Here is a 112,863-nt window from a genome sequence, read left to right on the forward strand (position 1 = left end):
TGTCTTTGCATGTGAGATGGGTCTCTTGAATACAGCATACTGATGGGTCTTGACTCTATCCAATTTGCCAGCCTGGGTCTTTTAACTGGGGGCATTTAGCCCATTTACATTTAAGGTTAATATTGTTATATGTGAATTTGATCCTGTCATTATGATGCTAGCTGGTTATTTTGCCTGTTGGTTGATGCAGTTTCTTCATAGTGTCAATGGTCTTTACAATTTGGTATGTTTTTGTAATGGCTGGTACCGGTTTTTCCTTTCCATATTTAGTGCTTCCTTCAGGAGCCTCTTATAAGGCAGGCCTAGTAGTGACACAATTTCTCAGCATTTGCTTGTCTATAAAGGATGTTATTTCTCCTTTGCTTATGAAGCTTAGTTTGGCTGGATATGAAATTCTGTGTTGAAAATTCTTTTCTCTAAGAATGTTGAATATTGGCCCCCACTCTCTTCTGGCTTGTAGGGCTTCTGCAGGGAGATCTGCTGTTAAGTCTGATGGGCTTCCCTTTGTGGGTAACCTGATCTTTCTCTTTGACTGTCCTTAACATTTTTTCCTTCATTTCAACCTTGGTGAATCTGATGATTATGTGTCTTTGGTTGCTCTTCTTGAGGAGTATCTTTGTGGTGTTCTCTGTATTTCCTAAATTTGAACGTTTGCCTGTCTTGCTAGGATGGGGAAGTTCTCTTGGATAGTATCCTGAAGAGTATTTTCCAACTTGGTTCAATTATCCCCATCACTTTCAGGTAAACCAGTCGAATGTACATTTGGTCTTTTTACATAGTCCCATATTTTTTGGAGGCATTGTTCATTTTCTTTTTTCTCTAATCTTGTCTTCACACTTTGTTTCATTAAGTTGATCTTCAATTTCTGATATTTTTTCTTCTGCTTGATCAGTTCGGCTGTTGACACTTGTGTATTCCTCATGAAGTTCTTGTGCTGTGTTTTGCAGCTCCATCAGTTCATTTATGTTCTTCTCTAAATTGGTTATTCTAGTTAGCAATTCCTCTAACCCTTTTTCAAGGTTCTTAGCTTCCTTGCATTGGGTTAGAACATGCTCCTTTAGCTAGGAAGAGATTGTTACCCACCTTTTGAAGCCTACTTCTGTCAATTTGTCAAACTCATTGTCCGTGCAGTTTTGTTCCCTTGCTGGCGAGGAGTGTGATCCTTCGGAGGATCTGCTTTTTGGAATTTTCAGACTTTTTGCGCTGGCTTTTCCTCATCTTCATGGATATATCTACCTTTCCTCTTTGATGTTGGTGACCTCCAAATGAGTTTTTTGTGTGGACATCCTTTTTGTCGATGTTGATGGTATTCCTTTCTGTTTGTTAGTTTTCCTCCTAACAGTCAGGCCCCTCTGCTGTAGCTCTGCTAAAGGTCCACTCCAGACTCTGTTTGCCCAGGTGTCACCAGCAGAGGCTACAGAACAGCAAAGATTGCTGCCTTTTCCTTCCTCTGGAAGCTTAGTCCCAGAAGGGCCCCTGCTAGATGCCAGCTGGAGCTCCCCTATATGAGGTGTCTGTCTTCCCCTGCTTGGAGGTGTCTCCCAGTCAGGAGGCATGGGGGTCAGGAACCCACTTGAGGAGGCAGTCTGTCCCTTAGCATGGCTCAAGCACTGTGCTGGGAGATCTGCTGGTCTCTTTGGAGCCAGCAGGCAGGAACATTTAAATCTGCTGAAGCTGGGCCCACAGCTGCCCCTTTCCCCAGATGCTCTGTCCTAGGGAGACGAGAGTTTTATCTACAAGCCCCTGACTGGGGCTGCTGCCTTTCTTTCAGAGGTGTCTTACCCAGAGAGAAGGAATCTAGAGAGGCAGTCTGGCTACAGGGGCCTTGCTGAGCTGTGGTGGGCTCTGCCGAGTTCAAGCTTCACAGCGGCTTTGTTTACACTGGTAAGGGAAGAATACCTACTCAAGCCTCAGTAATGGCAGATGCCCTTCTCCCCCACCAAGATTGAGTGCCCCAGGTTGACATCACACTGCTGTGTTGGCAGCGAGAATTTCAAGCAAGTGGAACTTAGCTTGCTGGCCTCTGTGGGAGTGGGATCTGCTGAGCTAGACCACTTGGTTCCCTGGCTTCAGCCCTCTTTCCAGGGGAGTGCATGGTTCTGTCTCACTGGTGTTCCAGATACCACTAAAAGAAACTCCTGCAACTGGCTCACTGTCTGCCCAAATGGCCACCCAGTTTTGTGCTTGAAACCCAGGGCCCTGGTGGTGTAGGCACCTGAGGGAATCCCCTGGTCTGCGGACTGTGAGGATGTGGGGAACAGCGTAGTATCTGGGCCAGAATGTACCATTCCTCACGGCACAGTCCCTCACGGTTTCCCTTGGCTACCAGAGGGAGTTCCCCAACCCCTTGTACTTCCTGAGTGAGGTGACACCCCACCCTGCTCCTGTTCGCCCTCCTGGGCTGCACCCACTGTCTAACCAGTCCCAATGAGATGAGCTGGCTACCTCAGTTGGAAATGCAGAAATCACCCACCTTCTGCATTGATCTCACTGGGAGCTGCAGACTGGAGCTGTTCCTATTTGGCCATCTTGCCAGCCTTCACCTCAATTTAATTTCTTTTTTTCTCTCTCTGTTGAGATATTTCCAGCTATCAGTAGAAAGTTCAATCAAACTGGCTTAAGCCACAGGAAAAAAGGATCTCCTCTTTTAGGAGTTTAGAAGTGGGAAGTTACAGGACTGCTGAAGTTCAGAACGCCTTCTTGGACCAAACCTTTTCCCATTTTCTTCTCTGCATTTCTTAGCAAATTGGCTTGGTTTTCCATTCTCTGTCGTTCTGATACTGTCATCTGTTGTTCCTGCTGACTCTCAGTCAAGGGACTATGTCCTTGTGTAAGTCATGTTGTTAATGACCTTTGGAAATAATATTTTTATTCTTCTTTAATTAATTTGGTGAAAGCTATTAATCCAGTTCCTAATAAATAACCAACATTACATTTCTGGAATAAATCCCATTTGGTCAAGATATGTTATTTTTTAAATCTGTTAGGTTTTGTTTGCTATTATTTTGGAGTTTTGCATAAATATAAATAATATTGGTCTGCATTTTTCTTTTGTGTAGCTCTAGTCTTTGTAGGTTTTGTGGTGTTTTACTAGCTTCAAAGAAAAAACTTGAAAGGTTTTTAAAAAAAATTTGAGCTGTTATAGAACAGCTTCAAAAGAATTGGAATTCTATACTCCTCAAAGAGTTAGTGGACTTTCCCTAGGAAACCCTCTTGACCTGGTGCTCTTTTGAGGGTATGCCACTGACAACTTCCTCATTTCCTCTACGAATATCGATATGCTTAGGCTTTCTATCTTTTCTGGAGTCAGCTTTGATCAATTATATCTCTAGAAAATTATATATTTTATCTAAGTTTTTAAATGTATTTGCATGGAGCTGAGCACAATATACAGAACTTATTTAAAAAGAAATACATTACTGCAGATGCCAGTTTGTCTTCAACTCAAAATATACAACTACTGTGAAGATTGCATATATGACAAGTTGTGATATCTTCTGACTTTTACCTGGCAGCAATGTGATCACAAACATACCACCAGATTAAAGTGGTAGTACTCAGGTAAGAGGAGGTCATTCAAATTAAATTGAGTAGTCTTTAAAAAATTATCAAAATTTAATGTAAAAAGTACAATTTTTTGTAAAAAACATGTAATGCCTGGAGAACCTGTCTGGGTTCCCCATTTGAAAAACACTGTCCTAGTGACTAGCATTTGAACTTCTTAGCCTTTTTCATGGCCCTTCAATATCCACCTTCTCAAACAGTGCTTCTGTGTATATCCTGTGCTCCAGTTTAACCAAACCTTTCCATTTCCTGGTTTCCCACCTTCTGCTGTTATTCATGCTTTTTCTTCTGCCTGGAATGCCACTTTCCTAATGATTGTTGCCTGTTAATTCCACCCATCCTTCAGTTCTCACCAAAATACCACTTTCTCCTTGAGGTGTTGGAATTGCTTTCTCATCTTTCCCATAGCACAAGCCATGGTGACCTCAAAACACCTGATTCCCTTTTCCCTTTCCACACCAATGATCAGTTCAGTTCATTGGAACTGGAATTCACTCTAAGCTTTTGCTCTTAAACTCTGGGGTGACTAAATAGCTTTTCTCCTTTCACTGCAGTACCTTTTAAAAGCCAAAGACTTCAAAATTCAGAAGAGATTAGAAAATGAAAACAGCCCAAATCCAGCTCTTTGTTGATTAGATTGGCCCAAAGGAGAAGTAAATAAGATAAGAAGCAAAATGCAAATGGATTCTAGTAGTAATGTCCACTATATAAGCACTAGACTACACCAATGCAGTGGTTTTGGCAACAGGTCCTGGGCCCCTTTCATACTTATGCATGTTCAGTTTTATGTTGAATTTCAGGTGCTAACAATCACTTCGTGGGCTCCTCTTAAATCTGCTGTGAGAGAATTAAATCCTAATCCCCTTAAGGCAGTGGTTCTCAAAGTGTGGTCCCTGAGACCAACAACATCAACCTTACTGAGAACTTCCTAGAAATGCAAATTACTGCTCCCACCCGTCTTACTGAATCAAATTTTCTGGGATTAGCAAAGGCAATCTGTTTTAACAAGACCTACAGGTAATTCTGACACCCATTAAAGTTTGAGATTGGCTGGGCATGGTGGCTCACACCTGTAATCCCAGCACTTTGGGAAGCTGAAGTGAGAGGATTGCTTAGTTCAGGAGTTTGAGACGAACCTAGGTAACATTGTGAGACGTTGTCTCTACTAAAATTAAAAAGAATTAAGCATGGTGGTGCATGCCTCTAATCTCAGCTATTCACAGTAGGTGCTGAGGTGAGAGGATTGCTTGAGGCTGGGAGATCAAGGCTGCAGTAAGCCCTGACATGTCACTGCAGTCCTGCCTGGGCAACAGAGTGAGACCCTGTCTCAAAAAAAAGTTTGAGATTCTCTGCCCTAAAATATCCATTATCTATTACATGTAAGGAATTAACTTCTCTCCTATGCATCTAGGATGACCTTCATTACACAGTATCCTTAAAGCTGAGAAAGCAGTTGCCTAAATCACTGCCTGAGTTCTGTGGTTCAGATAAAGAACCCACTGAGAAAGGCTGTGTGCATGAACTAGCTCTGACTAACTGAACATGAATCACAGGTTGTAATAAAAAAAAGTATTTTTTTGATAATCTTCCATATAGACAGAATTTCATCACTAATCAAAGAAAGGTGTTAACTACAGATAAACACCAATTAAACTCTGAGTTTTCTGGCAACAGAAAAGGAAAACGTTGAGTTCTAGAATAGCCTTTGTTGTTTGATGCCACAAAGCATATTATCTTTTAGAACTAGAGAACCTTCCAGATATTAAATGCTCAGAATCTTTTATGATATGGATTGTGCTACAGGTGACACTGAGTAACGTGGGGACCAATGTCCTTCACAGTTTTTGTAGAAAATTTTTAGGTGGTCTTCAATAATGACCCTTAGAAGCAAGGACGACCCTTCAAGTGTAATTCCGTGGAGATGATTTCCCTCCCACTCAAATACCCGTCACTTCCCTGTCTGTCCCTTCCGTGAGCTTCTCATTATCTTCCATGACTCACTCCGCCACGTGGCATCATCCTCCATGGAGCCTCCCTGGCTTCCACTGGCTGCTGTCTGCACCAGGTTCCACAGAAATGGGGACAGTGCTCTTCTCTGTGCCCCATTCTGCCACCGATGTCCTGAAGAACAGCACTTCTTGTCTTCCCAATCTTCAAAATGCAGATTTTATCCACGGCCTTCTCTATCTTCAGAGCACCAATTCAACCTTCTTCCTCTCCTTCCATGTACACAGCCTCCTCAAGGCAAATCTCCTTCCTCCAAAGACAAACAGTTACCTGAGAGAACCCTAGGTGGGAGAATCACCTGTCCTTGGAGTCACCAAACACAGCTAGTGCCATGGTCTGCCTGTTGGTGTCCTCCCAAAATGCATGTGGAACCTGATGCCCAATGTGATAGCATTTGGGAAGTGGGGCACCTTTTGGGGAGTTATTGTCATGAGGATGCTACCTTCATGAATGTAATTAGTGCCCATGTAAAAGAGGCTCAGGTGAGCTCCTTCACCCCTTCTGCCATGTGAGGGCACAACAGTGAGCCATCTTGAAGCAGAAAGCAGCCCTCGCCAGACACCGAATCTGCTGACACCTTAATCTTGGGACTTCCCAGCCTCCAGAAATGTAAGTAATAGATTTCTGTTGTTTATAAATCACCCAGTCTATGATATTTTTGTATAGCACCTCAAATGGACTAAGACAGCTAAACTCTTGAGTTTCATCTCAGGTTTACAGGAACAAGCATCCTGACAATATTATAAACCTAATGTAATTCCAAGTTTTCAAAAGTAGAATTTTATTTTATTTTTTTTGTCTAGAGAACTGGTTGGTAAATATTTGCCAGCACACTGCTTCAAGTGTTTTCTGAATTGGGGGCATGGGAGGAGGGAGTCTGGCAGCACCCTGGGGAGGAGGCCGTCCCCGTCTCCCATGAACTACTGGCACTGGGGGCAGTGTGAGCTTGCCCCTAGAGTGTTTGCCAACAGCTGGCTTGGATCACTGCTGCTCCTGTGGGATGTGGAATACTCTGGGGGCTGTCAGAAATAACCCAGGAAACAGTAAGGTAGAGCTGAGGTCCTGCCGTCATGTGGGGGGCAGGGCGCTGTGAGCTGGTGAGATTTGTGTATCTACAGATGAAGAAGTTGGAAAATTCCAGTTACATAATGTTTTTCCCATCTAGGAATATTATAGTATGTCATTCCATTGAGCCAAGTCTTTGCTTAAATCCTTCAGTAATTATATTCATATAACTCCTGTTTTTTTGTTAAGTAAATTCCTATTTCATTTAAAAAAATTAATATTTATATTTTCATTATATTTAATTTTTCTAGTTATATTTTTGGTACTAAAATATTTTTTTCTATTACTTTTTAGCTGTTTATTGCTGGCCTATAGGGAAACTTAGGCTTATATAAGTTAATTTTTCTATTGGTCACTGTACTGAATTATTAGTTTTTTTTTTTAGTTGATTCTCTTGTGTTTTCAGTAATACAATGGTATCATCTGCAATAAATGATTCTTTTACCTACCTCTTCCCAATTTTTATTTACTTACTTATTTTCTTACTGAATTGGCCAGAATTTCTAGTGCTAGGCTGTTGCTTTAGGCCAGGTATTAGTAAGAATGTCCTGTGTTTTGTTATTTTGTATGATGCTGGCTGTTGACTTGAAATATTCTTTATCATATTAAGTTTCTTACTGTTTTAGTTTACAAAATAAATTCTCCTCAGGAATGGATATAAAGTATTAGATACTTTGGCAATTTATAAGATGATGTGATAAATTAACATAAGTGTTAATACTATACCATTCTTTTATTCATATTCTATTCTTTAATATAATACCAGATGGGCTTACTTATATTATCTTCAGCGATTCCATACCTGTGCTCATCAGTGATTTCGATTTGTAGATTTTTTTTTTTTTTCAGGAGGAGAAAGGATGCTATCTTTGACAAGTTTTGATATTGGCATGTGCTTGCTTTACAAAATGAATTGGGAAGTTTTTCATTTTTTTCCCCATGGTCAGTATCAGTTGAAAGAACATAAAATCTGTTTATGTGAAGTTTCAGAGAATTTAACCATGAAACCATTTAGCTTCAAGAATTTTTCCAGAGTGATTTTTGTTTGTAAATATTTCTTTTTCACCACAGATACTGGTTTACTTAGATTTTTTTTCTTTTGTCAAAATTGTCAAAATTCATGATTTCTAAGAGAATTTATATTCTATCCCTGTTTCTATTCCTGTCTCTCTATAATCTATTCTCTAGCCAGACCCCCTTCACAACCTTTAAAACATCAGATGGTCACTCCCCTGCACAAAAACCTCTGACAGTTTTCACTGAGAGGTTCTCACTGCTTTATAACTCCCGGTCTATGAAGGCCTAATGAGATCTAATCCTAACTCACCTCCCACTTCCTACTGCCTTGCTGAGAGTGACATGGGGGCCCCCAGAGGAGGAGCGAGCACCAGGCACGCCGAGCACTGGATTTCCTGCTGATTCTGGAAACAGCTCCATACCAGCTTTAAAGGAGGCTTAATTGTTCTGGGATTTTTGCTGACATAATACAGCTTGGCTCACAGGTGATTCTTATGCTTAGGCCTAAAAGTAGAACAGGAATTAATAAATGCCACAAAATGTCTTTGGTTGTGTTCAGCCAGTTCTTTTCCCAGCAGAAAAGTGCTGTGCTTAATTAAATTCAATCAATATTTTTCAAGGGCTTCTTATGGACAAGAAATTTTGCTGGACTCTGGGATGTAAGTGAGGGAGACACACACAGTGTACCTCTATTGCAAGGCAAAGTAAAAGAGAACGTATTGACAGAGCATGCTGGGTTCTGCAACAGCAATGAAAATCTCATAGGCTTATAATGACACAGGTTTATTGCTCAGTTATGCTATATGTCCAGGTGGATTGGCTATGGCTCTGCTCTTTTGTCACTTCACTCTGAGACCAAAGCAAGTTGAACAGCATCCATCTGGGAAATGTCTGGTGGTCATGGCAGAGGGAAAGGGCCCGCTGGCCAGCATGCACTCACCAAGACTTCGTTAAGAAGTGACATGTGCCACTGAAGATCACATTTTATTGGCCAGAGAAAATGGCATGGTCAGCTTGGCCATCAAAGGGGCAGGGAAGAATTAGGTTGAACCATATGAGACGCATTTTATGATGTCAAAAGTGATTGAATATCTCAGCTGTATTTGGTGTAACCTAATTTAATTCTTCTATAGGGAGGGCAATGATTATTTGAATAGTGCAGTCTACTCCGAGGTGCACCAACAAAACTGCAATAAGGAAATCTTATTATTTAGGATTTTTCTTTAAATTCAGATGAAAATTTTATTAACTAATTCTGCATTTCACTTGTGATAGCCACATACAACCAACCCTTCTATCTGTAGAAACAGGTAATAAAGCACAGGTGTTACATTAACTTTTTTTTGCTGAATTTAGGGGCTATTGGTTTTAGATTCCAGCTTTAAAGAGCCTGTCTCAATTAAAATGTGCTGTGTTCTTGATATGTGCCAGGCTCTGTGCAAGGTTCTGGGACAGATAGTTAAATGCACTGACAGACAAGTCTGTCCTCACGGGGCCCAGAGTCTTGTTCCTGCCCCGCTATCATGTATAGATAATCAGTAGATTGGTGCTGTTGGGGATGGGAGAGGTTGAGGGGGCTTGGGGTACATTTCTAATGGAGCTCACATGACTGTTGGCCAAATTCGTTCCTGTGAAGCTGAACTCACAGCTGCTTGCTTCTTCAATTCTAGCTGGAAAATCTCTCCAAGCTCAGGGCAGGCCTGAGCTCTCTTTTAAAGGGGTCACCTGAGTAGCTCAGGCCAACCTCCGCCACTCTGACTTTTGATGAACTTGAAGGTAAACTGATTAGAGACCTTAATCACCAAATCCCTCCGTCTTGAAATACGATGTAACCTGATCACAGAGGAGACACCCATCATATTCACAGGTCTTCCCCTACTCAAGTGGGTAGTGTGGGGCACAGATACCAAGGGTGGGAATCTGGGACACCACCTTAGAATTCTGCCAACCTCAGGGTTTCATTTCATTTTCAAAACTGTCACGGAGCTTGTGGGTGTGTCTCCTTGTTGTTTTAATCCGTGTTTTCCTGAGGTCACTGGCCATCTGTAGATCTTCTGTGAAGTCTTCTGATCAGAATTTGTTCTTAGTGGATTGCTTGCGTTTTTGTTTTTGAGTCATCTAACCTGAATATAAATTCTCGGTTAGATATAAGTATCAGAAATATGTTCTCCCAGTCGATGGTTCCCCTTTTTATTTTTGAGAAACATAAATCCTTCAATTGTCATATTTATCAGTCATTTTTTCTTGGTGGTTAGTGGTTTTTATGTCCTGTTTATGAATCTCTTGCTTAGCCCAAGGTCATATAAATATTCTCCTGCCTGGACCCTTTCTCCCGGACCCTGTGTTGCTTTTGTTTTTGAATGTAGATCTAAGATCCACTTTGAAGGAACTTTTATGTCTTCTGTGTGCACGGGACCAGGGCTCATTTTTTCTCTATATGATGAGTCAATGATACAGTATCATTTACTGAAAAGACCATCCTGTCCCTATTGATTTGTGACTTTGACTTTGCTGAATCAGGTGACTGGAGGCAGGTTGGGATCTGGTTTTACTTCCCTTCTATTGCATGGAGCTATAGAAGCTATAACTCCAGACTTCCTCACTGTTGTCCAATTACACTGTGATATCTAAACATCTTCAAAGAAATCCTGGGCATTGCCACCTCTATAGAGAGGCCTCACCCCACTCTCCCAGCCCCTAAACAACTACGAATTTATCTTCTGTCTCTGTAGATTTTCCTGTTATATCCATTTCTTATGAAATCATATAGTATGTTGCCTTTTGTACCTGGCTTCTTTCATTTAGCAGCATGCTTTCAGGGTTCCCCATGTGTGCTATGCAGGAAACAGCAGCACTGGTCATGTGGCCTGGGGCGGGCGAAACTGGGGGGAAAAAAAGGGAGGGAATAAGTGATGTCCGGACACGAAAAAGACTTGAAGACTTTTTAAAAAGATGTATAGATGTAACAGGGAATTAGAACGCGTGGGAAAGCATCTGCTCTCTAAAATGTCAAAAAACCCACATAGATTGGGAACAAGCTTCTTGTCTAACTCGGTGTGAAGCATGTGGTCCAGCTATGCGGCTGACCCACAGAAGGCCGTCAGGGATGGCGCTTATAAAGAAAGGGGAGAGGCCCAGATGCTGAGCTCAGAGGCAGGAGAGGTTGAGTTTGAAGTTTGAGAAACAAGGAGTGACCCCAGGAAGGAGCCAGGCCATGTTAGGTGGGGCCTGAGAGAGGAGCCCCAGCTTCAAGGAGAACGTGACCAGGCAGTAGCTTGAACGGCTATGGATGGAAAAGGATTTGGCTTTATGTTTCCTTCCTTTGATTTTTAACTGCCCATCCCCTCCCCCACCCTCCCATCCCCCCGTATAGAAAATAAAAAGGAGACATTATCCCCCATCACCCCTCCACCCAGAATTAACTATGTTGACCAGTTCCTTCCAGGCCGGAGTCTCAGAATTGCTTTCTTAATTAGGGGCAGCGGTCTGCATAGCTTTATATCCTGCAATTTCTTGCTTAGTGTAAAAGCATTACCCTGGGGATCTGATTTCCTTTTGCATCTCAAACCGGGGAAGTTTGGCCATTAGCAAGGATTTCCTGAATTTCCTTGGAATCATCATAGCAGCTGGGCTTGGTCTTCCTGGAGCTTTGGGCTCCTTCTCCCTGCCCTCCTTTCAAGCTGCAGGTCTTCGTGAGAAGAAGGCGGATGCCATAGCAGAGACTCAGCTTTCGGGCCTCATTCCTCAAGGTGGTAATTGTTCCCTTTAAAGGAAGAGAGAATTAACTGGGTGCCAGCATTGGACTAGGCCTGGGCATCCAGAAACTGCCCCAAAGCAGTGGAAGCCAGTGGGAGAGACACAAGTGTCTACAAGGCAAGGTGACAGAGCTCTCGGAAGGATGGAGAAGGGGCTGTGGCAGCTGGCCCAGTGGAAAAGTACCTTGACCATGATTCATCAGGGCAATGCTCCGTTGGTGCCAGGCCATCACCTCATCTGGGAGTGCAGACAGCTGACAGCTGAAAGTCACATCAAGAATGGAATCAATTTTAAGGGAAGAAAGTAAATGAAAGTTAAGATAAAAATGCATTACTTCAGTACTATACCTTCTGCTGCAAGCATCTGTTTAATGCAAGTAACATGAGACTGGCACCTGCTACGTGGCGGGCGCTGTCTGGGCACAGTGGGCAAGGCAGGCTCCTGTGCCAGGCAACTCTCAACCTGACTGAGGAAGAAAACGTGGTGGCCCATCTAGACACAGGCTGGCTGATTAAATACGGGTTATGAGTTAGACAAATAAAATACCTGGTGCTGCTGAATTTTAGATGTCTAAGGACATGACTCTGGGTCTAGGCTAACTGGGTGGCTTAAATGTGGATCTGCATCGTGTCGGTACACAGAAATGGCCTGTGTGTGGTTCTCAGCTCTGCTGCTCACTGGGGCCCTGGGGGCTCTTCAAATCAGAGACATTAGGGATGCTCAGTCACTACCCGCCTCCCCCTGAGTTTTTAAAAATAGCTTTATTGAGAGAGGATTCAAATAAAAAGTAATCCACCCACTTAAGGTGTGCATTTCAGTGGTTTTTAGTATATTCATGGATACGGACAACCACCGACACAGTCAATTTTTTTTTTTAAGATGTAGTTGCCCAGGTGGGAGGGCAGTGGTGCAGCTTCTGCTCACCGCAACCTCTGCCTCCCAGTTCAAGCAATTCTCCTGCCTCAGCCTCCTGAGTAGCTTGGATTACGGGTGTGCACCACCATGCCCAGCTAATTTTTGTATTTTTAAGAGGGATGGGCTTTCACCACGTTGGCCAGGCTGGTCTTGAACTCCTGACCTCAAGTGATCTGCCCACCTCAGCCTCTCAAAGTGCTGGAATTACAGACGTGAGCCACCATATCCAGCCAACACAGTCAATTTTAAAACATTTTCCTTATCTCAAAAAGAAACCCCATACTCTTGAGCTATTCTTTTTATTTTCTATTTAATTTTTTTCTTTTTTTTTTTTTGAGATGGGGTTTGGCTTTGTGGCCCAGGCAGTAGTGCAGTGGCGCAATCTCGGCTCACTGCAACCTCCACCTCCTGGGTTAAAGCAATCCTCCTGCCTCAGCTTTTTGTGTAGCTGGGATTACTGGGTGCGTCACCACGCCCTGCTAATTTTTGTATTTTTAGTAGAAACAGAGTTTCACCATGTTAGCCAATGGTCTGTAACTCCTGACCTCAAGTGATCTGCTCGCCTTAGCCTTCCAAAGTGCTAGGATTACAGACATGAGCCATCACACCTGGCCAACTATTTAAAAATTTTTTAAGAGACTGAATCTTGCTCTGTCACCCAAGCTGGTGCAGTGGCATGATCATGGCTTACTTCAGCCTTAAACTCTTGGGCTCAAACAATCCTCCCACCTCAGCCCCCCAGTAGTTGGGAATATGGGTGTACACAGTCACACTCAACTAAAAAAAAAATTTTTTTTTTTTTGAAGGGATGGGTTTTAGCTCTGTTGCCTATGCTGGTCTCAAAGTGCTGGCCTCAAGAAATCCTCCTGCTTCATCCTTCCAAAGTGCTGGGACTACAGGCATGAGCCACTGTGCCCAGCGTTTCCCCACTGTTCCAGCCCTAAACAACCATGAATCTATTTTCTGTCTCTGTAGATTTTCGTTATACACATTTCTCATAAATGAGATCATCTGGCTTCTTTCATTTAGCACCATGCTTTCAAGGTTCACCGTGTTGTAGTGAGTATTCCCTTCTTTTTTTGTGGCTGAATAGTATTCCATTGTATGGATATGCCACATTTGGTTTAACTGTTATCAGTTGATGGGCATTTGGGTTGTGTCTGCCTTTTGGCTGTTACGTATAGTGCTGCTGTGAACATGCGTGTTAAGTTTCTGTGTGGGCACGTTTTCCTTTCCATTTCCACTAGCAGTGCATGAGGGTTCTGATTTCTCCACATCCTTGCCAATACTTGTTACCATCTGATTTTTTGATTCTGGCTACCCTAGTGCATGTGAAGTAGTATCTCAGTGTGGTTTTGATATCACGTGCTTAGTGGTGCTCCTAGAGTAATTTTGTTTCTCTTTTAAAGAAGTTTTTGGCTGGAAGAAGTGGTTCATACCTGCAATCCCAACCCTTTGGGAGGCTGAGGCAGGAGGATCACCTGAGCCCAGGACTTTAAGACCTGCCTGGGCAACATCGGGAGACCCCATCTTTAAAAAAAAAAAAATGGAAATCAGCTGGGCATGGTGCTGCACACCTGTAGTCCTAGCGACTTGGGAGGCTGAGGTGGGAGGACCACCTGAGCCCAGGAGTATGAGGCTGCAATGAGCCATAATCATGCCACTGGACTCCAGCCTGGGTGACAAAGTGAGATCCTGTCTCAAAAAAAAAAAAAAAAAAAAAAGGGCACGGGCATGATGGCTCATGCCTGTAATCCTAGCACTTTTGGAGGCCAAGGCCGGCAGATTGCTTGAGCCCAGGAGTTTGATGCCAGCCTGGAAACCTGGCAAAACCTGGCCTCTACAAAATATATAAAAAATAGCTGGGCTCGGTGGTCCACATCTATGCTGTAGTCCCAGCTGCTCAGGTGCTGAGGTGGGAGGATCACTTGAGGCCAGAGTGAGCTGTGGCTGAACCACTGCACTCCAGCCTGGGCAACAGAATGAGACCCCATCCCAAAAAAAAAAAAACCTTTTTAATTTGAAATAATTTTAGGTTTAGAGAAAAGTTGAAAAATAGAAAAAAAAAAAAAAAAAAAAAACCCACAAAACCCAGAACTCTCATTTACCCTTAACCTGGATTTCCCACATGCTAAGGCTTACCACCCTTGCTACACCATTCTAGTTCCTGGAAACATTTAAAGCATGTGAAATATTTAAAACATTTAGGTTGCAGGCTTTAAGCTGCACGTCCTTTACTTCTAAATGTTTCAGTGTGTTTCTCTTGAAAAACAAAAACAAAAGAAGTTCTCATACCAGGGTAACATGATCAAAATTGGAAAATCAACATTGATTCAGTAATACCATCTACAATCAAGTTTTTCTCCAAATCCTTGGGTCTCAGCATTTGTTAAAAAGCTTCACAGACGATTTCAGTGGATACTAGGGACCTCTGTTGCCTCCTCCGGCAGAGCAGGACTGAGGGGTGCACCCTACCTGAGACCACCCAACAATTTAGGGTGGCGTTATCAGGGCACCCTGACTCCTGGGGCACTTTTGTGTGACAGAAAAAGACAGTGCTCCTGTGTGTGATGGCAGCTGGCTGTGCAAGGGGACAGCACCTTTGTCACAGCCTCATGTCCCTGTACCCTACATGCTACACCTACACCCAAGACCAATAGTAACTGAGAGTTGGGGGAGAAGGAGCCGGTTACAGACAGAGGAGCAAACTGTCTTTATCACACTCCATGATCCAAGCTGCTAACATCCACACTGAGCCCTACTTACCAGCCTTCTTCTCTCTTGCTGGAACCTCCTCTGTACTCAGACCAGCAGCCTCAGCACCATCCGACACTGGTAAGAAATGCAGATTCTCAGGCCTTACCCCAGGCCTATTGAATCAGGAATTCTGAAGTGCAGCCCTGCAGCCCGCATTTTAACCAGCCCTGCAGGTGCTTCTGATGCATGCTCAGGTTTGAGCACCACTGGCCACAGGGAGGTTGAGGCAGGGCCCAGGGTCAATTCTGCCCTCCTCTGGTTGAATAGCTGCCATTTGGGCAAATGGTTTGACACTGAATCAAGGACATTATGAGCCAGAATTTTAAATATGCCTGTAAAAAAAATTGAGAGAGGGAGGGGGTTCAACCTTTGAGTTACTTCATTTGTCTATACATAGCTGGAGAGTTGGAAATATCAGTAAGTACTTCCAGTGCACCTGCTACATGCCAGACAAAGGAAACAAGAAGACGAAGCAGGTCTGAGAAAGAGACGGGGTGAGTGGAAACCCAAAGCCCATAGAAGGCCATCCGAGTGGTCCCTCGACCACGTGAGCTGGCTTTAGGGTTTATTGAAGGAGGCAGAAATCTCAGCTGTCAGCTGCTTCTCGTCCAAGTTGTTAGAGGAGTCATTTAGAAAGCTGTACCATTCTTTCAATATTCTCACTGCTTTCCAGTGCTAATGGATTAAAAAATGCCTTGGCTGTATGTGTAAGAAAACAACAAGTTTGTAGAGAAAGAATCTGGGCCTTCTAGGTCATGTTGGTTTAAAACTCAGACATCAAGCATCTTAGAGACCATGTAGCCAAATGAGCTTAGTAAATGCTTTTTAATGCTTATGGAACTGTGGCGTTTTGTGCTTGCTGTAGTGCCTGTATAATTAGACAAATGAAATAAAGTTTGAACTCCCTCCCTCTCTTAATTTTTTTTTTTACAAGCAGATTTAAAATTCTGGCTCATAATGTCCTTGATTCAATGTCAAACCATTTTGCCTAAATGGCAGCATGTTCTAAATGTGAGCGCGCTCAGCTTTTCAAGCTGCTTCCGAATAACAGAAAATTGACAAGCTGTCATTCAAGACCTTTTGGTAGCTGCCTGGGGCTCTGTTTAAATTGTATCTGTCTGATACTTTACCATGAAGAGTGAAAAATTTGATCACATGCCATGCTTTTAATTTTCTAAAGCAAATATGTTGGAAGGAGCCAAGTAATGCAGAGATCAACTGCTGGTTTCATGCAACCAATTTAGGGGAAGGGTTAGCCTAAACCAATAAAAGATCTGAACTCTAGATCTTAGCAAATATATAGACTTTAAAAGTTTAAAGGAAAACTGAGCAGCAGCAGGCCTGGGATTGGCTTTTCAGTATCCTTATTTAACTAATAGACGTGAAAGTTTTATGATTTGATAGAAGTGCTCGTACTGGAGTCTCTGAGCCTACTCTGGCTCAGGAGGCTGCCCTATTTCAAAAACAAGAAAAAAGAAAAGAAAAAATGCTAGTACTTTAATTCTAGAGTGCTTCAGAAATTCTCGAAAATAGCTGGTGTGCAGTGGCTCACGCCTGTATCCCAGCACTTTGGGAGGCCAAGGTGGGCGGATCATTTGAGGTCAGGAGTTCGAGACCAGCCTGGCCAACATGGTGAAACCCCATCTCTACTAAAAATACAAAAATTAGCCAGGCATGGTGGTGTGTGCCTGTAATCCCAGCTACTTGGGAGGCTGAGGCAGGAGAATTGCTAGAACCTGGGTGGTAGAGGTTGTAATGAGCCGAGATCGTACCACTGTACTCCAGCCTGGGCAACAGAGTAAGACTCTGTCTCAAAAAAAAAAAAAAAAAAAAAAAAAAGTTCCCCAAAATATTTTGAACTTCCTCACCTTTGTCCTATTTTGAAGGAGGGGTCTACATTGAAGAGATCATACAGAAATAAAATAATTGTTACAAAGCGAATGCAATGTCTTTACTTCTTACACTATTGCGTTACATTAACAGTTTCTTTAATTTAATTCAAAGTGCTCCTCAACCTAAAATATAGTCATGTGTCTATATTTAAAAATGTTTATTATAGGCCGAGCATGGTGGCTCATGCCTGTTATCCCCCAGCACTTTGGGAGGCCAAGGCAGGTGGATCATGAGGTCAGGAGTTTGAGACCAGCCTGGCCAACATGGTGAAACCCCATCTGTCCTAAAAATACAAAAATTAGCCAGGCGTGATGGCAGACATCTGCAATCCCAGCTACTCAGGAGGCCGAGGCAGGAGGTCACCTGAAACCGGAAGGCGGAGATTGCAGTAAGCCGAGATCGTGCTACTGCGCTCTAGCCTGGGTGAAAGAGTGAAACTCTGTCTCACAAAAAAACCAAAAAGTATACTAATGAATCTATTTTTTTTTTCAATCTATCATCCAGACTGCAGCAAGGTGATTCTGCCAAAATTATATCTCATTAAAAGCCAACTGGACCTTCTCATCAGCATCAATGTGCAGCCCAAAGTCCTCAGGAGGACAAAGGGAGTCCCTCTCAACCGGGACCAGTCCCCTTCCCTCCAGCTGCCTTGGCTGCCCACACGACCCTCTTCCCGCCTGTGGCCACAGTGCGCAACTTGGAATTTCCCTACCTGCGCAGACTCATCGCGTCACCACCAACTGCGTGCTGCTTCTGCTCTGTTCAGCTGGTGAAATCCTCTCAACCCTTGAGATGCAGCCCAATCTCCTCCTAACATCTGGATTCCTCTCCGTCACTGCATTCCTGCCTGTCATCCTGCCTTTGTTTTCCTATCCTCCGCTCTCTCCCCAGTGATGGACACTTAATTAAAATTACATAAATATTCAGATCCTCCTTGTACTTGTTGCATTTCAAATGCTTGGCAGTCACATGTCGTTAGTGGCTACCCTCTTGGACAGCACAGATAGAGAATATTTCCATCATCACAGAAAATTCTAGACTTGGAGCTTCTTGAGGACAGGGGATCAATCACTGACACTGCTTTACAGTAACTAGCAGTGGCTACCCTGTAGCAGGGGCTCAGGAAATTTCTCCTGAACTGAACCTCACTGAACTGATGTGGGATTGTCATCAGGGGGTACCTGCTGTTAAAGGAGGTTGTGACCTCTGATGCTGGGGTGGCCAGAGAGGATGGGAACGGGCCTGGCACTTGGAGGAAAGGAGGCAAAGCCATCTGCAAAGTCATCTTTTACCTACTGTCACGGTCCCAGCCAGGGCTCTGTTGTTACAGGAGAATGGGTGAGTAGAAATGGATTCTACCACCCTAGATATAGAGGATAACCTGTCTTGAGGGGCATGGGGGATGCTGGAAGTCAGGGCAAGAAGCTTGGACTTCATCCTGCTGGCATTGAGAGCCCCTGAAATTACAGAGTAATGGAGTGATAGGATAAGCTTATAGGAAGGGCCAAAATTATTAATACAGCTCCTTAGAGCTTAGATCCTGTGATTTAGGAAAGGCAGTATGAGCCCCTGAGCATTCTGGGGGGTCCTTTGTATATCTGGAAGAAGAGGCCCGGAGTGGAAAATCGTCCTCCTCCTGGGCAGCACAAACATGGCTGCCCCATTCCTATTCAGAAGCCTCATTTCCTGATTAAGGCTCTGGCAGCTGTGGTGTTTCACTGTTCATTATTCATGAATAGACTTGGCCCTGTTCAAAACTAAAGATCCAATGCTGCAAATGAGGGCTGCAGAGAGGATGTTGGGGAACTCGCCTATCTGGCTTCAAAACTGCCGCCTTTTCTCTGGAAAAATCCTCTCTAGAACACTGTGCCAAGGCCTGGTGAGTGAGAAATGAGTTTTCATGATGTATCAAAAGAAAAATGCTCCTTTTAAGAAACCGTCTTTCGCCGGGCACGGTGGCTCAAGCCTGTAATCCCACCACTTTGGGAGGCCGAGGCGGGTGGATCATGAAGTCAAGAGATCGAGACCATCCTGGTCAACATGGTGAAACCCCGTCTCTACTAAAAATACAAAAAATTAGCTGGGCATGGTGGCACGTGCCTGTAATCCCAGCTACTCAGGAGGCTGAGGCAGGAGAATTGCCTGAACCCAGGAGGCGGAGGTTGCGGTGAGCCGAGATCGCGTCATTGCACTCCAGCCTGGGTAACAAGAGCGAAACTTCATCTCAAAAAAAAAAAAAAAAAAGAAACCGTCTTTGTAAATGGCAGTAGATGGGGAAGAATCTAAAAGAGAGAACACCACTCGCAGGTTGAAAGCATTATGTCCAGATGTGGCGACGTCAGGACTAAGGGAAGGTCAGTGATGGGTCTTACCGTTTCCTTCTTCGTCTGCCCACCGATGGACGCACGCAGGCGCACACACCAACAGCCTCCCAGGTGGACAGTCCAGGGAGCCCACAGCGCTTCTGGCACGGGACTTTGATTTCTCTCAGTTTCAGAGGATTTACGGAGGCCCCTCTGCAGAGCTGCCTGTCTTTGTCATAATCCGTGCCTGGGTCAGAGCAGCTGGGGTGAGCTGCACTCACAGCTGGGAGATGATCCTGTGATCTCATGGGTGGCCCTTCCAGGTTGCTCTTTCTAAAACCTGGGTATTGCAAATTCTGCTTCTTAGGGACACTTCGGCCCCTGAGTTGTGCCCTTGTTGTCTCTCTTCCTGATGAAGCCAGCAGTGTGGCTCTCGGGGTAGCGCTGCCTTCCTTCTCTAGAATAGCCATGTGGCCCCATGGCTTGTACTTACTGGTTGCCGTGGTTAAGTGGTTCTTCTAGGCTGTGAACCATCACAGGAGTGGGGTCCAGTTCAGCAGACAGTTCCTCGGGGGAATTTAGTAGCTGAGGGTCCCACTGAGTCTCCATCACCCTGTCACCCATTCTCCACTCCTCTCCCACCACACATACACTCTACTCCCCCAGTGCTGAATAAATTGCCACGGCACTGTGATGGCACTGGGACGTTTGGGAGTGAAGAAGTCGGGGCTTCTGCCCTGGGGAAGAGGCGATGAGGGCACGAACAGCAGGGCAGAAGGTGGGAGGCAGAGGAAAGGGCACTGAGTGGGGGCACGATGGAAGAGGAGCCTGCTAGATGGACGACCGGACCTAGCACTGACCAAATAGAACTTTGTGGGTGGCACGTCAGTCACTCCAGGGAGATGTCCAGTCACTGCCATTTTCCTAATGAAACTCCTCCGGTTATTAAACAAAGGTCCGGAGTCACAGACTTAAGGGCCAGAAGTGGGATGTGAACCCAAGTCCCGCAGATGACAGGGTTCCCACCTGCTTCTGTAGGTCACACTAGCCCATGTTGGAGGGAAGGAGGGGTGTTTCAGGAAGAGGGAAGATGCAGGCAAAGGCATAGGGACCTTAACTACAAAGTTATGTTCCAGAAAATGCAAGTTATTCAGCACTGGGGGAGGAGAGTGTATGTGCGGTGGGAGAGGGGTGGCGAATGGGTGAGAGGGTGGTGCAGACTCAGTGGGACCCCCAGCCACCTAACTCCCCGACAGACAAAGAGCTTAGAAACGCCCCCTACCTCTCGCAAAGCAATGGGGAAGCTTCAGCCACACTGATTTCGGTCCCCTCATTCTCTGTGCAGTCTGGCCGCTCCCGGGGAGGAGGCAGGCACCGCTGGTTTAGGGTGTGTTCTGGCACCATCACTCAATTTGTGGCGCGACATTCAGGGGAGTCACCCTTTCTGGCCTTCAGTTTTCTCCTCTGTAAAATAAGGGAAAATAAGTTTTCTCCTCTGTAAAGTAAGGGAACTTATTTTCGACAAAAATAAGTTCTCACCAATTTATTTGCAACCACATGCCCTTTTAATTCTATCTGCCCCAGGACTGCAGTGGGGAGTCTGTCTTTGCTGATGGACTTTGAAAATCATCACCACTGCCTGACTTTCTGTGGTTAAACACAGCTCGCCAGGAACTCAGGGCTTCTCATCAGCAGAGGCCTCTGCCTTTTCAGTATCCAGGGCTGAATGGATTCTGGGTCAAGGCCTCCCTCCCGCAGCCATGAGGCCCTGGCTTGATGGAATGTCGCTACGGAGTCCAGGGAGCCAGCATGGGGACCCTGACAGCTTTTCCCATGCCGTAGGCTGCTGGGCCTCGCTGCAGGACTCCTCTGGACCTTGAACATCAACAAGGCTCATATTTGGAAGGTGCTTGGAGAGGGCTTATAAGTATTTGGAGGTTACTTTTTAAATTATTTTTATTGGAAAAGTAACGTGTACAAGAGAACAACCCAAATACAGAAGAATATGAAACTTCCCAAGCCTCCAGCCCCCTGCCATGCTACTGTACCCTAAGGTTAGCTCTGCTGGCCCACCCGGGCCTGGGGTGCCTCTGCCCAGGGTTGGGGTGGAGATTTGAGGGTTGGGGGTGAGGGGTGAGGGCTGGGCGAAGCGCCTCCTCTCAGGTCTTTGGACACGAGCTGTACCCATTTGCTCTGTGTGGACCCAGGACAACTGCCCACGGGCCTGACGCTGCCTGGGCACTCAGACCCACCTCCAGGGTCGCCCTCGGCCCTCACGATGACTCTCAGACTCGCATCTGTCCCAAAGGATGCACCAAAGATTCTCCAGTGAGAAATCAAATTTTTGATAACAAAAATGTTTTAAAATAATCACGCACGTGGTGAAAAACTCAAACAGTAGAAAGCCCCTTTCCCATCTGAGTCTGCCCCACCTCCGCCAGTTACAAGCTTCCCAGCCGCTTCCTGAGCTCTCTGCGTGTACGGACACGCGTCCCACCCACAACAACTCTTAAAAAGAATCAGACGCGTGAAGGATTCCATTCGAATCACTTCTGCTCTCTGCTTTTCTCACTTCACTGTGGGTCGGGCGCGGGCTTTCTGCCAGCAACACGGACGCCGCCTTCATACCGCCGCACAAGCCCCGCGGTCAGGGTTCCGCGTGTGGGGTACCGGGGGCAGGCCCAGCACGTGAGCGGGGTCCGCGGTGCCGCCAACGCCCCGGGTCTGCGCAGCGGCCCCGGCAGTCCCTGCCCCGCCCAGTCCGAGCCTCCTGGGCGGGCCCCTAGCCCGGCGATTCGCAGGAACTTTCCCGGGCTCTCCCGCGCGGAGCCGCCACAGGGCCCCCTAGCAAAGTTTCTTTAGTTTTAAGGATGCGAATCGCGGCGAGAGAACCCGCGGAAGGCGAATAGGTGGGGCGCGCAGACGGGGAAACTGAGTCCCGCGAGAGGGCGGGTCTGGGCGCCGCCCCGCCCGCGCCCCGTGAGCTCCGCCGTGCCCGGATGCGCCCGCCCTGCCCCCGCCGCGGGCCGTCCCGGTCCAGCCGCCCGCCCTCCCGCCATCCGGCCGGCCCCCCCACCCCCCACCGGGCGCGGTGCCCGTCCCCAAGGCGGCTCGTCACCGCAGCGAGGCCAATGGGCTGGGCCGCGCGGCCGCGCGCACTCGCACCCGCTGCCCCAGAGGCCCGCCCGCACTCTCCCCGGCGCCGCTCTCCTGTCCTCGCCCTGCCCGCCGCCACCAGAGTCGCCATGCAGACCCCGCGCGCCGCGCTCCTCCCGCTGCTGCTGCTGCTGGTGGCTCCCACCTCGGCGCAACTGTCCCGGGCCGGCCGCTCGGCGCCTTTGGCCCCCGGAACCGCCGCCGTGTGCCCCGAGCGCTGCGAGCCGGCGCGCTGCCCGTCGCCGCCGGAGCACTGCGAGGGCGGCCGGGTCCGGGACGCATGTGGCTGCTGCGAGGTGTGCGGCGCGCCCGAGGGCGCCGCGTGCGGCCTGCAGGAGGGCCCGTGCGGCGAGGGGCTCCAGTGCGTGGTTCCCTTCGGGGTGCCGGCCTCGGCCACGGTGCGGCGGCGCGCGCAGGCCGGCCTCTGCGTGTGCTCCAGCAGCGAGCCGGTGTGCGGCAACGACGCCAACACCTACGCCAACCTGTGCCAGCTGCGCGCCGCCAGCCGCCGCTCCGAGAGGCTGCGCCAGCCGCCGGTCATCGTCCTGCAGCGCGGCGCCTGCGGCCAAGGTACTCCGCCGCGCGTCTGGGCAGTTCCCCACTCTCTCCATCGTAGACCTGACCTGCTTCTGCGGTACCGGCGGGCAAGCCGAGGGGCAGCGAAGTGTTGCGGGGTGGCCAGGGCAACTCTCGGGGACAGGCAGGTGGGCCCCGGCGGGGGCAGCTTTCCGCGGGCTGCCTCGAAACCAAGCTTTGAGCCCAGCCCGGGACCGGTTCCGCGACCCGGCGATGCCGGTGCGCTCGGCCTGCACTCTGGGGCTGAAGACGCCTGGTGACCGGCTGCGGGGTGCCTTGAGGGCAGTCACACAGCGCGGGGAACCCAGGACAAATAAGAGGGATGGGGCATAAAGGGAGGAGAGAAGTTCAGATCTGGGAACTGGCGCCTTGCAGAGCGGCTTCAGGACCACAAGAAGTCATTTCTGTTGCTTTTTCTTCTATTTGCTTTCTCTGGCCCCTTTAAAATGAACCATGCATTACTTTTTTATCATGGGACCTCTCCGTGAAAACTATATCTAACTGTTTTGGAGAAGAACAGTGTTTGCCGGCCTGCCCCGCAGTTTCCCCCAGAAAGTCTGCGCCCGGCAGTGGCCGGTTTGGCACCGTGCTCGTTTCGGCGGCGTTTGTTGCCTGTCTTACTTTCCTCATTTTGAGCCAGCCCTATAAAAATGAAAGTGGTTCCTTTTGAATAAGCTGAATCGGGCTTTGGATCACAAAATCTGTAGAGGCGGAGAAGGGACCGGGTTAGTGATGGGAAAGACGTCTCCCTTTCTCTCCCTCCTGGTGCTCACAAGGACCTGTCTTGCAGGGGAGATGGTGGTGATGGGGGAAGGAGTGGAGTGGAGAAAGGTTTAACTCTCTTGCGGGACGTTTCAGAGACGTGTTCCTCATCTTCAGGCAGAGGCCGTGTGGAACAATATCGAGTTCAGCGGTGGCCAATGCCACGGTGTGGGAACCAGACAAGGGGGCTTGCAGTGTGCTTGGCTGGAGCCACGCGGCTGCTGCCCGATCCCAGCACTGCCTCCTCAACATGAGCAGTGCCAGGAGCGGGGCATAGGAGAGCACAGTGCCCTGTGTCCTGGTCGAGATTTTTCTTTATAGGAATATGGTTCAGTATGACCAACGGGGTCTTGGCATAGCTTGGCTTACATGGACAGGAAGGTGCCAGAGCCGAACTGGGTGAAATTGATGATTGTATTTCACCAACACAGGAGCACAGCCCTCGGGAAACTCAGTCCAGTTAGGCAGTAGAGAGTTGTCCCTGAGAGAAATGATCCAGGAGACTTGAGAATGGGCATGATGCTAGCACACACCTAGTGAGCACCCAGTCTGTGTGCCAGGTGTGTTACCTCTGTGACCTTATTTGGTCTTATGAGGAGGGAGTTTCTCTCCTCTCTCTCTCTCTCTCTCTCTCTCTCTCTCTCAAGAGACAGGGTCTCTCTCTGTCACCCAAGCAGGAGTGTAGTGGTGTGATCATGGCTCACTGCAGCCTCCAACACCTAGACTCAATGATCCTCCTGCTTAAGCCTCCCAAGTGGGTGGGACTATAGGCGGATGCCACCACACCCAGCTTCTCATCCCTGTTTTACAGATAGCGGCACTGAAGTTGAAAAACTTGCCCAAGGTCACTCAGCTGGAATTTAAACCCAGACAGCCTCATTCAGAGGAGTCAGCCCAGCACTTAACTCCAAGGCTGTGGGAGAGGGGTCAGGTGCTGTAAATTTCCTAGTGGGCTGGACACGCATCCCCCTTAAAGCTGGGAACAGCATATGCAAAGCCAAAAACTTGTTTGGAGGTGAATAGATTAATGTGACTGGGGGACATTTGGGGAGGGCAGCAGGAGTGAGGTCAGGCTGGTAGCTCAGAGTCCATGGCTGAAGAGGCTGGCTGTGCTCTGTGCCCTGTGCACAGATGTTCTTGAACTGGGGCCACTCAAAGCCTAGTGTAGGGCTGGCCTAGCGGTGGAGTGCGGAATGCATCCAGGGTGGAGAGTTTAGACTACTGCAATAATCTGGGTGTGAGACGACAACATTGAAAAAGCATGTTTTTGTCCAAAACAAGCCAGCTGTTACTGGTCTCGCTGTTTGTGGTCTTGTTGCACGGGGTCCTGAGTTGCTGGCATCGTGGGAGCCGTCTAATTTATTGCTAGTGAGGCAAGTTGCTTAACAAGCACTGGAGTTGGCTGAGTCCCCGTATGGAGGGAAACAGGTCCCCATTGGCCATCAGGCTAACAGCGGGCCCTCACTGTACCAGTGAGGGGACAGCCACAGAAGAATGAGCATGGTGGCCTTGAAAGGAGGGAAGAGACAGAGTGGGTACAATGCTGTGTTTATCCCTCCCTCCTTCTTTTTTTTTTTTTTGAGACGGAGTTTCGCTCTTGTCACCCAGGCTGGAGTGCAATGGCGCGATCTCGGCTCACCGCAACCTCCGCCTCCTGGGTTCAGGCAATTCTCCTGCCTCAGCCTCCTGAGTAGCTGGGATTACAGGCACATGCCACCACGCCCAGCTAATTTTTTTGTATTTTTAGTAGAGACGGGGTTTCACCATGTTGACCAGGCTGGTCTCGTTCTCTCGACCTCGTGATCCACCCGCCTCTGCCTCCCAAAGTGCTGGGATTACAGGCTTGAGCCACCGCGCCCGGCCCCTCCCTCCTTCTTTTGCAAATATTTATTTGAGCTCTGTAGGGTGTCTGACACTGTTTGCATGTTTGTCTGTCTGGCACATCAGAGGCAGTTGGTATGAATGGATGAGTGAATGAATAAATGAATGAATGAAGACAAACAGAAGGGGCTTGCGATACACAGCCATTCTGTTTTTCCTTAGTGGAAGGCGCTGCTTTGCTGTGCTCCCTCTCTGGATCTCATACTCCGCCCTACTTCCCAGTGGTGCTTCCGAGGACAGGCGCCTGGGAGCCAGCAGACTTCATTCAGTCTAAGCCAGGCTCCAGAACTCAGCAGCTGGTGCCTACGGGCAGGTCACTTGATGTCATTGTTAAATGAGGTGAGTTGGCTGCCTGCTCTGGCTCAAAGTAGCGGGAGAGCTACTTTAGCTGCAGTGGACATGAGCCTTTTCGAGGGGTACCACTTGACTAGAGGCCTGAAGTTGGAGCAAGTCACACACGGATCTGGAGACAGAGCCCTTGAGGCAGGAGCGGGTGCTGTGATTTCAAATATTATAAGGAGGTTTTGTCTGGGGCAGAGCATACTAGGGGACGAGAGATAGAGATATCATCAGATCAGGGGTCCCCAGGCAGGTGACCAGCACTTTGGGGTCACGGTAGATCTTTGGATAGAGGAACGAGTTACCATTCAAAGGAAAGCACTTTCATCTGTAAGCTGTTTAATGAATAGACTTTAGAGAACATCTCTCATCACGGCTCTGGAAATGAAGGCAAATTGTCTATTTCAGAAGACGATGCACTGGCCAGGTTTGGATGGGAAGGTATACCCTTAGACTGGGAAACAAAGATCTGTCATCTCCAGCTCTACTGGGCAGATGATTACAAAAAAAAAAAAAAAAAGGAGTTGAAATACTAATAGAATACTAATAATGAGAGCTAACACATATTTTGTGCTTGTTCTGTGCCAGGCGCATACTAACTCATTTCATCCTCCTGAGTCCTATGAAGTGAGTGCTGTAGTTTTCACCAGTTACAGCTGGGCAACTGAGTTACAGGGCAGTACCTTGCTCAGGACTGTTGGCCCCATACAACTGTATCCAGAGCCTCGTTCATAACCACATGCTGTGCTGTTGACAGAGCAACAGAGATTATAAACCAACCCCAGCTAAGCCCCAGCTAATAGCTGAAATAAACAGGGCTCCAGATGGCCGTGGCCTTGAGATGAAACAGGACAGATCATAGCCCTCACTCAGCAGGCTCAGGAGCCTGAAGACAAGGTTGCCTCCAGTTGCCATCAGGGCAGCCCTCACTAGAGAAAAGCGAAAGAGCTGAGAGGCTGTAGGAAAGCTGCTTCCACACCGAGGTCCGACAGCAAACTGCTCTTGAAGACAGAAAGGCCCTTCCAGATCCCCCCATGTCCCAAAAGACCAGCCAGGATTCTAGACCTCTGCTAAAACATGGACAAGACGCCAGGAACGAGACCCGAAACGCAATTCCCAAATGGCGGAAGTCGAGTCCATTTCTCCTCCTAATACATCCTCCAGGAAAGCCCACCCCACTGCATACAGCAGTCCAGACAAGCTTGGAGGTCTGCAAGCTGTAGGGGTGCCCAGAAATTCCCCCACGGGAGGTTTTTAGAATCACCTGCTCCTGGTCTCACCCCAGAGCCTCTTAAGGCAGAGGCTATATATACATACCTGATGCAGAACCAAAGGCTTAGATGGCTGCTTTTCTTCTTGGAGGCCTGGACTATTTGTAAAATTTATTTAGGTGATTCTTTCATGGGCGCCTCAAACAAGCAATCATTGTTAGCTGAGCACCGATCCTGTGCTGAGCTCTGGGGAGACAGGGTTGAATAAAACAAAGATGCTGCCCACAGGGAACTTACATTCAATGCAGTGGGGGAAATACAATCACTCCTTCCCATGGTTGCATTTTTCCATTGCTAAAGTGTGCCGTTTGCTGGAGAGTCATTTCCACCGTTGGCGATTCAAATACACCTTTTGTCGCTTAAAAAATAAGTATGGCAGGGACCTGAGCTTCATCTTAGGGCAGGGTGGGTAGAAACAGCCGTGAGTCTCCAGCTTGTCACCACCCGAAACTTGGAAACTTGAAGGTCTTTTGAGCAGTTTAGGGGGCTCTGCCTGCTCTGGTCGGCTGCCTTCCCTTATTGCTCTGTTGGTTTTGCTAAAGAGTTAAAATATTGAGGTTTCATAAAATTAGGAAGTTAACAAGCTCAGAAACCAAGTGTTTGAGTTACTTCATTCCATTGAGAGAGCTGTGAATGGGTTGCACTGGAACTTAAAATAACTGCATTCAATAAGCGATCATGGCGGGCACCATGAGCTAACTGTCGTCAGAAGCCTGACAGCCTCCGCTGCGGGACTGGATTCTCCGTTTGGAGCTGTGTGATCCTGGACGAGTTTCGTGCCTTGGATTCAGAAATCAGACTTTCCATGAGCTTATATTTCGAGTGAATAAATAGCTCTGGTCAGGCTTAATTTGAGGAAGAAGTAAGCTTGGCAGTGGGTGAGGGTTCCTTGGAAGGCCAACTGGGGTGGAGGGGCTGAGGGCTGACTGCCGGTTCCGGCCCTTCCCCGGCTGTTACCTGAGCAGGTAATTCCTCCTTCACCTCTTGGAGCCTCAGCAGTGAGGGAATTGGACCAGTTGATCTCTGAGGTTCCTTTTAACTACCATGGTCTGTGATTTTCTAAGAAAACAAGTCGCTGAGGAGGTTGTGGTCACCTCATTCCTAACTTAAAGGCTGGGCAGGCTTCTTTAAGGGCTGCTTCTTTTTCCTAAATTATTGATGGTTAAAGCCAAGGCTGGCATTGAATGGACAGGGCCCATCTTGAGCCTGGCTGCTTTCGGCTTCAGCTTTGTACTGGCTGCTGAAAGTCTCTAGGAGACCACAGGGGTGACATGTCCACCCCCAAGAGATGAGCTTCCGTGAGCCTCATACCCCTTGCTCCTTCTCTGGGTCCCAGGGCCTTCGGGTCATCTGAAGTGAGATACCTCTCTGCCATTTCATCTTTTCCTTCACCACCTTCTCTGCCATTAAAAAAAAGAAGAAGAAGAAAGGAAAGAAAAATGCTATTAATAGAGAAACCGAGAAGTGGAGCCATTCTGAAGGCGCTTCCAGAAGGCTCCTGGAAGTGGCATGGAAGTTGGAGTGATTCAGCACTACTTGGTGTCGTGTGCCTAGAACCACAGGGGGACGTTGGCCAGGACAGCACGTCTCAGGACAGAAGTAAGTGGCTAAGAAGTGGCATATCTGTCCCCGCCGGAAAGGTGCAGAGTTCAGCTTTTGGAGTCAGTGCTGAGAGTTCCACTTATACATTCATTCAGAGCATTTATTTAACACCTACTGCGTGCTCAGAAGTGTACCAGGTACAGGGACTCAGAGGTAAGGACTGGTGGCCCCGATCTCAGGGTGCTCATAGTAGGTAGTATGATGCCAGCTTAAGGGCTGGGCTCTGAAATAGGACGGCTACTTTCTGGATGTGTGGCTTCTCTTAGGTGACTTCCTCTCTAAGTCTCAGTTTCCCCATTAGTAAGATAATAGAAGGAATAGCAGATACATACTTAGCTCTTAGGGTATTGCAGGATGGAAGGACCTCCTTCCTATGAAGTGCAAAGCGCTGTGCCTGATGCATTACTAGAATTCAGGCAGTATTAGCTATTGTCATCGTCATCGTCATCATCATCTTCAGGGCACTGACAAGGAATCAGCTGTGTGGGAGGAGGGCTAGGATGCTCTTGTCTCCCTGGGGATGAGGTGGGGGAACGGTTAGGAAACCTTCACAGAGTAGGAGCGTGATGTGAGGCTTTTGTCCTGGAGCGGACTCAGAATTTGCCATCTAACCCGTTGGAAAAGGTTCTCTGGGCAGAGGTATCCAAAGTTGCCTTGCCTGTCACCCTCTGAGGTCCCAGTTGTTGCCTATATCATGTGACCAGTGTGTGGCTCATCTTGAATTCAGATTTGCGTGTTTGGACTGCCTGGGATTTTACAGATGTCATCTCATTAACTCTCCCTGGAGCTTGTGACACCCAGGAGATGGCTGTTTATAGAAGCCCTGAGACCTTCCTGAATGATGCTTGGTTTGGTTTCCATGCTCTGGGAATTCCTCACAAGGAGAGATTTGGCCTAAGAAAGGGAAAAAAAGCAAATTTGGGGGTCCATGGCTACCCTATTATTTTAGATCATAGGACAAATTTTCAAATAAGTGCGTTCATAAAGGCAATCCTCCGCAGCATCCTGTGACAGCAGCTCGTCCCTCGCCACAGTATCATTATGTCTTGTTGTGCACATAAACGTCTCCGAGGGCTTGTTTGTGACTGCAGTTTCTGACAGTTTCCAAATTGAACAGCCTCTGTCCTAATGAGTCAGAGGCTTGTGCAATATTTTCAAACCTCAGGAACATCTTTTTCATTAGTTGTGCAGTAAAGAAGATGGTAGGCCTATCTCTGTGGTGAGCTGTTGTTTTTTTTGCTTTTGTTTTTGTTTTTTTTTTTTCCTCCAAGTTTGAAGAGATTCACTGTAGAATTCCTTTTCACGTAGTCTTGGGGAAGATTTTTCCCGACCTTCCAACACATGAGTCATCTCATATCCTGTGACTAAGAAGAGCTGGCTCTTTGGTGCCAGTTTTCTAAGTGCAGTCACCACTTGGTGGAGACGGATGGACACAGTTGGGATTGCCCAGGCAGACGGCTGCCAGTAGACATAGAAGAGGGAAGCCTCAATGTTCAGTGTCGCATCTGCTTTTCTGTGGCACAGAGTGAGCTGAACAGGAATATTGCATTCTCCAGGACAGTTAGAGCAGTGAGAAGTGTCACCAAACAGAACAGTGACCCAAAGAGCTGCTGCCAGTGGGTGCTGTGTGTGAGCTGGGCACTGTGCTCTGCTCACTGTGTTATGGACATTGCTTTGTTCTTACCTTGTAGCCACGCAGAGAGGTAGGCACATTCTCCTTCCTCCCTAGCTGAGGCTACATACAGATGAAGCTCCGAGAAGTTAGCTGTAACTTGTCCACGGCCAGCCAGTGTGAGGAGGCAGAGCCAGGATTTGAACCCATGTCTGTCTCACTCCCACACTATTCTTCAGGTTTCTTTAAGTCAAGTGTTATTTAGAAATGTTTTGTTCATTCGTCAATTATTTGGTGGGGGTTTCCAGCTATCTTTCTGTTATGAATTTCCAGTTTAATTCCATTGTGGGCTGAGAACGTATTTTGTGTGATTTCTATTCGATTACATTTGTTAGGGAATATTTTCTGATCTAGAATCTGATCTGTCTTGGTGAGTGTTCCTTGTGGGCTTGAGAAGCATGTGTGTCCCGTCGTCGCTGGGTGGAGTGTTCTATAAATGCCGCTTAGCTCTAGCGGACTGATAGTGGCGTTCAGGTCAACCGTCTCCTTCCTGATTTTCTGCGTGCTGATCTATCAGTTTCTGAAAGAGAAGTGTTGACATCTCTTGAGTCTATTCTGAAACACTGAATTGCTGTCTCCGTGATGGAGCACTAGAGTCAGAAAACGATTTGGGCCTTTTAGATGAATAACTCACTCCCTTCGGCCTCAGTTTCCTCATCTACAACAGGGGGACAATGATGTCCCTGCTATAGGACTCCTAATCTACAACAGGAGGCCTAAAGCATTGAAGCTGCAGGAGATTAGGACCTCTAGTTGAAAATTCCAGACTCTTCCAGGACTCCTGATAGAGCCAACGCCAAGAATAGTGCAGCCGGAAGGATGGAAATAGTAATATGCCTCTTGGGTGTCAAAGCGTGGGTCTCCTCTGGGCGTGTTCTTATGTCCTACTGAGACATGATAGCTCTTGGCCAAAGTGACTGAACTTGACCCTCTGTTTCAGAAAGGCCAAATGCAAGGTTCACCGCCATCATGTCTGACGGCAGAATGCTTTGGTCCAGGACATCAGCCTCCCAATCATGACACCAAGCAAACAGCCGTCTCCATCTGCACCGTGGAGGGCACTCGATTCTCCCAGGGTGGTCTGCGTCCTGTGTTCTTCTCAGGACGACTTTCTGTTTAATGTCTGCTGGTCAGGAAATGGCCTGAGCTGAGGTTCCTCAGATCCTAGCCTGACACTTCTCCACCAGCATTTTTGGCTCTGAAAAATATATCCCAGTGTGGTTTAGCCCCACTGGATGAAACCTGGTAGGAACAGTCTGATAATAGCAGAGCCAAAAATCCACACAGGAGGAAGGGTGCAGATTTCAGAGCATCTGGGAAGGACCATGTGGGTGGATTTTGTTTCGTCTGTGGGATTCTGTGATATTCTCATTTATAGTCTGTTTCCCTGGAATTCCCATCATTGGCCAAACAAATAGTCCTTCTGTCGTCTGAGAAATGTCATTCTGCTCCCACTTTTCACACCCATCTCTGACCACATCAACTCCCTATTTCCACGCATCTTGTGGATGAGGCCACCACCTTACCTGTAAAGACACTGGTGGCTGCCCAAAGCCACCAACAGACCTGTAGAGAGGACAGAATCTCAGAGTATGAAACCCGAGTGCGGAGGGTCCTGACAGGTCCATAGCTCAGTCCTTTACTTCACTGGTGGGGAAACTGAGGGAGCCGATGGGAGTATGACTCTCACAAGCTGCACAGCTCATCAGTGGGGCCAGTGTGGAGTCTGTTTGTCCTGAGACCCAGGGCTGAGCCTTCAAGCCCTCCCCATCTCAGATGCATCCTCCTGTTGCAGCAGTTAGGTGTTTGGGAGAGGCCATGGTCCATGTTCATGGTTTCCTGTAAGGCTAGAGAAACAGACCTTGTTCACTTAGTCTCGCTAATCAAAATGAGGTTACAGAAAACTTTTCCCCTAAAATAACTTCCTTGGGTTAGAAGATGACTAAAAAGCTATTCATCTGATGACTGATGTCTCCCTTCGAGAATTATAAGCACATATAAATGCCTTTGAATGGTAATTATAATAATTTTGCTGAAGGGGAAAAAGTCAGTATAAATATCATGGTGGACACGTTGATGAATGAGGACTGAGATGCTTTCATGTCTTTTCAGCTGTGGTTAGATTTTCTTTGAGCTGAATATACAAATTTTTCCTCTCCTAGCATAAAGACTCTTTCTTTGTATCTTTTCTCTCTACTGTTTAGACATGAAGGAAAATGCATTTATACATTTGATGACATATTGTACTATCTCAGTTGTTTAAAACTATAAATGTAATTAGTCCCATGAAAAGTTAAGAAAGGAAGATTCATGATTTCACCATCACCATCTCTCCAGAAATATCATCATTTCTTTACTATTATTGTTATTTTGAGTCAGAGTCTTGCCCCGTCACCCAGGCTGGAGTCAGGGGCACGATCTTGGCTCACTGCAGCCTCCACCACCTGGGTTCTCATGCCTCAGCCTCCTCAGTAGCTGGGATTACAGTCCTGTGCCACCACACCCAGCTACCTTTTATATTTTTAAGTAGGGACAGTTTCGTCATGCTGACCAGGCTGGTCTCGAACTCCTGGCCTCAAGTGATCCGTCTGCCTCAGCTTCCAAAAGTATGGAGATTCTAGTCATGAGCCACCATGCCAGGCCTAATTTCATCATTTCTGTCCCAAGTGTTGCCACTATTTGATTAAGTGTTCCCCTATTCACATCCGTGGTTGCGATGATAAACAATCCTGAGATGAACATTTTCATGTTCATGGATATTTCTGTATTGGGGGTCATTCTTTTAGGGAGAGGTACTACGAAGTACAAAAATTGGAAAGAAGGATATGGAATTTTTGTGGTTCTGGTATAAATTGCCAAATTACTTTCCAGGATTGTAGCCATATTTGTTGCCATCAACTCTAGAATTTCAACCTCTTAAGTCACTGCAAGAAATGCTCCCAAAAGAAATCCTTCAGCAATAATGGAAGATGATGGCAACCCCCAGCCATTCTGCTCACTGTTAGATTACTGTTTCGGTCTTACACTTTACTTTTATTCTCAGGTCAGTTGCTCTTAAGAGTTGAGCAATGTTTGGGGTAGAATAATGAGCACTTTTTAAATTTGGTTCTACCTGGGGAGGGGGCCAGTTGTGATCACTGACAGTCTCTCCTGGGAGGGGCTTGTGTGGTTCAGTTCATGGTTCCAACACTCGCATCTCAGGCAAGCAGCCTGGGACCAGTAAGGCAACCTGAAGCCTAGAGGTGACAAGCTGGGAGGGGACAGAGAACCCGAGTCTCAGGACGCCCAGCCTGGGACTCACTGCACTGAGCTTCTCGAATGCCAGCTCTGCCCAGGATGCGGGAGGAGGCCAGACTGATGTGGTTTGTTTTGAAAAGTGATGAAAATATTTATTCAAATGTTTTGTACACATAGGCAGAAGTATAACAGGAGCTGCATATACAAAATTATTTTCTAGTAGTCACATTAAAAAAGCAAAAAGAAAACATTATTTTTCTTTTTAAAACAGCTTTATTGAGATATAATTTACCTACTATAAAATTTACCCCTTTGAAGTGTGCAATTTGGTGTTTTTATTTGTTCACAATCGTGCACCTATCACTACCAGTTCCAAAACACTTTCATCGCCCTGAAAAGAAACCCCTCATCCATTAGTTAGCTACCCCATTCTTCTCCTCTGCTCAGCCCTAGGCAATTTTCTGTTTCTATGAATATGTTTATTCTGGACATTTCATGTAAATGGAATCAAACAATACGTGATTGACTTCTGTCTCTTAGCATGATTGCAAGGCTGTCCACATTGTAGCATGGATCATTATTTCATTCCATTTTATGATTAAAAATATTCCTTTGTATGGATACAGGGAGACCAGACTTTAATTTTATCTCTTCTCCCTAATGGGGAATCCTAATTTCAGGATTTTCCAGAAAGTCACTTTGAAAGTCTAAATTGCGGAGGAGGAGGTATTGACCGGTTGCACTGAAGAAACTTAGCACCTGACTCAGGAAGCCCACGTGAAAACCAAGACTATTCTCCAGGGATGGGGATTACACACTGAAGGGAAAACATGCGGAAATGCACTTTTCAGATGGCAAGTGGCTTGTTTTGGGTCTGGGACCACTTTGCACTTCTCACTGGAGCCAAAGCTTCCTTCTGGCGCCTGTCTCTCTTTTACAAGTTCCCTCACATGGGTGCTGGGTACTGCTCGGAAGAACTGGCCGCTTCCTGGACACTGGGGCCGCTTCACCGTCACCTCCCTCTCTCTTCGTCTCTTCTGCCTCCCTGCAGCCCCAGGCCCTCCTCCTGCATGGGGAGGCGGGGGGAGGCAGACTCAACCCGGGTGGGCACTGCCCCCCAGTCCGTGGCCTGAAGCTGGAGGGCTAAGGGGGCTGCAGCCCTGGCAGCTCCAGACATAACAACCAGAGGAGTCGGCGCAGGAAGCGAGCCCAGCCGAGAAATCTGCGAAGGTCAGGACCGGAGCCAGACGCTTATCAGGAGGAAAGTTAATAGTGTTTTTGTGAACCGAGCACTCAGCTGTTTCCCCGAAGATAATAATAGACACGTCGTGTTGGGCATTCAGGAGGCTCTTGAAAAAAAAAAAAATACACTTGTGCAGTGGAATTGATTGGAAGCTTTTCCGCCAATACATAAAATAGGCCAGAAGAGACTATCAAATGTAACAGCACCCATCAAGCCCTTGCACCCACCATGGGTATCCAAGCAGGGGCTGAAAAACGCTTTTTTTTTTTTTTTTTTTTTTTTTGCCAATTAGTCTGAAAAGTGATTTTCAATGACAGGCACCTTTAAACATAGACAAGTTGTTCTGGAAAAGGCACCTTTTCCCAATAAAGCCAAAGCTGCAGAACTAGGCTGGGCTTGTGACTGACAGAACAGTGAGGGGTTCACAGCCAGCTGGCCAGGTGCCCCCCATAAAGCACCTTTCGAATCTGCTCTATTTGAGAGAGACCGCCTTAGCGTTGTTTGGGTAAGTCTTCCTCCTCACCTCACCTGCCACAAGACTTTTCCAGGCACCGTCTGCTGTAGTCTTGGCCCAGCTCCTGCTGCAGTGACTGCTCAAGGCACTCGGGCCACGAGGGAAGGGGCAGCAGCCTGAGGTCTGGCGTCCGGAGAGCTTTTCCCACTCGGAGCCGTCTGGGAGACTGTCCCGGAAAGAGAGGGGCTGCCAGCACTTGGAAGTGCCAGTGTGGGCTGAAAGGCCAGGCTGCCGGCTCCCCCGCCTTTTCCTCCTTGATTCATTAAAAGGAAAGAAAGAGGTCACACGAAACTCTTCTGAATTTCATTTCTTTATTTCTGTACAAAAGACAGAGAGAGCGTGGCCATTCGCCATTCAAATGTTAACCTTTTTAAACAAATAATAATTCCTGCTTGTGAATTCGGTGTATTTTAACAAGAGTAGGTCTGAGGGCCACTGGCCGTGGGAGACATCGAAGGCTGTGTCTTTCCTCAGATTTGCAGTGGCCCTGATGGTGCATAGGGTCCCAGGTTTCCTTTAGACCTCAGCTGGCTGCCTGGGCCACCACTTAGTGATGCCACTGTCTTTCCTGTGCATTTTCTCTGCAGAGCTCAAGGAAATCCAGTTGCATAGGCCCCTCTGCGCCCATGTCCCTGGCGCCCTGGAATGTGCAGTACCAGCAGCAGCGATTAGAATGGGGGTCTGGTTTCCCGGAATGTGCAAGGTCTCGCTTCTGTTTCTGCTGCCTCCATGACCAGACCAGTGCTGGGCTGGGCTCTGGGTTGGAGCCGTGGCTGACGCGTTTCCTTGGAATTTAATGGAGCGGGGCAGACAGCATGCAGCCACTCCAACTGTCTTGTGGGACAGCTTTGCTGCATTCACTGGGTCATATATGCTTCTTTTTCTTTTCTCCCAGGCCACCCCTCTTGCAGACAGGAGGCCCCATCCCCTTTCACTTCATGCCTCATTGGCCATTAGAAACCTTTTCAAATTGATTTCTCTCCTGACCCTCCGAGAGAACATAACCAAGTTCCCTGGAGGAGGAGGAAGCGCTCCGTGCCTCTCTGCAGTTCATGGCTGGTTGAAATGCAACCCACGTGCTGTCCCTCTCCCCGTTCCTCTGCCTGCCCCGCTTGTGCTTCTCATGGCCATTCTTAAATTCAGCAAGAAACCTCATAAAGGGAGCTTTTCTTAGGGAAAAGCCGTCCTTGGCCTCCTGAGCATGGGCCAGCCCCTCTCCCCAGCCACACAGCATCAGGTTAGTTAACCACCTGCCTCCATCTGGGTCGTGCCTGCACAAGCCTGCTCACACCTGCTGCAGGCATCTGACTTGCCCTCAGGTTCCTGTGCTCATCCAGAGTGGGGGAGCCCACGTTCCAGTCCTGACAGTCCGAAGTCCAGTGGTGGGGACCCTGCGTTCAGCGTAAAGATCAATATTCGCGGTCCTCTCTTCCTGCCACCTAGTGACTGGCCATTCGCAGACACTCAGTCCCAGTTGCCCTGGGCTTGTAGCCCTGGCATTTATTCTCTCTGCTGTTGCATCCCTGCCCCATCGGAAATGCAGGTGGCAGAGCACAGGTGCTTCTGCTGGGACAGTGAGAAGCTGGGATGTAGGAGGAGCGCTGGAGGGCTCTTGAGCTCACATCCAGCCCTGGCTGCGTTCGCTGTCCCCTGCCTCTCTGCAAAGGTGTTGAGCTGGGAGGTGGAACCAGGTGGATGAGAGTGAATGACCCTGGGCACCTGTGGATAAGGTTCCTGGTGTGTCATTTCCTCCTGGGAGGCCCATCTGGATTTGGCTCTGGATTTATTTATCCAGCAGGTAGCCTCTTTGTAGTTAGTTTTAATCAAGCCATGCTTGGGGTTGAAGGGCATGCCAAAGAAATATAAGATGAAGCCCTCAGACAGCCTAAAGATGAAGATGAGGATGGCCTCCAGCATGTACCCCCACAAACCAAATTCTGGGTGCCACTGGATTCTGGCACCCAGAAGCTGCTGGCACCTGGAGGATGGGGTCTCAGAGGTTGGACCTCACTCCTGCTGGGTTGCTGGGCTGGGAAAATACTGATGGCGGCTGAGAAGTGTGTCATCCCAAAGATTATTCCGAGTTCTCCCGATACCGCACTGGAGGCCTGCCGTGCTGGCCTTCTTCATTTACAACTTCTGACTCGTGTCTAGCAACCTTGCCAGAGAGAGTGGCAGTGTGTCTGCAGGCGACCAGGAGAAATGTCCCAGGCTTTAGGGCAGGACTTTGAGCATACAGCAGTGGGGGCCCAGCAGGCGATCTCCTGGGCAGTTACCTCTCCTCATCCTTACATGGTCGGGAGGTTGCTGCCTGGCCCTTCAAGTGAGGATGGAACGTGCTATCCATTGGCCTTAATTTCCAACGTCTGCATGATGCATTTTGTGCTCTTGTCTTTGAAAGAAATTATATTTTCTTGTCACTTATGTATGCCAGACACACATGGCAGAAGGAAGGGAGGCTGGGACAGAGGAGGCGGACGAGCTGCTGTTGACTGATGTGCTCAGTTTCTTAGCTGATCCCGGTCTCCATCCTGGTGAGCAGACACTGGCCCAACCCAGCCTTATTCTTGGCTGGGTTTCTGTCTTCACATCTCGTCCTTTCCCCTGAATCCTGGCAATTGTTGGTAGTGGGTTGTGTTCTTATTTGTAACCTTGAAAGTAGGAATACTTTTGCTGGTCTTGAAAGTGGAAGAAATCAGGTGAAGAATCACAAGTGATTTGCAAGCTGGGAGAGACATTAGGATGTAAATTCGAGGAAGCATCAGCATGAGGGGCGTGCCTGGGCTGCACAGCTTGCTGTGGCTGGAGTACCACTGTCCTGGCATTGCAGGGAGGATGGGAACCTTGCCTCCCTGCAGGTGGGCCACTGTGTCAGCCCCCGCAGACTGCTCCTGGGCTCCTGGGTTCGACCAGATGAAGGCAGCATCTCCAGTAGCACCTCAGCAGCTCCTGAGATGCTTTTCTGTGCCAAACCTGGATTTTGGGTATTTGAAATGCAGGCACAGCTGACCCCATGGGCATGGACCTGTGCAGTCACACAGTGCCCCTTGTTCAGAAGGGTTCCACACCTGTTTTAATGCTCTGCCGTTGCGCTCTTGAGATTCTTAATAATTTTTGAACAAGGAACCCCACATAATCATTTTGCACTGAGCGCTGCAAATTATCAGGCTAGTCCTGAATCTAGGACAGTGCATTACAATGCCATTGATTGGATCAATCTGCTCTTGCAACTGATTTGCATTTTGGGAACATGCTGTTCCCTGTGAATAAAGGAGGATTCATTTCTTTTCCCTCGAATACACTGCATTCTGTTTTCCAAATTAGCTGTACTTATCAACTCAGCTGAGAAATTGGAAGGCGGGATTGTTCTGGCTGAAAGGGAAGGTTAGATTGTTAGTCCTGCATCCTGGCCCCGATGTCACAAAGTGTGAAGCATGTTCCCACAATGGTGTGGGCTGCAGGGGGCTGCAGGCTGGCTGAGAAGGCGGGAACCAAGGAGGGAGGCCAGTTTGGGAGCCAGACAGATGGGGTCAGGCTCTCGCTTTTGTCACTTGCCAGCTCTGAAGCTTTGGGCATCATGATGTAATTCTCTGATCCTCGTTTTTCTTTAATCTTTCTGTAGACTGGTGTTAAGATGCACCCTGCAGGCTTGCATGAATAATTAGAGATAACATTTTACTTATTATTGGGCTTGACACATAGTAGATGCTCTACGATAAATAGGTTCTATTATTCTTCTTATTGATATTATTATTTTATTGCCAACGTTGAAGGTTGGGAGGGATTTGACTAGCTAGAGGGTAGGAGAATGAGATATTCCAGGCAGGAAGGGAAAGAGGCATGAATGCAGGGGGAGGGGTGGAGCACTTTGGAGGTATAGGGAGAGGTTTGCAGGATGGGAGTGTGCATTAAGACATCCTGGGAGATGTGGAAGAATTGATGCCACATGGCAAATGAGAGGGCATTGTGGGCCCGAGGAGATGGAGGTGGCTGTGGGGGATCCTGCAGGAAGTTTATGCACCCTAAAGTGGCATTGTCAGTTAGGGGGAGATAGTGAAGGTAGAGGTGAGGCCTACATGAATTAGCATAGGGTGGGATCCCTGGAAGCTTCAGAAGCTTGAGAAAAGCCACTTGGAGGTATTGAAATGCACCTGGGTCAGGGATGTAAGGGCCTGACTCTGGGCTGACAGCTGGGAGATGGTAACCTAGGCGGCCTTGGCCTTGAAGATGGGGCATGATATTTAGTGCTTACTGTGCAATCTCACCTAGGACTCCCAATCTCTGTGGAGTAGGCAATGTTAGCTCCGTGTTACAGAAAGGGAGACTGAGGCTCAAGCAGGGACAGGCATGGTCTGAAATCATACAGCTGTAAGGGGTAGAAGTGGGCACTGAGACATTAACCTAAAGCCGAAAGGTGTGACCTTTCTTAGTGTGACTGGCCCCACAGGGAATGTGTGGTGGGTTGGCGTGCAACTTGGTATCCCAGCCATCCTGGATGCTTTGCGTTGGTGAACCCAAGTTGCCACATCAGGGTGGGTGAGGGCAGGAAGCTCTGCAGGGAGAAGGGACAAGAGACAGAGCCAAGAAGAGGGGCAGGGCACTGGGGTCCCATGCAAGGACAGTGAAGTATTGATGTGTTTAAAGGGGGTTGGCACACCTGGGATAGTGTGGGGAGAGGGCTGGCTGGAGAGTCTAATGGGAATGCGAGGGAACGCTGCCTTGTTCCGTGAAGTGAAGCCCCCATGCTGGCCATGGAGTGTTGATGACTGAGGGTCCCTGCTTGCTGTCTGGCCGAGGCAGTGTGTCCTATAGGCATAGCTCTGGAGGAAGAGCTCATAGTCAAGTGCTCTGGAGGAAGGCAGTGGGAGGACGAGGGACAGAGGGACCTGTCACCTGGGCAGGAATTGGCACCGTCTCCCACTGGCAGGTCCAGGTTTCATGGAATCTGAAACGTGTACAATGCAAGAGACCCACTTCAAGAAAAAAAAAAACCCTCAAAATTATGAATATAACATTAGCCATAAAACTATTATTTGCATAGATTGAAAAAAGAAAATGCCCAAAATGACAAACTTCAGAAAATAGAGAAATACTACAAACATCACAAAATCCAGAAAAACAAGATTTAAAAAGTTAACTGCTGAATACTCTTTCACCTTGAGAATGCTGCTCTCTCCTCCTCTTTTTTGACTGTCAACTCTTTGCTCACCTTTTCATGTGACAATGATTTTGTAATATTTCCCACAGAGAAAATAGAATAATTTATTATTTTTTGGATCATCATTATGATCAATTCAATATTTTTCTATTTTTTCTTTTTCTTTCTTTTTTTTTTTTTTTTTTTTTTTTTTTTTTGAGACACAGTCTTACTCTGTCACCCAGGCTGGAGTGCAATAGTGCGATCTCAGCTCACTGCAACCTCCACCTCTCGGGTTCAAGCAGTTCTCTGCCTCAGCCTCCCAAGTAACGGAGATTACAGGTGACTGCCACCATGCCCGGCTAATTTTCGTATTTTTAGTAGAGACAGGATTCCACCATGTTGCCAGGCTGGTCTCGAACTCCTGACCTCAAGTGATCTGCCTGCCTCAGCCTCCCAAAGTGCTAGTGTCACAGGCGTGAGCCACCATGCCCAACCTCAATTCAATATTTTTTCTACTACCCACACACTTACTGTCTTCTGTACAATCTCTGGCCTGCACCAGGGGAACTGGCAGGGTGTCCCTGGAGACCACACAGATAGCAGGATAGAGATAGCAACTTAAGTCGACACAGAAGGGACTTTAACGCACACAAATAGATTTCATTTAACCCAAACAAAATCATTATGCAGTTTTACTTTTCCTTTAGCCTGTTCCCCAAATGCTGGCAGCCACCCTGACAAGGTAGATGCATGACAGGGGGCAGGATACTGTGGCCTCAACCAGCTGCAGCCTCACTATTTCACTTCTTTGTATTCTCTACAAGCTGTGACGATAGCATTTTGCCAGGGCCTGTCATGGGGCACATGGGGCAGATGGAGGGCTTTACGCTGAAGCTTTGTGGATGTTTGCTGTCTGTCTACCTCTGTTCTGAGTGCTTGCATCTGTGCAGGGATTCAGGCTAAACCCCTGCAGAGGGCCCAAGAGCATCAGACAGAGGTTCCCCAACTGTCATGGTTGGTGGCACCCTTAGTAGTTGATATGGTTTGGCTGTGTCCCCAGTCAAATCTCATCTTGAATTCCCACATGTTGTGGGAAGGACCTGGTGGAAGGTAATTGAATCGTGGGGGCAGGTCTTTCCTGTACTGTTCTCATGATAGTGAGTACGTCTCACAGGATCTGATGGCTTTATGATGGAGAGTTTCCCTGCACAAGCTCTCTGTCTGCCTGCTGCCATCCATGTAAGACGTGACTTGCTCCTCCTTGCCTTCCACCATGATTGTGAGACTTCCCAGCCACATGGAACTGTAAGTCTCAATTAAACCTCTTTCTTTTGCAAATTGCCCAGTCTCAGGTATGTCTTTATCAGCAGCATGAACACAGACTAAAACAGTGGTGCAGTCATTTTTTCATGGTGCCCAGTAAGGCCAAAAAAATGCCAACAGTTCCATTTATCAATTAGTGGGGTCTAAACAATTTGGTAAGTATTCGTGTCCTTATAACACAGTGGGCATGAAAAAAAGACATTTTAATTTCATTATTCAATAAGCATGATCACTTATGAATGGGATATGTGCACATGTTGGGTGTTACATGACCTTTAAAATCTTGGAGTCAGACTGGACAGCACCATCCCCATTTCCAGTTCAACACTGATTTTTGTGTGGTACTTTTTTTTTTTTTTTTATCACAGTGACTGCCAGAAATCCAACTTTGTATGGAGTCATGAAAAGTGAGGTAGTGTGATCTGATTTTGAAACTATGATCCATCCAGAGCTAGTTTACAAGGTGTCTAACAGTGATCAAGTATTGCTGGATTTCCCCAGAAAACCTGAAATATCAGTGAATTTTCTGTAGCATTCTGGGATCTCTTGGGGCAGACTACAGGAACCATGGCATTAGGATCATAAGGATTCTGGCTTCTTCCTGCCTCAGGTCTAATCTTTACCTGACGTTTTTGCCTTAAAGATGAAAGAAGCATACATTTTGATGTATTGAAAGCACGTGATCAATTTTGTGCTTATTCTTTTGAGAGAAACACAGATAAAAGTCTACCCTTTAATTCATACTCCCCATACTGTGATTTTCATTTTTACTGCAACGAATTTTGTTAAGTGTGACAATGAATGTCAAACACTTAATGCCTTGCTCTTTTCAGTAACATGAAATATTGGAGAATAATGACTGAAACGTATCCACACTGTGTATGTCTCTTTTCTTCCTCCCTGAAGGAAGTTGTTGAAAGTAGTTAAGAAGTATTACGTGTGAAACTCCAGGGATGACGTGCTTCAGGGAAGCAACATTTTTGAAGCTGTGTGCTTGACTAGTAGTTTGTAAAGAGGAAAGATGAATCATTTATTATGTTGGGAATCCCGGCAATTTTTAAACTACAAAGTTACAGGAAATGTTGGCTACTCTTAATGGGCCATTTGTTGTGTTAAAAATCACTAATGATAAATATTTATTAGGTAAGTGGAGAGATCCATCTCTATAAATTGTTGCAGCTTATCATTTTACAAGTCTTAGTTACCCAATTTTTCTGTTTAAAAATGAAGTCATGTAGTACTGTATAAGTCATTCAGTTTTTTCTTTTGAAGAATTACTTTGGATTGTCTAGGCTCTGTGCTCTCCACATATATTGTAGAAATAGCTTGTCAATTTCTACAAAAACTCCTGCTTGGAATTTTCGCTGAGAGTATGCTTAATCTATGAGTCAATTGGTGAGAAACTGATAGCTTAACAACAGTGAATCTTCTGATCTGCAAGTGTGGTATTTCTCTCCATTTACTTAAATCTTCTTTATTTTGGTATCATTTTGTAGCTTTCAGAGTACGATCTTGCACATATCTTGTTAAATATTCCCCCAATTATTCAGTATTTTATTTTTTATGTTGTTACGGTTGATATTTAAAAAATTTTGATTCCAATTGTTGCCAATACATAGAAATGCAATTGATGGCATATATTAACCTGTTATCCTGTGACATTGATAAACTCAGTCATATATTCATAGATTTCTAGAATTTGTCTATACTGACTATCATATACGTCATCTGCAAATAAAGACAGTTTTACATTTTCCTTTCCAGTCTCTATGCCTTTTCTTTCTTTTTTTTTCTTTCTTTTTTGGGCCTTATTGTGTGGTCCATTACTGAACGGCAGCCAGTTCCAGCTTTCTGTTCAATAAAGAGGCACTTAGAAGGGTGAGGCCTTGACCTTGCAAGGGGGTTCCCATCCCCATTACCTTCTGCTGCCTCAGTTCTGGCCTAACAGAACAGTGTGGGGAGGAGGCATTGTCCTTACCTCCTAGGGTGTTACATTTGCCTTCTTCAGGTTGGTTGCTTCATCAGGTTTAAGAGCTCATCTGGGCTGCAGTTCAGGTTAGATTATCTTCTGACCTTGACCTGCCTCCCGTCTGTAGTGGCTATGGGGTACCCTTGTAAGATGGGGAGAAGAAATACAGGTTAAGGACAGAAAAACCAGCCTGCCACACAGCTTCCCCTGGATCATACCTATGCAATGATACAACGACACCGTTCGAGGAGCTGAGGGGCTGAGTAGGTGTCCAGATACTTCCCTTTACCTCTGTGCTGTGCCACTGATGTGTGATGTGCTTGCACCTGGGCAGAGCTGCCACAGAGCAGCTGGTGGCCACTCCTTTGGATTTTCTTCTTTCTAAATTGTATGCCATGGCTTGATCAAACATTTCATATACAGTAGAGCATGAAATCAGCACAGGAAACACATAGAGGGAGATGCTGTTACCACATTTTATGGATTAGGGGCTAAGACTTGAAGGAGTCAAGTGATACATCCAAGGCCACACAGCTAGTGAGTACCATGCTGAGGGACATCTGAGGCCAGAGCCCGTGCACAGCCTTCTCCTCATGCTGAGTGGCCTGGATGCCCCCTCTGTCCCCTCTACTGCTTGGAGAGTGGGCAGTGGCAGAGCCAGCCTGTGCCTATTTATGGGGATTCTCCATCTGAACTGACCCCTCTGGAAGGAAGACAGTTGACCCACAGTTGAGATCACAGCAGATGGGCCAGCCAGGGTGTCTGTAGACCATCACGCAGTGACCACTCCATCTAGTTTGATGGACAAGGCTTTTTAATGGAACAGGAATCTAACGCTGAACCAAGTTACTTTTAGACACGCTTTTATTCCTCACTCTGAAATGGCGTTTGGACAAGCCAAATATTTCTTCTTCTTTCAGTGGACATTTTGTCCATCTGGGAATGTTAGTTGATGTTTCTTCTGTTTAGTTATTTCTCTTCTATTTTCCTGTTGCCACTGGTCCACCGAGGGATGGGAAAAATGGAAGTCAACGGTTACTTTTTCGTCTGAGATGCGTGATGAAGGCCTGTCAGTCAGGCTTGTCATAATGGTCTGTGCTGCCACTACCCCTTCTTTCTGTTTCCTCATCTATAGAATTTGGAGAGTCCTGGACCTGATCTCGAATTTCACATGTCCTTTATCTTCCTGCAGCACACTGGGGAGAGGGAGACAGGGGTTAGATCACAGGAGGGTGGAGCTGGAACAGACTTCATGGCTTGCTCTAGAGGCAATCAGTCCATTTTACAGATGAGGAAATGGAGGCTGCCCAGTGGGCTGAGGCTGGAACTGGGCCTTCCAGTGGCCAGGCCAGATCCTCCCTCATCTCCCTTGTTGCTTTCTGGGGGATAGACCCTGGAGGCACTTTCTGTGGCTGTGTGAGAAGGCAGCTGCCTCTCATTTTAGCCAGCAAAATCCATCTTCATTTTTGCCCCTGGTGTGGGCAGATTCTCCCATACCTAATTCGGGAAGCCAGAAAGAGGAAGTGAGTTAATGATCCTTAGTGGCAAGGCGCTAGTAATCGTCCTTCTCGTGAGAGTTTCCAAAATGCCATGCTGTCTCTTGGTTGCTGGCCTGGCCGGAGTTAAACCTCTTCTTGGCCTTTCCCCAGGAAGCTGGTCTGAGGAAGCCCAGATGGGTTTGTTTACAGCTGTCTCTGGTGACATTTGCCAGGCTCTGTGTTCAGAAGGAACATTTCCATCCCTTATTTACACCTCCCACTGGAGTGCTCGGGGAGGGACACACCAATTATTTGCAACTACCTGGAAACCTGGCAGGGCAGCAGATCTGTAGGGGGCCAGTGTTGAAGTGAGAAGCTGTAGATTAGATCTGGTGACACTGTGGGTTTGGGAGGGCTTGCCTAGATCCACCTGTTAGTTATACTCCCTATTAAGAAACTTTAGTGTCCATGGAGAAGTTATTTAAAGTCTGCAAACCTTATTTTTCCCATATATAATATGGGAAGGATACCTGATTTTCCTCTTCCACAGGAAGGTAGAAGAAATTAAGGCAGCAGATGAAAGCGTTTTTGAAACAAAAATAATAAAATGATATTATAATGTCCTGAATTTGTTATTTTTCCTAGTAGTTGCAGATCTTTTTCTGTACGCTAGAAAACCATGCTATGTAAAAAGAGATGATTCCAGTCTTTAAATAAAGCAGCTTGGAGGTCAGGGGCCAGGACAGAAAGGGCCTCCCAATTTCCTGTGCCCCATGGTGTCAAGTTGGGTTCCTGTGGTCCCTGGTGACCCAGTGCAGCGGGGATGTGGGAGCCAGTGGGTGTGCAGTTGTGACAGGTCGGAAGAGGGCTGGGACATCTCAGATTTTACTTACAGCCTAGAGCCTGGGGAAGGGCTGCCACCCTGGTGTGTGCGTGTGTGTGTGTGTGTGTGTGTGTGTATGTGTGTGTTTGTGACTATACGTGTGTGTGTGCACATCTGGGGGTATATGTATGTGTGTGGAAGTGTGTATAGGTGAGTGTTTATGAGTGTATAAGGGTACATGTGGGGGTGTGTTTATGTGTGTACGTGTGTGGGTGTGTATGCATAGAGTGTGAGCTTGTGTGTGTGTGCGTGTGCATCTCTGTGTGTATGTGCATATGTGTTTGGGGCAGGCACACAGGCCTGTTGGCAAAGATTTACCATTGGTGAAATTGCTATGAAAGTTTCCAAAAGCTCCCTGAGTCAATTCATAGCGAGCAGCCAGCAGAGGAGTGCCGGTCCCTGGAGCCTGCTTGTGCAGCACTAAGCTAGTCTGAGGGGGAAGAATGGGGGGCATGGCTCTTAGCTGCAGACCAGCATGGAACCCCTCTGGCCTGCTTGAACAGAGACATGTTAAGAGGTAACAGCAGGTGGCACAGATTAGGGGCCGGAGTAGTAGGCTAAGGCTGCACTTCCAGGGACACATTGCCTCGGCCACCACCCATGTCACCAAAATGGGAGCCCAGGACCCTGAATCTCTAGAAGCCCGTTTCTGAATCACTTGCCTTGGGTGTGTGCCTCTGGTTGTGGAAACTAACTTTTTGCCCTGTCCCAAGCTTCACATCGGGACATGTGACAGCTTTGTTGAAAGTAGCTTTGGAAAAGCTCACCACGTGGGGCCACTCGAGGTAGTATATGGTCATGCATCATTGAATAGCAGGGATACGTTCTGAGAAATGTGTCGTTAGGTGATTTCATCGCTGTGGGAATGTTACAGGGTGCACTTACACAAACCTGGATGGCAGAGCCCACTGCTCACCCAGGCCAGGTGGTAGGGCTGATTGCTCCTAGGCTGCATGCCTGTACAGTAGGTTACCGTACTGAATACTGTAGGCAGTTGTCACATAATGGTGAATATTTGTGTATTAAAACATAGAAAAGGTACAGTAAAAGCAATGGTATTATGGTCCACGGTTGGCTGAAATGTTATGTGGTGTATGATTGTAGGTATAAAGCATTACAGTCCTTTGATTTTTCTATTTTACTCACCAACAGTCTTAAGGTACCTCTTACGCCTTTTGTCTGGGATCTCTCGGGCAGAGTTGGAATGCATGGTTAAGGCATGGCGGAAACTGCTTTGGGGACAGATGATGGCCTCAGCCTTGGGATGTCAGTGGGAAAGACAGGAGCTTCTCCTTTGCCTTCATGTTTCTTTGTAATAATCTCAGATCTATGCGTCCGGTGGCTCTCTCCTAGAGAAAAGCCCGGCTCCTTCGCTCCTGCGGTGTGCTCAGGAGGGTTTCTCTTTGTGGTAGTCAGGACTTAGGGAAGGGACACAGGCAGAGGGTGATGCCACGTCAAAAAGGGACCCTTGGCTGGGTGTGGTGGCTCACGCCTGTAATCTCAGCACTTTGGGAGGCCTAGGCGGGTGGATCACCTGACGTCAGAAGTTCAAGACCAGCCTGGCCAACATGGTGAAATCCTGTCTCTACTAAAAATTGGGTGTGATAGCGGGTGCCTATAATTCCAGCTACTCAGTAGGCTGAGTCAGGAGAATCACTTGAACCTGGGAGGTAGAGGTTGCAGTGAGCCAAGATCACGCCATTGCACTCCAACCTGGGCAACAGAGCAAGACTCTATCTCAAAAAAAAAAAAAAAAATGGGCAGGGGGGTACCCTTGGGCAACCAGCTTCTTGGAAAGGCTGGTGTGAGGTTGAAGTATTTACTGGTGCCTCTGCTCAATGTTTTTGTAGTGAAATGATTGAGAAGAAAGAACCCGAGCTAAGAGGTTATCATTAGTGGATTTTACTGCCTTACCTGGGTGGCACTCTCTTGGGAGTTGGATGGACATTTGCAGGTGAGCCCTGGTGGGGGAATTGTGCTCACCACGTCTTTAGAATTCCAGAGGCTGATGAGGCATCTCGGCTCCCTCTAACCCACGTCTTTCTCTAGGTAACCACAGCAGCATATCATTAAGTATCTATTCTTTGCTTTTGTTCTCAGGGCAAGAAGATCCCAACAGTTTGCGCCATAAATACAACTTTATTGCGGATGTGGTGGAGAAGATCGCCCCTGCTGTGGTTCATATCGAATTGTTTCGCAAGTAAAGAGAGCCTTCCTTGTTCCTATACCCTCTGAAGCTTTCGCCGCCACTAGCAAAACATGAGAGCTATTTTTGAGATACATTAAATTGTCAAAGTGTCACTGAATATCTTCCTATGTTAAGATAAGTGTCTCCCTTAGAACGTTTTCCCTATTCGACTGTATACATCTACATTCTTGACCCTTCTAAATGTTGTAGGAACCTCTGGCTCTGAAGAGATTCCCTAAGAGTATTTTCTAAGCGGAATTTTTTGATGCATGTGAAGAATTGGCAGGATGTTTAGTTTTTAAATGTTAAGCCTGGTATGTAAAGGAACGATTGCTAGGTGTGTGTTGCTGCGGCAGAACCCATTCACCCATGTTTTGAAGTGCTTATTTTAAGGTGCTGCAGGCTTATCTGTGTACTCCTTTGGATTTCAGGCTTCCGTTTTCTAAACGGGAAGTGCCGGTGGCTAGTGGGTCTGGGTTTATTGTGTCGGAAGATGGACTGATCGTGACAAATGCCCACGTGGTGACCAACAAGCATCGGGTCAAAGTCGAGCTGAAGAACGGTGCCACCTATGAAGCCAAAATCAAGGATGTAGATGAGAAAGCAGACATTGCACTCATCAAAATTGACCACCAGGTAAGTATGTTCTCGCCTGCAGAGATGAGTTCTCAGATGCCCTGGAACACCCTTGGCAAAGGCACCAGAGTTCTTTGATTGCAAGAGATTCTCAGGGGGCACTGAAGCCAGTCTGAACCATCACAGGAGGGCCTGGAGGAGATGCTGAGTGTGGCTGACCTGGGGGTGTGGGAGGGGAAGGGGCTCAGGGAAGCTTCTGTAAGGAGGCAGAGAAAAGTTTTTAAAATAGTGTTTTAACTGTTTATAAAAGAAAGCAATAGATTTATAAAGAAATCAGTAGGTAAGTAGTGAAAATTGAGGCTCCTTCCCATTCCTGATCCTGTGGCAACTCTTGCTACAGATTTTATTTATCCTCCACAGACAGTTCATGCATTCACAATGAACATAGAATTTACTGGGTTTTAGACCTCCTTAACCTGTCAACAGTTACTCTGAAAACAAACCAGCTCTCGCGAATGGGGGTGTTGCAGGGAGATGAGAGGTGTTTCAAAACAATGTTCCATACTTTAAATGTTTTAGAAACCTTGAATGAAAACAGAGCTAATGGATTTCTTCTTTCCAGACCTTCTCAGAGCTTTTAGTATGCTAGTGTGCACGTTGCTTGCCTACAAAAGGGTGCTGACTGAACTCTTTGCCCAAATTATCATCATTGGAGTATACAACATTTTTTGTGGGGAGGGGCAGAACTGACATATACCAAGGTCAGTTTGGGAAATGCTGTATTTGAAAATGGTTTCTATTTAGATTCTCTTTGCAATCATTTTTGCTCTGTTGATTTGCTTAGCAAAGTCTTCATGTCTGGAACAATGTTCTTATTGACTCATCAAAAATCCCCACTCGGCGCATCGATGAGGGAGGTTTTGTTTGCTGTGTGGCATGTGCAGTGAGAACGTGGTTTCTAGTTTCTTCACATTCTTAAAATTTTCTAGACTTCTGATGGAGGGAGGAATCAGAGGAGGTTGGAATCCTGCCTCTGGCAAAGGAAAATACCAGAAACTGAGCCAGGTGGGGTCTCTCGTCCAGCCCTCTGCTTGCCTCCCTTTACCTGGGCATGGGCTGAGAAATTCCAGACGAGTGCGGAATTATTCAGGCTGTTTGTGCTGTTCGACGGCACGCTGGTACACCTTCTGGAAACAGTGCTGCATGTGCCATTTGGGTGATAGGATTCCAGATCTTCTCCACCTTTTCATACTATCAAGTTGCTGCCCAGCCCTGGCTCCTTTACAACCAGCCTTTCAGAAAACCACCAGCTAACACACTTACAACCCTCCTTCCCGATGTTCCTGTAGCTTTTCTATGGCTGGGTGGCCAGGCATGGCTGAAGAGGCGGGGGGTAGACGTAGGCACTGTGCCCGGTGTGTGTAACTGGCCTTGAGTGAGGCTGCAGTTGCGTGTTGTTTCTATTAGGTCACCGTGGAATTTCTAGCAAAAACGAATCTTTCAAAGTGTGTTTATTGGTCACAGAATCATTGGGCCAGCCTCTGCCTTCATAGCTGTATTATCTCCATTTTAGAGAAGAAGAAACAGGGGCTCAGAGAAGTCTAGTAACCTGTCTGAGGCCACACAGCAAACACCTCATGACCCTGCTCGCCTAAGGCAGCCAGGCTGCTGCTCCCCAGGTGTCCAAGCCCATGGCTGTTGCTGGAGGGAGACAGGCCGGACCCGCGGTGTGATGGGACAGCTTGACCTTAAACAGCCCACGGGAAGGCGGGTGTATCTGGTTTGGGAACAGGCTGCTAGAAAGGTGTCCAGGATGTGGTAGTCTCACCGGAAGGAGCCAGTCAGAATAGCACAGCCTGTGGCCATGCGTGGGGCCTGTTCAGCCTCAGGGAGCCCTTGGGAGGCAGCCAGCAGCAGGGCATGGGCTGTGTGCAGGCAGGGCGCTGGCCTGGACACCGCCCCCACTGAGTAACTTCGTGTTTGGAAGGCGTGGGCACAGACCGTGCAGCTGCTTCTGGCCGGGGGATATTCCTTTCCGATTTTGAGCCAAGGTGGAGTCTGTCTCCTCGTGTCATCCCGGCATGTCCTGGCAGGATGTGAACGATCTGTGAACGATCTCAAGAGACAAGCTTTGCAGAGTGCATCTGCCCTGGCTCCTGCCGTCCCGGGAGTTTAGCTCTTCAGCCGGCAGCATGCTGTGTGGCATGTGTTTTAAGCTCCCCCTAAGAAAGGGTGCTGGAAATTGAACACTGAACTGATGTGGCTTTTCAAAATGGAATTGGAATGAAAGGATATTAAATTGCAGACACCCACACAAAGGACTGGTTTCCACTGACTAAACTGCTTTTTTTTTTTGCTGATAGTAGTTGAAAGTAGGGAGAGTAACAGCATCTCTTCCAGCTCTTTCTCTTTTGTTCCCTTGTTTTGGTGATGGCTTATTTCGGGGGGAGGCTCTGGCTGGCCTTGCTTTGTGTCATCTTAGGGATAACAAAGAGGATGAAAGAGATCAGGAAAACAGAGAAGGCAGCACAGAACCAGCAGATACTGTGCTTGAGGAATGAAAATCACCTACGCGGCTCCTTGTCATGTGAGACCGTGGCCTAGGCTCCCCAAGGCCACTTACGAGTAATCCAGTGAAGCTGGTGAGACTGACCACCACGTCTGTGGCCCCAGTGACTAACTTGACGGCTTGTCATCTGGGCCCAGTTCCTCCCCTGGCATCCTGATTTCACTTGGAGGGTCCTCCATTGTCCTTCATAAACTTTTTTTTTTAAAAAGTGTTTCACTGTTGCCCAGGCTGGAGTGCAGTGGCACAATCTCTGCTCACTGCAACCTCCACCTCCAGGGCTCCAGTGGTTCTCCCGTCTCAGCCTCCTGAGTACCTAGGACTACAGGTGCACACCACCATGCCCAGCTAATTTTTATATTTTTAGTAGAGACAGAGTTTTGCCATCTTGGCCAGGCTGGTCTCAAACTCTTGACCTCAGGTGATCCACCTGCCTCAGCTTCCCAAAGTGCTGGGATTACAGGCATGCGCCACTGCATGTGGCTGTAAATGTGGTATTTTTGACACTTTGAGTGAAATAAAAATTACCATGGATATATGTGGTCACTGCCCACTTGCCACCCACTTCCCCCCTTTTCCAGTAGCTCTGTCATGGGACAGCCTTGGTGGGACTATCGGTCATGGTGCCCTACCCTCTATGGCCAAGTAGTAGACATATGATCAAATTAGGGCAAGCAAAAGCTCCCCTTAGGATTGCAACGTGAAGCTGGATGCCACTCACAGAGACTATCATGGTGAAGCTGCTGTAGCCCCTGCTCTTGAGACCCCAGAACTGTCTGAGTTCTTGCACTTCCTGAGCCCAGTTTAATATCTGCTTTTCCTCCCATTCTTGGAGCTCCCCTCGCGTCTCCAGTGGCTTGAAGTTGCCAGAGATGTTTCTGGGCTTGTGACCAAATAACTCTTTTTCTGCTTCTCACTGCTGAGCAGACATATGTGCGCTGACTGCCTGCTGTCTTGGGACCCGGAAGAGCTTTTGGGAGAGGCTCACGGAGCAGCCCCCTCTTGCCTGCCCTGCTGTCTCCCTCCATGTAGGAGGGGAGAAGGTGTCACCCCCGTATCCTGGCTGGGCATCCCTTTCTGTGCTTCTGCCCAAATCTGAAACTCCTCTTTCCTTGGGACCCATGACTGGGGCCAGCCTGCCCGGGGAGGGTATCCCAGCTGCAGAAAGTCGGGACAGGGTGCATGTAAACATGTGAATAGAAAGCAGCTTTGAGGGCAAACTAGTTCAGCTTCAGTTACAAACTCTTTCCAAATGCGTTTAACAGGAGCCCCTGGCTATGAAAGTGTCTGTCAAGCTTTCATCCAAGGGTGCCATTTTGTCCCTGCGGGGGATTTTGTTCCTGAGCAGTTTGGGGCAGCGGTGGGGACAGGGAGAGAGAAAAGTAAAAAGAGAGCAGTTCGGTTTCTTTAGGCTGGAGTACAAGGCAGAGGTAATGGGATGTATTGATGAAGGTAGGAGGGAAAGTTACTTTGGTAATAGCTGCTTGTCCAGCTGCAGTGATTAGGAAACTTGAGAAAAGCATCTTTGGAATCATGTTCTTCGCATCTTATATATAGCCCTGTGCAGATTTCATGCTGGAGATCTGAACTCCTTACCAGGGCCTTGAGGGCCTGACCTGGTTGTGGGCGCCCCTCCCTCCCTCTACCCCTCCGCCCCCACTTACTCCGTCCCCACCTGCTCTGCTCAGACACCCACTCCTTGGTTGCCTCCCACAGGCCAGGGCTGCCCCCTGGGGCCTCGGCTGTTCCCCTCACAGGGGCGCCCTTCTCCAGCTCCTCATGCAGCCAACCTCCCCTTCAGGCCTTTGATTAAATTCTGCCTCAGACATGTCTCCCCAGCCCGCCCTGTGAGGCAGCATCCCACGCCGTAGTCCCCTCAACGCCACCGCCTCCCTCTGGCGACACATCACCCCAGGGACAACCGCATTTCATTCTTGGTTTTCCCCTCCTCACCTGTTTATCACAGTTTAGAATTATCTCAGTCGTTTGTCAAATGAAGTCTATCTCTGCGGCTAGACTGTGGGGTTGAGGGCATCGAGGTAGACGGTGCCCAGCAACCTTGTCCCGAGTAGGACCTTCCCAGCTGTCTGTTCCGGAGGAAGCAAGGCCGCACGCCACGTGGGATGGAGGTTGGGGGAAGGCCCCCGGGGCTCCTGCATAGGGCTTCCCTTCGCTTTTCAGTGAAGAGATGACCCGCAGCAGGCTGGCTGCAGACGCCCCAGCCTCCCCACTTTTCCTGCCTGGAGTTTGATGGACAGGTGGCCCTGTCAGGGCGACAGCAGGTCTGTGGTTTTTAGTAATGCAAAGCACTGGTGCAGCAGTGAGCTTTCCCGTGGGTGCTTTTCCGTGACGCCAACAACCAGGTAAATATTTGGAAACGGCCTTGTTGAGGCTTGCGAGGTGGTTTTCCTCCCTCCCCCATAGGCCTGCACCCGCCCCTGGCCATCTTCGGGCCAGATGGCGCCCACAGACCTGTTTGAAGTGGCCGGAGAGGGAGCCCTCTGGGCGCTGGGCCGCTGTGTTTGCAGCGGGTCCTCTTACTGCTGAGCTGGCTGGCACGGGAAGGCCGACACCCCGATCCTCACTGAGTTCAGACTGGGGTCATTGCGGGTGAGGGGCCTGGGGACTTGTACATGTCTCAGGAGCTGCGGAGCAGGCCACTCTTCTCCAGGCCACTAGGACTTGGCCCTGCACGTGGTGAATCTGCCCTGAGTCAGCTGAGTGAGTGGGGCTCAGGCAGCCCCCCAGGACGTGGCAGTAGCCGGGGAGGGGAGTGGGGTGGTGCCTGCTGTGACTCACGCCAGTTCTCCTCAGCCAACCTGACAGTCAGACACGCTGACTCAGTGGCCTGAGCTCATCCCAAAGCGAATCAGAGAACGCAGGGCCTGGGCTCGACCCGCTGGCCTCTCCTGGAGTCATCTGTCACTCATCCTTGTGAAGCGCCTGGGAGCTTGGAATGCACATCGCACCGTCCCGGCTCCCATCTTGTTTCTGTGTTTTTCCATTTTGGATTCTTTTCCCCACTCCCTCTGTACTGGGCGTTTTGTGGTCTCTTCTTTTTCTCTGAGAACTCTGAGGGCTACCATTGCATTTGCTAATGATGCCACAGACGGCGTTATTGTGATGAGGCTTCTATTACTGTACTGATTTTTACCACTTGTAGGCGGACAGGAATCAAGATTTCATGAGGGAATGTGAAGTCAGACAGTGAGGGAGAAGCTGGCTTTGATTTTGTGCCAGGCTTTGTCCAGAGGCGGGTGAGGACGTGGCTCCTTACTGCTCTTGATTGCGGCTCCTTCTGGCATGGGAAATGTTTCAGTTCCCCAAACTCTCCGAATTGGATCCCTTGTGTGTTCTCTGGCCCTGATTCAAGAACTTAGTTGATTGTCAAGGAAATTCTTTGGCTATATTTTTCTCTTAATATGGTAATGCCTTTTTTCACTTTGGCACTCTCTTTTCAGCCAATTGGATGAAGACTTTTATTTATGGTTCTGACAAAGCAGTTCCCGGGTTGTTGGGACTGGATTTGTAGGTTCCGCATTAGGAATGTCTCCTGTCCTCTTCGGGGGAATACAAATTGGTTCCATTTGACAGTTCATCGAGTGTGTGACAGTGTGTTAGAGTCCAGGGTTGGCCAACTACAGCCAGTAGTCCAAAGCTGTCTCTCTGTCTGTTGTTGTAAATAAAGTTTTACTGGGACATGGTCATGCTCACTTGTTTAGGTAGAGTCTGTGGCTGCTTTCACTCTGCACCAGCAGAGTTAAATAGTTGGGATGAAGACCACGTGGCCTGTGAAGCCAAAAACATTTGGCCCTTACTTCCTGGCTCTTTATAGAAAAAAAAAATGCCAACCCCAGTGGTAGGCAACTAACACCTTGTTCTAGAGGACCTGAAAGTGGCTGGAGGCAAGAATGCTCACAAGAACCAAGTGAGGTGAAGCACTAGGGGGCCGAGGGGAGCAGGAAGAGAAGCTGATTTTGTTTGTTCCTTTGCCAGAATTTGTGCTTTTCTTTTGCTAAGATGAAGCTTTTGTCTTCCCACAGTAAGCAGAGGGAGGCCTTAATTTTGTTCATTTCTCTGTGACATTGGTAGAAAGGAGTTTGTCAGAATTCCAAGCTACTTGGCAAATTATCCAATACTGAGATGCGAATGGATCTTTCAAGGTCTAGTTTGTTCATTCTTTCAGTGATTCCTTATTAATTCCCTGATTTTATATGTGTTGACCATCTGTCTTGGCCAAACACGTATTAGGTGCTGAAGATGCAGCAACAGTGGGCAAAGCCATGGGGCTTAAGAGCTAGTGTGGGCAACAGGTGAGGTCAAGTAAACACGGCAGTAAGTTCAGTGCATGAAGCAGACACATGAAGAGGTAGAAGGCATTGGGCTACAAAGTAGTAGAGAGTGGGGCCGGGCGCGGTGGCTCAAGCCTGTAATCCCAGCACTTTGGGAGGCCGAGGTGGGTGGATCACGAGGTGGAGAGATCAAGACCATCCTGGTCAACATGGTGAAACCCCGTCTCTACTAAAAATACAAAAAATTAGTTGGGCGTGGTGGTGCGTGCCTGTAACTCCAGCTATTCAGGAGGCTGAGGCAGAAGAATTGCCTGAACCCAGGAGGCGGAGGTTGCGGTGAGCCAAGATCGCACCATTGCACTCCAGCCTGGGTAACAAGAGCAAAACTCCGTCTCAAAAAAAAAAAAAAAAAAAAAAAAAAAATCAAAGTAGTAGAGAGTGTAGGCAAGGAATTTTATCTGAGGGGGTGACATCCAAGCTGAGATGGAAAGGACAGCGAGAGCAGGCCAATGAAGCAAGTGGGTGACAAGAGTTGCAGGCGGAGTTGCTTTATTTCCCATTTCTGCTCAGTCTGCAGAACCTGGGTCTGTCATTTCCTAGTGAATTTATTCGAACCCTCCAGAACAGGTTTCTGGTTAGCTAGTTTCTTTGTGTGTTGTCTCATTTCTTTTGGGTTCTGGTTCTTTGGGGTTCCTGCTCATACTCTGGAAAGCTCCAGTGTCTTAAGTAGTCAGTCTTCCAAGAGTCTGAAAGCACAAAGCTTCCTAATGATCAGATCACCTCTCAACCATAGCAGGATCAATGCAATTCCATAACTTGTTTTCTAAAGCCATCCAGAATGCTTCCTGTGGCAAGAGAGACTAAGATCTGGTGAATTGAGGACTGATTATCCTAATAAACATGCTAGTTGATAGTTGCTTTGGCTAAACAAATCACCAGAATCTGATAATGGGAACACGTAACTCATGGTATTTCCTTCTTTGCTTTATCTACCAGGCAGCTCACAGAAACCACGGGCATTCCCTGTGTTCCCATTTTATGTTGTAAATATATATTTAGTTGACTTATTATAAAAGTCCCTTTGCCATTGGCCATATCAAATTATTCTTATATAGAAGAGGTTATACATGTTTTAAAGATTTTAAAATGAATTTGAAAAGAATGCTACATCCAGGGTAACTTCCCTGCATATGGGGCCCACAGAAGCCCTGTGGGGTTATGGGTAATGAGGAGCCAGAGTGCCTTCAGTGCAGTTAGCAGATGCTGAGAGGCTGCTGTGTGCTGGACTCTGAGCCCACCAAATAGAGCAGGGCTGAGCCCCTGCCCACCATGGCTTCCAGGAGATACAAGCTGTTCCCTTTGCCTCCCTGAGGCCCAAGCTTATAGTCGTATAGACAGCTGAAAAGCAGGCTGCATCAGTTACTCAGTTACCCAGACCCAGACGCCAGGCCTTGTCTAACCCCAATTATTACCTCATTTGAAGATCCCAATGGATTCTTTTAAGACCTGGCTTGTTCATTCTTTCATTTGTTCAGTTAGTCATTCATTGAGTTTGCAAATATTTCTGGAATCTGCCATGGACACACACTGTCGTAGGTAGCAGCATCAGCCACCCTGAAGTTGGCAGATGAAAGGGGATGGATCAAAGCGGCTGATGTCTGGGGGAGACACAAGTTAGACTTGACCAAGACAGTATTATTCCTCCTCTGGATGCTACGAAATCTATGCGGTCATTAGCTGTTGGGCCCCCATGCAGCACTGTTGACATTTTGTGGTTTAAACACTGAAGAGTAAGGGCATATTGGAAATGGCAAACATCTGGTACAGTGTAAGGGAGACTAAATGTTTTGGTGGTGTTCCTAAACACTGGGGAGGAAAGTCGTTTCATTTTCTCATCTGTGCGCTCTCTCTCCGTTTCTGCGTACCGTCCTCTGTCCTCCTCCTCCTTTTCCTTTTCTCTCCCTTCATCTCGCCACTTCTCTGATGTCTCCCAGCTGAACCCCGTTCACCTTGCTGCCCTTCCACCCATCCTGCCTCTTCTCCTCTCTCCCTAGACAGTGGTAATCACGTGTCAGTGGGAGGAACAGATGATGGCAGCTTGGTCACGTGGTTCTTCTCCGTCTGTATATGTCGGTGATCTCAGTGCCCATGTGGCAGGTCCTTCCTGCCCTGGCTCTTCTGCTCACTGCAGCCACCCTTGACTTTGTGGTCGCTGATAACCTTCACCTCCTGTAATCTGAATCCCAAGCTTCTCAGTCCTGGTCCACCGCCTCCCCTCCTGCTCCATTCTGAACCCTGAATGGAAGCTGAAATATCAATGGGTCATTGCTTTTCACAGTCCTCTGTGAAAGATTATCCAAGCCAGTATCTGGAGAATTCCTGGTCCACTGCCTCCCTATCTGGAGAAGCTGGAAGAGCCAGCTTTATCAGCATGTGACCCATGTCCTCACAGGCACTATGCCCTGGGATCACTGTTTTAATTTTACCTTTGAATTTGTATTTTTGTGAATAAAAATCCTGTGAGCTAATGGAGCATACTTGGGGAGTTGGGGCTTTAGCTCAGGTTGGATTCCTCCTTCCGCTGCCTCCACGGTCCCTGGCTCCCTGACGCCTCCAGCCTCACCTGACCTTCCCTTCCTTGTCTCTATGCAGGGATCATTGCTACCCTCCATCCCTGGAAGGGGTGTAGGCATAGGGAAGTTCTAGGTTCCAGCTTGGGCACCACATAACATCTTGGTGGTGCAGGGCTCAGGCTGATGATGCCATGGTTGTTCTGTGGTCTCCTGGGCAGGGTCAAGCCACTCCCACCCTGATCTAGGTGCTGAATGTACCCTGACACAGAAGTGGCAGTGCCCTTGGGGTCATCCATGTGTTGGAGGGGTGGACCCTTAGGGAAGATGCTTGGCTCGACTTCCCCACCCCCCGCCACGGTGCAATCTGCAGTCCAGTGGCAGCGGGCACAACACCAAGTCGTGAGGCCTCTGGTGTCTGCACTCACTGTCCCGTAAATAACCACAGTGATAACTAGCAAATTAAAAACATCGTGATAGGTCGAGAGACACAGAATGTGGAAGAAAGGAAAAAGCTTTATATTTTAGTACCTTTAACAGTGCTTTCTGTATGCTTTATGAACGAGGAGGCTGCATTTTCATTGTGTCCTGGGCTCTGCTAATTTTGTAGCTGGTCCTGCCCCCTAGTAGCCCAAGTCAGCAAATCTTTGGTTCATCTGAGTCCACAGTCCACTGACCCGCCCCTTTTCACAGCTCCTCCCCTGCCCATGTGCTCACTTCCCACCTTACCCAGCTTAAATCACTTCCTCAAACAAGTCTTTGGATGCTAACATCCCCCTAAACAACTCTTCTGCGGCCTGGTTTGATTTTCCTTTGGAGGCAAACAAGTTCTATGGCACTGCTTCTTGCTGGGTATGGAGGATGTGCTATTTTGTCCATTGCATATTTTTTAAAGAAAATGAAAGGCTAGCATAACTGTTTCCAGAAGGCGCATTGAATCACTCAGTTGAGTCCCAGCCAGTTCTGCAACATTAGCCTTTGAAGCAAACTTGAACCAACACTGGACCAGCCTGGAAGTCCCAGCCTCCGGAAATGATGTGGTGGATTCTGCAGATTCAGCAACAAAAATATTTTTGTAACTCAGGAGCACTTAGTAATTTTCAAAGGAGAGAAAGGAGTAATTGACTTGGCTCATTAGGTTGAGAAAAAGTTGCCAATTTTTTCTTTCGTTTTTGTGTTGGTGCATTGTTTAATATTTCTTTTCTCCAAGCTTCAGGGAATGAGATTGAATGAAATGAGCACTCAGGGGCTACTAGGCAGAACCCTGAATGTAAGATGAAATATTGACGAGGTCATTGCTTTTCACAGTCCTCTGTGAAAGATTACTGGCCAAGCCAGCATCTGGATAATTGTAGGAATCCTCTCTCCTCTTGCAGGGATAGAAGTTTGCAGGGATCATCTGACCCCATGGGGGAGTTGTATGAAAAGGAATTTATTAGGACCCTGTGGCTGTTTGGATCTTGCCCATTTAACGATTGTCTGCTAATGGATTTTCTGGAACGCAACCAGGTTTTCTGTAAAGAATGCTAATTGTCAGAGCTGAGATGATCATTGGATATAACTGGGCACAACTCTGTAATTTTAGAGGTGGTAAAACCGCAACCCAGAGAAGCTAATAGAGGTGTCCCAGGTTGCAGAGTGAATTCATGTAGGAATGAGACCCAACCCAGATGTTCTGCTCTCTGGGACAGCTTTCTCCCGTCATATGTGGAACCTGAGGGGGTAATACGTGTGCGTGTGTGTGCATGTATGCATATACACAGAAGTGTTTTGTCTAAGTTTTCACTTCTGCCCTACCCTGGTTGATCTTGGAGAATGAGGCCGAGGCATGCCATCAGCCTGGGGGCCCCACTCAGCACAGGCCCAACTTTTCTGCCCTGGGGAAGTTCCAGCAATTATGGTTCATCTATGGTTTTGTTATGGAAACCACACCACACATAGCACCCCCAAAGCCGAGGCTGCGTGCACAGACCTCCCCTCCCTTCCCGTGGTGGGCCCCTGCTTGGATTCTTCCTAAACTCCCCCTTTGCCCTGCTCTGTGTTGTACCCGCTCTGGTCCCCTGCCCCTGTGGGGTGATTCTGAGCACAGGGCAGCGGTTTCCCTCTGGCTGCTGTGTGCCCTGGGCAAATGGGAGGTGAGCAGTGGGCTGCTGAGAATACCTGGAGTGGAGGCCGGGGTCAGGGAGGGCTCCAGGCCTGGTACCACCACCACCCACAGTGGGACCTGCAGTCCCCTCATCAGCAGAACAGCTGTGAAGCCATCCTGCCTGTCCACAGGGGGCAGGTTGTGAAGGCTGCGTGCTTGGCAGAGCGGGAGAAGCTCTGGGAGATGTCAGACATGTGCCCTAGGAGTGGTTTCCCTGCCTTGCCCAGACTCTGCTTCCACCACCTGAACCTCCCTGTCACCACCACGGAACTGCTGTGACCATTGCTTTCCTCTTAAGCAGGTTAGCAGACTTCTCCTGCCTCACCCTGCAAAAAAAAGTGCATGAAGGAGTATGGACTCACAGTCTTTTCTAAACATTGTTAGGTGCTGGTATTAGGATCTTCTCTTAAAATGAACCACTTTCCCCAGGATTTGGAAGACACTCTGGTTGCCCACCCTCCAGCCTGCTTTCCTGCTGGCAGAGCCCTGGGTTTGTTTTAGGTCCATCCCTGACCCCACAGCTTAACTGACTCAGGATATCCGCAGGGTCCAGTGCAGGGTTGCTCCAATGGCCCTGCTCCAACGGGTGCCCGGTGACTGCTTGACTGGACGTGGCTGATGACCTACGAGGGGAAGGTGCCGAGGCGCTTTTGGGACTTTGCGAAGAGATGCTTCCATGGCACAGTCACGGACACAGTCACGCCTTGATGTGATTTCTGGAATGGTGGTGGCCAGTCTTGTGGCTGTGAGAACAGGCTGAGGTTGATTGGATGGAGGGAAGGAAGGGGGCTTGTTCTTGATGTTGTCTTTTTTTTTTTGAGATAGAGTCTCACACTGTCCCCCTGGGCTGGGGTGCAATGGTGCGATCTTGGCTCACTACAACCTCCACCTCCTGGGTTTACACGATTCTCCTGCCCAAGCCTCCGAGTAGCTGGGATTACAGGCACACACCACCACACCCAACTAAGTTTTTGTAGTTTTATTAGAGACACCGTTTCACTATGTTGGTCAGACTGGTCTCGAACTCCTGACCTTGTGATCTCCCTGCCTTGGCCTCCCAAAGTGCTGGGATTACAGGCCTGAGCCACCGTGCCCGGCCTTGAGGCTGTCTTTGAGACTTCAAGTTACCATCCTGGCACCACCCTGCCATTGGACAGGTGTCTACTCTACGTACTCCATTTGGAGCTGGGCTGTCACTTGCAGCTAGAAACACCCTAATTGATATACACAAACCATTTTTAGTGCTGGTCTATGTTTGGCCCTTATGGAAGACTCTAGGCTGAGCTGCCCATGGTGAGGGAGGTGGACTTTGTGTCTTCTTACTGCTCTGTGTCCTGGTGGCTTGGCCGTGTCTCTGCCCATGAGACAAAAGCCTAGAGGGCAAGGGTGGATTTTCTTAATCGTTTGTTCCCTGCACGGAGCACGTAGGAGACACGCCATGAATGGCTGTTGAGAAAGCTTTTTCTCGGGGCAGCGTTTTGTGAACTGATGCTGCAGCCCTGCCTGTAGTTCGTTTGTCGTTGTAATCCGCATGAATGGTAAGAGCCATCTTTAATCATGCCACGGTCCAGCCTCTTCCAAGGTGTTAGCGTGACTCCTACTACCTGGTCAGCATCTCGCCTGTGGCTAGGAGTTTGTAGTTTGCATAGATACGCTGAGAAGACGTGGAGTCCCTGCCCAGCACTTCTGACACCCCCCCTGGAGCTGTTTCTGCATCTACCTGGGTGGCTGTATAGGACATTAGGGGATTCGTGTCTTCCTAAAGTCCCTCTGTTGAGAGACTTCTGGTTCTGTTGACAGGACACTAATTCAGCATTGTGAGTCCCTGCAGGCTGGGTCCAGGGGGCGTTTTCATTCTAGATGCTCCCTCTCTTCTGGCCTCCCAGGCTCCTTGCTCCTAAGACTGAGAGAAGCGGCCTGTGCTGGCCTCACTGCAGAAAGACTGTCATCCCTGAAGGTCTTGGGGGGACCTGAGGTCTCTGCCTGGGCTCTGTGAGAGCAGCGTGGGTGTTTCTGCCACCTCACTGCTGTCCTGCCCACACTTGCATTTTCTTTCCCCCCAAGCCGTGCGAGGATCTGGCATGAGGAGTGCGGCTCACAGGCCCTCTTCCTTCTCCTCTTCCCCTTGGTCTTTTCATCTGTCGGTGGAGGACAGATGTTGGCCCCGTTTACTTCTGGGCCCACTGGGGGGCTCCAGGGAAATGAGGAAGTGGCCAGGGAGAGGAGCTACCACCTTCAAGATGGCCTGTGGCTGATGCTGCTTTAAAGGGAGACTCGGAGACACTTTGGTCTGGGTGGCGCGGGAACCAGCCTGGAGACAGCAGCACAGGGGCCTTGAACTCGGAGCGGGGCTTCACGGCGCCTGTGGCTGTGCACTTCCAGCCATATCTGCATCTCCTCCACATTCCCCCGTGGAGCTGATGTCTAGACAGCTATGGAATTAAATGCTCAATTTCCGAATAGGAATTTGGCCAGCAGAGGTATAGCTGCTGAGCAGACAGGCTCGAGGTGAGGTCCCCGGCTGACAACGGGCCCCACTTGGCTCTGGAATGAGTAGAGGGGCCTGATGCTCCTGCAGCCAGTGGCTCCTGTGGGGAGCTGGGGCAGTGACCCCCAAAAGGCGTCTGACCTCATGGAGAGCCATAAATCTGGCCTGGCCAACATCTCTGCAACACATCATTCCCTTGCAAAGATTTCTGCCTGTGATTGGAATTCTGGGTGAACTCGTACTGGGAGTGTGGGTCTGAGAGCTGGGAAGCCCGTTCTCCTGTTTAGCCAGGCTGCCCATCAGCTGTGGGAGGTGCCCCCATCTCTGAGCCTCAGTTTTCATGTCTTTAAAATGGGGGAAGAATCTAGCCCAACTCCTAAGGGTGCCATGAAAGTACTTTGCCACCCGCCAGGCAAAAGCTCATTCCTCTCACAGAGATGCAGGTTTTGCAGTGTAAGCCCCTCCCCACCCCGCCGCATGTGTCTTGCTGTTTTCTGTCTTAGAGTTGCCCTTCGTGACCTAGGAGATGTTTGAGTGGGTTGCAACTTAAACGAGATGACAGTTGGTGGTGCCCATTGGCACAGCCTTGCCTAAATGGCCACTTACGTAGCCGCATTTCCTTCTCTGGGTTCAGGTGAGGACTGTTTCCTTGGGAGACTCCCTGGGCTCACATCGCTGGTGTCCACCTTGTCTAAGCCTGTGTGGTCACTCGAGTGTGACTGAGCCAGGCTTGCCCATGGGGTGCTCTGGGCTCCATTTTTGGCAGCAAGCAGTGTCCCCTGGAGGCCTGGCCCACCCCGGGAGCATGGGGAGCAGCGCCCATGGGCAGCCTGCAGCCTCTACCTCCCGCTCCCTGCCCGGGGCTCCCTGCCCAGCCTCACAGCTTCTCCAAAAGTGTTTGTCTTCTTTCCGCATCCCCTGGGCCTGAACTCAGACTGTGGAAAAGAAGAGCTGGAAGGAAGGTTAGCTGCCTTTCGGTCTTTCTGCCTTCTGAGGTCTCCTGAGACATAGAGCTTGGGCCTGCCCCCCTTCCTAGGAGGCGCAGATGTGTGGTAAGGATAGGGATGAGTGAGATGAGAATGAGGACCCCCAGCCAGCCCTGCCTCGTAAGTGCATGATAGGTTTTCAGTGTGTGGCGAAGCGGATGCCTGCTGGGCCGCCTTCGTGAGTTGAGTGTGACCTCCTGCCTCCTGTCTGTCTCCTTGGCAGTGAGGCCACCCAGCTCCGGCAACCTGTGCCACCCCATCCCTCTACCTGTCCCAAGCCCAGCAGGCTTCAAAGGCCTGATCTTCCAGCCAGTCTGGGGCCTGAAGGGATGGCAGTGTTCCCGGCAGACCTCCCCCAGCATGGCCTAGTGCAGATCCCAGCCCTGCCTCCTGCCCCGCCTGCACGCCGTGACTGCTGAAGTCACGCCTGGCAGAGGTTGCTGGCTCAGGCCCAGAGTAAACACGCTGCGCCAAGCTCGCTGGTGTGCTGCTGGATGCCGATGAGCTTGAGGAGCATGGGGAGTGAGCATGGGGCCGAGTAGGGACACTGCAGGCCTGCACCTCTCCCTAGCTGCCCTGCACGCTGTAGCCTCAGGCAACCCCATGGGGAAAGGGTCACCCACTGTCAGGGAAGACCTTTACCATGGCTGGGTGACATGGGCTGGTGGTGAGAAGGTGGTTAATGGTTCCTCCTGTTGGATTTGCACAGGCCCAGATGCTCACAGCAAAACCAACACTAGATGATGCTTACAAGAGCCAACCGGTATTCAAAGAGCTGTTCAGATCTGAAGTCGCTTCATCCTCATGGTGGACTAGTGAGGGAGCTGTACATTAGTCCCATTTTCCAGATGAGAATACTGAGGACCTGAGCAGTCATAAACTCGGGACCTGATCTAGATCACGCAGCCTGGCCCCAGGTCTGTGCTCTTGACCTTGGGCAGTGCTCTCCTGGTCCTCTTGGTATCTGTGATCCGAGGGACCTTTCCCCTCCTCACGGTCTCATATAGTCAGTTTGAGATCCTGGACTCTTTCTTCACACCCCTTTCTCCTCCCATGAGCTTTCTCACTCTGCGCCTTCCTTACCTGGTGTGTGTTGGGGGGATATTTGTAGTGTGGTGCTGTGTTGTGGACGAGAGAGTCTGTTTTTCCAGTCCCAGGCCCAGGTTTCAATCCCTGCTCTGTCTCAAGTCACCCAGTCTCTCGGAGCCTCAGTTTCCTCCTCTGTGAAATGGGCGTGGTGGTCACCCCATCTCATCAGCTAGTGTCTGTTCCATCCCTGGCTATGGAGATGGCTCAGGTGACCTCTGGGTTCCACCCACCCCGCCCCCTGGTCCCCTGGCTCTTTCTTTTTTGAGGTGGACAAACATGAGGCTGTGGAGTTGCTGTTCTCCTGGGGGCTGGGGTGGCTCTCTGCTTTCTGGGCCTGGTCCACGTTGTTCAGGGCAGCTGCTTGTTCTAAGTGAACAAAGGCTAAAGGAACTTGGGAGGTCTGCTTGGCTCTGAGGAAGGCAGAGAGAGAAGGGGCCCTGATGCCCTCCCTGATGGAGCTAGGGAGGCCCTTCTGTGGTCCTCCAGCTCCTTGGCCCAGGTGACTCTGGAGTTGGCTTCTGTTTCATTTGTTGTGCAGAGTTGTCTGGGGCTTCTGGCTCTGCCTGGCCTTTGTGGGACACTGGAGATCAGGTCCGGAGATGGCCAATCGGCCTGCCTGGGCTGGGGGGTGCAGGTGGCTGACCGGGGCCTTTTCAGGAGAGGAGAGACAGCCCACCTGCTGGGTCTTGCTGTCTTGGGTCCCGGAGGCCTTGCTGTCCCTCTGCTCCATCTCTACCCTCTGCATTGTGGCCCGTACTCAGCACAGGTGTGCACCTAACCGAGTCAGTGCAATGCCCTGCCCGCAGAGCCCCCCAAATATTCCAGGACTCGGGACGGATGTGCACATGATGAGTTGGGGCAGGTTTCACCACTTGCAGCTTGGGATCCTTCCCTGGGGCTTGGCTCTCTCAGGCTGCCCCAGGCAGTCTTGTCCCAAACCCTAAATTCGTTTTGTCTTCCTCTGTCTCCGGGCCTCAAGGTTTCAGAGCGCATCTATGCTGATAGCGTCAAGATGTGATGAGACCCCGACCTGGCCTCCGGCAACCTCCCCACGGTTTCCTTGGCGTGTCTGCAGTTTCGCTGCTCACTGGCTCCCGCACAGCTTGCAATGTGTGGATTACGGGTGGGAGGGGAATGTGGTTCTGCCCCCAGCAAAGCGATGTGAGTTGTGAACTCAGTTTCCCACCAGGCATGGTGTTTCCAAATGGGCCGTCACTGTCCCTGCTTAGTTTTTCATGATTCCTGTGCCTTTACCCATTTGGTGAAATTAAAAACATTCAGCCATGCCGGCCACTGTGGTTTCAGGGCAAGCTGCCTGTCCTGCTGCTTGGACGCTCCTCGGAGCTGCGGCCGGGAGAGTTCGTGGTCGCCATCGGAAGCCCGTTTTCCCTGCAAAACACAGTCACCACCGGGATCGTCAGCACCACCCAGCGAGGCGGCAAAGAGCTGGGGCTCCGGAACTCGGACATGGACTACATCCAGACTGACGCCATCATCAATGTGAGCCTCTGTCCCTCTGCGGGTGGGGATTGGGGCAGGGTCTTGCCATAGGAGAGGAGTCAGCATAGGTCTTAGCCCCCACCTGTCTTGTAGTCTACATGAAGTGACGGAACTGGACCCAGCCATGTGGATTCTAGTGCCAGCAGCACCGCAGGGGTCACACAGTGGGGACAGTGACATGGGAGCAGGTGGACAGCCAGCCTTATCCCAGGAGGAAGAAGTTGTGTTGGGTGCTTAGGGTGATCTCAGTTGGCATCAGGACTTCAGAGAGAAAAATTCCCCATTTACAGCACATCTAAAACTTCCTGAAAATTGTTTAGGTCATTTTTTTTTTCCCAGCAAAATATTAGGTTCATGGGAAGGAATCTCAGAAAAGAACCATGCCCCACACTCTAGGCACCGTGCGCAGGAAACGGCCAGGCTGGGATGTAGACTGGACTGTGTTGTGACACAGTTTGTCACCTTTTCATTTCTGTTTAATTGCAGTATGGAAACTCTGGAGGCCCGTTGGTAAACCTGGTAAGGTCTTTTGAACCTATGTTACGTCATTTATCTATGTACATGCTGTTTTTTTTTTTTTTTTTTTTTTTTTTTGAGGCAGGGGGTCTTTTCCAACGTAAGCTTGCCAAAGCGTGCTATCAGATTCCTTTAAAATGAGCTCTGTGAATGTACTGCATGCTTGCAATGACCCTACGGATCTTTTCTGGAAAGAGTAAGGCAGGCTGGAGGTGAGGATTGGAAATGTTAAGCCAGACAACGCAATTGTGTCTCAGCATTACAGGTGAACACCGTGAAATTCAGGGCCAATGCAGGAGTAAGGTGAAGGTCACCAAAAGTGCTGGCCGGTCCCCGAAAGCACCTCCTCCAAATGAAATCTCCTGGGCTGCTGAAGGAACTGGCTGGGCTCATCCACACTTTCTCTTGGCCAGGAATCCTCCCTTAAGGCCTGGCTGGAATGAGGAGGAGTTACCCACCCACAAAGATATCACTTAAGTCTACCCTTAAATACTTGAGCAGAAAAAGTGAGGCCTTACAATACAGATTGTCAGTGCTAGAGGGCGACTCGGGGGACATTTACAGGGGCCGTCTTTAGCAAGGCCCAGTGTGATGGCACTTCCTTGATGGTGCCTTGGCATCAGGTACTGAAATCTCAGCACTCTTGGGAAGTGTGCAAGGAGCGGTGTAGACTTACTTGGCAGCGTTCCCTTCCCAGTAGAGGGCAGCTGTGCGCCCAGCTCTGCCCTCTGCCCTCTGCCTCCTCCCGCAGCACCCTGAGGTTGGAGTGGAGATGCGCTTTGCTGGTAATGAAGCATGACAGCCCTAAGCTCTAGGGTTGTTTCTCCCTGGAGTCAGCAGAGTCGTCTTAAGATCATTAGAAATGGGAGAAGCAGGAAGGTATGGGCAGCCACCTAAAGGACTTTGAGCCTTTAGAAACGTATTCCTTGTGAAACAGGAGCAAATAATGTCATGCATTTTGAAAACGATCTGTGCTTACTGCGAGGTGAGCACCCGGTGCCGACCTGGGGTGTGTGTGCTTCTTCCACAGCTGAGCCTGGCTCACGCTGCCTGGGTATCCTGCTGCCCCTCTCCCTGCTCCCCCAGGGATCCCCTCCTTGCAGCTGCCCACTTCCGTCTCTGGAATAGCTCAGGGACTTCTTCCATGCTCATTCTCCACTCTCTTTGGGTGTGTACCTGCCGTAAAGCTTCACGATTCAAAGCCCTGTCCTTCTTGCTTTCCAGGACGGTGAAGTGATTGGAATTAACACTTTGAAAGTGACAGCTGGAATCTCCTTTGCAATCCCATCTGATAAGATTAAAAAGTTCCTCACTGAGTCCCATGACCGACAGGCCAAAGGTAAGCAAGGCCCACACAGCCCCAGGGACTCCGGAGATTTGTCCTGAAGCTCAGCTGCCCTTTGAGACTTGGGGAAGGGAAATGCAGCAGCCCCCAAGGCTACCCAGGCCATCCCCGACCCAGAAGTGAAAGGGAATGCATGTTACTAAGTCCCTGGTAGTAGGTCACAGATGTTTCGCCACTTCTGTCCTACGATCGTGGCAGTTTCACATGATTCAGTCTAATCTGTGCCAGTCACAAGCCTAGGTGACTTTTGTACATTATTTTACTTTATTTACGTATGTCACTTAATTCTTTTGCCCTATCAGTTAGGAATTACTAGTCCCATTTTGCTGATGAGAAAACAGGTTCAGGGAGATGATTCTACCAACATTTATTGTCCCATCTGCTCCGAGTCAAGCAGGGAGCTTGGCAGTGGGTGACTCAACTGGGGCCTGGGGCTCGACTGGGGCCTTTGCCAGTCTGTCATTGATGTTCTGTTGGGGGTTAGGGAGGCTGACAGTAAACAATCAAACACATAAGATACTATTAGTGCTCCCAACAAGCGCTCCCAAGAAAATGGATCAGGGTGGCCAGCAAGGGAGTGACTGGAGGGGCAGCTGGTGGAGACGCTGTGGCCAGGAAATGCCCCCCAAGCTGAGATCTGATTGAGGAGGAGCCAGTGGGCAGGGATGTGGAGGGGAGGGCTTGGCATAGCTGAGCAAGTACGAGGCCCCTGGAGTGGCCTGGGGGCTGGAGCCCAGTGACAGCGCGCAGTTCCCTGGGGTGGAAAGCTGGCCAAGGCGGGGCAAGCAGGCTCACAGCAGGCCATGGTGAGGGGCCTGGGCTGCATCCTAACGCATTTGAGAACAGAAAGTTCATGATCTGATTGATGTCACTGAAAGGCCACTCTGATGGCTGGGAGGAGTCTGCTGGAGGGGTTGCTGGAAGTTGGGGGCCAGTTAAGGGGCTCTCCCAGTCATCTGGATGAGACATGCTGGGGATTCAGACAAGGGCGGTGGTAGTGGAGATGGGACAGAGTGGTCACATTCCAGATACATGTGGGGAGTAGAGCAAGCCTAGGGGAGGGCCAGCTGTCAGGATGAGGCCGTGAGGAATTAAGGGGCATGCCCAGGTATCTGACCATTAATTGAAATGATGGGACTTTCCCAAGGTGCCCCAGAAGGAAGGGCCCAAACCAAGATTGGAGCTTCAACCTCAGTGTACCGTTCTGTGGCCCTTCCTGCAACCTGGGGGATTGGGCTCCTGGTCCCTGGTGCCCCCAGCACCCCCAACTGGGCTAACCTTCTGCTGTTCCTTCGTTGTCTCACCAGGAAAAACCATCACCAAGAAGAAATATATTGGTATCCGAATGATGTCACTTACGTCCAGGTGGGTAAACAGGATGCATGTCTGTGTCTTAAATTTTAATAAACCTGAACTTCAGAAGGCCCTCAGGGGCACCCCTGAGAGAGAAACCTTATGCTGCCTGAAGACATCTCGGTTTCTGCTTATAATGAAGTAGCATCAGGAAAGAGGACAGGTCATTAGCCTTGGCCTCTGTTTGGTCTTATCCTGTGTTTTTGTGCTCTGAGCTGTTTTTCCTCACTGGCAGCAGGCCACCGGGTGTAGAAACTTCTGCCCTCCTCTTAAGACAGACTTGAACAGTGTGTGTGTGGGGGCAGTTGATTCACTCTGGCTCATGCCTTCCTTACCCCACATTCTGTTGAAACCCACGTTCCAGGAGGGCCCCAAGCCCCTCCTGCAGCTCCAGGCAATCTGCTTCCGTTGCTTTGCAGCTTGTGGGCCGTGTCTCCAGGAATGCCAGGGCGGGCCCAGCTCAGGGAAGGGAATGACTGATGTGCTTGTTTTCCCCGAGCTGGTGGAATTGCGGCCTGTGGTTGGCAGGCTCTGGGCATCCTGGTGTTTTAACCTGGATGAAAAATTCTGGTGTGATCTCATGAGTCCTGGTAGTAGACTCAACCGGCATGGCTAAAACTGTTGGAGGTGAAGTAGATAAAGACCAGAATATAGTAACCGACATATGAATGTGTTCATTACTGTCGTGAATTAATGATTCACTCACTGTTAAAGTATTAATGAATTTTGATACATGTTATGAATGGTGATCCCTTTCTTAGCACTCCGGGAGTTGGAGCCATGTGTCAAGGTTATAGCGTTCCCTCGGTTGTTCGCCTTTGGAGCTAGGAGGTGTAGGGAAAGATGGTAGTTCCCTGGCGCCCGGCTTGCTGGGTTCCTGTCCCAGCTCTGATACTTCATGCCTTGTGACCTTGGGAATGATCTGACCCCTGAGTGCCTCAGTTTCCTCCTCTTCAGGATGGGAATGACAGCACAGGTGCTTCTGGTGGCCAGGCTCGGATCAGGGAGTGGGGGCAGCGATCACCAGCCACAGTGATGCCAGCCACTCTTTATCACATGTACTGGGCCGGGAACCTTACTGGAACGACCTCCTCTGATCCTCATAACTCATGTTGTAGGGTACTATTACCCTACATTTTGCAGGTGAGGAAGGGACAGAGAGGTTAAGCAACTGTCTGAGGTCACACAGCTAGCAAGTGGCAGAGCTAGGGCTGCAAACCAGGTCAGCCGTTATACTTTACTGACTCCTTAGTAATGGCTACTATTAATTAAGAAATAATAACAGTGATGATGGCTGGGCGTGGTGGCTCACACCTGTAATCCAGAACTTTGGGAGGCAAAGGCGAGCAGATCTCTTGAGACCAGGAGTTCGAGACCAGCCTGGTCAATTTGTGGAACCCTGTCTCTACTAAAAATGTGAAAAATTAGCCGCACTTGGTGGCAGGCACCTGTAATCCCAGATACTGGGGTGATTGAGGCAGGAGAATTGTTTGAACCCGTGAAACGGAGGTTGCAGTAAACTTGAGATTGCAACACTGTACTCTAGCCTGGGCGATAGAGTGAGACTCAGTCTCAAAAAAAAAAAAAAAAAAAAAAAAAGAAAAGAAAAAAAGAATAATAATGATGAAAGCACTTTTCTTGCTGTTACCAAGTAAATCTTTGGCTCTGGTAGACAAGTGATTTTAAAGTAGGACCAGAATTCCTGGAGAAATTTTACATTAGACCCAGGGAGAAGAAGGGAACTGGTGAGAGCTGAGTTCTGCCTGGGGAAGGCGTGGTATTTCTTGACACTAACACGGGTGCTTTCTCTCTGGAGCAGCAAAGCCCAGGAGCTGAAGGACCGGCACCGGGACTTCCCAGACGTGATCTCAGGAGCGTATATTATTGAAGTAATTCCTGATACCCCGGCAGAAGCGTGAGTTAGAGTTATTTTCCCTTTTCCTCATATGTCTGTGGTTCTTGGAGAGGGCAGGGAGGGTAACAGGAAAAGGGTGCAGTGTTCCTTTCATACTGGCTCAGATGATGGTGTTGATCCTTGACACACGTGGTCGGACATTGCTGGTCATTCCTATTGGTCAGGCCTTCCCACCTGGCTCAGCTCAGGACTCATCCATAGGACCACGACTTTTATCTTCAAAAGTCCTCGCTCCGCTAGGGCCCTCCAGATGGACAGAGCAATAACAGACTTGTAATGAGTATCTGGGATGGCCTGGCTGGGGAGAGAGGCTTTCAGAAACAGTGTCCCAAAGACTTCACGTGACGGTCCTGTTCTAGGCTTCGGGACCCTTCTCCACCTGGACTCTTCTCAGATTGTCTCTGACAGTGAGGCCATACCCGTCAACACCTCCAGAAAAATAGCCCAAGTGATATCAAAGTAACATGACAAGAAGTCGCTCAACCATCCATCAGGGTTTGTTACCCGTATTCTCTGGTGGAATATCCAGAGAAAAGTGCTAGACCAGGGGCCAGCAAGTGTGCCCTGTGGGCTGGATCTGGCCTACTGCCTGCTTTTGTTTGGAGCTGCGGGCTAAGAATAATTTTTGCATTTTATTTTGATTTTTACTTTTTTTTTTTTTACCTTTTTATTTTTGTGTGTTTTAGGGGAACAGGTGGTATTTTGTTACGTGAGTAGATTCTTTAATGGTGGTTTGTGGGATTTTGATGCACTCATCACCCAAGCAGTATACACTGAACCCAATTTGTAGTCTTTTATCCCTCACCCCTTTCCCAGCCTTTCCCCTTGAGTCCCCAGAATCCACTGTATCATTCTTAAGCCTTTGCGTCCTTGTAGCTTAGCTCCCACTTATGAGTAAGAACATTTAAACGGTCAGAAAAATCCTGAAATAAGAATGGTATTTTGTGACATGTTAAATTTGTATGAAATTCAAATTTTAGTGTCCACTGAAATACAGTTTGTGACATCTGTGGGGGCTTTCGTGCTGGAACAGCAGAATTGAGTACCTTCAACAGAGGCAATATGTACGGCACAGCTAAAAGTATTTCCTATGGAGCCCTTTACAGAAAACATGCACAGAGCCTCGTGCTAGCCCGTTAAGGACCATGACAGCGTTTTGACGCTAACCTATGTAAGAGCTATGGTTATAGTGGCAACCGCACAAAGGAAGGGTCTCTTCACAGAAGCATTCCGCCCACCCTGTAGGAACTGCATTCTCAGTTGCAATACCCATTACAGGCAAGTTGGCCATGGTCATGCTACATGGCAGATAGGACCTGGTACATCCTTCGCCACTTCGGGGTCAATCTTGACCTTTGACCTCCTTGGGGTCATAAGGCCACACAGGTGTTAGTAGGCATTTCTACAGTGGACACAATTGATGATTTAGCCTAAAAATCTCAAAAGGAGCCCAGCATCATGGCCCATGCGTATAATCCCAGCAATTCAGGAGGCTGGAGCAGAAGAATCCTTTGAGCCCAGGAATCTGAGACTAGCTTGGGCAACAAATGAGACCTCATCTAAAAAAAAAAGGGCGGGGGGAAAGAAAGAAAGAAAAAAGGGGAAAAAAGAGAACATTATTTTAAAAACCTCAATAAGTAATTCAATCCACCGATAGTTTAAAAAAAGTTGTTTTTTTTTTTTTGAGATGGAATCCCACTCTGTTGCCCAGGCTGGAGTGCAGTGGTACAACAACCTCCACCTCCTGGTTCAAGGGAGTCTCTCACCTCAGCCTCTTGAGTAGCTGAGATTACAGGTGCCCACCATCAAACCTGGCTAATTTTTTTGTATTTTTAGTAGCGACAGGATGTCACCATATTGGCCAGGGATGATCTCGAACTCCTGACCTCAGGTGATCCACCTGCCTCGGCCTCCCAAACTGCTGGGATTACAGGCGTAAGCCACTAATGGTTTAAATCATTCTAAGTTCACCACCATCCAATCCTATTTGCTCTGGGCTTTTGGGTTCTAAACTGTGCCTCTGTCCATGTAAGGTCAGACCAGGAGGCATGGAAACATGAATCATTCCCATTGTGCTTCCCTTTGTGTTGCAGGGGTGGTCTCCAGGAAAATGACGTCATAATCAGCATCAATGGACAGTCAGTGGTCTCTGCCAATGATGTCAGCGACGTCATTAAAAGGGAAAGCACCCTGAACATGGTGGTCCGCAGAGGCAATGAAGACATCATGATCACAGTGATTCCTGAAGAAATCGACCCATAGGCAGAGGCATGAGCTGGACTTCATGTTTCCCTCAAAGACTCTCCCATGGATGACGGATGAGGACTCTGGGCTGCTGGCATAGGACACGCAAGACTTTTGACCACCATTTTGCTTGTTCAGTGGAGACTCCCTGGCCAACAGAATCCTTCTTGATAGTTTGCAGGCAAAACAAATGTAATGTTGCAGATCCGCAGGCAGAAGCTCTACCCTTGTGTATCCTATGTATGCAGTGTGCTTTTTCTCGCCAGCTTGGGCTCTTCCTGCTTAGAAAGTCAGTGTTTGTCTCCTCCTTTAACTGAGTCATCATCTTAGTCCAACTAACGCAGTCGATACAATGCATAGATAGAAGAAGCCCCGTGGGAACCCGGATGGGACGGGGCATGTTTGTGCTTTTCTCCAAGTCAGCACCCAAAGGTCAATGCACAGAGACCCCGGGTGGGTGAATGCTGGCTTCTGAAATGGCCAGAGTTGCCTCTTTGAGGAATCTCTTTGGACCTGGGAGCACGATGACTCTGAGTTTGAGCTATTAAAGCACTTCTTCATACGTTGCTTTCTGCAGTGCTTCTTTTCCCTTCCCCGCGAGCAGCTCGCTGCAGTCTTTTTGGAATGATTCTAATGTCGGTGCGCCCCTCATTAGACTACATTGTCCATGCGGGCATTTGTCCACTCTTAGTCTTATGAGTTATTTCAAAATCATCCTGTGTTATTTACCAGGGCTATGAACAGCTCTGCTCGGACTCTGGTTTTATGAAGCAGGGCTTGAGGACAGTTGCACTCGCATCTGGAGCCTGTCAAATGAAAGAGTCTGTTGACCTCATACATCATGCAGTCAGTCAGCAGAGATTTTCTGGACCTCTGCTCTGCGCCAGGCGTTGTAAGTCTGTGGTCAGTCAGAGCAGGATAGACACAGGCCCTCCCTCCCTAGAGCTTCAATTCAGAAGCCAAGCCTTGTTCTGAAAGGGTGATGGTTCAGGAGACCAGGATGCAACCCCAGAACGGGCACAAGGCTGCCACTGACCTCAGCTGTCCTGGGTCATGAAATCAGAACCAGGCCTTACGCCTTGGTGAGTTGAGAGGAGGACTCCCCTTGACAGGCCCTCAAACAGGGGCAGCCAGAGGCAGCTGTAGGCGTCTTTATCTCCATGAAAGCTTTTCAAAAGTTTGGGACGCTGACCCACGAAGACTTGTACAACTTTAGCTCAGAAGTTTGCACAGACCCATGTCCCTTTGGGGAGAGGATGATGTTTATGCCAAGAGCAGCGGGTTAAGGCTTTCCAACTGTCAGCCCTCAAAAGGAGGGTCTTGGACCAGATGAAGCTTCAGTTCTCCAGACTGAGAGCTGAATCCTTCCACTGTCAACAGATGCGAAGGTGCAGCTCATAACTGAGGAGGCTGCGGAAGGCCAGAGGGCCAACTTAAATGGAGGGGCAGTCCAGTTGAGCAGAGCCCTCATCAGCGTTGGTGCTCAGCAGTTAAGCAGCTTGTGGCCTGTTGCAACCCTGGCACGTCTCTTTGCTCTCTGGTTGGATGACCTAGTAGAGTCAGGAAGGAGTCCCAGGCCTCTGGCTCTGGGAGTGTGTTTTGCATTCCCTCCCTTCTCCATTGAAGATGATGACTCAGAATGGCTTATGACTTCAGGGGTTCATTCTCAGATGTTTTGTATGTGGGCCTGCTTTCCTGGGTGGTCCCCGGAACTGAGGTGCTGCGATAGGTGGGGAGGTCGTCCTGGGTGGCATTGAGGTTAGATCCAGCCCCGGCCTGAGCCCATCTGCCTTCAGCCTGTCAGGCATCCGGGAGATCACAGATGGTTCTGCTGGAAGAAAGCAGCCTGGTGACGGACCGGCCTGAGGCCTCTGTAAACACTGTGCAACATCTCTGCAGGACACTGGGCGGGGCTGGAGTTTTGCCTGCATATGTGGTCTCAAAAAGGACAGAAATGGCAGCTTGCCACATGGTTGCATGTTACACGTTTGGGTACATGGCTGCACTTGCCCAGGAGACCCTGTGTCCCATGGGAGCTGCTGGTCCTGGCACCCTCACCTCACATCAGATCTCCAGAATAGTTGTTTCTTCTGCTGGCTTTAGGCTGCGCTATAGGGTTTTGCAACATAAATCAGTCTTAAAGCCTGGAGGTGGAGCACTGAGTCGAAAGAGCATGGCTTTTGGAACTATAGATGGATTTCGGCTTAAATCCAGTGTCTCTCCATATATCTCACCGGCTGTCAGAGGGACTTGAGCAAGTCCCTTAACCTCTCTGCCTGGTTTTCAACTGTAAATGGCCTCAGCTGGGTCCATCTCTGCTTCCATAAAGCTCAGTTGCTAGTTCCTCTCAGCCATTTCTGGTCCCCCCAAGGTCACTTTAACAGCCCTCTGGCTGGTGGGCTAGCAGCTGCCCTCTGTTCTGGCTCCTGGAGAACTCCTGCTGCTCACAAGATGTGCCCTCAGCAATGCCTCTTCCAGTCTCGGCTCCCTCAGCTCTAGTCCTCTGCCTCCAGCTTCTGCAAAACTGTCAGCCAACCACGTGGCTGGGCTTCCCCGGCACATCTGCATTGGGTGTCTGCCCCACCCCGCTCTACCAGATGCTTCTCTTGATGCACTGTCCAGGAGAGAGGCTCTGGAGCACAGGGGTCTCCTTGCTGTGTCTTCACAGCTCCACTGAGTGAATCTGAGCTGGGCAGGTCTATACAGGGTCCTCTGTCTTTTTTTTTTTTTTTAAATTTTTGAGACAGGGTCTCACTCTGCTGCTCAGGCTAGAGTGCAGTGAGGCAATCATGACTTGCTGCAGTTTCAACCTCCCAGACTCAGGTGATCCTCCTACCTCAGCCTCCTGGGTAGCTAGGACCACAGCATGCACTGTCATGCCCTGCTGATTTCTGAATTTTTTGTAGGGATGGGGTCTCGTCATGTTGCCCATGCTGGTCTCAAACTCCAGAGTTCAAGTGATCTGCCCGCCACAGCCTCCCAAAGGCAGGAGCCACCACACCCGGTGGGTCTTGTCTTGTGACTCCATTTCCCCATCTGAACATGTGGAAGAATGCTCCTGTCTGGTGGGTGTGGTGAGGAGCAGCGCGTGTTGCTCTCAGAACTTGCAGTGATTGTCTCTACCTGGTTACTACTTTAGCCCGGTCTGAACCTTAGACAGTAGCATTTCCATGGCCTGGCAAAGATGCTTGGCCCATTTCCGCGAATGCCCCTGAAGTCAGGGCCAGGCCTCGCTGAGGTTCTGAACTATCGAAACACTGGGCTAAGGGGCATTGTGAGGCTCACTGTTGGAGCTTAAAAGAGACCTGTGGCCAGGTGTGGTGGCCAATGCCTATAATCCCAGCACTTTGAGAGGCTGAGACAGGTGGATCATTGAGCTCAGGAGTTCAAGACCAGCCTGGGTATCATGGCAAAACCCCTGTCTCTATGAAAAGTACAAAAATGAGCCAGGCATGGTGGTGTGTGCCTATGGGCCCAGCTATGTAGGAGGCTGAGATGGGAGGATCACTTGAGCCTGGGAAGTCAAGGTTGCTGTGAACCGTGATCTCGCCATTGCATTCTAGCCTGGGTGGCAGAGCAAGACCCTGTCTTAAAAAAAAAAAAAAAAAAACAAGACCTGCTGCCTGGGTCTCCCTCTGCTCCCTGACCTTCTGCTGAGGTGCCTGCTCTGGGTGTGTGTCTGGCATCGGCTCCCTGCTTGAGTCCAGAGAGCAGCCAGGGCTGAGGACAGTCTGGAGCAGACTCGTGGGAACAGGGAGGCTGCCCTGGGCTCTGCCTTTTGGCTGTACTGCCGCCCCCTCCAAGGTAACTTGCTCAGGAGATGGGACTCTTTTCTATCCTTGAGCCAAGGAACCATCAGATCTCCCTTGGAGAGCCATTCCCACTTGGAAACACGTGTTTCTGGTGACCTTTGTGAGCACTCTAGCCTTGGAGCCCTGCTCACCCCTGCCCTGGACCAACTGAAACAGGTGTGCACGTTGATTAGCATTCTGGAACCCAGCAGGCGGGTACTGCCGGCTTCCTTGCCGGTAAAGGGAGGGCCGGTGAGAGGGGGCATCATGTCTGAGCTACATCCAGGGAAGAGGAGTGACGTTAACCATTGAAATGCAGTGTCACCTAGTGAATGCTACCGTAGAAGGAGTGTAGATGTGGCATGCAGGGCATGGAAGGTGGCAGCAGGCGCTGTCGCTAAGGCTTTCTGTGGCAAGCACAGTACGAGCCCTTTATACACATATCTCATTTAGTTCCCTCCATAACTCCAGGGATTAGAAACTATCATTTATTTAATTATTTATTTATTTATTTATTTATTTTTGAGATGGAGTCTCGCTCTATTGCCCAGGCTGGAGTGCAATGGTTTGATCTTGGCTCGCCACACCCTCTACCTCCTGAGTTCAAGCGATTCTCCTGCCTTAGCCTCCCAAGTAGCTGGGAGTACAGGCGTGTGCCAACATGCCCGGCTAAATCTTTGTATTTTTAGTAGGGACGGGGTTTCACCGTGTTAGCTAGGATGGTCTCGATCTCCTGACCTCGTGATCTACCCACTGCAGCCTCCCAAAGTGCTGGGATTACACACGTGAGCCACTGTGCCTGGTCAAGAAACTATTATTATATCATTTTATAGATGAGGGAATGAAGGCATAGAGAGATTAAGTAACTTGCCCAAGGCCACCCAGCTTGTCTCTGGCAGGGGTAGGACACACCTTTGTGGGGAAGTAGGGAGGTAGGGAGCAGAATGGGGAGACCGGGGGCCCCAAGCCCCTGGCCTGGTGTGTCTGAGCAGAGGAGACAAGTGCTCCAGTGTCTGGGACAGATCCAGAGCACACAGCTGAGCCCCGCCTAGCCCCCCAGGCACTCTGGAACAAGTCTAAACACCTTTCTGGGCCATCTGAGCCCCTTCCTGACTTGTCCCCGCTTTTCTTCCAATCTCGCCTCTCCATTCCTCTCCTGATCGCAGTGCTCTGTAATGTGGAATTCACTTTCATTCCTTGAACAAGCTGTTCTTTCCTTGTCTCCAGACCTAAAGCCTAGTATCCTCCCTGGCCCCTGCATGGAAGCTCCCCCATCCATCTCTTCACCATCTGCCCAACCGGGCTCCACTGCCAGGAGCTCACACGCTCACCACGTGCTGTCCTAACTGCCCATTCCCTCGTCAGGACTCACTCTGGGGCAGCAGCTCCATGGGGCTGAGTCCCTGGGCCATAGGGCCAAGCACAGCCCACAAAGCAGGTGTCGGTCAATACGGAGTAGCTGACAGCTAAGGTGGGCCCATACCTCTCTGAATGGTCACACCTGCCAGTGGAGAAAAGAATCCTCTTAGCATGCACTCTTTCACGGAATCCATCTTTTTGCATCACCACAGCGCACCCACGACTATGCTGGGCACATTGGTAGTGGGGGTGTGAGGAGGGGGTGAGGCTGGGGAGGGAGGGAGCGGGGCCCAGGACAGTAGGAGGCCAGTGGGGCACCCGGGGCCAAAGCGAGGGGCCCTCACTCTCAGAGTAGTGGAAGTGGAGGGTTTGTGAGGAGTAAAGAACAGGCCCCGGGAGGGCCTCACACGTGCACCTCGGTAGGGAGGGGCCTCAGGTGGAACGAGAGGTACCTCTGCGTCTGCCACTGATTCCCTGTTTCAACAGCTGCTCTCAAAACCACTACGGGCAAGGCCCGGTGGGAAGGAATGCTCCCAATCCTGGGTTCAGGCCCAACTCTGGACACGACACTTGGGGTGAGTTTCTTAATTTCTCTGAGTTTCCTGTCCTCATCTGTAAAAAGTGGTCAGTAGCCAGTGTCAAAGCCTTCTCAGATCTGAGGCACCAGGGAATGATGTGTGGGTGCCGGCCATGGGCTCACAATTGATCATAACTGGGGTCCCCCCTCCTCAGGTCTGAGGCGCTGGAGAATGGAGTGTGGGTGCCGGCCATGTGCTCACGCTTGGTCATAACTGGGGTCCCCCTCCTCACGTCTGAGGCGCTGGAGAATGGAGTGTGGGTGCCGGCCATGTGCTCACAATTGGTCATAACTGGGGTCCCCACTCCTCGGGTCTGAGGGGCCCGGGAATGGTGTGTGGGTGCCGGCCATGTGCTCATGCTTGGTCATAACTGGGGTCCCCCTCCTCAGGTCTGAGGCGCTGGGGAATGGTGTGTGGGTGCCGGCCACGTGCTCACACTTGGTCATAACCAGCACCACCACAGCTGTCTTACATCACTCTTTCTAGCCACCTCGTGAGTAGATACAGATGCTCCTCCTTGACTCAAGATGGGGTTTTTATTGGTACATTTGTTGTCAATGGAAAATATTGTAAGTTGAAAATGCATTTAATACACCTAACCTCCCGAATATCATCACTCAGCATAGCCCACCTTAAACATGCTCAGAACACTAACGTTAGGCTTCCGTTGGGCAAAATAATCTCACACAGAGCCCGTTTACAATAAAGTGTGGAATAGCTCGTGTCATCTATTGAGTACTGTTCCGAACGTGAGAAACAGTGGTTGTGCTGGCACTACAGTGTGGCTTCTGCTGAACGCGTTTTGCTTCCATACCACAACCATCGTAAGTTGGGGGCCGTCTGTGCTGTTAGATCAAGTATTCATTTTAGCACATGGGGAAACAGAAGTGTCTGGAGCCAGTAGGAGGACATGCCAGGTTCCATCCCACGCTCACCTCTGTCCATTTTACTGTCCCTGTAATTACTACCTAGCTCCACACTCCACAAGGCGATGCAAATCGTGGTCATTTGAGTTTAAAAGCTGCTGACTTGCCAATGCCCCAAAGACGCTTCAAAGTTTCGACACTATGTTGCCTGCGTCTTTCTCCCACCTCCTCAGTCATCATCTGAGCTGAGCGGGTGACCTTCCATCAGAGATGTCTCTGAAAAGTTTCTCAAGTCACCCCGTGGTGTGTGTGAGTGTGACTGTTCTCCCTGGCCCCTCTCTCTCTCCCTCACGCACAAAGTTCCCAGGCTTCTCTGTTGTTTGGGAATCTTGAGAAATGCCCAAGGGGTGACATCACTTAGCCACAGACCCCAGAAAGAAGGCTGACTGCCAAGGGATGCCAGTTTTGGAATCAAATCATGTCTGCAGGTTGGAAACCCATCAGTAGGGCCCCAGTCTTTTCAGGGCACTGGACCTGGTTCTGGGAGAGCCCACCTGGGCTGCCCATCCCCTCAGCATCCTGTGCCGGGGCCCGGCTGGGCTGACTCACGGCTGCCCGTGGCAGCTCCCAACTCGGAGGCCGAGGCTCTGCTGCTTCCGTCAGAAGAAGGGTGGGGCGCACACAGAGGAGAGGCCTTCCTGCCACTGGGTAGTTGTTTTGTTTCAAACTTTTAAAATCGTTGCCTCAGTGTAGGGCTCTGCCAAGAATCAGCAAAGATCAAATGAAATAAACACTAACAAATGTGTTTTTAGTTAAAAAAAAAAAAAAAAAAAAAAAAAAGGATAAAAAGTGGCTCGGACTCTGGAAACAGCGTTAACTTGTCTCACCTGGTCAGGTAAGCACTGATGCACACCAGCTGGTCCTCCAGCCCGTTTCCTTCCCTCACCCACCACCCCTGTACATACAGTATTTCACAGCTGCCCATGAGATCTTGTTAGAATCCCCATTTTACAGATGAGGACATTGAGGCACAGAGCTGTTAAATAACCAGCCTGAAGTCACACAGCAGGGAGGAGGAGTGGCTGACACGTCGGAACCCAGGTTGTCTGGCTCTGGAGCCCTCTCCCTTAATCCCCAGGCCATTTTCCCCTTTGTCTGATACTCAGCGATGTTTGTAACTAAGATCCACCTTCCACTGTGGTATAAATTTTTTATTGGTCTAACTCTGAAGTGGTGAAGTCGGCCCAACACAAGCTCAGTGGTTGATTTGTGAGATGATTTCGCAAGACTGAAAATTTCACACCATGTTCCATGGGCATCACCTCCTGTAGAAGGTCATCAATGCTGTAGGCAGTAGGAGGGAGAGCCCGTGGGGATGCCTCTCTCCCCATCTCAGATGCCTGGCTCTTTTAATTCTTTAGTATCAGGTCTGTCTTTGTGCATTTTCCATTGTGTTCTCTTCTGGTGAGTCATTATATCTGGGACGAAAAGTCTGAAATGATACCCAGTGTAGAAAATGGGCACCATCACCAAAGGTCTTGCGTGGATGCTGAGCATAAACAGGCTCTAGGAACCTCAACAAAGAGAAGCCCAAGGAAGTCATTTGTGTGGGACTCAAACTGTATCAGAAGTTCCAACAACCAAGACTCCTCAACTTTTAAGCCCTTTTCTGGTTCATCACTCTTGTCCTTTCCCTCATAAATGAAACGCACTGACTTCGGTTTAAGGACTGCAATTAAGAACGGTGGTGTCGAGATGGAAGAATATGAGCAGCTTGCTTCTATGCACGAAAGCAGAGCCAAGGGAAGAGCGGTTTCAAGAGAGTGTGCTTGTTAGGGGCTTGTCACGTCGGTGTCTACTTTTCCCCTTGGTCGTGCACCCATTCTTGCTAACTTTTATCAAGCACTGGTTCTGTGGCTGGTACTGTGCCAAGTCTATATAGTCACTAGCCCATTGAATTCCCACCGCTCCTTAGTCAATGTTGCTACCCATCTTTTTAGAGAAGGAAACAAGCTCAGAAAGGCAGCTTTCCTTGTCATATGACACAGAGCTAACAAAGTCAGAGCAGAGGGTGGAAGCTAGGCTGTCTGCCTCTAGGGCCTGTATGCTGGTTCTCACTGCAGGGGCCACTGGGCATCGGTCAGATTGCCTGAATACAGTCTTGTCCTGGATGGGCAAAGGGGTAAACATTCGTCGGCCACAGTGTTCTCGTCAGCAGAAATTACTTAAAGCACGTTAAGCTGAAAATCCAGAAAGAATAAAAATGCTTAAAAGTATCTGGATAGGAAAAACCTATGTGCACACAAAAACTCAAGCATGGGTGTTCACAGCAGCTTTATTCATAATTACCAAAAAATTGGAAGCAGCTAAATGTCCTTCAGCAGGTAATGGATAAAGAAACTGAAATACACTCAGACAGTAGAATATTATTCAGTGCTAAAAAGAAATAAGCTATCATGCCATGAAAAGGCATGGAGGGAACTTGAATGGATATTGCTAAGTGAAAGAAGCCAATCCAACTTCTTTCTGCATAGTGTATGATTCCAATTATATAACATTCTGGAAAGTTATGGAAACAGTAACATTCTAGACAATTACAGAGACAGTAAAAAGATCAGTGGTTGCTAGGAGTGGGGTGGAGGGAGAGATAAAAAAGTGAAACACAGGATTTTTAGGGTGGTGCAACTATTTTGTATGAGATTGTAATGATGGACATATACATTTGTCAATATCCATAGAATATACATCAAAAATAAACCCTAATGTATTCTATGGATTTGGTGATGATGACATGTCAGTGTAGGTTCATTTTTAGGTAACTAATGTACCACTCTGGTGAGGGATGTTGATAATGGGGGCAGCTGGGGGTTGGGGCAGGCAGGGGCATAGGGGTGCTATCTATACTTTCTGCTCAATTTAGCTGTGCAACTAAAACTGCTCTAAAAAGCCTATTAATTAAAATTAAAAATGGAATAATATGAGGCTCATATCAAGCTCTAGAGCCAGAAGAAGCACCTGTCTGACCTAGAAAAAGACTCCGTGATGGCCCCCCCAGCAGCAGCCTGCATTGGCCCAGGTTGCAGAGCTAAGGCAGGCGTCCTAGGCAAAGGTGAGCAGAGAGGGCTCTTCAGAGAAGAACTGTAACCATCCAATGGGTGTTTTGTTTTTGTTTTTGTTTTTGTTTTTGTTTTTTGACCACTGCTCAGATAGAGCTAATTATCAAGACAGGGGAATTATAATAAAGAGTTTTACACTTTATTGTAATTTGGCACAATAGAGCTCTATTGTACATAAACCTGGCTTAAATGGGAGACCAGAGTCTTATTATAACTCAAATCAGCCTCCCTGAAAATTTGAAGGCTAGGATTTTTCAAAGATAGTTTGGGGATGGGGGATGGCTAGGGAATGGGTGCTGCTGATTGCTTGGGGGCTGCAGTCTTAGGAGTGTGGGAAATGGTCCTCATGAGTATTGACTTGCTTCTGGGTGGGGCTGCAGGACTGGTTGGTGGGTCTGAGTGGAGCCACTGGTCATGAGAAATGCAAAAAACCTGAAGACATCTCAAAAGGCCAACCTTAGGTTCTACAAGAGTGATGTTATCTACTTGGAGTAATCGGGGAAGCTGCAGCTCTTGTGACCTCCAGAATAATGGCTGGTAATCATTAAAAATTTTAATCATTATAAATTGGCTCTATCTGGGCAGTTGGCAAAAATCCCCCAGCTGCCCCCATGATCAGCATCCCTCACCAAGAGTAGTGCGTTAGTTACCTAAAGATGAACCCAACCTGCTGGGCTTTCATTAGCTTTACAAAGGCGGTTTAGTTTTGGGGGAAAGGCTATTATCACTTAAACTATAAACTAAATTTCTTCCAACATACCAAGTTAATTTGGCCCAAGTCCAGGAATGAAGAAAGGCAGTTTGGAGGTTAAAGGCAAGGTGGACGTTGGTTAGGTCGATCTCTGTCACTGTCATACTTTTCTCACAGCTTTGGAACTTCCCAAAGGAAGACACTCCCCCAGCAGCTTCACGCTGTGGAATTTAAGCCTGGAATAAAAGTGGAGAATCTCATTGCAATAGTGAGAGTGTGGCTGATGGCTCAAAGGTGCATTTCTCCTGACCCTCCCTGCCGGTACTTCCTAAACCCACTTTTTTCTTGTGACAGAAACACGTTCTCACAAAAGAACATCTGTTCTTGACTGATGAGGACTGGGAGGCTGTGACAAGGTCAATACATGCACTGTGCCTTGGGTCAGTGTGGCTCTACGAGGTGCTCCGGGTAGGCCACCTTCCCCAGGCCATCCCACACCCTGGGCACACAAACCCCTCTCTTATGGCAGGGTGGGAGACCGTGACCTGCCCTTGAGACAAAGACCTGAGCTGCCTCTCCTCCATGCAGCCACCACCACCTCCCTCCTGGGCTCTTTGGGGGTGCCTCTTGCCCCCGTGCCCTGCCCACCACCCCAGGTGCACCTCCCTGGCTAATGTGCTCTCCTCCCTTCCTTCATTAATCTGCCAACCCCTTTCTGCAGTGCCCAGGACTGCTGTATCTGGTACAACCTGGTCCCTGTTCACATAGGGCCCCCTCCTCCCCACTGGTTCATTTTATAACCCCATTACCTTCTCTTTGTTCATGAATGTGAGGGTTCATGTTATGTGTCAACTTGACTGGGCTAAGGGATCCCCAGAGAGCTGGTAAAACATTTCTGGATGTGTCTTCTGCGGGTGTTTTTAGAAGAGATTAGAATTTGATTAAGCAGACCAAGTAAAGAAGATTCACCTCCACTGCAGGTGGGCACCCATCAGCCAACCCGTGGAGAGCCTGATAGAGCAAAAAGGCCCAGTAAGGGCAAAAGTTCTCTTTCTGCTTAGCTAAGAAATCTGTCTTCTGCCGTCCGACAGCAGCACCTCTGGTGCTTTAGGTTTGAACTGGAACTACACCAGCAGTTTCCCGGGACTCTGGCCTGCAGAGAGCAGGCCGTGGGATTCCTCAGCTTCCATAATCATGTGAGCCAATCCCCGTAGTCAATATCTTTCTGTAGGTTTCTATATATCCTGTTAGTGCTATTTCTCTGGAGAACTCTGACTAGTACCATGAGGTATGTATATTGCCTTGGAGACCCAGAACACTTCAAATAGTTATTACCAAGCCAGGAGAGAAGGCAAAACCCTACTAAAAATTGTGACTGTATAGGTAAACTTGTTCAGCCATATATACCCATGAATTTAAAATGAAAATTAAATAAAAAGCAAACGACTTTTAAAAAATTATGTTTGTGATGGTGGTGGAGCTGTGTCCACCAGGGGGTGAGCTGGCCTCGTGAAACTCCAGGGAGGTGTCAGAGGACCTGGGTGTGGAAGGGATCGATATCTGGAGGAAGTAACTGAGAGAGAGGATGGACACATGAGTCTGCTGGCAGGAGCCGGCAGCTTCCTCCAGCCGGACTGTGGGCAGTCCTGTCAGGCACAGGGGAGGTAGCTCCAAGCCCACCTGTCCCTGTCTGTTCCCTTCTATGGCCCAGCCATGTCTGGCCCCTTCCGTACACCCCAGCCTCATTGCCTTGCTTATTCATTGCTTATTTCTCCCACTAAAATACAAACCCTATGAGAGCAGGGACCTTGTGCACAGACTCCAGAGCTCTGTACACAAACAGCTGAATAATGAATGAAAAATGAATGGAAGGGCTGTGGAGAGATGTCCACAGAGACCCGCAGGCATCTGTTGCCTCCTTCTTGCTCCGTGGGAAGCATCTGAAGCCTCTGGCTTCATGGGATTTGAAACATGGGGCTACTCTAGGCTCTAAAGGACAGGGGAGCATCACTTAGGGCTAGGAGCACCTTTTTGATCACCAATTTGGGTGGCTTCTGTCCTCTCCCACTGCATTTATATTCCCCGCTCATGGTTTCTTTGCTTGCTAAGCATTTCTCCCAGTTTTGATGACCGGGACTTAATCTCCCCTATTGGCACTGGACTGCGATCTGGTATAAACCACTACTTGTCCGTTCATAGGGACACACCTGATCTGGGATCCCCTCCACCATGGATTCCTGACCTACCCAGACCCACCCAGGGTCACTAAGGCACTCCTGCCTCAGCTGCCTCAGTGACCCTGGGTGACTTGAGTCATTCAGGCATGAGAGCCCCTGAGGCCAAAGATCAAATCTGTTTCTATCTCATAATGGGCTCTCTTTCTCCCAGGAAGAAATGCTGGGAACTGGTGGTAATAAGTCAGTCTTCTCCAGGGTGGCGAGAATGTTAATTTACAGCCCCCTCTGCCTTCCTCTGTTCCTACCCGCCATCCAGCCCCCAGGCCTCTCTGCTCCACCAGCCAGGCTCTGATGTGAGTCACTTCTTACAGGGATGTGGAGCAAGCAATTCACCTTCCCTGGTCATCTTGAGCCTTCCCTGTTATTAAAGTTGTAGCTGCTGGGGTTCTAGGCGATGGAATGGGGGGAGAGACGGCAGGCAGGCATGTGTGGAGGAGGGACGGTCAATCATGATGGTTCATGTCTGGAGTGGAGTGGAGGTGACCTCCGCGCAGCCTGAGGGTCAGTGTCCACCGCTGCCTCATGCAAGCCTGAAAAATGTGTGCCAAGCACCGTCCCAGCCAATGCTGGAAAAATGATTTACTCTCTTGGGACCTTAGTTTGTTTCTGCCTCTCCACATAGCAAACACCCATGCTCTGTCTAACCAGATTCAACCATTTGTACTTTGTTAGATTTGCTTTTTTATAGGCAGAAAAGACATTTTCTTTGATTACCTTCACCCAATTCCATTCTTCCTGCCTCCTCACCCTAGTGGCGACCATTGCTGTGACTTCAGTGTGTTCTTTTTTTCATGCGTTTGTATATTACCTCTATATCCATGGACAGCACACGTTGTCTTTTGTAGGTTTTAAGAGGTTCATAAATGATACTGCAGTGTGTGTTATTCTACAACTTCGGTTTTCACTCAGCTTTATTGTTTGAGGTCTACCCTGTTGAGAGAGATACATATATGTGCATGTATGTACTACGCACACGCATACATGTTTATGGTTTACTCCATTTGACCTCTGCATAGTATTCTATCACGTGCATATGCCACAACCCATTTTTCCATTTCTTGGATGATAAGCCTTTATGGTGCTGGGGTTCCGTGTGTTCATCTGTAGAATGGGGATCCTTACACCTTTCCCATATGTTGGGAGTACGTGAGGGGCACAGGTGAAGACCCCTTTCAAGGTGATTGGCCCCAGAACCTTCTCAGGTCTTCCCACAGAGTGGAAATTTTGGCCCCCAGTATGACTGCTGTTCAGGACACTGGTGCCTCACGTCTTCCCCAGTGTCCAGCAATGGCAACCTTTCAGGCTGCACCCGTCAGGGAGGGCTGTGACCGAGAGAACAGTGCCAGCACGGAGGGCTCCATGCTAAAGCTGGAGAGGATTTTGGGAGTCCTCTGACTCAGTTCCCCCAACAAGTTACCACTGTGGGCTGCCCACCCTGAGTAACACCTCCAGGAATGGGACCCGCCATCTTTCGAAGTGCTACCGTAGGTGTCTGCCTCTGAACTCACACCCCTAGGAAAGGAGACTCCCTGTTCCCAAAGGCAACTCAGTTTCCCATTGAGTTGAAAAATCTGTGTCCTGATAAGTTCATTTCTGTGGCCCAGCTGTGCCTGAGGGGCCAACCAGAACGGCTGAATCCCACTTTGGCACCAAGCATATGTTAGGCCCATCCCAACTTCTGTCTTTAATTTTCTAGGTGAAACAGCCACCCTTTAAAAAATATTTCTAGCCATTGAAACTATAGAAAACCAGGAGCCACAAAAAACCAAAAACAAACAAAAAAATAAAATAAGAGAGAAACGCAGCCTTCCCAGAGTGTGGGCTCCCATGCCCTCACCATTCTGTTCATCCTCTGGATGTATTCCTGTTTCCAGTACTAGATGATAAATTCCTGCTTGGGTTGAATTCCTGCTGAAATGCTTGGACCTGCAGTATTATGTCAGAAATAAGTCTGAGGTACCCATCCTCTGTGGAAGCTTTTTGCCTAAGTACAGACAGCCTGGTACTCAGTACCTGTTAGTTTTTCTGCCTAGTTCCCTTCCCCTTATCCACAGTCATCCTTGGAGCTCTCCCTTACTCAGTTCACATGGAAAGAGCAGTGAACACCCAGGCAGTCATTTCTGCAACATGGCCCTGTCTCCTGGCACAGTTGATTGGACCAGGATGACGACAGCTCTGAGAAGGGGTTAAAACCTCCACTTCTGCTTCCTGAGGCTCCTAATCTCCTTCTGGGGCCCCATTCTTTGATGCAGACAATTAGTGGCTCTCAACCTTACATAAATTGCCATTTAAATGCCGTGTCAAGCACTGATTTTCTTAGGCTGGAACTAAGAGATTCTAAGTTCAAAGTTGTTGGTTTTTTAAAAGGAGCTGTTCTTCCCGAAGAACTGTTTGGAGCTGTTCTTCCGAATTGGAGAGCTGCTGGGAGCCTGAAGTTTCCTTGCAGAGGAAACCTAGTGAGAGAGAGGGGGAAGGAAGGAGTGTGAGCCAGAGAGAAGTTCCAGGGAGCTGAGGGAACAGAGACGAAGGGCTGGGGAGTGCTGAAGGAGCCCAAGCCCCTATTTCCCACCCACTCACGAGGGCTGACTGCACCCTAGCCCTTGCAACCTGTGAGACACCCTAGGGATACATAAAAACACCATTTCTGCTTGGGGGTTCCAGTTAAGTTTCTGTTTCTTGCAACCACAAGAATCTTGATTCATGCAAGCATGGAGTCACACCAACTCTATTGCTAAATGATCTTCGGACCCCCTCCAGAGCCATGTCTGCTCCTTTGTGCCCCTTCCACACCCTGCCCCCAGGCATGGCTTCTGTTCTTGTACCTTTAAATGTCCGTTTGTGTAATGTGTTTTTAGCCTACGCCATCTCTATTGACTTGGAAGACAGCAGGACACAGAGCTCACATCAACACAACATAGGAGCCGGAGGGGAAACTGAACCAGAGTTCAAGTAAGGCCAAGTCATTGCCCTACAAAAAAGGGTCAGTCTGGACTTTGTCAGGGACCCCATTCCACCACTTCATCTGGTCTGGAGAGAAGGAAATCAGCTCTCAGCGGGAAACACCTGTGTTTGTAACTGATCTTGACGTTTATGCAACCAGGAGAACTGTCCAACTCAAGGCTTCAGGAAATATGCTGATGTCTGGGCCTGCTTCCGTCAGTTTCATCTAATTGCTGGAAAAATCATGTCACCTAAGGGGGAGGTCCACTCCCCTTCCTGCCCCACCTCCAGCAGCCCAGTGTGACCAAGAGCAAGGCCCTGGCAGGTGCGGTGTCTGGTGGGGGTCCCCTTCCAGGTTCATAGAATGTTGTCTTGTTGCTGTGTCATCGTGTGGGTGAGGGATCTCTTTGGGCCCCTTTCCTAAGGCCATTTATGAGGCTCTGCCCTCATGACCCAATCACTGTCCCAAAGCCTCACCTCCAAATACCATCACCTTGGGACTAGGTTTCAACCCATGAACTTTGGAGGTAATATAAACATTCAGCAGCGCCAAACCCCAGACTCACTGGCTTTGCACATTTGGGAGGTGGTCACCAGGAGTCATGGTCCAGCTGGCCAGCCACCCCTGGGATCATAATGCACAGCTCCTCGTCAGGCTTCCTTTTCTGACTAACCCGATCCAACGTTCTAAAAGAAAACCGTGTCTGAGGAAGCCTGAGGAGGGGCGCTCCCTCATGGTAGGTGGAGACAATAGCCGGCTCCCCAGGCATGGCCCAAGATGACCGCAGCCAGGCTGCAACTTGGCACTGGGTTGCTGTGGAAACGGTTTCCTGATCGCAGCCAGGGGCATTTCCTTTGGCTGAACTACACCCCCAGCATCTTTGATTCTAAACGGAAATAGCCACATACGGTTGGCAGGAGACTTGGACCTCTGGATGCGGAGCTCACAACTTCTGAGAAGGAGAATGGCACAAAGTTTGTTTTCGTGGTCACTCCTAGGACGCTACACATCCCCTGCCACAGACACACACACACACACACACACACACACACACACAATTTCTCTTTTGCTGTGTCCTTTTAGCCTCAAGGGCAATCATCTGAAGTGAGCAGTTAAGCTGGTTGTCATCTCTGAGGTTTCCGAAATCCTGTCTGCGTTTCTGTGTCCTAGATTTTAGTCACACGGTATGCTCACCACGTGACAGGTCTTCACATACATTTTCTAACCGAATCCTCACAATAACCCTATGAAATGGACATTATACTACTCTACAAACAAGGAAATCAACGCTTCAGGTTTGCGTGACTCCAAAATGTACGCTCTTACCCCTTAATCTGATCCGTTCTTTATGGCTCAGCTGGAGACCTTTCCCTCCAGAAAGCCAAACCCTGCCACCCTGCCTGGGGCCTCTCCCTGTCCCAACTCTCTTTTCTGGATTCCTAGATTTGTGCTTGCCTGCAAGTTTGGCTAAATAATGTCCCTCCCCACAGATGTCTCTCTCCTAATTGCTGGAACCTGTGAATATGTTATCTTACACAGCAAAAGGACTTTGCCGGCATCATTGAATTAAACATCTTGAGACAGGGAGATCACTCTGGATTTTCTGGTGGGCCCACTGTAAGTCATAGGGGTCCTTATAAGAAGGTGTCAGGAGGATCAGAAGAAAGAAGAGGAGATGGGATGACCAAAGCAGAGTTGGAGTGATGGGCTTTGAAGACGGAGGAAGGGGCCATGAGCGTAGGAATGTCGGGTCCTCTAGAAACTGGAAAAGGCAAGGAGATGGGTGCTCCCCTAGAGCACTGTGATGCCTTGACTTTATCCCTTAAGACCCATTTTGGATTTCTGCCCTCCAGAACTGTAAGATGATACATTTGTGTTGCTTTAAGCTGCTCAGTTTGGGATCATTTGTTATAGCAGCTTCAGGAAACTCTCCTGCTCTGTGTTGTGATTTCCTTTCTCTGCATCTGTATCTGTCTCCCAGCCAGGAGGTGAGGTCTGGCAGTGTAGACTCACGGAATTCAGTTTGATAGAAATATTTTGAACACTTGCTGTATTTCTGAGCACACTGCCTGTGTGGGAGGCAATGCAGACATGAGTGAAGTATATACCTCTGCCCTCCAGAAAACAAATGTCTCAGTTTTTGCCTGTCTAGAGGTCCCAGCTCAAAACCTTGCACAAAAAAAAGATGAGCAGAAATTAGCTAGCGACTAAGGGTCCCCACTAAGAAAACATATGGTAATACAAAACAAAACATAAATAAATTTAGTAAGCTTTTATAAATGAACTAGAAGTAGGGGGCTCTCGATTTATTAAATGAATGGCAGTGATGGCAAACATTTTTAAAAGTTTAATTCCAAATGATGAACAAAAAGGAAAAGGGGAGGCAGCCAGAGTTCAGGAGAGGCAAGGGAAAGGAGAGGTTGGCCAGAGACGGGAGGAAGGGATAAGATGAATACTGTAGGTGCCAAGGGGCTGGGAGTTTCTGGGATGAGGAGGGACTTGGTGAACTCTAATCATGCCTACCTCTGTGAGTTATAACCTCTTGTTCTCTTATCCCTGCCTTTGAATTGCTAAGCAAACAAATTAGCCACCTTCTCCAAGGTTAATTTGGCATTTATCATTACACCTTAGCTCTTACATCTGAAAAAGATAGTGGAGAGCAAGGGCTGGAATGATTTTAACCACTTTCCTGCACAGGGCGTGGGTGAGCCCCAGGGCATTGCTGACGGGCATCTTGCCAGGGGGGAGATTGCCCTGTACCGAAATAAGTCAGTTACATCCCTTTAATGTGCAATTCCCAAAAATCACCTGAATTAGAATGGCCTGAGCATATATTAGGACTCCTGTTGATTCCGATGCTACCTAATATTTGAGAACAGGGTAACTTTTCCCTTTATTGAACAAAAGATTTTCAACCTATTACTATTCTTAGCAAGCTTAGAAACTTAATTAACGTAATTTTTGAGGGGCTTAGTATACCCATGTTGGATCACTTGATTCTCGTGATAAATTTTCCTTGTAAATTTCTATATAGTACAGAAAAGTCTGAAAAAGGTATTTCATAATTGCCCTCTATTAACAATTATCAGGTGTAACAATGGTAGGCATTTTATGGCATCTCTAGCATGGATCAATTTCAGTAAATTAAAATGAGCTATTCCACCTGCTCAATACTTCATATCAGATCTATGCAATACCTGGTATACCGTAAGTTGAGAGTGTACAGCTCTAATGAGCCTGATGTTTGAGAAACAGAAGATGGTGGACTTTGCCTAGAAAACTTTTGGTAATCAGAGTTATTCATAATAATAAAGCAACTCTTGGGACAAGGCGTTCCCCACAATCTAAGTACTTGATAATCTAAATGTTAGCAATTTGGATGTTTTATAACATAATGGAGTCATGGAAACTAATCTTTCTCAGATTATTTTTATGCTATACATTGCTGGCTTTGTCTAAGCTGTGAGAAATACTGTCAATGATTAACTGCAGTGTAAAGATGGGCTCGCTAGATAATATATCTGCGTGGGTTGACAGGAGGCAGGTACAATTTCTCATGCTCATTTTCATACAGAGGAAGCCAGCTTGATCAGCTAATGTCACACAGCTCCTGAGGAGGGGGGCTTCTGGAACACGGGGCCCGTGCCTGTTGCTGACGATGTCAGTTGCACATGAAAAAAGTGAATGCAAGTGGTAGATGGAAGACTTCTTAAAAATGACATTGAAAGGGAAGTGTGGCATGAAAACTGTACCCCTCCCAAGAGATCATGGGTCCATACCGCACAGTGCTCCAATCTGCAGAATGTGGATTCACTTTCCTGTGAATCTGCATTCTCTGTACCCTGCACCTGGGCCTCTGCTTATAATGGCTGCTTTGATGAGAACATAACCTCTAAAGTTCAGACTTCCCATAATTGGCTAAAAATCTAGAAGTTAAATGTATTTCTTTCTTTCTTTTTCTTTTTTCCTGTCACCTGGTCTGGAGTGCAGCGGCATAATCACAGCTCACTGCAGCCTCGACCTCCCTGGCTTAGGTGATTCTCCCACCTCACCTTCCCCAGTAGCTGGGACCACAGGTGCACACCCTTTACTTAGCTAATTTTTTGTATATTTTTGTAGAGATGGGGTCTTGCCATGTTGCAAAGGCTGGTTTGGAACTCCTGGGCTCAAGCAATCCACCCAACTTGGTCTCCCAAAATGCTGGGATTATAGGTGTGAGCCACTGTGCCCAGCCTAAAATGTATTTCTTATATCACTATTTTGAATTTGTTTCTTGGAAGATGAAATAGATAAAAGAGATAAACTAGGCACTGCATTCTCCTTACAGGAAAGGGTTCTTAGCAGGAGGCCATGGGGAGGATGAGGGCTCTCCAGGCCATGAGAATTGGGTTTAGGTGCTTGCTCAGCTTCTCAGTTACTAGCTGTGTCCCACCAGGCGGGTTTCTCAACTATACATCATCTGCAAAACGGGTCAATAAAACCTCTTTCATAGAATTGTTGTAGGGTTTTGAGACACTGCCTATAACATGCCAGCCCCGATGTTGGTCTTGGTCCTTGTTCTTATTCTTCAATCCAATCCCTGAGAAACATTTAAAGCAGTGATTTGCACCTAATGTTCAGGACTGTATCAATTACACCAAATGCATCCTGCATCCTTACTTCTCAGCAGGAAGCATAGATGAAATGTTTCATTCATCTTTGTGATTCAGCCTCCCTCCACAGTTGCCTGAGGCCTATTTCTTGGATGTAGTAGGTACTATGTAGGTTTTGGTTGAATTGAGTTGAATTATAAACTTTGACAAAGTAACCTTGATAGGGCGTGGGGAACTTGGGTTTTTCACCTTTGAGTAGACCACAATGAAGTAGCTAGACTTGAAAAGAGTCAACAGAGACTATTATACCTATTTATTTACCTGTAATTAAGACGCACAATGGCTCTTTGAAATATACACATGCAAGGCGTCAGAGCTGCTAGCACCTGTGACATTGGGAACTTGTCTGGATTTCCGTTTCTTTTCTTCGTCTTTTTTTTTTTTTTAATAAAATTTTGCCAGAGGCATTATTAGGACCTTCTGGTACCAGTCTTTGGACTTGATTTTGATAACAAAGAGGGTAGCTAGAAGCTCTTTGTAATAATAGTCCTTTTTGGTTCCCATAAGAGATGTCAAGTGCTCCCGGCCATGGGGAAAGCCTAGGGTAGTGGTTAAGAAGGTGGCCCTTCTATCATTTAGATCTGGGATTGAATCTGAGCTATGATATTTGTTCCGATAATAGGCTAGTTACTTAACTTTCTCAAGCCTCAGTTTCAACTAGAAAGTAGATGTAATGACATTAGGACTTGTCTTAGAAGCCTTGGGGAGGAGGCATGAAATACGGCAGCTAAGACAGTACAGTGTGTGGAACCTAAGAAAGCTTCTAGCTGTGATTGTTGTCTGTTTTTCCCCAGTGGGTCAAATGCTCTCCTGAAGATGACCATGACTGCAGATTGTGGATTCACTTTCCTGTGAATCTGCATTCTTTGCCTCCTGCACTTGGGCCTCTGCTTATCATGACTGGCTAGGTGAGAACAACCTCTAAAGCAAAGCTCAAACTTCCAGTAATTGGTTAAAAGCCATGTATTCTGTACCTAGGAAATACACACATGCTCCCTGCATTTTAGGAGTTCATGGATACCTTGAAGTCCATATGTCTGTGGCACCAGAGTTTGGAACCTCTGACTCAGGAAATGAATAATAAAGAAATTAGGAGAGGTCTTACAATGCACCATGCTTCCAGTTCAGTAGGATGTCAACTCACACTGGCAGTTACTGTTATGCTTCTCACTTGCCCTCTGCTCTCTGGAAGCTGAGTGTTCAGCAGGCTGACTCTGGTCTTCTACCTTGAGCCACAGTTCTTCCAGGGTCATAATCTAGGTACTCTGGAGGGGAGCATCTCTCAGCTGTCTTCCTAGCTCCCTGGAGGAAGGTCTGGACACTCAGATTAGAATACCCACATATTTATTTTTTTCATATTCTTTTGGCCACCTGTATGTCTTCTTTTGAAAGGGATCTGTTCATGTCCTTTGCCCACTTTTGAATGGTGTTGTTTATTTTCTTGTAATTTCGTTTAATCTCCTTATAGATGCTGGATATTAGACCTTTGTCAGAGGCATAGTTTGTAAAACTTTCTCCCATTCTATAGGTTGTCTGTTTACTCTGTTGATAGTTTCTTTTGCTGTGCAGAGGCTCTCCAGCTTAATTAGAGCCCATTTGTTAATTCTGGTTTTGTTACAGTTGCTTTTGGCATCTTCTGTCATTGCTACTGTGAATAGTGCTGCAATGCACGTACATGTGTATGTCTCTCTATGATAGAATGATTTATATTCTTTTGGCTTTATCTCAATAATGGGATTGCTGGGTCGAATGCTAGTTCTGATTTTAGGTCTTTGAGGAATCGCCACACTGTTTTCTACAATGGTCGAACTAATTTACACTCTCATCAATAGTGTACAAGCATTCCTTTTCCTCTGTAACCTTGCTGGCACCTGTTATTTTTTGACTTGTTAATAATAGCCATGCTGACTGGTGTGAGATGGCATCTCATGGTGGCTATGATTTGCATTTCTCTAATGATCGGTGATGGTGAGGGTTGTTTTGTTTTTTGTTTTTTGTTTTTTTGTTTTTTTTTTGCCTCAGGAGTGAGAGCTAAATGATGAGAACACATGGGCACATAGAGGGGAACAACAGACACTGGGGCCTATCGGAGGGTGGAGGGCGGGAGGAGGGAGAGGATTAGGGAAAATAACTAATGGTTAACTAGGCTTTAATACCTGGGTGATGAAATAATCTGTACGACAAACCCCCATGACACAAGTTTACCTACATAACAAACCTGCACATGTACCTCTGAAATTAAAAGTTACGAAACAAATACTCGTATTAATGAGAGTTGCATTATGGCCCTCAGTTCAATGAGAAGTACTTCTGTAGTCATTTAAGCAAGGTAGCCTGGTGAAACTCTCACAGGAAAGGAGGAGCCGAATTCTGAACAGCTTACATCATTCTTTTCTGGTGGTCATTCAATGTCTAAATAAGTTACGTAGGTGACTAAATTAAGACAGGCTAAAGGGGGGAAACAGCGGTTCAGCCCTTCTTTGTCTACATGGTTGCTTGTTTAATTGTTCTTCCACCAGTCCGGAAGCCCCAGGAGGGCAGCAGCCCTGTGTTTTTTCTTCACCACACAGCACCTGGCACAGAGTAGGTACAAGAAGTATTCGTGGACTAAATGATGATCTGTGATTCTCAAACTGCTGTTCTGTGGGAGGAACACTGTCAGCAACAAGAAGATTGTGATTCCACAGGTGTTTGGAGGACCTAAGATCCATGGAATGATTTTGACTTCTCTATTTGCTGTAGAAAAATTTATTGAGAGTAAAAGCATAGGTTCATATAGAGCATTGAGTCACCAAAGTTTTTGTAAATTCTAACAAGACTGACACAGTTGATGCTAATACAAATCTTTCTCACATGGTTATGGTCAACTGTGCTTTAAAAGCATTTGGTGGATCCATAATTTACTTATTGTTCATTTCTTGGTCAAGAACACAACCAAGTCTTTTTTTTTTTTGATACAAAAATCAATAGCACTGCTATACATTAACAATGAACTGTCTGAAAAAGAATTCATGAAAACTATCACATTTACAATAGCTATAGAAAAATACCTAGGAAAAAAATTAACCAAGGAAATAAAAGACTTGTACACTGAAAACTATAAAACATTGATGAAAGAAATTCATCACGTTCATGAATGGAAAGAATTAATAGTTAAAATATCCATACTATTCTAAGCAATCCACAGATTCAACACAATGTTTATCAAAATTTTGATGATTTTTTTTACATTAATAGAAAAAAATTCTAAAATTTGTATGGAACCAAAAAAGACTCTAAATAGCCAAAGCAATCCTGAGCAAAAAAGAACAAAGCTGGAGGCATCACACTATTTGAATTCAAAATATACTACAAAGCTATAGTAATCCAAACAACATGGTATTGGCATTTTAAAAAAGTCATATAGATTGGACATGGTGGCTCATGCCTGTAATCCCAGCACTTTGGGAATCCAAGATGGGTGAATCATTTGAGGTCAGGAGTTTGAGACCCACCTGGCCAACATGGTGAAACACTGTTTCTACTAAAACTACAAAAATTAGCCAGGTGTGGTGGCACATGCCTGTAGTTCCAGCTACTCAAGAGGCGGAGGCAGGAGAATCATGTGATGGGAGGGGGGTGAGGAATAAAAGTCTACAAATTAGGTTCAGTGTATACTATTCAGGTGTTGGGTGCACTAAAATCTCACAAATCACTACGGAACTTACTCATGTAACCAAATACCACCTCCTCCTAGAATAGATAAATGAATTCAGCAAAGTTTCAGGATACAAAATTAGTGTACACAGTAGCTCTGCTATACACCAACAGCAACCAAGCTGAGGATCATATGAGGAACTCAACCCCTTTTATGACAGCTGCAAAAATAAAATGAAATACTTAGGAATATGTCTAACTGAGGAGTTGAAAGACCTCTACAAGAAAAACTACAAAACTTTGGTGAAAGAAATCATAGATGGCAAAAACAAATGGAAACACATCCCTTCCTCATAGATGGGTAGAACCAATGTAAAAATTATCATACTGCCAAAAGCAATCTACAAATTCAATGCCATTCCCATAAATAGTACCATAATTCTTCACAGAATGAGAAATCTGATCATGTTCAACAACATGGATGAATCTGGAGGACATTTCATTAAGTGAAATAAGCCAGGCACACAAAAAAATACTGCATGATTTCACTTATATGTGGAATTTAAAAAAAGCTAAACTCACAGAAGTAGTATAGAAAGGTGGTTACTAGGGGCTGGGAGTGGGAAGGGTTGGAGAGGTGTTGGTCAAAGGATACAAAATTTCAGGGAGGAGGAATAAGTTCAAGAAATCTATTGTGCAACATGGTGACTGTACTTAATCACAATGTATTGTATTCTTGAAAATTGCTAAGAGAGTGGATTTTAAGTGTTCTCACTATCAAAAAATAAGTCTGTGAGGTTATGCATACAGACTTATGATACTATCAAAAAATAAGTCTGTGAGATGATACTCACTATCAAAAAATAAGTCTGTGAGGTTATGCATAATGTTAATTGAGCTAATTAACATTAGCTCAATTTAGCCATTCCACAATGCATACATACTTCAAAATAGCATGTTGTACATGCCAACTATATACAATCTTAATTTTTCAATGAAAATAAATAAGCATTTGTTCACACACACACACACACACACACACACACACACGAAATAAAGAAACACCACTCTGGCTGCTGTGGGAGAGTAGACCACAGAGTACTAAGAGTTGAGGCCAGGAGACCAGCTTTCTGCAGAAGAGAGTGACTTGGAGTGGGATGCTGGAAGCTGGCAGCAAAGATGGGAGCTGTATATGGGTTGGGATATATTTTGGCTCCAGCACCACCAGGAGGTGCCTATGGATTGTATATGGGAGATATGAGAAGTAGAGGAAAAGGGGAAACCCTAGTGCCCTCTGCAGTACCACACTGCCTCCGATGGCCTTGGAGGTCATTTGAGCCTGTGTGCTGCTGAATGGCCTTCACACGTGGTTCAAACTTCACTGGACTGGGAACTCGTGCTCCACACAAACCCTTGGAAACTCTCAGCCTGGGAGAAAGCACCTTCCCAGGATGTTTTGTATTTTAGTTTTCTGCAACATCCATCCGGTGTTACTTCCAGTTCTCCTCTTTGGAGGTCCAACAAGGAGAATCAATTCCTTTTCATAGGAACTTCCTCCAAAAACGTTGAGACTTCATCCTTCTAGGGCTTTTTCCTGCTTCAAGAAATGAGTGTTTCTCTCGGGGGCTAGAGGAGGGACTTCCATACCCTTCCATCTTTGCTGGTGTTTCTGCTTCTTACACATTCTTTCTTAGTTTTCCTCTCTTCCCTCACACTCCCCGCTTTTGATCATTCACTGAAAAGCCCCACATGTATACACATCCACTCACTCATGCACGCACATTGATCTCTAAAATGGCAGGATCGATACTCTCTTCTTTTACTCATCTCTGTTCCCCAGGCTCTGATGTGTTTGGGAGTAACAACCAACCTCCCACATCATCCAGCTATGGCATCATTTTTATGAGCTTCTTGGTTATTTTGTATTCAAAAATGTTAATAATTGCTTTTCTTATGAATGTATGTTGTGTATGTGCCATAGATTTGAACAATACCAAAATTTATACAGTAAAAGAGGAGGGTCACCGCAAACATTTACAGTGCCACTTTCAGAGGTAAATAAAGAGTCTTCATGTTTGCCATTCAGTGACCTAAGATCTCTGGGTCACTGGGCTTGGAGATGACCTTGACAGTGGAGGAACCAGCATGAAACATTTGGAATCTCATTGAGAGGAAGTGGGTCCTTTTTGGGTCTCCTGCATTTGCCTCTTAGGTCAAGACGTCTCAGTTTGGGGTTCGCCTTTACCACTAACAACGAAGATGCTCCCTTTGGACAATGATAGAGCATAAGTCAGGTTCTGATCTACGCTAACCCAACTGGGACTTTTTGAAATGTAGAATGTGTCTTTCAGAGCACATTCCCTACCTCTAGGGGCTCAGGACATGAGAAGTAAAATATGAGAAGAAGTTTGGCAATGCAAGGTGGCTCATACAAAGTGCCAGATCATTGGGAAGACATTTTCTCATGCTCCACCAAAGGGGGCAGCTCGAGGTGAGTCCTGGACGGTGAATGTGGCTACGGAGGGAGAGGTAGGCTGCTGCAAGCAACTGAAAAGACCTGGAGAAGAGTCAGTTCTGTTACGAGGACACAGGTGGTTAGAGAAGAAAGTCTGCAGAGAGGCAGGCAGATTGTCTGGAGTTGGCGTAACACCTGGAACGTCAAACTTGGAAGGCTGCTTTAGGCCACAGGCATTGAAGACATCTGGAAGGTTCTTCTCATGGCACCTGGAAATACAGGACAAAAGGCTAAAGAATTGATTCAAAGCCCAAAGAAGATAAGACAAAGAGGTAGGCTATTTTGAGCCTCCAGGTCCATGGAGAACAGCTTTAGAGATGACGCTAAGCCTCCCTGTCGGGCCAGGCATGTGCGTCTCTCCTCATTCAGGGTGCATGCACACAAGGCTGTGCCTGGTTCCTGCTGGCTTCTGCAGGCTCATCTCTCACCACTCACTTCCTCAACTTTCTTCTGCACTCACAATCCTCCCAGTGTCTAGTTCTTGCTGCTATCTTTCTGCCCTGCACATGCTAATCCTTCTGCCCTAATACTCTCCTCGTTTTTACCACCTGTCCCCGCCTTCTTTCTGCCTATTGTTCTTTCACGACTTGGCCCAGCTACTGCCTTCACGACTTGATGATCTTACTCTGTGCCACTCTCTCCAGCAAGGGGCCTCTTCTAGGTGCCCTCCTGGCCTCTTTTGTCACTTTATTGTGCTGTGTTCTTATCACCTGCTTGTAAAGGTCTCCCCACCTGCATCATAAGCTCTTCAAGAGCAGGGACCTTATTTTATTCATGTTGACTCCCAATGCCTGGCCCAAGACCTGATACGGAGTAGGTATTCTATAATTTATCAGTGGATGGATGATGTGGGTTAACTATTCATTTGTTTTCCAGTAGCTAGTTTAAACTGAAGCAAAATGTTGTGTGTTATGAAGCCTTAGAAAGGATGTAAGGATGGTGAGACCCTAGAACCATGATTCTCAAGTATTGAGCCATGGCACCTTGATGTGTTATGAATTCTTCTCGAGAGGGTCAGTGGATTTGGATCAACACTTGAAATACCTTTTTTGTTATAATAAATGATATATATCATTCTGGTAGTGTTGATCACAGGTGCATTGAATGAAGCAGGGCATTTGAAGTGAAATTGCTTTTCTTCTGACCTTTCTTCTGAGGAAGAGTTAAGAGGCTTAGTGTACAGTTGAGCCTGAGCCAGATGTGAACGTGAGTATATGAAAGAGTCCAGACAGGGCAATAAACATTCCTGATCAGGGATATGCTGGTAAATGGCAATCAAGGGAATATCACACTAACTGTGGATGCTTTCATCTGCAGCATGAAAATTCTATTGTAATCTTGGGTGTTGTTTTGAGTCTTTTATTCTTTAAGTTCCTGCAAAAATTCTAGACACAAATCTCTGCCCTAGAAAGAGTTCCTGAGTAACCAGCCTGCCAGTCAGTAGGTGACAAGTCTTGGGGCAGAGACTGCAGGAGAGGTTATGGTCATATTTGTTTCTTAAGCCTGATGCCATTTTTTCAAATAAATTATATGCTAAAAAGCCAAGGACTGCCTTCCTCTTGTTTTTACAGAACTGTCACCTTTGGCAAGTTTTGTAAATGTGTCATGTAATCCAGGTTATTTAATCATTTTCTGGCAGCAATAGTTTTGCAGTCACGCTATTCACGGGTAAATGATTTTCAGAGTGGTAAGAGAAAGGGCGCGTTGACAATGAGCTCACCATGTGAAAGCTTCTGTTTTTGTAACTCACCTAAAATGGCATCATAAGTTGGATTTCAATCATGATTTGGTGACTAGCTCCCTTTCATATATAGTCCTTCTCTATTTTTACGAATTTTGTGCTTGCTTGATATAGAGTCTGAGCTACAATCTCCCATGATGGTTGTGGTTTTATTAGTTTCTTCTTGGAACGATGTCAGGTTTTGCTCAGTGTGTTTCAAGTTCATTTCGGTAGATGCAACCAAATTTTGGTGCAATGTTTCATTTATTCTTATGTAGCAGTCCTCTGTTAATAATTTTTACTGGCTGGACATGGTGGCTCACACCTGTAATCCCAGCACTTTGGGAGGTTGAAGCAGGCAGATCGCCTGAGGTCAGGAGTTTGAGACTAGCCTGGCCAACATAGTGAAACCCTATTTCTACTAAAAATAAAAAAAATAGTTGGGTATGGTGGCAGGTGCCTGTAATCCCAGCTACTTGGGAGGCTGAGGCATGAGAATCACTTAAGCCTGGGAGGTGGAGGCTGCAGTGAGTCAAGATTATGCCATTGCACTCCAGCCTAGGCAACAGAGTGAGATTCTGTCTCAGAAAGAAAAAAAAGAGACTATAAATTATATATGACTTTACTGTAAATTGATATCACCATGCAAACTTTTGTTGAGCATTTGCATAGTACATCTTTTCCCAGTCTCTCTATGCCATTTTGTTTTAGGCATAACTTTTATAGACAGGACAGAAGCAGCCTGATTAAAAAAAAATACGGATAGTCTCTTTTAAAAAGTTAGTTTAATCTGTTTGTTTAGTGTGATTTCTTGTATATTTCAACTTTTATTTCAAGCATCCTCTGCATTTTCTATTTACCATCCTTGTTGTTTACATTTCTTTCCCAGCCTGTCTTTGAAGTTTATTAATGTTCCCCTTTTTTCTCCTTTGCTAATGTGGAAGTTACAAATTGTGCATTTCATACCTTTAATTCTTACCCTTAAAATTTAAAACATAATACTTGACTCTAACTTTTTCTAGATAAACTTTTATTCAGTATCTATACCAAATTAGTGTAGTAGTTATTGGCATTTTGTGATGTGTTTATTATGTATAACCATGTCTTCAGGAAGCAATGTTATCATAGCTCATGACACCTACATGCAGGCTTACAAATACTTTATCATAGCTCATGACATCTACATGCGGGCTTACAAATACTTTTTTTTTTTTTTTTGAGAAACAATCTCACCTTGTCACCCAGGCTGAAGTGCAGTGGCTCAATCTCGGATTGCTGCAACCTCTGCCTACAGGGTTCAAGAGATTCTCCTGCCTCAGCTTCCTGGGTGTTTGGGATTACAGGCACCCACCACCATGCCTGGCTAATTATTGTGTGTCTGTTTTGAGTATACTGCTCTATGCATTTCAGTGGGTGTTGCCATGTTCTTGAAGATGCCACAGTTGGCCTTATTTAGCTGATTGACCTAAATTAGCCCAATCAGAATCCTTCCCTAACTTTTTGACTAGGAACAGAAAAAAAGAGGGCTTGTCCTCTCTAGTCATGGATGCTGTGACATATGGGATGTCAGCTATATCAGCACAATTCCTCTAATTCACAGTGGAAGAGAATGAAGAAAAGAGCAAAAACGCTCCAAAAGACAAATGATTAAATGCCACTAGGCTCTTCAGGAGATGGGGCAGGAGAAAGTGCGAGAGACTCTCCAGAGGCTGTGTGAGTGAGCACAAAGTAATCATAACTTTTTAAGGAATACTGGAAGTGAGCATGGTCAAAGAATTAAAATGTTGCTGATACATATAGATACGCCACCATCCGAAGATAGACAAAAGAAGATGAGGTCGAGTGGGGTTGAAGAAAAGTTTATAAAACCAGGAAAGGGGACATGCTAAATCAGTTATTCTTTGAAGTCCATGAATGTGGTCCATGTAAAACGAGGTAAGGCAACAGGAAGCATATTCGGTGGCAGGAGATACAGTCTTAGAACATGTGAACCTGAGCATGCTGCTGCTGACATGTGATGTTCAAAATGAATTTGGAAAAAAATCCTGAATGATAGGCTTAATTTCATACTTGGCTTCCACCTGAATCTCTTTTGGTTCTCTGATGTGTGCGTGCATGCACACACGTGCACGTGTGCTTACTCAGGGGAGAGGCTGCAGCTTAGCCAGGTGAGAGGTGAGGGGGAATGACCATGGGCCAGTCCAGCCCATTCCTGTTTCTGCAGGTCTCAGAGGAAGACAGAGAGGATATTCCCCCAGCGGTACCAGGACCAAGGGAGAGGAGTGTTTTCCTTTCCTCATTTTGGGCAGTGTTAACAACGTTTATCTCGTAGCTTTTGTGCACTCTTTTCCGTAAAAAAGGGTGACTAAGAGTTGTGGAAGCTCACGTTGTAAATGTTTGAAAACATGTAGGTTTACCATCTGGGGGTGGTTCAAGAGGTATTTTAACTGGGAGACTGAGAGGCGGATAAGTTGGCTTCTTGGCAAGTCCCTTCTTGTCAAGAGATCTCCAGATACTACAGATATGTGATTTGTGATGAAAACAGCTGTGGCCCGCAAGCCCTGGCCAGATGCCCTAACAAAGAGCATCTGAATGCACACCCTGCAGCTTTAGGTGTTATTTCAGAACTCATGGTGACAGATGGCTGCAACATTCTGGATGCCTCCAACATTCTGGATGCCTCCCGGAGGCGAAGAGAAACCATGGGAGCAGCACAGGAAGGCTGTGAAAGAGGTCCTGAGGGAGGATACCTGTGCCAGGTGCATGCCAACAGGAAAGTAGTTAGGACGGAGACCGGCAGGGGCCAGCCTAGCAGGCAGGTCACAGGCCTGGCAACTATGCCAGGGACAAGATGCCCACAGCTCATCAGCAATACCCAGTCTGAATTCTGAGACCAGGCTGCCAGTGTGGAGTGAGCTGGTGAGAGGGTAAGCAAGAAAGGCCTGAAAGAAAGCCAGGCCAAGGGAAGGGGTATCTTCCGTGGTTCCAGAAGTGCATGCCAGAAAGAAAGAGGAGACTGACCAGAAAGAACGTGAGAAAAGAGTAAGGCCTCGCAGAGAGGATCAATAAGCTGGGGGCACTGACTGCGTGAGGTGGCAGAGCAGAGGGTGGCCGAGGGGGGCTGGGCGGCTTGCATTGGCAGCATGAACAGGAAGCTGCCCCCAAGTCCTCAGCCACCCTGGCCACAGTCCTTGCCCCACACAGAGAGCTGGGGTAATCTACGCCTTGTACCAGGTTTCCGGGGTGTGGTGGGGGCCACTGTGGATACTCATTAATAGGTATGAGTAGGTGGCTCATAGCAGCCGACTGTTCCAGAAGGACAGGTGGCTCAGTCCTTCTGGAACAGTCACCTGGAGATGGCCCCATGCACAGTGTAGAAGCTGCGTGAGATGGTCTTTTCCCCATGGTGGCCTCCTGTTACTTCCTCGTTCCCTTCCCATCCATGCACCCCCCCAGCTGAACTGTGTTGATGCAAGGGAGGAGAAACTGGGGCCCCACAAAGGCTTGGACGCTAAACCCGGATGCTCGGACACTAGCATCACCTGCTGCTTCAGCCAGCTGGTCTGGAAAGGAAGCATGTCACACAAGACCTGCTTCTACGAGGCTGCAGTGACGGGCAGAGTGGGGAGGACCAGGATTCATGACAGCACCAGAGAACCATGGGGACAGGGTGGGTGGGGGCTGAGGCACATGAGACCACACATGGGACCCTGGCACAATCCTAGGAGGCAGGAGGACTCCTGAGAATTAAATTTCCATCACTAGTTGCAGCAATTTGTTGAAGAGACCATTTTAAGTCCAAGTGTGAGTCCAATTATGCTTCATTTTAAACTCATGCTAGCTGCTTTCTTCTTGAGATTAGAATTTTCCTTTTCTTTTTTTTTTTTTTTTTTTTTTTTTTTTAAGACAGGGTCTCACTTCATTACTGAGGCTGGAGTGCCTTGGCATGATCTTGGCTCTTTGCAGCCTTGACCTCCTAGGCTCAAGCCATCTGTTGCTTCAGCCCCCGGCAAGCAGCTGGCATCTACAGGTGTGCTCCACCACGCCTGGCTAATTTTTTTGTAGAGACAGGGTTTTGTCATGTTGCCCAGGCTGGTCTTGAACTCCTGGGCTCAAGTAATTCACCTGCCTTGGCCTCCCAAAGGGCTGGGATTACAGGTGTGAGCCACTGTGCCTGACCTAGAATTTTCCTAAGTGGTTTGTGGTCAGACACTTGTAAGATCTGAGGACATGTTTTCCAGAAATGTGAAGGGTCACTTTGACAGCATCACATGGGGCCCAGAGGAAGCCCTACACTGCTCTGGGAAGTCTCGGGCAATCCCGCAAGTTCGTGCAGGGCTGCTTCTGCAGAGCCACCTGGCACGTGTAGCCCTCTTGATACGGCATGACAGACAGCCTGGGCTCTGTTAGTGGCTTTATTTTTACCTTCAAATTTGAAAAACTATGTAAGTAATAATTCAAAAGAACCAGTGGTTTTCTATTTCTAAAAATGTGATCCATAACATAAATGAAGGTTTGAACTTAGGAATGTCCAGGCACTGCCAGATACTGTCTCAGAAATCCTTCACTATCATCCGTCTCTTATCTGTTCTCCAAATTCAAGCTTATAGAGCTTTTTGATTTCACCTAAGTCTTTCTTCTTATAACTCGAGTGTCTTCTGAGGTCTGTAGTCCACATCTCTAGGGCCAGTTCTGATTCGTAAGTCTTGAAGTGGCTTAGGGGTTTTCATCAGTTATTTTCAATGCATCAGTGACTTTTCTCCCCAGCTGGATTATAATTCCTCAGGCAGGGATTGTAGCTTTCCAGACCCCTGGCACAGGCTATTTGGTGTGGTTGTGCTCAAGAAATATGTGTGCATCTCCATGCATCTCAATACAGACAGACCGCCATTTCTTGTTCTATCTTCTGTCTTTATAAAATTCATCTCTTACCACTACCCTCCTCAAGAACCTGCCAGAGCTCCCCATTTCTCACTGAATTAAATACAGAGCTCTTCGAAATCACCGCCTTGCAGCCCAAACTTCCTTTCTTCTATTCCCAAAAGAATATGAGACTGCATCAAGCTGAATCTCCACCTGGGTTTGCAGTCAGGTGAGCATGCTCAGTATCTGTAGCTCTCAGTTCTCACACAGCTGACCATGCAGCACAATCACCACAATTAAAACCATCTGGGAAGCTTGAAAAAAATCTCTAGGCCTTATATCAACCTTAGCATATGAGAAGCCATGGGGTGTGAGGCCCCGGCATGAATATTTTAAACCAACACACCTGATGATATATATCGCCCAAATATATATACAACTCATGGCCCCGAATTTGGAATCAGTCCTGAGCAACCTCGTCAGTCTGCTACTGCATTTAGCAACATAAAAACTTAAAACGGACTTTTTTTTTTTTTTTTTTTTTTTTTTGAGACAGAATCTCTGTCTGTCACCCAGGCTGGAGTGCAGTGGCACGATCTCAGCTCACTGCAACCTCTGCCTCCCTAATTCAGCCATTCTCCTGCCTCAGCCTCCCGAGTAATGGGTTCCTACTCTCTAAATTTCTATGGTTCAATTAAGACACTTTCCAGAAGGTCCTGGAACTTACCTCCTGTATTCTCAGGAAGAACCTCATAACCTTTGGGCCATAAAGCAATGAGAGGAAAGAGGTTTCTAGTCTAACCAGGAAGCCAGTGTAGAAAAATCTGGCTCTCTTTACCTCTTCCTATCTTATCTGTACTTATCTACTAGCTTTCTTAACAGCTGCTACTAGAAAAAGTGCCTTATCAAGGAGTTGCAAGGTGATAAGCCATTGGAAACCCAAAAAGAGACAGAAGGTGAGACAAGAGACCTTTAACTAGCAGGTGGGGGAAGGTCTATAACCTTTCCCATCTCAATTTTCTTCTCAAAAAATAAGAGACAATTGATTAGGGGGCCTCTAAATTCTTTTCTTATATTGGGAAAAATATCAAAAGATGGCTCTTCTAATAAATCCATTTTGCTAATCCTAATATGCATCTTTTATGCCATTTTTAATGCAAAATTGAGAATTGTCTTGCAATTGAGATGTACTTTGTGCGTTTCTCCCTTGTTCCTCTCTCACTGTGGTCGTTAATCTAACATGTTTTAGATATAATCCATGATGCACTGTAATCAAGGACACGTGCGTATTTTATGTTGGGGACACAGCCTTTCCCTCCCTGTTGAGGGTTTAGCTTTTTTCTCTTCTCTTCGTTGTCTGAGGAGAGAGGAGAAGAAAGCCCCACAGGAGAATTCTTGAGAGATTAGCAATTTGAGGAGAACAATTACCCTCCCAGGCGGTTTGTTAGAGAACATCACCTGGGGCTGCTAGGAGAGAGTACAAGGGAGGGGAGAAGGGGACAGGACCCAGAAATGGGCTTCCTGGGTCTCACTGGGAGAGAGCGCTGTTGGCCTAGAAGAGAAAGGCCCCTGGGAATCTTGAATGCTAGAACAGACAGAAGAAATTTTAACAAAGTCAAAGGTGATATTTCTGGCAGCTGGGAATTGAACTGAGCAGCTTCCAGCTCCGGGCAGCATCCTAAGCGTTACCCAGAAAAGCAGAGCTGTTCTGCAGGAGCTGAGACTGGGGGGAAGAGGAAGGCCCGGGAGCAGAGCTTGTAAGGGTTATTGCTGAGTTTAAAATGAGGAAACTGAGGCCAGTATAAAAAAAAATGCCGATTTATTTAGCTCCCAGGCAAGGTTGTCTGGTCCAGGAACAGGGGGCCAGAGAAGTCGCGCTGACTTCCTGGGGTGGGGGTTTTTATAGCTAGGAGGAACCAGCAACAGCTGGGTGCTCTAATTGGGTCCAGGGGAGCGGGATTGAGACGCGGCGAGCTGCTATTGGTTGGCGGGTTGTTGGGCGGGTTTTCCGGTGCAAGAACCGGCCAGGGTTGCATTAGCTGGAGCCTTCCCAGATAGCCATGCGGCAGAGCTAGGTGCCGAGTGCAGAGTCTGGTGCTGAGTGCAGAGGTGGATGTGTCTGGCCTCCCGGCGAGGCAACTGACCTTACAGAGCTCATCCGTTCTCCCCCTTTTCATCACTCCAACATCTCTGGGAGGTGGAAACATGATTTGAAAGCCACAGTCCTTCTCCCAGGTAAGGCCTCCATGAGGCCATGTGGGAAACGTTTTTCCAGGTCCTGGCAACAGAAGTAATGCCTAAGAACAGCAAACGGGTTATATCTTAGAAAGACTGGTCTTGTTTCCTTGTTTGCTTTGGCTGCTAGGAGCCTTAGGGCCACAACTCAAGCTGATCTCTTGGTCAACTTGTCCCTCTAGTGGAAGGCCTTAAGGTATTCCTCAATTTTATGTTCTCAATCTACCCTGCCTTTGTTTCCCAGGTCTACCATTATTTTTCCATTCATGTGGTCTTCCTAACCACTTTGTTCTTTGCTGTCACATTGTATAAGGTTGTGAAAATTGCATCGAACTCTTTGGAGCAAGGCAAACAAACTGCTCAAGCTGCCACAGCCTTGGAGGGGGCGCAGCGGCTCCACTCCACCTGGGGAACAAGTGGTGTCTCCTTTCACGGGGCTGACACTTCCCCTTCCTGGAACTGCCAGGACCAGCTCTCTGCTGTGCTGGACCTCGTGGTTCCCCTGTGCTGACCCTTCAGTCCCATCAAAACCACCAGCAAGGTGGCCTTGAATGCCATGAAAAAACATGTTTGTTCAATTACATCCACTGCAATGGGTGTTGGTTATCCATCTGCTGTGAGTTACTGCCAGATGCATGGGCACACACATACACTCACACACATGCACACACGTAGGAGCTCCCACACCTGTGCCCCCTGCACCACACACATGCAACCACATGTGCACACACGCATGGATGCACCCCCCCCACAAACATGTGCCCCCAGCAGATGTGTACACACACACCCATGCCCACTCACACATGTGCACACTATGTACCCACACCTGTGTGCACACACACCTGCCCACCCTTGAGCACTTTCACACACACATGCATACACACACACACACAAGCATTGGCTCCTGGGCCTGATGCTATGACGAGGAAGAAGGAAATATAGATGGAATCTGTCCCACTCAAGGAACTAGCTGAGTGCCAGTGATAGCTTCACGGAGGCCATCTATTGTGGTTTCCCTCCTCACTGGTCAGGCATAAGGGACCCCATTGTGGCCATGCCACCCTTTAGCTTTGGCGACACCAGTGGCACTTTTGTCCTTTGGTTTGGCTGAGTGTTACGGGCTTGTCATTGCCCTGTACATGTTTAAAACTCTTCCTTTGTTCCAGTTTCCTTGGAGTTAGAGTATTTGTTGTGGTTTTCAACACTACCTGCCAAGCTCTCAACCACGGCTGACTTGGTAGTTGTTAATGAGGTGAGCAGTGGATTTGGGCCTCTGCCTTAAACTCTATGTGAACCAGCTCTCTGGGACAGAGAGGCATGGCCAGGGCTTCAGGGCCCCCAGGGCCACACCTGCCACTAAGCTCACTTTGGGACGACAGTAGGCTCTTCAACCAACATGGGCAACAGATCCTTCCCCTTCCTCCTTTGTTTGTTTGTTTGTTTTTTAAATAGAGACGGCGTCTCGCTATGTTGTCCAGGCTGGAGTGCAGTGGCTATTCACAGGTGCGATCCCACTACTGATCAGCACAGGAGTTTTGACCTGCTCCATTTCCGACCTGGGCTGGTTCACCCCTCCTTAGGCAACCTGGTGGTCCTCTGCTCCCGGGAGGTCACCATATTGATGCTGAACTTAGTGCAGACCCCCGATCAGCATAAAGCACTACAGCCCAGAACTCCTGGACTCAAGCGATCCTCCCACCTCAGCCTCCCGAGTAGCCGGGACTACAGGTACGCACCACCATGCCCAGCTCACCTCCTTTGTTAAGGCTTTCCTTCTGGGTGATGGATGGGTGTTCTCTGGGCTGCTGAAATTGGCCCGCTTTGCTTGCAGTCCAGAGCCACGGCCACCATCCTCAGGAATAACAGGCTGGCAGAGAGACAACATCTCCATGACTGGAGCGTGGGCAGCTTGGGCTGCTGCCCTGCCCGGAGGTCCTACCAGGGCGCTGCTGGGCTCCTGTGTGTCTTCCCTCCAATCCTGGGGCACAGTGAGGCGTGAAGGCAAAGCACCATTTGTCACCAGCGCCCGCTGCCTCCTGTTGCTCACCCTGCCTTCCTCTTCTGCCCTGGCATGGTTTCACTGACTTGAAAGGCCCTTGCTTCTGGCTGAAGGTGAGAAAAGGAGGTGGGTAGAGCATGTCAGACCGGGAGGAGAAGGCAGGTTGACTGGGCTGTCAGTCAGAGGGCAGGAGGACCGTGAGAAGGGGCAAGAAGGGCACAGGGGCTGACTTCAGGGGACGTGACCACATCATAGCCCAACCCAACCCCCGGCTTGGCTAAGGGGAAGGGGGCTGAAGCAATCACTGCCCCGGGATAAGAAGCAGGACCGAGACTGTGGGCCTCGGTGCAGGCTCTGCTGCGGAGCTTGGTCTTCACGTGGCGCATGCTGCGGTTGCCAGGGTTTATTTCACAGGACAACACTGGATTTGTCTTGTGATTTTTAGGGATCTCTCCAGCAGCCGTGGCCAGGGGCCTTATCTTTATTCCCCTTCGGCTCCTTAGCCCCGTGGCCACACCCTGGCCATAGCAACTTCCAGGACTGTGGCCTGACGTGCCAGTCTGCACACAGCTGGTGATGGAGCCACCTCCCAAATTCCTGGTACCTTTTACAACCATTTTCCAGCCCCGATATCACATCCATGATGCTCATGATGCTCTGTTTGCCTGCCTTCCAGACCCATGGAATCACCTGGCACTGTTTTCTTCATCCTAACCCATGGGGCTGAGTGCATCTGCCAAAGACCCCAGAGTCGAGCGGGTGTGGGACCCTCTTATTTGTGGCCAGCCTACGCTGCTGCTGGGCTCGTGTTGGTCCTTTTATGTATCTTAGGTCAGGGCGTTGTCCTACTCTGTCCAGGGCTAAATGCCCTCGGTGTGCAGGTTAAGATTTCATTTAGGTGGAGACGACCAGTGAGTAGTTGAAGGATGGACAGGAAGCAGGCACTGGGTGGAGGGGGCTGGAGTTGGTGGGAGTAGCTGGAGCCCACAGGGTAGGGGGAGGGAGAGTGGGGCTGCAGCAGAGCCTGGAATGCACTCACTATCCTCAGAGCCCACCCCTCCCCCCGGGTTCCCTGTCTTATGTGGTGGCATCCATACCTGGTGGCAATGACTCCAATCAGACCTGGGGGTCATGGGCTCCTCGGCCTCAAGCCTTTGTCTCCTTCCCTTGATATCCGTTCAGCCCCAGCTCATGTTTCTGACTGTAGTTCTTATCATCTCTGAACTCTCTTCCTTCCCCACGGCTGCTGGCTCTGCCTCATCCCTGGAGCGCGGGGCCATGACTTACTGCCCTGCGTGTGCCTGGAGGTGGAGCCAGCCTAGCAAACAGACCAGTGTGCCTTATGCAGATGTTCTCGGTGTTGTGTAAGTCTCAGAATCCCCTGGAAGACTGGTTAAAACACAGATTGCTGGGGCTCACTCTGCAGCCTCAGATTTTGCTGTTCTAGCAAGTTCTTAGCTGATGCTGATGCTGGTGGTCTGGGGCCTGCTCTTTGAGAAGCAGTGGTCTCGTGCATGGACTGACTGGCGGCAACTATGCTGATGCTTGAGGTATGATCTGGTCCACT

The 112,863-nt window shown here is 48.0% G+C and overlaps 1 protein-coding gene and 1 long non-coding RNA gene across 3 annotated transcripts; one reads left to right on the plus strand and one right to left on the minus strand.

Annotated features, from left to right (window-relative positions):
• Nucleotides 1-8,648: 8,648 nt before the first annotated feature.
• Nucleotides 8,649-19,873, minus strand: LOC141580661 (uncharacterized). 2 transcript variants are annotated; one of them, XR_012512956.1, is made up of 4 exons: nucleotides 15,091-19,873; nucleotides 11,593-11,669; nucleotides 11,189-11,416; nucleotides 8,649-10,535 (listed from the first exon to the last, which is right to left on the minus strand). It is a non-coding gene; the product is annotated as an uncharacterized LOC141580661 (long non-coding RNA). The 2 variants fall into 2 exon arrangements; XR_012512955.1 differs by lacking the exon at nucleotides 15,091-19,873 and having other exon boundaries at nucleotides 11,593-13,043.
• Nucleotides 19,874-22,432: 2,559 nt separating this feature from the next.
• HTRA1 (HtrA serine peptidase 1) lies at nucleotides 22,433-74,659 on the plus strand. Its single transcript, XM_003922477.4, has 9 exons — nucleotides 22,433-23,003; nucleotides 48,424-48,523; nucleotides 48,943-49,147; nucleotides 66,530-66,724; nucleotides 67,211-67,243; nucleotides 68,465-68,579; nucleotides 69,893-69,950; nucleotides 71,758-71,853; nucleotides 73,947-74,659. The coding sequence occupies exons 1-9, from the start codon at nucleotides 22,523-22,525 to the stop codon at nucleotides 74,113-74,115; spliced, it is 1,452 nt and encodes a 483-aa protein (XP_003922526.3). The 5' UTR covers nucleotides 22,433-22,522; the 3' UTR covers nucleotides 74,116-74,659.
• The last annotated feature ends 38,204 nt before the right edge of the window (nucleotides 74,660-112,863 follow it).

Source organism: Saimiri boliviensis, chromosome 12 (genome assembly GCF_048565385.1).
Source record: "Saimiri boliviensis isolate mSaiBol1 chromosome 12, mSaiBol1.pri, whole genome shotgun sequence".
In the NCBI taxonomy this organism is placed as follows: domain Eukaryota; kingdom Metazoa; phylum Chordata; class Mammalia; order Primates; family Cebidae; genus Saimiri; species Saimiri boliviensis.

Excerpts from the sequence above, each read along its gene's own strand:
- HTRA1 (XM_003922477.4), top strand. The coding sequence starts at position 22,523 with ATGCAGACCCCGCGCGCCGCGCTCCTCCCGCTGCTGCTGCTGCTGGTG. Across the intron at positions 49,148-66,529 it reads TCATCAAAATTGACCACCAG|GGCAAGCTGCCTGTCCTGCT; the intron begins GTAAGTATGTTC and ends CTGTGGTTTCAG. Across the intron at positions 69,951-71,757 it reads ATGATGTCACTTACGTCCAG|CAAAGCCCAGGAGCTGAAGG; the intron begins GTGGGTAAACAG and ends TCTCTGGAGCAG.